The following is a 144,179-nucleotide window of genomic DNA, read 5'->3' on the forward strand; positions in this document are numbered from 1 at the left end:
TTTCAAATCACCATTTGGTGCACAACCTTTCAACATAGTATTTCTTTCTTATATACAACTACATTCACATCACATAAACAATATGGATACCATCTCTTAACTTCACTTAACCTTATACATATATTCAAATCGTAGATAATAGACTATTTTTTACTCTACTCAACTCATTATCATAAATCTTACACTTGATGTCAATTACTGAATTAATCCATATCGTATCTCAAACAAGACAATTAATTCTATCATTTATTTATTAATATATATTTTTAAAGAATATAAATATATTAGTTCTTCAAATATATATACAACTCAAATAACATAAAACGAAAGACATGATCTGTTGAGATTATAATTCTTTTACTCCTATTCTACAACTCATTTTATTATTTTTATATTCAATCATTTGATTTATATTTTAATTAAATGACTTAATTCAATGTATTATCATTATTAAGGATTACTATAAAAATGTCAAAAGAGTATCGTCAAAACATCTTTTCCGAAACAAGAACGAAGTGCATGTTTGTTTTCTTAACTTTAGTTTATATTAATTTATCAAGAGGAATGTATTTTCCTTTGGGTGCATAACACTACTGAAATATCTGAATCAAACATAATTTTAGTGAGTATTTAAATTTCAGTTAAGAAATCAATTTGGATTAATTAAGTTGAGTTGAGTTTTTTCAGAACTTCGCATCTTATTGTAACTTTTAAATGAACTAAATTTTGAAGTGAACTTTACTTTTAATTAGATTTGAAAAAGAAATGGTAAGCATAATAGCACAATATTAAATAAAATTAGAAGTTGGTTTGAGTATTGTGAGTGAAATCCAAACTTAGCTTTCATTTGTAAAGTTGATTATCCAAATAGGTGAGTTTGTATCTTTGAATTGAGGTATGAAGATGATGGATCGTCTGATTTCAGGTTTTGCCAACTTTTTGAAGTTGTGATATCACCATCCCTCCTATCCTATCTAAAACATTTCCACCATCATTTTTTACTTTGCCATTCAACTAAATTCATCATTATAGATCACCGTGGTGGGCCAACTCCATGAAAAAAACAAAAGATCAACCAATAAATAAATAAAGGGAGTCTCTTGTACTTTTATTTCGCATCAAAAAAATAGAATAAAAAGATAAGCTTTGACCATGGGAACACACTGATAATAGCAAACATGGATTTTTTTTTCACCCCATGATTTTCTTTTTCTCATAAATATGTACGAAAATATGATTTCTAAATTTTCTAATTTAGAAATTTTTATATGCAATCAGAAAATCATGTTTTTCATAGGAAAAACTTAGATTACGTAATATTAAGGGTATTTTTATTTTTAGACATACTACGGAGGTGCAGAAAGAAATATGCTAGAAAGTCCAACCCAATTGGTAGAAGAAAACAAACTAGCCCTGTACTTGGGTTTGTCCATCTATTTGTTGAAGAATGTTTTTTTTCTACATCTCCACATTTCTTTCTATATCTCCATATTTCTTTTAAATTTCAAAATTATCTTTTATATTTTAAAAAATTCTATATCCACTTTTTTTTTACAACGAATTTTAAAATTTATTGAAAAAAATTAATTTTTAAATATGGAGTTACATGAAAAAAATGTAAGGAGATACAAGGAGAAATACTCTTGATTGAACTTTCCTAATGAACAATGCATAGATTAAAATTTCGTATGTCAATACAAGTTTATGTTGTGAAATGCTAATAAACAACGAAAACTGTGTTTGTTGTATGTTTCATTCAGATACACTTTTTTTTTATTTGATATTATTTAATATTTAATGAACTTTTTATCATTTCTGATTTTTTTTTTCAGTTTTGACATTGGATCATTACAATTTAAGTTTTAAACTTTCCAACTAAAAAAATGAAAAATTAGTTACAGTTAAACACATAAAAATAAACAAATGGAAAATTTAACGACGTCGAAATTATATTTTTAAATTGCAGTAGAAGATAATAATATAGGTTGCTACCGGCTTTGGGTAATAGAAATTAGTGTTTTAAATAATCCCATACAAAATGACGTAATTCAATGTTTTTTCATGGTCATTTTCAGCAAGTTAAAAAAACTAGTAAAGAAAATAAAGTTGGGGAATTGCTTCCTGCACCTCGTTGTTTATCTTTCTGCACCTTAACACTTCTGTAATTTATTTTCTAGCACAATAAAACAATTCCGGACAGCAATCACCCCTCCCTATTATGGAAAAAAAATATATTCTGAGGGTGTTCTCTCCACCATCCCAAGTGCTCATGTATCTCTCCATTATTTTTTTTATTCCAAAAATACTCTACATTTCTCCACTATTTTTTTTTATTTCAAAAATATCCTACATCTCCCCATTATATTCAACAATCTTTCTCTTTCTCTCCACGTTAATGGAGCATTCACATGGTTTAGATTTAAACTTATGATATATTGCAAAATTTTATTTACACTTTCCCTTAAATTGTTTGATTCAATTTTATTTTCACTGTTTAATATATTTTTTTTTCTTTAAATTACTTAATAAATGGTAAAATTTTATTCTAAATTTTTAGAAAAATGTTTATATATATATGTGTGTGTTTTTTTTTACATTTAATATCTATAATTTGTAACATTATATTATGTTTTAACTTACCGACATGTTTGACTCAAATAACTTGAATAAAGTATTTAATTTATTAGATAAATAATATAAAAATATTATTAAATACTTAAAATATAAAAGAAAAGTTATTTGTTAAATATTTGAAATTTATTTAGTTCTTTCGTCATTATAAAGTTAGTATATAATAATAATAATAATAATAATAATAATAATAATAATAATTATAATATTTTATTTACTATTAATATTATTATGTTTATTATTTTGTATTTGCATCTAACTTTTAAGTTTATAAAATGGAAGTGATAGAAGCACTAATATTGAAGTTTCATCTTAATTTTATATTTTGCAATATATCACAAGTTTAAATCTAAGCCATATGAATGCTCCATTAATGTAGAGAGAGAAAGAGAAAGATTGTTGATGATAGTGGAAAAGTGTAGAATATTTTTGGAATAAAAGAAAATAGTGGAGAAGTATAAAGTATTTTTAGAATAAAAGAAAATAGTGAGGAGGTGCATAAACACTTAGGGTGGTGAAGACAGCAACACCTAAATTCTGATAGTCTTTCTGATGGGGTGGATGAAGAAAAGTGATAGGATGGAAGAAGCAACACCCATAAAATTATTGCTTGGAGTGGTGCTAGATAAAAAGAAAATGAGGGTTACATCCTGCACCTCCAAAATTCTCTAAACTACCTACACTATCCATAATTAAGAAGGTTTGAATATCTTTTAAAAAAAATTGAAAGTGGTAAAAAATTCTCACATGGGTGACTGCACAGATATTATTCCCACACTTATACATTTAAAAACTTATTAAATCAACTTTAAAAAAAATATACCAAAATTAAAAAACATAAAATTATATAAAAAATTATTACAAATTTTCATATCAATTTCTCTATTTACAAATTTATAAAATTTAAATATTTAAAATACATTGTTTATATTAACAAAAATAAATAATTATAAAAATTAAGTTAACTCATTTTATTAATTTTTTTATAAAACAAACCTATTTAAATAATATTACTAAAGCAACATGAAAAAATCAGAAAAACTCATAACAATTATTTTTTAACAATTACATATTATTTAATTAAATTATAAATTGCTAACTTTAATTTTATTAAAAACAGTTTTATTCCTGTAAGACCATGAAAAATATTTACCTTAATAGTAACAATTTTATTACTAGTAGTAATAAATTTCTTTGTGAATGAAAAATATAATTAATAAGTTTATGTAAAAATAAAATGTGGAAAGCTAAATAACAAATTTTGGTAGCTTAAATGGTAGAAAATTGTAGTGATTTCAAGAACATGGGTTCAAACTCTTTTCTACCTTTTTGTTTTAAAAAAAAAATTAAAATAATGATAGTAGATAAGCACACCACGTTTGAAGTCATTATTGAGATATCAGATATGTCAAGTGGTGATTAAAATATTAATATATTAAAATAATAAATAATATTAAAAAATTGTTAAATAGTAAAATTTTTGAACTATAAATAACCATGAGAGGGGAGGTTATTCTGCACAAAGAGAGGAAGAATCAAGTGAGAAATCTTGAGAAATAGAGAAGAAAGAGTTAGGAAGAAATTTTTAGTTGCAAGAAGAGTAGAAGTTCTGGTGGGTTTTCGGGGAAACAAATTCTGAGCAAGAAATTAAGTCTGGAATAGAGGTAGGGGAGCTAACCTTTCTAAGCTTTTATATTATGATTTAGTATTGTTTTATTACTATTCATGTCTTGAAATTCTGTGTGAATACTGTTAATGAAAAACATAGGTGCTTGTTATATATCTATCTATATCGAATTTCTGTGTTAATATTATATGTTGTTGTTTTGAATCTGTAAATAAGAAATTTGTTAAAACTAGTTGAGGAACACTTTGGCTAAGGAAAGACTTGGTACTTCAGTTGTCAATTGTGACGCACCTCTCTTTCCTGAAAGTCTACTCGACAAGTTTTTAACTTAAATCTTGTTGAACAGATTATGTACTGTTAAAATATTGTGCAATATATCTTGTTGGAATGAAAATTTATGATGAATTCATGTTATTGTGGTAGATATGGAATTATGAATTATAATTGTGATGGTAGGATAGAGGAATCTTAAAAACCGGAGTTGGTACATCCCTGATCATAGAGCAACCCTGGTCAAATCCAGTAAGTTGTGACTAGTCATATGTACTGGCGTTTATGGTGAGTTTGATTCATCAAACATTTGATTCTTCTCCGGTGACCATTTATGGTGATATTTTAGTATTGTTAATTTACTTTGTGATATATTCATTTTGTATGATTTCTGTGATGATTGTATTTTATTATATTGGATTTGAATTTATGCATCTGAACATGATATGAGTATTATGGGGAGATTTTGTAATGGTATAATATGAGTTGAGGAATATGAGCATGATATGAGTCTCGTGGAGAGATTCTGTAATGATATGGTATTTGTGTATATGTTGATGTTGAGGGTCCTGTTGTTGGAGGTTATCCTGATACTCTAATAATCATTCAGTCTCAAGTAGAGAAAGATGAATTATGTGGTGAGAGGGGTAGGAGGTCCTGGTCTATGTGCCGGTTTTGGACATAGTGTTGAGGACTAACCTTGTGGATGGTATGAAGTATTTTGGAAGTGTATTTGTAAGAAGAAGTAGAAGTCATCACAAGTGTATAACCTCCCGTGACCGCTCATCAACGTATCATCTGAATGATGTCTATTGGGTATTGTGGAATGAGTGTCTATTGAGTATTGTGGGATGAGTGTCTATTGGGTATTGTGGAATGAGTGTCTATTGAGTATTGTGGGATAAGTGTCTATTGGGTATTGTGGGATGAGTGTCTATTGGGTATTGTGGGATGAGTGTCTATTAGGGATTGTAGTATGATGGGATGAGTATCTATGGTGCGATTGTTGTATGATGGTATGAGGGTGTCTGACATAATTATTATATGAGGTTTGTTGAGTTTATCAAAGTAATTATGCATGTTTTATAAATGATTTGTTGCATGTTAGCTCACCCTACTTGTTTGTGTTTGTGTATGTGCAATGATCGTATAATTCGTTATACGGGAGCAGATGAAGGAATGACGTTTGATTCAGTGCCAATGAAGAAAGAAATAGAAGAATAAATAGAAAAATTCGAGTTATATTTATGAGTTTGTAGTTGAAATCTAAGTTTAAAACATTACGTAGATTAAGACAAAACGTCGGATATGGATATTCGATATATATATATATATATATATATATATATATATATATATATATATATATATATATATATATAATCGGATTATCATAGTTTTATTTCTTTTAATCAAAATCAGTTTTATTAATTTTAATAAACTTATAAAAATTAATTTATATTAATTAAAAATTATATAACTACATTATATACTTATACAAAATCATATATAATTTTAAAAACACTTTTAAACTAATAAAATAATTAAATAAATAATATAATGATATTTTATATAACATTAAATTAAACTGTAATCGTAAATGGTACAAATCGGATATCCAATCGATTTTTGTACATTCGGATTTGCATATCAGATAGAGTGATCATAGGTTTTGTTCTTTTGGGTGAATTTGGGAAGATGATTTGAATGAATTTGAGTGGATTTGAGGGTAATTTTTTAGTTGTTTTTTTGAGTGGATTTGTGGGTAATTGAGAGTGGATTTGGAAGTAAAGTTTGTCAGAATTAGTGTAAGATTTGATTGAGGTGATAGATTTAAAAAATTTGTTTAATTGGTAAAAATTTAAGATTACCAAAATGCCCCTAGTAATATAAAATGTTATTTGTTAATGTTATATTTAATTGTAAAAATGTTTATAAAAAGTAAAAAATTAAAAATAATAATTAAAATTAATTTTTTAAAAGTAAAAAATTATAATTTAGTAAAATGAATTTATTAAAAAAATTATAATTTTTAGAAGTAAAATAAATTTAGTAAAAAAGTTATAATGCTTAGAAGTAATTTGCAAAATGCTTAGAAGTAATCTGCAAACAACATCTATTACAACATCAATTTCTGCATTAATTTGCAATCAACACACACGAATCTTCGTTGTTGATAACAGAAGCACCAATCAAAAACTTCCAATTAAACAATGCAACACGGTCCAATTTAGGGGCCTCAAAATCAAGGGTTGATTAGGTTTAGGGTTTGGTTAACAAAAGTTTTGGTTTATTAGAACCTTAATCAGAGTGTAAATTATTGCTTTATGAGAAACCCAGATTTCTGTGAAGTTTGATTAAGAATGAGCTTAAATCCATGGACCCAATTAAGGGTCCAGCTCTCATTCCTTTGGAAGGGGGTCACGCTCTCAGTGGCTCATTTTGCTCTTTTTCCTTGTCCTCAAACGCGCACGGTAGAAGCGAAGCTTCTTTCCTTCTCTTCTCTCTTTCTCGCGAGCAGTAGTGAGAATGCGGTGATGGAGGAGAGAGACGCGACGCGGTTACGGCAAGATGCGACAAGGTTGCGGCGGAGGCGCAGCGATGACAGAGTGACGGTGCGACGAGGTCGTGACGACTACGCGAGGACGTTGGCCGTTCGGATTCGCGGCGCAAGTTTTCTTCTCCTTCATCTTCCTCTGTTTTTCGTTTGAGTTTAGGGATTTTCTTCTCAAAATCACCACTGCATCCCTGTAATACTCATCCACCGGAAAAAACCCCCGGATATGGTCTGCGACACGCCGTACCCTCCCACCACCCAGAACTCCCTCCCCTCCCTGCCAACAAACCCCATACACCCAGCCCGAAACCCGGGCAGCGAAACCATCGCCACCCACCGTACATGACATATGAGTCTTTGTGTACTAAATCAGCGCAAATCCTCGCAAATTAGCGAGATCACTTCAACATTGCTATCTCGCAAATCATCGTTGTTCCATCGTCGCAAATCGTCACAAATCATCGCAAGAGAACAACGCTCGTTTTCCAAATCCATCGTCGCCAATCACCGTGAACAATCAATTCCCTTCAAACGAACACACAGTTAATGTTGAAAACCATTTTTATTAATTTTAATAAATTAATATAAATTACATTATATTAATTAAAAATTATATAATAACATTATATACTTATACAAAATCATATATAATTTCAAAAATAAATTAAAAATAATAAAATAGATAAATAAGTAATATAATAAAATTTTACACAATAAATTAAAGGGTTAAATATGTTTTTCGTCTCTTAAGTATCACACGATTTTAGGTTTAGTCTCTACTCGAAACTTTGATAGTTTCTAGTCCTCATAATTTTGAAACTCTTACTATTAGTCCTTAAAATTGGACGGCGTTAACTTTTAGTAGAAGTGGCAAACGACAAGGTCACGTCTTATGCCAACTTGCCTCTTCACTCTCTACCACGTTGCTTGTGCTTGAGAACTTCGTTCGTCTTCTCCGGCAGAGTAGAGCCTAGCCTCCATTGGACCAGCCGCCGTGCTGAACCTTCCGCTATGTCCAAGGCGTCGCCGGCGACACCAATTGCCACTGAGGCCATTGCCGGCTCCGACGTCGATTTCTCCCTCCTTGCCTTTTCTCCGCGCGGGAGAGAGAAGCTCTCTCGTTCCTCCGCCAATTGTCGCCTGAGAGAACCCAGACAAAACCAAAATTACTCGACACCATTACCCGACCTGCAGACTCCTTCATAGTATTCAGAATTACATCTGCATATGCCCTCTTCAAAGCCACCATTTCCTGCATAACCAAATATACTGTTACTGGAAGAACCACAATTATCAAAACTCAATCACGTAAACATAAACACACAAAACACCAAACTTTCCCTGTTATTCTCTAATCAGAATTTGAATTTTAAATCTATGTTATACTGAAATTCAATGCAAACTTTTAGCACCCTAATTTTCAGCATTATCATAGTACGCAACAAACATGGTCACCCAAGAGTTGAAGTCTCTAACACGCATTTTGTCAAACATGTGGCGTGCATTTTCCAACAGGCCACAAGACACAAACATAATGAGAATCCGATTGAGGAAAGGCAAGGGGGGTTTCATGCCGCTCTTGGAGATGTGGGTGTACAACTCAATGGCAGTTTCTGGGTCACCGGAAACAGTGCACTCTTTTATCAATAAGGTATAGATGTCAACGAGTATAGGAAAAGGTAGAGCGTCCATCAAGTGCAATATGTATGAGGTTGTAGCCTCTTTTCTTTTCTTTTTCTTTGGCTCCTTCATGGTGAAAGTAGTTGTTTGAGGAATGAGGAGACACGGAAAAGTGTGAATGGGGTAGCGCAGCGGTGGTAGAAGCTCGAGTTGATGGCTGGGAGAAGGCAAACTACTTAGGTTGTTGTTCTTCAGATCAAGGTTTTGGTCGAAGAATAGGTGGTGGGTTGCTACTATTGGTACAAGTGCAGTGATGCGTACCATTCTTCAAGTGGTCAATGTTTCAGCCCCCTTCCACCCCCAGATTAGGGTTTGCCAGATTGAAGAAAAGCAACGTGGCAGAAAGTGAAGAGGCAAGCTGGCATAAGACGTGGCCTCGCCGTTTGCCACATCTACTAAAAATTAACGTCGTCCAATTTTGAGGACTAATAGTAAGAGTTTCAAAACTATGAGGACTAAAAACCATCAAAGTTTCGAGTAGGAACTAAACCCATCGGATATCCACATCCGATTTTGGTAGATTCGGATTTCCATATTCGATCAGCTCATCTCAAGTTTATTTTAATTTAAAAACAATTTTATTAATTTTAATAAATTTATAAAAATAAATTTATATTAATTAAAAATTATATAATACATTATAAAGTAATACATAAAATTAAAAAAAAATTATAAACTAATATAAACAAACAAATAATTCATAAATAATATAATTTAAATATTTGACAGAAATAAAGGTTAATCGGATATAAAAATCTAAAACTCTCATTTTCGGTTCTCAATAACCAATATGTGCATTTTCGAAAAATGAATCAGTTTTCTAGTGCGACCATGGAGATGAACCAAAAATAAAATACTAACATGCAATAATGCAACAGATTAACCAAAAATTAAATCTAACCTCTCTCCTGTAATATCAATGCGAGTACAAAGAACACCAAGAAAAACACTCTAGGAGCACCACCACAAAGCATCCTAAGTACACCACCATAAAGCAAGTCAAGCTTCCTAGATGCACTGCTCTAAAGTGCACTTAAAGACTACCAACCCCTCTCAAATATCTATAATTCTCAATATCACACTCACTCACAAATACTCAAAAGAAAAATAATTATCACAGAGTTCCAATTCAAATGGGGTGCTACGTCTCTTAATAAAATTTTGAAAAAACAACTTGTGGTGGGAGTAACCCTCAAAAGTGAATCGCTTGTCTCAAATCTGAGGCCCAATTACAATCCATAATGCAAAAGGCTAGCCCATATTATCAATAGCAAAAAAGGGGAAGACTTCTGAAATTTTGGGTGAGATATGTGTTTTTTCTCGTCATTTTTTCTCCTCTTTTTGTTTTATTTTATATTTATTAAAATTTACTCGACTTTTATTGTACTTTCTATCTTATTACAACATTAATTATATTTTTTTTCAATTACCTTAAAAATGTATATTATCAATTTCAATAAATTAAATATTATATTGATTATTTTTATTTTTTACTATTAATCATTGATTATCTTTATTTACATGAAAATATTTCACTTTTATATATTTTTATTTAAAATTTATATAGTTATACTTTTTTAATATTTGACATAAAAAAATAAGAATAAATATTTTTAATATTGAATATATGATAATTATGTTTCTCTTATTGTAATTTTTATTTTACTTTTTATAAATTAATTAATTAATATTAAAACATAAAACAAAAGTAAATATGTTTGTAAATACTTAATTTTATACTCACCAGATATGATATAAACATAAGTAAGGATGGTATCCTGAGATATAATTTGAATTGAAACAGGACTACGATGTTTTAAGAAATTTTTCTTTTATAATAAATTATGTCTAATTATTTTATTTTATTAATTTGTATATTTGAAATATTTGTCCAAAAAAAATTATCATTCTTATTTGTCCAAAAAAAATTGTTAAAAAAATATTTTGCTTGAAACAGAGCCCTGAAAGAATTTTACATTTTCCTTGTTTTGTTTACACGAATATATGAATTGAGGATAAATGGAAGGTTAGGCTCTGCCACAGACTCTGGAAAGCAGAGAGAAAAGGATGATGATGATGACGGGTTTACTGGGTTGTTCTTGCCAGAACCAAACAACTCTGAAACTGCCTTCAATTCCCACTTTCTCTTCCTTACCTTTCCTTTTCAAAAATTCAACCTTTTCTTTCCACAAATCGTCATTGCCACGTCCCATCAAAGCTCTCTCTTCTGCCATCCTCCAAACAGCTACTCCTAAGGCCCCTCAAGACCAGGGTCAGTCTCAGGGTTTCTTCTCTTTCACTTTACCAGCGGAACTCAATAATAAAATATCAATTTGATCCTTGCAGGTGTCAAGCTTCAATGGAAGGCCACGGTGGACTTCAAGTGGATAAAGGATAACAAGGAAGCCGTTGCTGCCAACTTAAGGAACCGTAACTCTGACGCTGATTTGGATCTTGTTCTCCACCTTTATGACGAAATGCTTACTCTTCAGAAGGTTATGTCATGTTATGTTTCTCTTCGATCCTTTTCCTCTTATTTAAACTACCTGTTCTGAATAGATTGAAATATAGCAGTCCATTAAATGTCTTGTTTTTCATTGATGAATACCTGCTGTTTCTCAGTTACGTAGAGCAAAGATAATGGGTGAATTTCTGGAGCTTATTTCCTGGCTTGTATTTGGATGAAGTTATCTTGTTATGCTTACACGAGAAATAAACCATCAATCTTGAGTGGTTCCTAAAGGAATAATTTTTGTTTAAGTAATCCCTTGAAATATTGAGTATTCATCTCCTTAGTTCATCTGACGTTAAGGGACTAACTTGAAAGAGTTTTCAGTTGTTAAGAGACTACATAAAGCCTCCTTGGACAAATTTGTCCATACGTACTTTTAGGAGAAAATAACTGAATGAGTTTTTCATTAGTTAAAATTATCTTATGCGTGAACTAAAATATAGAAGCTCTATCGTATAACTTCTCCAATTTTTATTTCTTTTTAAACTTGTGTATGAGGTAAATTTAGGTCATGGAGAAGTTTGTTTCATTTTTTCCCCTCTACTATGAGTGTTTTATAGGAAAGTTTGTCCACAGAGGCCCTTCATACGATTTCAAACACTTCCCATATTAGTTAGATAGTTTGTTTTACTTACACTATATATACGAGAGTAATAGTGCAGGGGTGGAACTGATGGTTCACTCTTAAACAAATAAGAAGGAAAAAAATATTGAGTTTCTTTATACACTAATATATTAATTTATGCACTTAATTTTTATAGCTCTTTCAACCAACTTCTCCAAAGAAGGTACATAAGATGATTTTTGCTCATGAGAGAAATTCAACTCATTTTACCTTCGAGTTTTTTCTCTTGCAAGTGTTTATGGAGAAGTTTATTAATATGAAACAAAAACTTTTAAGATTATGTTAAATATAAGCTACCAACCGTGGATTAAATGCTTGAAAGATGGGTATTGGTGTAATGTCTTCAGCTCTTTGTTCTCAATGGCTTGGCTAATTTGTTTCTTACAGATAGCAGGAAGTTGAGAGGGTTCGTGGAGAAAGAAATGCAGTTGCTAACAAGATGAAAGGAAAATTAGATCCCTCTGAGCGTCAAAGATTGATTGAGGAAGGTACTTTTGGTGCTATTTTTCACCCAACTTCATTTTGGGTTAATTTCTTAAGACGCTTTTTGTATGCAGGGAAGACTTTGAAGGAGGGACTTGCTGCTTTCGAAGATGACCTAGTGGAGCTTAATAATAGGCTTCAGCTGGAAGCACAGTGTATACCAAACATGACACATCCTGATGTTCCAATAGGAGGCGAGGATTGTTCCACCATAAGGAAAATGGTATTTCAGTTATACAAATTTCTTCCTTTCTTCTTCTGGAAGAGAAAAGTTGGTTGTTGATGATGTTCATGCATTGATTTATTTTCCTCAAATATTAGTTATTGTGAACGTGTAACATTTTAGGTTGGCAGTTCTCCAAATTTCAGCTTTCCTGTCAAGGATCATCTCCAACTAGGGAAGGAGCTTGATCTATTTGATTTTGATTCAGCTGCAGAGGTATACTTAGATTAGTTAAAGCATCATTTATTTGCCGCTTGGCAAAGTCTGGTATCAGTTTGAGTTGTAGGGTTATATGTGAAATGTTGCACCGTGACCCTGAAATGGTATTACAATCTATTAAATTAGTATCACTTTTATTTTCCAGGGAATGAATGCGTGCCTTGAGGTAGCATATTCTCTTATCTGAATGTAGCCAATAATGTTTTGTATATGACATGAAATTGACTAGGTCTTGAACTTTTCTAAAATTAAATGCTTCTTCTCTATCACTGTTATTGTATACAATATTAAGACCTCATTCTCAGTTCTAACTTTGACAATAACTTTTCATAATTAACTTTGATGGTGACTTATTCCTTACTTTTTATTTTAATCTTCAAGATGAAATTTAGATCCTCAAAAGAAGAACTAGGATATGATTGGCAGTTGACTTCAGTTTGTCTTTTGGATGTATATCTAACATGCTGCTTCACAGGTCAGTGGGTCAAAGTTCTACTACCTGAAAAATGAAGCAGTTTTGTTAGAGATGGCTCTTATAAATTGGACACTCTCTGAAGTGATGAAGAGAGGCTTTACTCCATTAACAACCCCTGAAATTGTGCGATCCTCTGTTGTTGAAAAATGTGGATTCCAACCGCGTGGAAATAATACCCAGGTTTGTGAGTGTGTATCTCTTAACAATGCTCTCTTTCTCAAAATTTGTTATTAAATTATTCTTGACCTTCATGATCATGGCCATAAGATTCATAGCTCATGACAAACATTTTTGCCAACCATTTATCTGCCGTTAGAAGAATGTGTCCTTTTAATCCTTCCGTTTCCATCTTGTTTTATATTTTGCTAGAGTTAAGGGCTACAAAGGTCGTACAGTTATAATCATAATACGGCTTCTAACCTTGTTTCATGATGCAAAACATTGCATCATCATTTAATTTTTCCTAAAATTTCCTTGTATGTCCTGTGTTTAATTAGATGATTGAAGTTCATAGCGTTTGTTGATGTTCTTGCCAAACATTGAACAGATTTATTCCATCGATGACAGTGACCAATGCCTCATCGGCACTGCAGAGATTCCTGTTGGTGGCCTTCATATGGATTCTATACTCTCTGACTCTTTCCTACCTTTAAAATATGCGGCATTTTCTCATTGTTTCCGAACGGAGGCCGGTGCTGCTGGCACTGCTACAAGGTTCGAACATTCTAGTTTTGACCAATGGATTTGAATCCCCTTAATAATTTTCAATCTTTTTTAATATACAGGGGGGAATAAAAACCATTAAATACTTTCTTTTGTTGCATGTATTAGATTGGACTTTACTAAATTTATTTAACCAGTTGAAATTCCTATTCTGAATGTCTTATAGTACAAACTAATGTTAATGTCTTCAAATATTTGGTTTTTCAACCTTTTCTGATCATAGTTGTCACTGACTACTGAGCAGAGGTCTTTATCGAGTTCACCAGTTCAGCAAGGTTGAAATGTTTATTTTCTGCCGCCCCGAAGAGAGTGAACATCACCACCAAGAGCTGATTAAAATTGAAGAAGACCTCTTCTCATCCCTGGGATTGCATTTTAAGTGAGCGCGACTACTTTTCACTTTTAGTTCTTACAATCTTTCTTCATTGTTTAACATAATTCCATTATTATTTTTATTCTAATAACTAAGCTTCTATGCAGAACTTTGGATATGGCCTCTGCAGATCTAGGTGCACCTGCCTATCGTAAATTTGATGTGGAGGCATGGATGCCTGGTTTAGAAAGGTTTGGTGAGGTACTGCAACAGCTCCTTCCTTTTCCATCTTGCAATGCACATCTCTACACTTTTTATGCCCATTGGGCTGAGATTCTTGCTTGAGTAGAGTGCAATGCCTGGAAGCATGGCTAGTCAAATTAAAAAAGTTCAAGATATTATTAAAATAATTCCTGCACAGAACTTACTATAATGTTAATATATCTGGAGTTTTTAATGTATTGTACCTGTTGATATGACCTCTATAACCCGTAGAGATACTATTATTGTGCAAGTATTAGTCTTGCTTGCTGTAAGAGAATACTGCATTTTGTTTTATTATTTATTTGTTAACAATGATTAGCAACTTGATGCTAATCCCATATACAAAAATCATGTGGTTTTCAATATAACTTGTTGAGCCTTGTTATTGTGACAGATCTCTAGCGCCTCAAATTGCACAGATTATCAGAGTCGTCGTTTGGGAATAAGGTATCGTCCTGCATCAGAAGCACAGGTGACAAGTGGAAAAAAATCTAAAGGCAATCTTGCTCCACCACAGTTTGTTCACACATTAAACGCAACAGCTTGTGCAGTACCACGGATGATTATATGTTTAGTTGAGAATTACCAACAAGAAGATGGATCTGTCCTTATCCCCGAGCCCTTGAGGCCTTTCATGGGTGGCCTTAGTGTCATATCCAGAAAATCATTGTAAGTGATCACAGTCTTTGTTTCCATTTGGAGGATGCTGTTGCGGCAGAGTATACTATGGTGATAGATGAGTTGAAGCAATTTTCATCAGAATGATATTTTTACAAATGATCTTACTGATTTTTTATCCTTACAAACTAGAGATTTTGTATTGTTACCCTTTCTTCCTCTGGAATGTAGCCACACAAATTTGATAATGCAACGTGTATGTAATTTTTTTATTGAGAAGGATAATGGGAGGGACATAATTTTTTATGTCTGCGAATCTCATTTTATTTGACATCTAAAATTATAAAGTCATATCAAACACATGAAAATATAGAAAGTTAAAACTATATAATTTCCAGTAAATAATTTTTTTTTATTATGGGTAAAAAAAACTTTTTCCGGAAACTTGTAGAGGAAACGCATTTATTTTCCACGTGTTAAATGAGCCGCCTGTATAGGTCCATATTCATGAGTTGACCATAAATCTTCCATTTATAAATTTCGTAATGCGTATTTTAACATCTCCAAATTTAAAAGGAGAAAATGAGATTTTTTTTAAATAAATAAAAAATTCATATATATATATATATATATATATATATATATATATATATATATATATATATATATATATATATATATTGCTGTTCCAAGCCAAAAACGATGCAGAGGGTAAAAAGATCATATGATGGGGAAAAAAAATTCTTCACTTCAGGACTAACCATATGAAACTATGAATTATGTTGGATTAATTAAAAATTGTAATCCCAATAATGAATTTCACGAAAAAACATATTTGCAGTGACGTGTGGTTTGAGTCCGTGGCCATATCTAAAATGCTTTACATAAACAAGGAATGCTCACTGAATGAATCAAAGAATCGTGCCTTCCAAAAGACCCAATCACACTCAAGAATCTAATCTAACGTTCTCTTCCTCACCAACTTCATATATCTTTCATCTTCTTTCTTTCCCCTCCCTACTTCCTTTTCTTTTCTATTGTTGTAATATTTTTTTTCAATATGTACAACACATCCTTTAAGCCATATGGATCCATTAAAGGAAAAAATATTTTGCTTTATCTAGCCTACCTATACCGAGAAGCGTTTACAGAGAGTGATTCTGTCCGACATAAACAACCTGGTAAAGGGTTTGCATAAAATGTTTCTTCTGAACGAAACCTGTCCGAGCCCTTTGTTCCAGAAACGGGTCCTTTTCTCTTTCTGAAGAAGCCAAGCCTGCTCAACAACTCATGATAAACACTATGTCATAACCAAATGTTTTCCTTTTTCATCAGCATTTTATCAAAATTCTTAACAAACTATATTCTTGTTCAAACTATCTAACTGGAAGAAACAAAACCAGAAACATAAATTAAACAAACTTGTTTGACGAATACATTAATGCATGTCCTATCACTTACCGTCTTCTGTGAAGATCCATAATTTTATTAGACAGTGTTTTCCCCTCGGTCATTGATCCATTTTTCAGTTTATCAAATAAACGAACAAGCGCTTTCCTGATAACAGAAGTGAGGTCACGCAGAAAGAACACCTTTGTAATGATGTACAACTTTTGAAAGAGAGTCTCACCTGTCAGGAGATATTGTTCTTCCTCTCCCGAGAAATCGACGATGCCCTTCAACGGCCTTCGCCATGTTTCCAGGGTAAGAATGTACAAACACATCACTTTCAACTGATACAATATAGTCCAGAGCAGCCATTTGAGACCCATGACTAGAAAAGGGTTCAAGCTCCTCCATGGATACCAACTTTTCCTGAAATTAGTCATACGTCATCAACATCATATCAATGCATTCTCAGATTACTTAAACATCATTAAGTTAAAATCTGTTCAATGCTTTATCAATGTATTATAATTGCCTACCTTGCTCATTAACAGTGGATAGCGGGATCGCAGGTCAGCCATATGGAACTCACCCCCATATATCTCCCCAGCGGCAATATAAATTGGAGTCTTTGATGGGTATCCAAGAGCAGTGAGAAAAATTCCAACTTCCTTTGGAGTTAAGGGGCAAAACCCTTTGGACCTCTCTTCTATGGGATTAATGTATTTTCTTTTCCAATAAGTAGTATTCTCTCTACAATTTTGGAGCACGACGGTAATTATAAAAAACATCAGATGTCAGATAAAGACAAAAAGTTTCAACAAATCATTTTGAAGCATCATCAATACCTGATAAACCGTAGCTCTTGAGATTCAACTTTAGATAATTCATGTGTGCACCCACTAAATGCAAGCATGTCCTTCTCATAACGTAAATGCAATGCAATATAGGGACCGAATGACCTCATCCTCTCCACTAATGTCTGAAAGGATCCGAAAGGTATTTGAAAATGAAAAAGAAAATCCTAAGATTAAGGACAGAGTGTGATAAAGCAATCAAAGAAACTAATTAGAGTTAAATATCAAGTTATATACTTTTCCCATTTTTTCAATACGAGGAGAGAAACGAAGAGCTTCATAACAAGCACGGCAGCGAAGCTTCTGAATATCTGGAGGTAGATTGTTATTTGCTAACCGAGAATCAGATTTTGAAGCTCGAATTATCTTTAGAGGATTTTAAAAACAAGATGGTCATACAATGTTAGAACTTAAAGTAAATGAATAGATCAAATACGTAGCTGTACACACAAACAGATTTCAATCAGATTACATACATTGAAACTATCCCACAAGGCAGCAATCTCATTCTCATAGTAATCCATACCAGACCAACTTTTGAATTGCATGACGATTTTGGTTGCTTTAACCAGTTCCTTCGGAAACTTCTTAATGATCTTTATATCATTAGCTAGAGAACTAATAAACCACTCATCATCGAAGATATCAGAGAAATTGCTGCAGATCAAATAAAAGGCTATAAAATAACTCATGTAAAATCCAAAATAGAGAAAGATAATAGAAAGATATAAACACAAACGAGATTCAAAACTTACCTAGTATCATGCCAAAATGATTTTTTATCAAGTTCTGGAATCACAAGAGTAGCATTTATGATACGAGCTATGGCTACCATATCACATATCTGTAGTAGAGGAAACAAACTTTCAGATTCTAGCAATAACAATGGTAAAGAACATCCAAATGTGACATGTACTGGTTTATGTTCTCTAAATTCAAGCTTTTGCAATCAAGTAGACACTTTAGCAAACTTTGTCCTGAATTCACGTGGAAGTAAAACTTCTCAGCAATTAAACTCGTAGAGAACTTTCTACAATCTAACAACAATCAAATAAGAAGATGAAAATTCAACATGGCATAAGCTAAGTCGCTCACACTAAAACTGTGTTTCATTATTTCATAAGAGATTTATTTAGAGAGAGAGAACCCATACCCCAGAACGCATTTGGTTTAGCCCTCCATTTGTATGAACTGAAAGGTAACCCCGTGACCTTGTCGGAGCTGGATAAACAGTTAAAACTTCAATTAAGGACTGAAACAAATCACACTCACAAATTGCTACACATGTGCAAGTTTATTACTTGTGTAATTAGGAGTAGGCTTCGTGCAGGGTATAAACCCGTGATTTGGTGGAGGCTTCCACAATTTCTCGTAGTCTGACTCCTTTCTTGAACCCTTCAACTACAAAACCAAAGGAGTGAAAACAGAGAAAAAGATGCATGCATAATTGCTTTGCATAATTTAAAATATTTCTGACAAATATAGCTGACAAGCACTAAAGCTAAACCAGACAAGTCATTTGACCGTACAATTTGACGAGATCAATAAACATTACCGCTTAGAAGTGAGCAGAACCAAAAGAAAGGCAGTTAACAAAGAAGAAGTCCCCCAATGGTAGACAGGAAAATAAATTAAGAAAACAAAAAGATTCTGCATTAGGATGGTTTTCCAACAGTTAGCAACTTAATCAATAATAACCAAGTGAAAATAGTACATTTATGATTTACCTCATTCATAATACATAATTTTTGGAAAAAATATATAGTATTACTACCCAGTGTATTTCATTTCATAGTCACATTCAGAGCATCACAAAAACAGAGAGATCAGCAAATAAATTCTAATAGAATATAATGATTGAAAATACAAAACCTTGGGAACAGAGAGCGGAGTCTTGAATAGATAGGGCGGAACGAGTTCTCGAGTCCAGCTTTGCGGGTCATAAAACTGTCAAATTTAGAATTTGACAAAAAAAAGATAGAAACAAGAAAAAAGGAACTTTGATCAGTAAACCATAGAGTAACAACTGAAACACCAGAATCTTCAAAAACAAAACCCGAAAGCCAAACTTCCACATTTCAGAAATTGTAGGCTCTAATGGCAATCTAGTTAAGTCAAAATTACTGAAAACCGAATCTTTTCAAAGAGAGCCACGTAAAATAGATTCATTGTGATTGAATTAACAAAAAACAGAATCTGTTAGAGGCAAAAAACAGTTACAGGAGACGAAAGAATTATGGAGAGCCCTAAAGAGAGTATTTTGATTTGTGGGAAAGAAAGAACAGAGGAACAAAGAGAAAAGGCAGACCGAGGGGATCTTGTCACTGAAGTTGTGATGAGTGGGCGAAGGAGAAACGTGAACGTGAACAAAGAAGAAAGAAGTGAGAACTATGGAGAATATTGAGGCGGCGAGAAACCTTCTGAGCATGCCCAGTGGAACCGTCCGACGCTTCTGCTGCATTGGTCCTCTTCTCTCTACACTCAGCCAGGAAACGCGGAAACTCGTTATTTTTACTTTTAGTATTGAATGAATGAACGAATGAATATGATAAAAGGTAGAAGAAAACAAGGTTGGACAGTTATGTCAAGAAGAATGAGATGAAGAGTGTGAACCTCGGAGTGTGGGGTTCTTCGTCTTCTTCATGGTTTGGTTTGCAGTAAGGAATAAAAAGCGCTGCTCTGTTGCTGTTCGGTTTTGGCTTTTTCTCAACGTCGTTTGCCACCTTGCACTCCTCGCTTTTCGCTACTTCTCCTTCTTTATGTTTAAATATAATTATTTTATTATTATTAATATTTATTTTCACTAATATTTTTTTTAAATTATAATTAAAATTGTTCGTGCTTCATTCATGCTGGTTTCAGTTGCAGATCTCCCTCGCCACTCCCGCAAATCTATAGTCGTGGGAAATCAATTTTGAATTTCTGGAAAAAAGTTAAACTCATTCTATAATAAATTACTTATTTTTTAAATAAAAAATATTCATTAAATAATAATGATCAATGAAAAGTAGATTATATAATTCAAAATTATCCAGAATTTCAAATTTATAATTTCCAAAACTTGAACCAATTACATGCTTACCAAAATAAAATATATTAAAAATCTTGAACCTTTTCTTAAATAAATTTTGGATTTAATTTGTATAGTAGTTGATTAAAATATAGAGAAAAATGAATGTAACGAACAGCCGTTATTATTTTTTAAATATATTTTGGTAGGTTACTAGTTTAAATCTAAAAACGAGGTTTAAACTTTAAATATTCCATCGCACTAATCAATTGGTATGATGCGCATATTATTTGGAACTGACTACTATTATTCACTTTGTCTCAAATTTTTATCACTTTCTTACTATTTATTTTTACTATGTGAAATTAAAATGGTTCATTAAATTGAAATAACTGGTTTGTTATAACTATAAGTTATATTAGGATTTAAGTTTATAATAAATAAATATTTTAAACATGTTTCTTAAAGAAGTGTTTATATTTATGTAAGTAAACAGTTTTTTCTTTGACTAGTATTAAACATTAAATATTCATTACAGTTCACATATAGAATAAAGTTTAATCAAATATTTGTCTTTTACTTGACCCCATCACAATATTATTATTTTATTAAATAAAGTCAATTCAATGGTTAAGAGTTTAATTTTGATGCTTTATCAACAAATCTACAATGAGATTAAAGAAAATAAATACAATAGAGATTAAACTATTTTCAAAATATATAAGTATAAGGAATTTTTTTTAAGTTATATTTTTATAGAAGTAGAGAGAGAGAGAGAGAGAGAGAGAGAAGGTGTAAGAGAGGAAAACAATATCAAATCACACAATTGCAATTCACCATTGAATATCTTTCAATTTGATTATCTTTTTGAAAAATTTACCTTTTGATTTGAAAGTTACTTTCATATAAATTATATTTACAAAAAAATTATGCTAATATAAAATTATTTAATACTTCAGTTGCTTGATAAAAATGGACATAATATATATATATATATATATATTTTTTAAAATATAAAGATGGTGTTTAAAAAATCATGCTAATATACAATTATTTCATACCTTTTTATATAGACCAAAATCAACTTAATACGTATTTTTCAAAATATGATAAAACATAGATTATTTCTGACCTTTTATTGTTTTTAATTTTAACAAAATTTAATATAAATGATTATAATAGTATGAAATATAATTTAAAACAAAAAAATATACCTATTCCAAACATGTAATAAACGAAATTTGCAACAACAAAAAAATTGTATGCATAAAAATTTGAACATTGCAGTTGAAATTGGATCTAATAAAAATTAATCGTCCTAATTATAATCAGTAAAGAATTGAATTGATTATATTAATATTATTTGTTATCTGGTGGTAGGTATTACTGTGTGATAATGTATTTTCTGCACAGATTTTATGAGGAAGTGGAATTATTGGTTGGATTGAATTGAAGAAAGTAATGCGCATGATGAATAGATTGATTGGAGCAAAGCACAAACATGACACTTAAATATGCTTCTGCATTTACATATTCCATCTTCATCATCATCATCCCAACCTGGGAATAAAAATTCTCCTTCAACCTCTCTTAATTTTACCTACCAAAATGTCTGGTGTTGTTATTTTATTATATCTTTTTAAAATATATTGATTTTAATATATTAAATAAACTAATATATAATTTAAAATATAAAAGATACATATATATATATATATATATATATATATATATATATGAGTGTGTTATTTTAGTTTGTAGTTTTATATAAAAAATTTCTTTTTTTGTTACAAATTTTTCATCTCTCTTATAATCATTTATCTTATTTTATATTTATGAAATATACTCTAATTTTCTTCTTATCATAATTTTGTGAGTTTACCAAATATTTTTTTTTTCATATTTAAACATTTATAATCTTTAATATTACTATTATTATTTAAAAAAAATATTTGACTCTCAATTTAAAATATTTAATGGTATATACCTCATTGAATAGGTAATATAAAAAGTTATATTTTTTATTCTCTTTTTATCGAACAACTTTTGTTTATATATATATATATATATATTATTAAATGATTGATCAAGTTATATTTAAGATGGACATAGAATCATTTTTACTCTTTTTTTTTAATTTTTAATTTTTGTTACTTTTATGTGAAATATTGTTTTGATGATTGTTTATATAGTTATTTTTATTTTCTAACTTATTTTATAAATGTAATTTTATCATGTACAAAGACATTTTATTACTATAATATAATAATGTAATTTTATTGTTATGTTTTTTGTTTATCATCAATATAGATTGAAGTTCAAAAGATAAAACATATATATGTTAAATTTTAATTATTATTACTTTAATTTTGTTTATTTGTATGATTTCTTTTAAGTGATGTATTATAATTTTTATTCTTGTATTAAAAAATATTTAATTAAAAATTAGAAAAATCAAATAAAAAAAACATTTAAAATATTTTTAAACTTTGATTTTTGTTTTTTTAATAATTTTAAAAAATATTTTTTTTTTTAATTTTATCAAGTTTGTTTCATTAACCTCTGCAAACTCAGTAAATATTTTGATTCTTAAGAAATTTTGTTTAATGTTTTAATTTGAAATGTATATAACTATATTTTTTTATAAATATTTGATATTAAAAATATAAGATTACCTCCTTTTAATATTGAATATTTAATAATATTATAGTTTATTTATCGTGATTTTCATTTTTTTATAAAATTAATTTTTTAATATTGAAATAGTAAAAAACAAATACAAACACGAACATGAATGTTAACCCTTACTTGAAAGATGAAAATGCTATATTTGTTATATATGAGTACGAAGATTTTTCTTTAAAAACAAATATGAGATAATAAAACTCGTCTTCACCGTTCACATTTTCACTCCTAGTTTGGTTATAAACCTAACTTTGAAAATGAATAAATATACTTTTATTAACCTAATTGCATTAATATTTCATGATGTTTAAAATAATATTTTAGTTTCACGTTAAATTTTTTACTTTTTTATTTCAATTTATATGTCAATTTAGATTGTCATTTAATATATAAAATGTTGAGTTTAGAAGACTATATCAATTATTTTTTAAATTTAAAAACTAAAATGTAGTCAAATTTTTGAAAGAACGATTCCAAATTTAGAAACTAGATATATATAACTTAAATTTATTTTAAAAGTCTAATGAATTTTAAAATGTTGAGTAGATGGAGAGAGAGAAAATAGAAATAATTAAGTAACAGTTAAGTATGTGCAGGTAGAAAATATGAAATAATAATAAAAAGTCGAAGAAACAAAAAATATATTTTATATTTTGTATAAACAAATGTTAATATCAATCTTAATATTTTTAAATTAATATCATTTTTTAAATTTATACATGTGGAAAAACAATTTGTGCAAGGCAAGAACCTCATTCATCTTTGCTCCCATGTGATACTGACACATAAGTATTTTTTGTTTCAAAAATAAAAAGGTGATATAAAATAGTTCGTCGTTAGTTTCAGAATCAATTAATCAGAAAACCTTTTGAATAATTTACATTTTCGAAAGTCGAAACTTTATTCTTCTCTGGAGCATATCTCATTTGCTGTTGCACCTGCCATTCAACCATGTCACAAATTAGTTTTCACCCGAGTAGAGAAAAAGAACAATTTATTCTTATTGGTTTGATTGTGATGAAAATAAATAATTTTTTAGGATTAAAAAATATTTTTTATTTTTAAATTTATTTTTGAAAATTACATTTTGTTTTTAAAATAATATATATTTTATTTCAATACTTTATAAAAGTAAATAAAACATTTTCTTAACAAACGCTACATAAAGATTATATTATAATTGTCAGAACCATTAAAACGCACTCACAAATCCCTCAGTATTAGAATCATTAAAACGCACCCAAAAACCTCTCTGAGCAGACGTCAGGTGTCAAACAACGAGGATTCAAAAATCAGATAGTGGAATGCAGGTGTCAGCAGATGAGCGGACGTCCGTTTTAGGCAAAACTAAGTCTTGGAAAATCACGTCACGCTCTATCTGCATGCATCTTCTTCTTCAAAAATCTGACCTTTCATTTCTCCTCCTTCTCTCTAAAAAACTCTCCCTTCTCTCTACCGAAACTCACCATTTTTCTACTCCAAACTCCGTTCAGGCACCGTAGAAGCACCCCCGGCGTCCCAAGCTTCAGTTTGATCCGATCAGTTTCGAGTTCTGATCTGGTAAGTCTTCTTCTCCGTTAGTCGTTCGTTCACTGGCACATGCAAACCAACTTCTGGTTGCATGAGTCCATAGTTTTATTCTGAAACAGTTGGTCTGTTGTTTGGTTTAGTTTAAAGGATTGTTGAGCGTGAGGGTAGAAGAAGTTTAGTCAGGCGAACCCCATTTCTGCCTCTTGGAATGTTCGTTCGCGCTAAGAGGTAAGGGAAACTTATTTAATTTAATTTGTATGCTGTTGAAATGTTTGAACGTTCGTTATTTGATTGAATGAATTGAATGTATGATGGTTGATATGATTGTAGTACATGAACGTTAGTTTATTTAATGAGTGAAAATGAAATGTGACTAAGTTAGGTATAATGTATGAAATCTCTATGTTTGGGTGGTATGAAATATGAATGTATAAAGTTATGAAACTATATGATTATAATGAGTTGGAATAGGAATAATCCTGATATGATTTCCCTAAGAAAGTGTATGTTCGTTACTGAACGATCTTCGACCGTTCGGTAATTCTAGGAAACCTAGTTAGAAGTGGATTCTTTCATTTGGGAATAATCCTAATGTAGGACGAGCGTCTGCATTTCGAATTACTATGCTTGAGCGTTCGGCCAAGTATAGCTGTGTCTTGGTGTTCCGTTATAAATCTAAGTATCTTAAGATATATATATATATATATATATATATATATATATATATATATATATATATATATATATATATATATATATATATATATATATATATATATATATATATATATATGTATTTGTATATTTCTGTTTATTCTTAAACACTACTCCAATAGTATCTTATTATATTTATCAAGCTTTCTAAAATAAGTTTAGTAGTGCTCGGTCTTACACCAAGCGCTCATTCTATTTCATATAATTTATCTGATGAAAATAGCGTTCGTCCAAATTCAATAGAGTTTTCTCTTTACCATGCTCGGTCATTGACTGGCATTCAGTTTTCTTGATGCTAATTTCAAATAAGCTAAGTGTTTACAAGTGTTAGGTTTCTTCACGTGAATCATTATAAGCATTAATTTCGAAGGTCTTGAAATATCCTTATTCATTGGTTTCATTCTGGAGTCTTCGTTCTTGATTTGGTCTTTTTGATGTTCAATTGAAATTCTCAAGAGTCAATTCATCTAATTGGCTCAATGTTGTAATTGTCGTTCGTTCCATTTGTTTATGGCGATTTATGATTGTACTCGTTATTTTTCCTCAATCCGATATCAACCCTTAAATCTTAAATCCATTCGGGAATTTGAGACCTCTCGGTCTCGTCCTATATTCGGTCTCGTTCTGAGTTCAGGTTGAACGTCCGTTATTTGGAATACTCATAAATCTTTGTACGCGTTGGTTCAAGGAGATGTTTATTAATGAAAGATGAAGAAAATGTGATATGGTAAATGTTGTGAATTATGGACGAGCGTTCCGAGGAGGAACGACTCATGCGTGAATATTGGAATTTGTAAAGTTTGACTATGGGTAAGCTAAGTTGGTTGTTCATCCTGATGTTCCGTGATTACTCATCTTCACGTAGAGGAGGGTAGGTCATGTGTGGGAACGGCAGGAGGTCCTAGTCCTTAGGGTTACTTTGGACAGATAGGGCTAACCTCGGGTGACAGCTGTTGAGGGCATCCCAGTTACTACATCACCCGGGTGCACGAACGCCTGTAGCTACATAGATTTCATACAGTTCGGACAGTCAGTCTATTAATAGGTTTTGTATGATACATATGTTGAATTTATATTGTGTGTGGATGGTTTGAAAATGTATGTTATATGTGACTTAAATTATATAAGCTTACCCTGTGTTTTTTGTCATGTCTCGTTATGTATGTCCGTCTTGTCGTTGCAATGATCATCCGTGTGGATGTGAGCAGAAGGGGACGCACTGTTGGAAGAGGCGCTAGAAGAAGAAAATTTGGTTGAAGTTGAAGTTAGGACCGAACAGTAGGGCGTTCGGTCAGTAGATTAAGTTTTTGTAGTAAGGTGGTCGTTCGATCACTTTAACTTTTGGTTATGTTCGACGATCAGTTTATTATTTTGTAAAACCGTTCGGATAGTTGCACCGATGTACAGTTTAACTTTGTAATTTTTCTTTCTATAAGGCCGTTCGGCCAGTAGCATTCGCTTCCTAGTGTAAGACTGAACTGAAATATTATTAAATGTAATTATTCTATCATATAGTTTATTGCTGTATGTTTGGGATGTTACAATAATCTGATTATTTTATAGTTTAATAAAACTATGATACACACTTCATAAATAATTTATAAAAAATGTTTTACATATTTAATTTAAAAAGAAAATATAATTTTTTAAAATATTTTAAAAACGAATTGAATTAAGTAAAAGAGTAATACCAAAGTGATATGGTTATGATATTGGTATGGTATGGGAAACTTGTCTACATGCTATTACTCTTTGCTCGATCCCTTCACATATAATTTAAATTAGGAAGTAAATATAAAATATAAAATTTATAAGGAATTGTACACCAAATTTCTTTAGCTGAAGTGTCATTTTAATGTCATCGCAAAAAGTTGTCCAGCTAAATTGTCCTATTTTGAAAAAGAGAGTTGATAAGTTATAATTATGCAAAATAATTCCATACTTTTAAGTAGGAAATAAATATAACGCTGATAAAATAAATCACCACGCGATTAATTCTAACTCATAAACTGTTCCTTTGTTGAAAGAGAGAGTTGACAAGGTGTTAGTTAAATAAATTTATTTTAAATATTAATAATAATAGTAACTTTTAGAATTTATAGGTAAATTAAATGGTAGTTAAATGAAATATTAGTAAATTATGCACTAAGTATCCAAATAATGTTTTTTATAAGATAAAGTATAAGCTCAAACAACACACATGGTTATGTAACAAATAAATAAAAAAGGAAACATGTATATAAAAATGGAAAAAGATTACTGACTTTTATTTTATTTTATTTTTTTCGTTTTATTTCGATCATATATTTTATTTTTTATTTGAAAATTTATTATTATTATGATATTTTTCATCTCAAACAAACTCGTGGATTGAGATTGTGTCAATCTTCAAATTTGTCCCATCTTATCCACTCAATTATATTTTTGTGAATTAATATCTTGTTAGAACTTAGTAATTAACAAGTAATCGATGGCATATGTATAAGCCCAAACTAAATTGGATTATGCTACCGACCCACTCATATCACGTACAAGGCTTCTTTTTGCACCCTCAGAATTTCTCCATGCACATCAACGGTTTGTGAAGCCTGAAATATCCCAAATATATAAAATAAACTTATGCCCTCTATTTCTTCTCTACACCTCAACCCCTTAGGATTATAAATTTGTTACAAAACAAAACTAGACGTAGTTGCGAAGCTAATTTTTGATTTTTTTTTATGAGAGGCTAATAAGTTGGAAAATTTGATAAGAATATATGACTTAAAAGAATTTTTGGACACATGAATGATCATTTTCATTAAGGATTTATCCACAATGTGTATGTAAATTTCTCAGGTATATAATGTATGTGTAAATTTTCGAGGTACAACATGAATGTCTCTATATTAAAGAATTTGGAATTAGTAGGAATAACTTTTTTAAAGAGTAAATATAAATTCAAGATCGAAGATATAGAGAGAAAAAAATAAGTAACAGGGAAAGGAAAGATATGTGTGTTATGTGTCTTTGGATGTGAGAAAGAGCACCTATTTATAGGTGTAAGGGGTATAAATGAGTGAAAATATCTTTAGACTTGTGGAACAAGATGTGTAGCATTCAAAAATTGGTTGTAACAACTTCTTGATGCATAAACAAAAGGAAAAACATTTGTGTAGTTCTTATAACTATGTTGCAGCCATATAAGCTTTATTCTTTTGCAATATAATGAATATCATAAAAATTCCTCATATATTGCAAAAGATAAGATACAAAAAGAATGAAAGAAGAAAATTATGGGTCTCATAAGATGTAATGCGTCATAGCTGGTATAGCAAACTATATGAATCCGTTTTAGATCGAGAAACTTAACTGTAGTTGGTATAACAAATTATATGAATCAAAAACACTTGATATGTGTTAAAGATTTATCAATTATAATACACCCCACAATCCTTATTATTATCGTTGTGTTGTATTTACTAGACCATATGTGCGTCTAGTATTCATGTGTTTTAGAAATCATGTCAAAATCATATGTAAGCTCTCTACTCGACACTCATAAAGTGATTTCATCAAAGTATATGTTACAATCATATACCACCCGTAAAATATATGAAAATCATTAAAAACTTTGTTTAAACTAAAATTCTTATACTATATAAAATTTTAATTATAAAATTTAACTTTTAAATAATACAATTTCTAACACTCTCCCATAGGGATGACAACGGGTCGGGTCGGGCACGGGTAGTGCCTACCCGCAACCCGACCCGCCGGATAAAATCGTACCCGTTATCCAACCCGCTACCCGCCCGATACCTGTTTAAAAAATACCCGCGGGTATTTTAAAACCCGTGGGTACTCGCGGATACCCGCAAAAAAAAATTTAAGACATTTTAAAAATAAAATTTAAATAAAAATACAAAAATCTCTATATATATATATAATATAACTTAAATTAAATGTAAATTAAAATTTAATTTTAATTAAATTTAAACTAATAAAATATTATTTTATTTTTTTTTAATTAAAATATATATAAATTATTTTTTTTTAATTTTTTGCGGATAACGGATGTCCGCGGGGCAGATAGTATACTATCCGTACCTGATCCGTTTAGAAGCGGGTATTAAAATACTCGCTACCCTTTATCCGCGAGTAGTAAATATCCGCAGATAATTACTACCCGTCACGGATTTTACCCGCGAGTAAAATTGTCATCCCTACTCTCCCACAATTACCATTACTTATTTATGCCAACTTTATATTCTATTACAGTCACATAAACTTCTTTTATCATATATTGATTATCACAATAAAAACAAACCAGATTAAAAGTTTTAATAATTTTTTTGGCCTTCGTTGTTGAGGAGGGAAACAATACTAATGAAAATAATCAGTACTCAGAAACTTTAAGTAACCCATTTGAAAAAAGGACAATGCATGCGTTAGTATTAATTCTTATAGAAGCAACAGAAAGTGATTTCATAATTATTATTTTTTTATTCTTCATCATACTGTCAAAACTCAAACCGTTCAACCATATTCAACATGATCTAATTAATATTATGCTTGTAATAAAATAGTTTTGTCATATATAAACATTCAAACATGAAAATCAAGGAGTATAAAATTTACAAAATTGAGACACATTATTCAACTCAGTGAGCTAAACACTTGTGTGTGTTTCCTTAGTAACACGTAGACCTAATATTTTTGTGAGTTTTAAATTTTGAGTGAATACAGCGATGTTTTTTCTTGTGTTTGAATGTGAATTATTTGAAATTTCTACGAATATTAGGTCTAGATCCTTAGTGTCTTTGGTTAATTAATTTCAAATTTTAAATCATGCTACGTGTTCCATATATGGGAGAATAAATTAATGTTTGAGGTTTGTGGTTCCAATTCAGGTGTTTGAACCTCCCAAACGCATGTAATGAAAATTGTAAGGGCCCACCACGAAAGGGTTACAAGTTTCCTATTACGACTAATATCTGTATATGTGTAAATAAATTAAAAAATAAGGACTAAGGAAAGAAAAGAAGAAGAGAATTCAAAGTTTTGAATCCAAACAGGAAACCCACCATTAAATCATTCAATCTTGCCACCTTTATTAGAAATTGGAATAATTAGCGACGTAAAACACTTACAAATATTGAGACTACGTAGTGGTGCGAGCATTAAATGATGCTTATTTTTAAGGATTAATTTAACTTCTGCTTTGAAAAATTCAAATAGATCAGTAATTTTATTTGATATAATTAAATATTTTAGTTTTTAAAAATAATTTGATTAGGTTATTTTTGTCATATTAATATCGTCTTTTTACATATAACGTAGTATTTTTATTTTTTATCAGTTGTTTTAAAAAGAATGTTAAATCTGTTTAGTATTTTAATTTTTAGTGAAAATGGATAGGAATTCCTGTTAAAAACTTTGGTCCAATAGTTCTCAATTTTACAAAAGGTGTGAATTTAATTATTTTAACTTTTGAATTTATTTAAAGTTTCAAATGTATTTCATGACATTATTTAAATTGTTTACACAGTTTGACATATTTTTGTTTCAATGTTAATTGAGAAACATTTTTGAAACATCAAATAAACTTAACAAAATTTGATTAAAAGTATTAGTTCTAAAAATGAATACTAGATTGGTTCAAAGTTTCCAAACGAGACTAATTTCAATTTTTACTTAAAATCAAGAATTAAAATAAAACAAAATTAATAATTAAATTTAATTACATTTTATATATACATATGCTAAAATAATTTTTAAAATTTATACATACATTAAATCACTCCACCTAAATATAAAATTAATTTTATTTTATACATTTTGAATTTCAATAAAAAGTCCTATTTTAAACATATAATTTTCTTAAAATATTAAAATGTAAATATATCACATATATAATTATTAAATTTTAATATTTAAAATAACTTAAAAGAAATGTATTTTCTTTTATTAATTTATTTATAAATTTAATGTGACAAATACATTTACATGTTTTAACTTATATAATAAGTTTAAAGAATAACGATGATCATTAAAAACAAATTCATATAATTAATTAATCACATGATATATTTTGGACATTAGCTGATATATTTTTCATTATCATTAAAATATGTGATCTGGGGTGTGGGACACTGTTTATCCTTGGAAAGTTATGAGATGACAGTCTCAAAACCATGGATGGATGAATAACCATGCTAATTCTTCCATCGAATCAGATCTAAAAGGAATAATAATCTCTTCTATCAACAATTTAATATATACGTACTGTTCGTACTTCTGCTTATGCATAAGCCTTTAATTATTCCCTCTCTGTTAATCATCAATATGAAAAAGGTGTTTATTTACACAATCCTATCATGCAATACAAGAGCTCTATTTTTCTGTCTTGCTTTTGCAGAAAGGAGATTGGAGAGGTATATAGAGTAATTAATATTCAACAATTCTTATAATCCACTCAAATTGTAGGGTGGGATTTGAAAGAAAGAATCACTAATGAACATGATAAAGGAATACACGAACATGGATGGCTATGCCAGTGTTTGTATTAGAGACGTAGTATGAACCTTGATCTCTTCCATTCTCTTGCTTTTGGGATGAAGCAACTTGGACCAGAAGCCACTTTTCTTGGCAGTCTTATTCTTAACAGGATCATCATCAGCTTCACCTTCGTTTCTTGTTCTCCTTCTCCTGGTGGAAAGAACGCTCATTGACTTGCTTTTGAGGAATCCAGCGTGCTTGGCGGTGAAGAGAAAGATGGAGGCGGTCCTTGGTTCATTGGAGAAAGGAAAAGGAAGGGCTGCTGTGGGAGAGGCACAAGAAGAGGAATAGGAGGAAACAGAAGAAGAAACGGAAGATGAAGGAGAAGAAGAAATAGAGTTTGCTTTGCGAGAAGAAGAGGAAGAGGGTGAGTCGGAGGAAAGTTGAGAAAGCTTGTCTCTGAGACAAAGAGAACATACGCCAGGTGATTGACGATGTTTGGGGTGCTTCTTGCAACGAGCATGGAGCATGAATCTGCCAATGATGTCCTTGTCTTTGGAGGGTGGTCTTGGAAGAGTTGCCATTTTTGATGGGTGTGTTTGTTGTGGAGAAGTGGTTGATATATAGAGAAAGAGATGAAGGAAGGAGGAAGGAGAAAGGAGAAAGTTGGGAGAGTGAGGGTGGTGTGTTTCACTTTCCGTGATAGTTCATGGCTGTTTCCTGAAAATGGTCTTTTTGACGATGTTTGCATGCAAGTTGAAAAATATGACTTGGAATTAGGTTAAGGTTAAAATGGACGACCCTGATTGATGCATGTGGGTTAAGACGGTGGTTCTGATCAGTCCTGACTCTGTGGAAAAGGCCAAACCTCTTTTGTGGGGCGGCTTGGAAAATCTCATCTTTAAGAACCAAAATTAAAGTTGACCACGGTAAACGATTCAACGTCCCCGTTTTTCTATTGCTTTTTCCAACAACGCAAATTACACTTTTATTTTCAATCAATTTTCATTAAATTCATTTTTCTTTTATTTAGGTTGAAAACTTGAATAAAAATGTTAAAAGTCTCACGTCTATCGAAGATCAATTGATATTTTATAAGTGAATAAACTTCATCTTACAAAATGATTTTATAGGGTTGAGTTAGATTTAAAACTGATTTTCTAATAAAAAATAAGCTTATTTTTATAAGAGGTAAATTGAATTAATTTTAAATTACGTAACAACTACCTATATTAACATAAACTCGTACTGAGTGATCCACACATTCTGATGTTATTGATAACTCATTATATACGCTAAGGGAATTTATGAATATTTTAGAATTTATTATCTGAGTTGGTAGGAGCAGAGAAGTCGAGGGTATAGCATGTGAGGTGTGTGTGGTTTGGTTGGAATATTTGTGAGTACAGAAGCAATAGTACGTTGCAATGCCTTGACTTAGGCTTCAGTAGAGACAATGTACTGTACTGAACTTCGTGTCTTTCATTCTTAACTTAACTTGTGAGCTGTGACAGGTGTGTTTTCCTTTCCTTTGGTCAATGAATCCATGGGATTCACTCATCCAGCCATTCTGGCACACATTTTCTTCTTCTTTCGGAGATGCAGATTCAAGGTAATTACAAAAAAATAAATAAATAGAATTTATAACTTTAAAAGAATATAATAACTGATTTCATTGTTAATAATTGCGTTAAATAAAAACAAATAAAACAATTTTTAAATTGAAAAAAAAAAATTAATCAAGCTTGGTTAAGATTAAAATAAAGATATCTATTAAAGTCTAAGATATCTAAAGTAAAGATATATTTAATTTAATATAATAAAGATACGTTTAAGACTAGTATTATCTATTTAAGCGTAAATAACATATATGGCGAATTTTATTATTAAATAAATTTTAATTAATAAAAGTTGTTGAGTTAAAAATTATTTTACCATAACTTATATTTACCAACTTTATATCAATGCAAAATTATTTAATGTATTATTTGTTTGCATCAAAATTAGCATAACACAATGTCATCAATGGATTAAAGAGTCATTCTTTACTATACATCCTCTCTTATCATTTCAATTTTATTGAAAATCACAAATTTGGTGAATCACATTTCTCATTTAACACTCTTCTTAAATTAGTGTTTTTTAATAAAATTCCAACCAATTCCATGGTGGCATATGACACTGTTGCAAGAATGACTCCAACATACAAGTATGGATCATCCTTTACTTTCACTTCTCATCTCACTTCCATGATATCAAGTAGTGTATGTTTGGAACCAAAAATAGAACATTATAAACATGAACCCTTCTTTGCCAAAACTAGTAAAAATGACTACGGATCGAATTATTTTCAATAATAGTATCAAAGTTCAGTTCTTTAGGTTGGTGCACAAAGACTTGCTTAAAGAACATTTTTCGAGATGAATTAGAAAAATTGGCAACTTCTCAAAGAACAAATTTACAGAAAGCATAAAACTATAATTTTCATAGAGCTTCTTTAACCTGTTCAGCATTTCCCATTTCCTTTTCTATTGCATGAGATGAATTCACTAGAGATTTTTCGAAACAGTTGAATAGGGTAGTTTTTAATCATTGATTTGGAACCACACAAAAAGTGTCAAAGCTGTTACTTCATTGTTTGGAAAATTTCAAGGGAAGTTGCTTTTCAGGAGTACAACGTCAATGGCAATTTATAAAAGCATGATAAATGCATAGGACACGTTGTCACTTAAAACATGTATGCAAATAATAATAGCTTTGATAACCTCTTTTCATTCATGAAAAGAACCACCAGACCAAGGTTTACAGTCTTTCCAGTTTTAAAAATTCCACTCATTAAACTGCATAAATCCAAACATAACCAAAAATCATAAACATGAAATTTATTGATAATTTTGATAGTTCAAATCATTCATCGCATTACATATTTGAATGATATTTGATAATAGATTAATATCCAATCAAGATGTCAAATATTTGTGCCAGACAATAACTCAAGATGTTGCAGTTCAAAAAAAGCGAGAACAAACAACAAAACGAAGGGCATGTCCTCTTCAGGGAAAAATATCTGCAGTTACAAAGAAGTATCTTATACTACTCAATTTGGTTATTTAGCCGGTTGGGAAGCTTCAGAAGTCTTGACTTCAATAGGACACTGAGATACATATGGTTTGAGCTGAAAAAAAAAGGACTATATGAGTCAACTATGCATGAGAAAAACTAAATTTATATAAGTGTTAGCATTACAGAAATTGTCGATCTCTAGTCATTCATGAAGAGGAATAGTATTCTTCATAATAGCTTCCGATCATTTCTATGAAGATGAAGCCATCTTTTGACCTATCTAATGGTCGAGTAGTGCAGGGATGATGAGGGTAAGAACAATGTCAATGGAATTAAAGGCGAGTACTAATAAGATAAAAACATCATGTTTCTTGCCATTGTGTAAGGGAGACGAAGAAAAGTTCGGACATAAAGAACCGTAACTGACCCAAACTATGCTAATAAAACTCAATGAGTTGAATAAGAAATTTATCCAGGTATTTGTCAGCATAGTATGTTGAAGAAAAACAGGTGAACAAAAGACAAAGATAGAGATGAGATTTAATGAGTGGAAGATGCAAACCTTGAAATCAGTCAAATCAGGAACTACATAATTTGGCAATTTTTCTTGCATCAATACATACCCACCTGCAACAGTACGGAGACTTACATTTTATTTGACAGTAAAAAAAATAATGCATCAATATAATAGGTATGTAGCTTGGCAAATTAATTTATTACAACCCAAAAGTTATAAATGTTATTAGAGTAATAAATCAAGAGATTTATATGAAGCCACGTTTACCAACTACATAGACATCCAGGACAAGAGAAACGACCGGATAATTAGCAAGGAGACCACAATTTTTTAGAGTTGGTCATAGAAATGCAAGTAATTTCAGTCAACCAAACCAAAAGGACAATGAACACTCTTTTAAAGTTAAAGTTAAAACAAGGAAGTAACTTCCATCCCAAGCGGTCCTGTCAATAAAAATATGACTTAAGAAGTCCCAAGATTTTTTACTGGAAGTAGGAAAGGCACAAGTTTCGCTAGAAAACATCACGTGTACACCTCAAATACACATTTACAACAATTAAGAAGGTCCAATTCATCAGTTCCAGAACTCAACAAAATCTCAGTACCAAAAGATTTAGAACTGTAATTGCAGGTGAAACAATTCAGCAAGTGTAACCAGAAAATGTCTTCACAGATCAAGCCCTTTCCCAGAGGTGTTCAACATGTTCATTGTCTACTTGCAAGAAAAATAGTAACATTAATAGTAACCAGTCAGACTAGTACCAACGATAAAACCTTGATCCATTAAGTGAGGTTGGTTTAAAATCAAAGTAAGACCAGTACAACAATAAAAGTGTATTCTAGTCCAGCTAATCCTTAATTATCCTTATACAAGCAAACTGATTTGACCTCAATGTCAATTGAAGAAACAAACCTTTGCGGGTATGGAAACCAGTAGGCTTGCAATTCTTGCCCTTGTAATAGCCACGAGGAGCACGTTTTGATGATAGAATGTCAAGTGAAGAAGTTCGCTTTCTTCGAAATGCCCTTCCTATTCCTATAATGAGCCCTAGAGGCATCTTTTTCTACAAGTAACAAAGTCATAATCACAAAAATCAAACATGTCTTTCGCAATCAAGGAACGGCACATATAAAACACAAATAGTATTAATACATAATCAAATACAGAAAAATTCTGCAAAAAAGCAACATCGTGCACTAGCAATTGAAGGCCAAATAGAAAGACAGCTGATGGCTAAACAGAGAATTCAAGATGGGTCGGTTTGTGAAAATGAAAACTAGGGGAAGGGAACTCATCTTTACTAACCCCTGTTCGTGGACCAAACTCACATTTGACCATATAATTATCATTTAGATCTATTTTATTATTTTTTTGGGTAAGTTGGGTGTGCACTGGTAACCTTTTCTATTTGGCAGAGGTATGATTCAAGTCCAAGCCATCCTTTCCGAACTTCAGAAGACGCCATTCAGGTTATAGCATCCATGTATCGTGTAGGGAGAAAATGGATGAGATCCAATATTACGAATCAAGATTCAAGAAAAGAAAAAGACAGATGCATTTATGAATTAAATCAAATCAATCAGACTTCTTTTTCGTATCCCTCATATTCAAAGAAGTTGTGTTTATTATGACCAATTAATCAGTGGCGATTGAACACATCACTCCTATTCAAAACAAAATCTAATAAAAAAAACACTAACAAATTATCACAGGACAATAATAAAACCAAAGACAATTTTCGAACAACCGTTCATTAAAAATACCACCTCGAGTTATACCATCGAAAATTCAACTGTCAACATAAATCAGAAATTATTTCTAAAAACTTTAGGCATTTCATCAAATAGGACATAGGCAAGTATGCTTGTTAATTAAATCTCCATAGTCTTAAACCAGCCCAAAAAAAGGCTTCAGTATCATCCATGACTTTAAATGATTTATAGAGACTCAACCATTGATGCTAACCATAACATGATTGCACATCCTCAAACATAGATTGGAAGCATAACTAAGTAAACAAATAAGGAGAAGCACAGACTGTTATCCACAGATAGACTTCGAGAAAAAAAGAAAAGAAAAGAAAGAATAATAAAAAAGAGTGATTCCAATTCTCCCCTACCACACCACACTTATCGATAAAATAACAAGATAAAAAACTGATCTGCATTTCAAATGGTATATGGTTCCTGATTAAGAATAAAAGTGAGGAAAGGGCTTGCTGAGAGTCAAAAGCTTGGGAAGCAGAAGGTGACAAGAGCCTCATGTGAGGCTTTTAGGAAAAATAATAATTGGTGGGAAGAGAATGAGGATGCCAACAGTTGGATAGAACTTGGTTGCACTTGCGCATAACAGGATAGGTAGGGATTACAGAGAATTGCGTTGAAACATAATTGCCTCTGAAGAAAGTAACGAGGTTTTACAACTTTAATGAATAATGACAATCATTCTACTGGATTGTATGTTCTATGCAGCCTTTCCTCCATCATAGCTTTATGACAAGCCAGAGGGATCAGACGTATATGAGAATTCTAAGGAATTATGATGTTGTAATATTACAGCAAACAGCTTCAGAGTTATCAAATACTTCACAGCTTCGAAAAGGTTTGCTTCATCAGACCGTAAAAGAAATACATTTTTGAGTGATTGTAAGGCAGATCGAACGCATTGTACGTGGCCCTGACAAATAGGATTTAGCTTTCTCCGTGAGACTCAACAAATTATCTCCTCATACTCCCACCCCAAAGTTCCATTTTTTATACGAATTAAACAACCCCAAAACCTTAGCACCAAACAATATTGAACAAAAGCCAGAAAAAATGCAGAGAGAATCAAATAAAAAGCGTGCAAATTCAATAAAAGAAAGTATTAGGGGACATGAGCTTCCAGAAGTATACCTCGAAGTCGCAGAGATACAGCTATACGCTATATGAGGAATAATCCGAGGAAGCGGAGAAAGAAAACAGACAATCGCACCGTGAGGGTTTAGGGTAGAAGGACAAAAATACAAAAGTATGAATATAGCAATTTAATAGAAAAATATAGCAGTAGAAAACATATTTATAATAAATATAACCATTATGTGATATTGGATTTGAGGAAAGGTTTTTCATTTTTAGAATTATAATTTAATAATTGAAACATTTTGCTGATTTAGGGAATCATTTATCACGTTAATATAATAAGTTAACGTGATATTTTAATTTGAGTAATAATTTTTTTCGATTTGAAAAGGTTGAATTTTCACTTTTTCCATATATTTTTTATGTGGATCATAGAAAAGAAGTATAAAAGATATAATTTCCTGAATATGTTATTTTTTTTATAAGCTAAATCAAATATGAAAGTAAACTTGTTTTAATTTCATATATTTGAGAAACTAAAAAGTTCTTCGGTACTAAACATTTTCTAAAAGTAATAAAAACTAATATAAAGGATAAATGTAAAAAGTATAAAAATAATTATCATATTAAAAATATATACCACTTAAAACAGTTAAAAATAAATAAAAAGGTTAACTTAATAGTTTAGAATAAGTGTTTATGAGATAATAATTATAAGAATATATATACTTTTAATTAAAGTAGATCAAATGCAAATCATGAAGTTAAAATTAATTCTTACTCTATTTTTTTATGCGTGTGACCTTAGGTGTAAGATCCCATTTTAATAGTATAATACTACCAAAAATGACACGTTACATAGATACTAAAAGAACCACTAGAAACCTAAAAGAACCACTAGAAACGACAAACCTCGTTCAAAGAAGAGATCTACAAACAACTTATCTTTTTCTTCCCTCATCTCTAGGTAGAACAACTGAAAAGGTGAATCCCTAAGCTGAAAAGCAATAGAGAAACAACATACAAAGACAGACACTGAAAAGCAAGGGTAAGCCAAATAGAAAACAATACATTATAAGTTTAAAGCATTTCATATAATAATCATGTCTAATTTAATCCAATCCAAACATCTTAACATGCAAAGACCTAAACCGACTGTCCGGACCTAGAATGATTGTCGAGTTATGGCGGGTCATGCATTCGTGGTGACCTCTACTGCTTTGCAAAGCCATTGCCAATGAGTTTCACCCTACCACACTCACGAGGTTAGTCTATTCCGGGCCTTGAGGCATACTGGAAGCCCCCAAGACTAAGACCTCCTGCTACTCCTCACGACATGGATCAATTTTCTCTACGTGAGAGTGAAAGACCAATGGAGTTTCGGGATAACCCCTAGGAAATCATTCTAAACTTACATAGGGCACCATCATGTAACCTCTCCGTGAGGATCATGGAATTACGTCCATCAACCATACTTTGAAACCACATACTTTCATTTGTAACGTAACTCAAATCACGATCAATCATATAACTTAATACACATTCATACATGCTTCCCAATGGATCTTAAAAACTTCATTTAAATCAAACTAGAACCAAGGATTAAAGAGTAAACTAAAATTGAACCATTCACTCAGAGCACCCTCTAGTATAGCGAAACCAGAGGTTTCTCGCACAACGACCCAATCTCGTTGTGCGAATAAACTTCCAGTAGTACCAAACCTCAACCTCTTCGCATAGCGCCCCAAATCGCTATGCGAAAGTCTAGGCAGTGGCCCAGACCCCCTAAACACTCGCTATGCGCCACCTTTCGCTATTCGAATTAAACTCGCAGTGATCCCAAACCAGCCTCAATCGCACAGCGCCCAGATTCGCTATGCGAATCATCAGGCAGAGAGCAACCCTCTCCAACCATTCGCACATCGTACAAACTCACTGTGCGAATGCCCAGGCAGAGAGCATCTCGCTATAAGGACTCGCTATGCGAAACCATTCGCTTAGCGAGTCTGCATAATCTGCAGAAAAAAATTCTACAGAATTATGCAACTCAGACACCATTTACCAATTCTAACTATTTTTCTCAACTTCTATCACTCATAGATTGTATTATACACCTAATTAAACTTGAGTAAATGATTCTAAATCTTCCTACTATCAATCTAAAGTGTTTAGGGATCAATTCCTACTCTAGAACATCAAATTCATCAACTTAGGGACTCAAATCACAATCTACTACTTTGAACATCTTTTTGACCATTTTGGTGACTCAAACATGTCACATTTGACCTACCCAAACTATCCCAACAGACCAATTGAGCCCTTAACTCCTAGTTCTCATTTTCACTACCTCACTTCCTCCAAGTTGACTTAAAACAAGATAATTCACTTAAATCTCTATCTAATCACTCTCATAACCGATTACTTGTATCTAGTATGATCAATTACAGATTATGCATCATTCAATTCAGTTCATAAACACCATTTCACAATGTCACAATCAAGCAGTCAAATTTTCATGCAACTCAATACACTCAAAACCTAAAGTATATTAAATCAGCACCAACACACAAAATTCATCACACTTACATGTCAAACTACTAATTAAAGCAATAATCTAGCTCCCCTTACCTCTAATCAACAACGCAGCTCACAGAAACCCCAACCGAAGCTTGCGTCGCAAGGAAACTCTACAAAAACCTACAACTCACTGATTGGTGATAGGAAACCAACCTTAGAACCTAAATTGAGCTAGAAATTGAAGAGAAAACAACAAGCTACATGCAAACAGGAATCGTTGCATGATCACAGTCCAAGAACGTACGTAAAAGAGGGAAAACAACTTACCGGCTCCAAACAGGAAATTGATCGGTAGAGATTGTTGCCCTTGACGCAAGGATCGCCTAGGCACTTCCTGATCGTCGAACAGATGATCCAAGAGTGAGAAAGGTTAGAGAGATGGTAGAGAACTCTAGAAAAGTAGTTTCTAGAGAGATGGTACGTTTTAAACTAATGAAACTCGTTTATAACAAAACTATTTATAATAAAACTGTTTAATATTAAAATAATCGAGTCTCACTATGTTTAGACTAACACCACTTCTAAAATACCACTGGGGTTTCACATTATGTGTTTGCACGCATAAAAAAATGGCTCAACTATCAATTAATTTCAAACTATGCTCTCATGTTAAAATAAAGTTCATAACATAGTGTTCATAAACATAATATATACGAAGGTCATATTCTTGAGGAGGACATTCATGTATCTTAATTTAAGGAATACTAGTTGCTTCTTCTTTTCAATAATATGCTCTTTTAGGTTAGAAGTTACACACATTTTCAAATTCTTGCTAAGAATTACATAGGAAACCTAAAATATTATAGTTATGATGATGCCTGCTACTCTTGCATCATATAAAATTCATTGATCAAAATTCCAACTAAATTCTTTCATGATTTAAGTAGTCATTAAAAGTAAGCATCGCTCATTGAAAGTAGGCATCAAAGTACCAAGACATCGAAAAAAAAAGACTAATACCTAATTGTTTTAAAATTAACCAAAATTATTTTTAACTAAATTTCCAATGGCCATAAATTTTACAGAGTATAGACAATTAGTCGTCCGTAATTTTCTTTTGACATAATATCAGTATCAAATTCAAATTAAAGTAAAGAACTACATAACCTAAAGCAAAGTTAATGATGAACATTTGTTGAGGTTAATTTTCATAACTAGAAGAGTACCCTATTGCTCTAGAAGTGTCTAAATGTACAAGGAGTGAAGATGGTAATCCAGAAGAAATTGCAAAAAGCAAGCAGTTTCATCGAATGCATTCTTAGTCAACCTTTATCTGATTAAAAACTATCACAGACTTCACTGTCCAATTCGATAAAGTTCTTCGTGAACTTACTGAAATAAATTCAAAGACCCAAAAATAGGTTTATAAACTATTTTTATAAGGTACTTTTTCAAATATCCATAGTATACAATTTAAAAGAGTTCATACTGAGGTTTCAAATATCCTTAATATAGAACACATGGTATAGAATTTTTTCATGCTATTGCTCTATTAGTTGAGTTTAAACGAACTCAGACGGGATTGTACATGTAATATTGAGCAAACTTGTGGATATAAAAGAGTTAGATTTAAGCTTCGCTTCAGTGTTAGATAATGTCTCACTAACTGTACTTCGGAAACAAAAACAATACATCGTGTTACATTCTATAGCATACAAGACGAATCTTCATATGCGTGATAAAGAAGAACCTAAAGGGATATAGTATAAATTATAATCCTAACCTTTCATACTTTTTACTGTGGCGGCATAAGCAGAATACAAAATTTATGCCGCAAGAAATCATAGTAAACTACAGTGTATCTATTCAATGTAACTTTTGATTCTATTCATCTCTGTATCATTTTTACCCCGCTAAAATAACTTCTTCGGGCATGCTTTTAGAAACAGATTCTTCGCATGATGAAAATGGAGCACAGCAGGAAGAAATGTCGATTCCAGCCACCTCCATAGCATTGCAGACCCATTCAGGAACATCACCTTTCGGAAACTGCAGCATGAACAAGTAGGTCTAACAGATTGGATTGGAAAAAATAATGTCAACAGAAATATTTTAAAGGTTTCGTTTACAAAACAAAATAAATCCAAACAATAATAATGGCAAGAAAATCAAAATCCATCATATGCTTCTAACAAAACGATATCCTGTGTTTACTATTCGAAAAGTATTGCTCAAGTAGTAAACTGAAGGGTATATGGGTAGAAGTAGTCCTAAAACGCCAAGTCTGGATAAGAACTTCTATAACTAAGATATGTACCATTTTGCAAAAACTCATTCTGGCCTTCAGGGCGCTATAGCCTGAGCTTGGCTACAAGGCTTACTTTTTGCAAGGTCAGAGGTTTAATATTTGCCTTTCCCTTGGTAACTCTAGCCCTATACCATCAATTATCAGTATAACAAACTAAGTATTGTGTGAAAAGAATTGCAAGGGAAAGGGTAGAATGGTTCCCAATCAATTCAACTTACTTAAAAAGAAAGTACAAGGAAAAAAATAAGTAAAAAGTATATGCATTAAAATGTGAGATTTTTACAGTGTCATTTAATCACTCATTGTCATGTATGCTAAGTTTATGAACAATATTTTCTATTGGTAGTGACACTTTTATACTGACAGTATATACTTTTTCATTTTTCTAAGAAGATTATTTAATTATTATTTAGAACAATGGATTGCGTTTATAGACACATATATGAGTATAGCCACTATTTGACGGGAATGAGGATCAAACACAAATTTCATACAGAGATGGAGAGACGAGGATGTGCATAAAATTTTACTTCAAGAAGAGTGGGTATAGTCAAACCTACACCGTCTTACCCCGTGGGCATCCCCACAGACAATGGAAAACTAGATAGGGTTGATAACCTCTGATGACAGGTTGTTCATTAACAGTGATATCACCCCCATCTTCCGTTTTCTGCTATTCTTTTGCTTTTAAGCTTTAACAAGTATTTGAGGGCATAATTTACAGATCTATAACTAAAGCACGAAATCAATTTAGTAGGAAGGAGGGTGTTAAGAAGACTTTGTTAAACGAACAAAAAAGTCAATGTACTGTGCTCAAAATTCAAGGTCCAGGCGATTTTCTCGAGCATACCATTTTGTGTAGAAAGTCACATACAAACCTAAAAACAAGGAAAAAAACGGTTATCGACAAAGAAAGGAGGAAATTATTGAATGGAAGAAATCGATTTAAGATCAAAAGTGAGATAAAATGGGAAAGGAGAAATTGAATATGAACTTACTCTGGAAACCTTCCTTCAACTATTGAAAAGTGTAGATTCCTACTGAGCTGCAAATTTTGGAGATGCAATGACTTTAATCATACACGTTAACACAATATAGTTACAATAGTCCTTTTATCCAGATGATATTACTTGTACCTGCAGCATGTAGTATAAATTATGATACGACAAAAGCTGAGATCCCATTGCATCTTTTGTCACAAGGCAATGGATGTAAGCCCTGGTATAGTTCTTGCAAACCTGTGAGAGAGGAAACAAACTAAAACACGTGCTGGCTTCTGCAAAAAGATTTATCGGATAAAAAAAACGACTAAGACATACCATACAAGGGCAAGTGGGATCAATTGGACGCGTGTCTTCAGCCATTGCTTTGTGTTTTAATTTCAATACTCCCTGGAAAATTACATGAAAAATTTAAGTAAAAAAATATATTGACACATAAATGAGTAAAATTTGTAGAATTGTTTTAAAACTAGTATTACTGTAAATATATTAAAACCAGTGCAATAAAAAATTGAATCACTAGAGCCTAATAGGGAGACAGCATCATTATCTGTTAAAGTTCAGTTTTTCCAATGTTGATGTATACACAATAATTACAATTTTGTTACCAGTTTCTTAGTCCTTGTACAATTCTTAGGTGTAGTTACGTGCTTGTATAACAGTTGTGTGCGTGTGTGGGGAAAGAATGTCAAATTATGAATAAAAAGGATAAAAAATGGCAACCTCAGGAATGAGAGCAGTGCCAAAGCGTGCTGTACGGGTGGGATACACGCAGTCATACATATCAGCACCCAAAGCACTACAAACAACAATATCAAGAGGATAACCAACTCCCTGAAAGTCCATGCAAAATGTGATGACATTACACATTTACACTGATTATTTTTAAAACCAAAAAATGGGTTCATATGATCAAGTCATTCTGACCATAACATATCGTGGTTTATCCTCTGGCAAAGCAGCAGTGCACTGAGCAACAACTCGCCAAAATGAATTTTTATCTTCACCGCCTGAAAGACCACCAATAGCATAGCTGTGACAAAAGAAAATTATATTTAACCCCACATAACTATTGTAAAAACTATTAATTTCAATTTTCAAGACTTCTGTGTGCAGGTGTTCATATATAAAAGCAACTTGGGTCTATGAAAATTATGTTCTTTTGCTGGGAAAAAACCAAGCTCAAGCAAAAGTATCCAAACATTACCATGTAAAAAATACATGTTCTCCTGTGCCGATTGCAAGGGATAGTCTTGTAAGGTTCATTCTAATTTGCGTAAATTCATAAAAGAAAACCTTTATGCATCAAAATGTCTTGTATACTAGAACAAAGTCTCAAGTATGAATTATTTTTTCTAGTATCCATGGATGTCACTAAATTTGGGACACAATCGCCAAAAAAAAAAACTATGACTTTTCCTGACTAGATCAAGTTGAATACACGTTGATCTTAAAATTTTTAACGATTTTGATGAGTTTTCTTGGCTTTCATGTACCTCAATTTTTTCCCATAAATCCTCAATCAATTGACAGTAGCAATTAAGGTCAATGAATTAAAACTATTTTTAAGCTTAAAACTTATCATAGTGCACATCCGCTTTATGAATAATTTGTTTGACCAAGTTCAGTTTAGGAAGGCAACTGTACCCGAAGCCAAGTCAAATCAAAGTGGCCAGTAGGTCCAGTACAGTCTAGTCTTTTTCTTAAAACAACCAAAAAGTATAAATAGTATCAGAAAAAACCATAAACAATTTACATGTTGACAAGAATTTTGCACCTACCCAGGCAAATTGCGCTCCACCAAACCCTTAGCACAGATATCCCTGATTACAGAATACCATAATTTATAAGCAATATACAACTTACAGAGGAAAAATAGTAATCAAATATAATGAAGAACAAATAGCAAGAAGGTTATGTTTTGTGCTTGAATTCACCTCAATATAGGATCTAAACCACCTTGAACAATACCAAATAAGTTTTGATCATGAGGTCTCTTGTGAGCTGTTACATAAGGAAATGTGCATCGGTATTTAGCACACAAAACAGGCAGTGCTAGAAAACTATTAAGAATAATGGCCTATTATTTCTATTTAACATTCATGCTAAAATAAATACCAAACCTTTTACAAACTGACCATAATTTTTATACATGGCACATGCTAAATGAAAAACATAAATCACTTTCATCCTCTCTTCTATAACAAAGTATCTAATGTGCTAGTGATTGAATAAAAACAACTCAAGGATGAAAAACTATATAAATTTTTCCTTCCATTGTCTGTCTTTTACAGTTCTATCTTATAAGAAATAGAATATACAACAGAAATGTGTACTAAATAATAGTAAGAAAATATATTACTGCAATAAGGCTATGTTTTTCATTATAAGAAATAGCTGTCCAATAACCAAGTGATATAAAACTCATACAGCCACTATAAAATAAATGAAAAACAAAATATTAGATGCTTTTTCCATTTCAAAGATGTGCATAGTTATCAATATTATAATTTACTAGATCTAGAATGAAAAGTTTAATTCAGAAATTTTCAATTAAAGGAAAAATGTATTGACTGATATGGTTTAAGGGTTGCTTCTCAGGTTAGCTTGAATAAAGTGCAAGTCAATTTAAAATGATTTCAGTTGCACTCATGCTTCACAATAAAGGAATAAATAATTGAAAATCGGAGGATTACTTTCTTCTTTTGTATCACAAGAATAAGAATTGTGCAAGTTAGGCCAGAGTTTGTCCGGCATCACAATTCAACTCTTCTTATTGTGACTCTGTACTCCACTTCAATATTTACCTGCTATACATCTGTCTATCCATCTAAGTGTTCGATACATAGCTTCCTCAACTCGTGGACCAGTAATGGTGGTCTTTACAACATCATCAAGAGCCATAATGATATCTGCTCCAATTCTGTTCTGCATAATTAATGATAAAAACATGAAAGCCCATAAAACAAGGGAGCATCAAATCTTTCAAAATTCTTACATAAAGGTAAAAACTGTCACAGCAACAAATGAATGTATTAACCTGCTGAATTGAGAAAATAAGAAAGAAAGACATATAGAGGGAGAAAGGATAGAATTGTTCAAGTGAAATTGGCCAATCGTACAATACTAAAGATATGTACAATGTCTATACATCTCTATTAAAAGACCAAGTGAGGACATTTTCCAAGTAAAGAAAGAAAGAAATATCTTAAGAAAATAAACAGAATTATGAATGATTAACAATGAGTCACGGTCCATCGATAGTAAAGTGAAGAATATTACGGGCTGTCTTGAACTGTCATTTGTAAATCTTTATATAAACTAATAGCAAGAAAGTTGAATGAAGAGTAGAGAAGGACAGTAACATCAGCAAAAGAGAAATGGGAAAGAAGATAAAGGATAAGACCTTTATATAAGGTCTAAATTCCAATTGCTCATGGAAGATCTAAAGAAATATCAACCCTCCTTCAATTGTTAATATTATAGAACCGACTAACTTAAAACATCGAAATGTTTTATTTAAAAGTAAAATCACATTATGCAAACTACCATGATTTCCTATACATTTTAAACACAACACACTAATTCGATCAAAAAAAGAAATACGCTCTGGTAAAATTTAAAGAAAAACATGGAGAAAGGCATTTTACTTACTTGGATTTGAATTGATTCCTCTGGTGTTAGAAGCATCGGCTTTCCATCAACCGGTGACTGCATCAAGAGAATAAACTTGTGTTACAATAATACAAAGAATAAAAGATAGCCATTATACTTCATTAAAATAATTCCATAAACATTACTTAATGTAAATTCTTTCATTAAAAAGATAATTAAATAGATGCAATAAATTGATTGTAAAATGACCACCACTATTCCATTAATTGCAAAATGCAAAGGAAAAAACACTTAAAATTTTAATATTATCATATCATGCCTCCAAGGGATGAAAATGGGGTGAATGTGAGTGTGGGTAGTATTTCCCCTGAATCCATCCCTAGTTATATTAACAGGTATTCAGACTGGCAATGGATGGCCATTATCCATGGATAACTACATGTATACCCAAATTTAAAAAACATAAAAGGATTAGCATCACTTAATGCTATGTGCTTGTACAATAAAAAACTTAATATGAAATATTAAAAATCATAATCATGACATGCATGTAATGTTTGATAGACAAAAAACTTATATAAGAAAATGGGCACCCATGTGTGGGTATTAAAATACCCATACCCACTCATCCGACACTCAAATCAGACAATGGAAGTATCCATCATGACCTCTTGGATAAATATTCTATCAAACCTCAGGCGTCCATCCAATCAAAATGTTGTTTGACCAACCAGGGGTCAGAATGGTTCATGGTCCATGGGTCAACATGCATCATATATTGTTAGTTGGATATCAAATGCAATATTGAAAGTTCTTGGTAAGATATTAAATGTATTATTAGAAGTTGTGAGGAGATCTCATGTAAGTGCTTCTTCTTCTGACACCGTTGAACCTTTGAAAATTCCTTGAATATTAATTGTGAACCTGACCTTGATGACTTGCCCATTGCTTTGAGGAAAGGAAGTCAGTCTTGTACCAAGTATCCTATTTCTCACTTTGTGACTATTACAAGCCTATCTATGAAGCACCAAAGTTTCCTCTTTGCCATTGATGCAATTAGAGTCCTTACTTCAGTTCAAGAAGCATTGAAGGATGACAATTGGGTTCAAGCTATGAATGAAGAGATGAATGCCTTAACAAAGAACCAAATGTGGGAAATTGTTAACTGGCCACTGGATGAAAAGGCAGTAGGATGTAGATGGGTTTGTAATGTAAAGTATAAATCAGATGGCACATTAGAACGTTACAAAACAAGATTAGTTGCTAAAGTATTTACTCAAACTTATGGTGTTCATTATGAGGAGACATTTGCTCTAGTGGCAAAGATGAATACATATAGAATCAATCTCTCATTGGCAGCTTATTTTGGTTGGGAATTTCAACAATTTGATGTGAAAAACGCTTTCTTGCATGGACAATTAGAGGAAGAAGTCTATATGGAAATTCCCCCAAGTTTTAGGCCTATTGAAGGGAACAAAGTACGTAGGTTGAAGAAAGCTTTGTATGGGCTCAAGCAGTCACCTCGTGCTTGGTTTGGTAGACTCAGTCAGGTTATGATCTCCATGGGGTATCGACTAAGTCAAGGTGACCAAACCCTATTCATCAAGCATTTCCCAAAAGGTAAACTTACACTACTCTTGGTGTATGGTTGTTGTAGGAGATGATGAACATGATAAACAAGCCTTGAAAGAAAAGCTTGCCGCCGAATTTGAAATGAAAGATCTAGGAAAATTGAATTACTTCCTTGGGATAGAAGCATCTTACTCGAAGAAAGACATCTTTATCTCCCAAAGAAAGTATGTTATTGATCTTCTCAAAGAAACAGGTATGATTGATTGCAAGACCAATGGAGTTCCTACAGAACAAAACCATACAATTGGAAGTGATGAAGGTAGTTCTATTGTGAATAAAGGCCAATATCAAAGACTTGTTAGGAAGCTCATTTACTTAGGTCACACCAGACTAGACATAGCCATTGTTGTTAGTCAGTTCATGCATAATCCAAGGGAAAGACATTTACGAGCTATAAACAAAATCCTTCAATATTTTAAGACAAGGGAATTATTGTATAGGAGAGATGAAAATTTATAAATGGAAGTGCATACTGATGCAGATTATGCAGGTTCTGTCATAGATAGGAAGTCCACCTTAGGATATTGCATGTTCTTAGGTGGAAATTTGGTGACTTGGACAAGTAAGAAACAAAATATTGTTGCAAGGTCTGGTGTAGAGGCTGAATTTCGAGCTATGGCACAAGGGGTGTGTGAATTGTTATGGATGAAAATTATTCTAAATGATCTTAAAGTAGCATGTGAAGAACCAATGATCATTTATTGTGATAACAAGTCAACTATTAGCATTGCCACAATCTAGTTCAACATGATAGGACCAAGCACAGAGATAAATCAACACTTTATTAAAGAGAAATTGGATAATGACCTTATCACTATTTCCTACATCCAATCTGGACTTCAGTTAGCAAATCTATTTACAAAAGGTCTTCCCACTAAGCGATTTTATGATCTAACATGCAAGCTAGGAATGAGATATCCACTCGCCAGCTTGAGGGAGAGTGTTGTTAGTTGGATATTAAATGCAATACTAAAAGTTGTTGGTAGGATATTAAATGTATTACTAGAAGTTGTTAGGAGCTTTTAGAAGTTGTTAGAAGGTTCTAAAGATCTCATGTAATTATTACTTTAGGGTTTGAGTTCTCAATATATAGAAGTTGATGTATTGTTTCAAATAAATCAATTGAATCAAATCTTCTTTCTTTCATAATAATTCTTTTAAGTTATATAATTGTAGTTATCTGTATATTAATGTGTGAGAGCGTATTAGTAAACCAGAGGTATGAGACTAAGTAAATATATAATGATAAATATCTAATGCATTTCTTTTATTTCCATTTCTCTATATTTTTTTAACATATTTGAACTATGAGGCCTGAAATCAACATGGAATATTAGGAGAATTGAAAACCAGCCCATGTTTGATCCAGTTAAGCCCAATTTTCAGTTTGGCAGAAAAGTAGGCAATTTTTTAGAAGTCTAAACTAGTCCAACTCTCCAGTTTTAGACAGTTTAACCAGTTTTCACTGTTTTGTGGGTTAGAAATGATTTAGATGGTTTAGGATTTAATCACACTGGTTTGCAGTCAAAGTTATAAGTTTGGAAGACACAGTCACAAACCAGATTTCAGAACACTGATCATGAGTGAAGCACAGAACACACCATCGAAATATTTTCTATATCTTCAAAAGGAAAAAAAAATACCTGAAATGTCACACCTTTTTCTGTGATGTCAGCAAGATGCAACAGCGAAACCTAAAACATCAGTGAAACAAAAATGAATTCATTTAACACGGATGCTGAACATTATTATCAATCAACAAATGTATAATATTGGTTCAATTACATAACATATTACACTAAATTATTCAGGATGAAAGATAATAGAACGGTTGTGAGAATGCTAGAAATCACAAAGTACATGCAATGTTATTAAAAACTGTTGAGATATCTGGTGAAGAGACAAAAATAATCCCTCTTTGTGTGTCTGTTCCACCATAGGATCATGCATATATATAAGTGTCTCAAATACAAAGAAGATACAAAGAGATGGCCCAAGGTCCATTAGTTACATTTAACAAAAACTATAACCAAATATACACAAGGTCATGAACTACCATTTGAAAGCCACCAGAATCTGTAAGCAGACCCCTTTGCCAATTCATAAAATTATGAAGGCCACCAACTTCATCAAGAAGCTCAGAAGTAGGTCGAAGGGCCAAGTGATAAGTATTTCCAAGTATTATTTGGCAACCTATATCCTCAAGCTGACTATTTGTCAATCCCTTTATTGTTCCTGACCATTCAAAAATCTCATTTATAAGACAAAATTGCAGCATCTCAAGTGAACCACAACCAGTAAGCAATGCAGCAAATTCCTTACAAACCAAGACAATCACATCAATCAATGCAAATCCCATCATTTAATATAGTATTTTCCATGGACAAACAAAAATCATAGCCCATAAGAAAATAATTCCCTTCAAAATAAGAAACATAAATTCAGTATTTTGTTCCAGTTAAAATGAAAAGAATTTGGGGACAACTAAAATATGATTTTGATCTTTCATCTAAATTTTTGTTCCAGTTTGGTCCCCTCAATTTAAAAGATTTCACTTTGATCACTTAAAATGTTTTTATTAGATTAGATTGTTCCTTCTAAAGCTTGCCACGTGTGAACAAATTAACTGACTAACAGAAGAAACATTTTGGTCTAAACAAACACCTGGACAGAGTGAAACCTTCTAAGATTAAACTAAGTAGACCAAACTGAATCCAAAAATATTTTAGCCATTTGGGAACTCATTTAAAAAATGGACCCTGTTTTTTCAGTACAACCAAAGTTTTAAGGAGGAGAATACAGAGCAATAGAAAAATTGTTTTTATCGCATTGCGGCAACCAAACAGAAAGAATCAAGTTTGAAAGTGGACCTTGTGTGCCCACAGGCATAAACAAAGGAGTTTGACACACATGATGAGGGAGTGTCAACCGGGCAGCGCGAGCACGGTTGAATCTGCCAAGAACCTGAGAAAAAAAAAGGTAGATTTCCAGGAATAACTGAATTACAGTTTAAAACCATAAAAATATCATGCACTGGCAGGAATGACAAACACGTGGCAGACATGAGCAGTCATGGCATCTAGCTACAACATATTATGGCATCCATCAAGGCACTGTTCATTCAAACATTCAAATGAACCAAAAAAGACTCAAAGCTCGATTAAGAAAATCAATTTGATTCAACTGCAGGAACAAAATCTTAATAGAATACAAAGTGAGACAATGTGGTAGTAGATGTAGCGCGGTAAACCTCAAAAACAAGCGCCATCGCTTTTGTACGGGTTGTAGTATATCCTGACAGGGAAATAAGATAAGAATAAGGAAACGAAAAAAACGTAGAAGAAGAGGAAAAAGAAGAGGAAGAAGATGCGGCCAATGAAGGAGTGAAGCAGCGAAAGAAAGTTAGGATAGGTTAACGTGAAAAAAAGGTGCGAGTGCATACCTTGGCGGCTGCGAGTGCGAGAGTGTAGGGGTGGCAGCATATTTGTAGTGTTTGTTTTTGGTTTTGGTTTGAAACACAAACACCAAGTGATGGGAGCCTGAAGGCTCATCCCTCGAAACATGCGAACTACCCACTTTGACCAACAATGTTCCTGTTCCACAAGGAGTTTGGTCTCTCCTTTCCCACTTTTTTGATAAAATGTAGTTTGTACCCAAGGCGTCCCAATAGTACGGGAAAGAAACTTACCAGGATAACTTTACCTACAATATAAGGGTATGTGTCTCTCTGTCAGGGTCATCACTAATAGGTCAAAGCCAAGGTGTTAATCACATTGCTACAAAAAATACAATCCTATTGCAATCAGCAGCTTCACATTATAGTAAAAGAAATAATTTCTTTAATTGCTTGGATATTAAATATTTGAACTTATAAAATAAGATAAGATAACAATTAGGATACCTTAATAAATAAGGACCAGATTCGTCTAGAATTTATAATTTCATTTAGATATAAATTATTTCTATGGAAGTATAAATTTGAACATATGTGTACAGACTATTCTCTTCTTTTTCTTTAAATTCATTTAATTAAATAGTTACTTATATAACATGTCAAAAAAATGTAAATAATAATAATAATAATATGATTTAAAAATATTATGTTATAAACTTAAAATGTTACAAATATCTTATATAAAAGAAAGTTTATGAATAGCATAATATGTGACATCTTATTGTGAGTTTAATTTTCTTTTAAATAATTATAATTTTTTTATTTTTCATAATCAATGATAAATCAATTTATTTTTTATTTTTATATAAATAATATATTTGAAATCATTTTGTTATGTAAACAAGATTTTTATATCTCTCCATTACTCATTATATACTAGTAAAAAAACCTTGTCCAGTAAGCTTGAGGACTTGTTTGAAATAATATTTAAGAATATTATTTAGAAAGAAAAAGAAAAAGTTAAATACAGTCATAATTCTCTCGTTGAAACATTACTTGTAAATTTTAAAGTCACTGGCGGAGATTTTATGGCTTTGGAAAATACGGAATACAATTTTATTGGTAGACAATGTGTTTTTCTATTTTGTGTTTTGGTGAGAAAAATATTTAGTGGTCAACGTTTTACGTGTGTTTGTCGAAAAACTTTAATAATAATGAAAGAATAACAAGAGTTGGTTGGTGGTAAGTCACATTAGATCATAACACTAACATATACCAAACTAATGCAGATATTTTTAGATTAAATTTAATTTACGTGGATATGAGTTTTTGTTAGAAATGGATTAATGTTGGGAATTTAAATATGGGTTCAAGTCTCACATTATATAGGAATAAGAAAGTAAAACAGTATATAAAGATGAATGACTCATTAACCATTTGTCTTGCGATTTTAAGTAAAGAGTGATGTCAATCTCTTATATAGTTGAGCTCATATCTCATTGGTGTTTGTATCTCCCCGATGAACCCCCTCCATAGACCCAACAATGGTATCAAAGCCGATGGTTTCTTTTGGTGACCGGCTTAGATGAGTATAATGGTCCCTATACCAAAAGTCTTCATGGCAAAAGGTATTTAGGTAAGCAAGTACCGTTAAGATGAACGGCGGTTGGAAATGACTACTCGTGATTGTGGTTGGTTGGGAATGCTTCCGCTTGAGGGGGAGTGTATCTATGTGGAAGGGACTCACCCTTGAGGGAGAGATTGTTAGGAATCCAAGAGTAGTATATAAAAATGAAAGACCCATTAACATATTGCCTTAAGGTTTTGGGTAGAGAGTGGTGTCAATCCTTTATATGGTTGGGCTCATGTCTCATTGGTGTTTGTGTCTCCCCGGTAAACATCTTCCTTGATAGACCCAACAACTAACTCATAATTTGTCATTACCAACTTTTTAATTATTATATTTAATTTGTTTTAAAATTTTAATGATAATACAACTATCCCAAATACTACACCGACTCACATTTCCATTAATCATGACCCAAATACAATAGTTGACTCAATGAAGAGAAATGTAGAAAGGAGATTCAAATCCATGCTCTTATGAAGTATTATATTTGAAACTAACACTTGTAGGGCCACATGTTACAATAAGAACCAAACTTGATATTTTGTATGAGTTCTAATGATTGATAATCTTGTATTTTTCCTTATATTAAAGCATATAAGACATGAAAAGTTATATTAGTAGGAAATGATGCACAAACAAATCACCATTAGAATTGAATGACTGAGGAGTCAGATCATCAACTAATGGTCAATATAATTAACTTTAATGTTGAATAACGTACAGGTAAGGTGTGATTACCAACAATTGGATCATAATTAGGTCAGTGTTCACTAGTGCAAGAAAGGTTGTTTATACTTGTTAAAAAAAGGTTTTTTATATTGGTTTTTTAGCAGGTATAGAAGAAGAGGTATAGAAAGTTTTCAAAATTTTATAATGGATTTAGAACTAGTTTTAAAAAGTTTAACTTTTACACCAGTTCTATCTATACCAGGTATCAAAGTTTGTTTTTATACATGATATTCCGAGAGCATGTATAAAAAGTTTCCGTTGTCGCCAAAAATATCACTTTTTATACCTGCTAGTGTTAGAACAAGTATAAAAGAGTCTCGCTTTTATACCTAGTGATGTTATAACTAGTGTAAAAAGTGACATTTTTTTTAGAGTATTTGATTTGTATGTGCTACTATCTATATCCAAACCTGCATAAAATTCAATCCCATACATAATACAGTCTAAATAATCAATAACAAACAAAATAATAAATATTGTTTCTATTAATACATCAAAATGTAATATTTACCCAACAAAGTACGTAAATATATTTACTTAACATAATTACACATAAAATAGTTCCTCAACTCAAAATGTAATATTGAAACATCTAATAATTTATAAACGGTTAAAAGAAATGCAGTCCACTCTTCCCAAACATCCTTTATAACATGTTATTCCATTGGAGACGTGTCATCAAATATCTACACAATGAATAATTTGAGTCAAGTTATAATAATAGTGTTAAATAACATTTACATAAATAGAATTTTATTAATAAAAATTATATACTTATTATTGTAAATAAGGTGTTGAGTACGCTTGCTTTTTTTCCTTTTCAAAAGCCTCTAAGAGGTACTTTTGGACTTTAGATCTATGAATAAAATGGTGAAACAAACATGAATACAATGGTATGCTGCTAAAGAAAGACACAAAGAAAATGAAACATTAAAAGACATTGATGTGTACTAGAAGTCTACAAAGCAAAGTAAATTGTAAAAAAGAAACTTGCCTCTTCAGTTCATCTTATAACTATGACATGATTGTGAACTCTAACAAATTTCCTTATTCTTGAAGTAATTCTGAGTTTCAGAGAGAACAGAGAAATGCCAGGAAAGGCAACATCATGTTATCAATAAATGCCAAATTAACGAAGAGGTGTAACAGTTAACAAAAACTATCAACATATGGATATTGAAACATTCTAGTACCTTTTGCACTCCTCATCCTCTTCGCATAATTGAGCTTCAAGCTCCTGAATTCTAGAATTAAGGCTATCCAGTTCTTGAATACTCTCATCAAGGTAGACCTTCAAAAATAAGAATTTGTACATTTTTTTTTCAAATTAAATTTAGGGAAGCTAACTGGAAGGTTGACTTCATCAGTATTCCCATGACATCATATGAAACAACATTTCAATATCAAGACATCATATGCAACTATAAGAGATAAAACTAACCTCTAACTGGAATTTTCGGTTCTATAAAGCACTGATACCTAAATCTACTTTCTTCAGCTGCAAAAGTTACAAAACTATAAAAACACATGCAATTTTCCATAACAAACTAGGGAATCTTCCACATATTTTTTGCTATAGAAAGGTTAAAGAGAGTTTCCAAACCTGTTCCTCAAGTATCACTTTAACCAGTAATACCCTGTTTTCTCCTATGTCTTTTGTCCCTACAACAGCAATTAATGATATTTATTTTAGACTAAAAACATGAATAAAGGCATTTGCTCCAAGAAAAAATGAAATAACATATGCTCCAAGAAAGGCATATTCCACGGTCAAAAGAAAGGCATTTTAATTTTAACATATATACATGGAAGAAGAACAATAATAGACCATTAGCTCCCACAAAAAAATAAAAGATGTATACGAAAGTATCCATAATGATTCATGGTTGATTTACCTTTTGTTCTCCAAAGACCTTGCTCTTATCATAAATGTCAATTCTGTTACTTGTTACCCTAAATGCTTGTAATCTCTATACTATAAATACCCGAACTCTATTGAGAGATTTAGAAAATCAATAACATGAAAACTCTTTAGTCTTTAATTCTTAGTTTCTTTAAGTTTTACCTACCATTCAAGGTTTGAAGAATGAAGACATGAGCCTAAGAACATAAAACATAAAATTGCTAGAGAGGAAATAAAAATAAATATGTAGTTGACAGAAAAGATGAACCTCTAAGGTACAACCAATTAAGAAATGACACTAAAATTAAGGAGCAAGAAGAACTATAAAGTTGTGTCTGACCACAGATGCTTTGGCAGCCTCTTGCATCTTGAGTTGGTGAGTACCTTCGAGGAGATAAATGCCTAAGAAAGATCTGAGGTAACACTATAGTTCCATAAATTCAAGGAATTAAGCATAAAAAACATTGCCAAGGAATTACAATTTCATGAACAACACCAACATCGCCTTTAAGATAAACCAATCAGTAGAATGCCTACTAAAGATCTCTCATCTAAATGAAATATCCATACTGCTAGAAATGTAATAGTCTCAACAAGATAATGTGATTGTCCTACCATTGAATAAATTAATCTGACATTAATCCCATATGCCATTTGTTATTGCATATCTAATCTTCTGTATCTACTTACATAGAATCAATGGACATATGGACTAGTCCTATTAGATAAGTGACTATTTTGAAGATTACGACATTCAGATGAACAAACGAAATAACAGAGTGTCAATAAAACAAGTTGGGGTGTAAAAGTATAGTTTTCAGGATATGTTGTGATAGTGGCACTGGCAACTCATCCCTATATAATTTACAAATTTTATATTTGAAAGAGTATAAAATTCGAAAGAGTCCAAGTTGTAGCTGGATTGAGGTTGATAACAGGGTACATGTGTTCACTGTAGATTATACCAGTCATCCACAATTGTCTTAAGTTAAAGAGATTTGAGTGAAGAACATTTGATGATCCATTTGAAGTTTATAGAGCATTGAGTTATTTGTTTGACACTATGGAAGTTTCTTTTTCTTTTTGAATTTTAAGGTAGATATATAAAAAGATCCAAACTGTGAAATTTTCAATCCTGTGAAAGCAATTCATGATAATTAATAAACACCTACTCAAGAAGCAACAACCAATATCAACATCAAGATTTTTAAAAACGATCCAGCACTACCATTTCGATCACAATGTCAAAATTTGTTTGTCCTGCAATCACATCACAACCACAGTTGCGGTCACATTACTCTGCAATTTCTCACAAAATCAATTAATGCGAAACTTTTAAAACTTAAAACCCAAAATTCTATTTCAACCAAAGTCATATCCAAGTAATAAAATCTAACTATTTTCACATGAACGATAAAAAGTAAAAATAAAAGTAGAAGTAAGAAGCTAACCTAAGACGAGATTTTCCCCAAGGCTGCCCATATGCTCTTCTGTATCTAAACAGTATTTCATCCTCCGAGTATTCCACACCATACTTTTCGACAATCGTCCTATAAATCTACCAAAAGCATACAAATCAGAGTCAGTTCCAAGTCAAATATATCAAAAAGAAATCATCCACAGAAAGAAACCGGTAGAATATGATTATAATCGGCGAAAGATATAGATTAAAGGTGAAATAGTGTTTAAATGAAGTTTCAATCGGTCATAGATGAGAAATTGAGGAAATGCGGGAGAAACCCTAACCTGAAGGTGAGGAAGATGCTTTGTGATGGTGAAGGATGACCTCTCGAGCCACTGAAATCTCGAGGAAGACAACGCGCACAATTGAGAAATGCTTGCGAGAGAGAAAATAAGGCAAAGAAGATGTGAATGCTCCTTCTTGAGTGAGTGAATGAGATAAAAGATGTGAGGAACAACTTTAAGAGCAACTTCACCCAACCTCAACAAAGAACAATGGCGAATTTTTGCATAGAAGAAAAAGTACGATGGGAAATGTAAAATAATCCATACCTGTTATAATATTTAACGGTATAAATCAATAATTTATACTTGCTCTAGAGTTTACAAGTATAAAAAAAGGATTTTCTACACCGGTTAGGATTGTAACCAGTTTAAAATATTTGTATTTTATTATAATAATGTCATCATATCACTTATTATACTTGTTTTTACTATAACAGGTGTAAAAAAGTTTTTCATATTTACAAAACTGCCACCGTAACACTTTTTATGCCTGATGAATTTTAGCAGGTATAAAAAATCGATATAAAAAATATATTTTGCACTAGTGGTTAATCAAAAGCTCACTCTAAAATCTATAAATATAGGTTTGAGGTAAGAAAATAGGTGATTTGCATTTACTCTACCATTGATATCTGAATTGTCAAAAGTTGAATTGACTTTGACATTTGAGTGCCTTTTGCAAGTATCTTCCGAATGGTTTGGACGAACGGTTACAAGAAAACTTAGAGTTGAGGAAAAATTGGAGGACCTTTAGATGACTTAGTGGACATTGGAAAGTTTGTGAGATCCTGAAACAAAAATTAAAAATATTTACCCTTCTTTGTTTTCCTTCTAAATATCCCTACCCTCTTTAAACATCCCTTGCATTAGTGCTCTCATTAAGCCCTTTGTCTCTGCTCCCATGGTTGACCACTTTGCAACCCTTATCAACATAAAACGCCAACTCAAACAATTCATCCTCTTCCATGTAAATTTCTCCAATACACTTCATGACTTAGCCTAACACACAAATCACCTTGAAAACAAACAAATCATCCCACCCAACACTTCACCTCTCACAAAAACCCTTTCGTTTTGACCTCCTCAACTTCAACAAATTGGATGTTATAGGATAGACTTTCAAAGTTACCCAATTTTTTGATTACCACCAAACTCCACAAGAGAAACGCAATTAGATCACATATTTTTATTTAAAGGGACCAACTCTCACTTGGTATTAATTGATGTTCAACAATGGTCTTCTCACATCATGGAAGTCGCTCCTTAGAGCTCTTGAACTTTGATTTGCCCCCTAATGTCCCAAATGTCACTTTGTGTAAGTTGTATCACACTTAATCTCTATATTAATACCTTTATAATCACATATTTGGATATCCCACCAATTTTTACACGAACTGTTTCACCTTAGACCTCAAACCCAATTTATGTCGTAAGGTGTTAGTTTCCCAACCCAATGACCTTTCATAAGTGATTGCATTTGTTGTGTTACATGATTATAAACACAAACACATTTCTTATTCCTTCAATCGCTTTCCAAAGTCGTCAACCCCACCTTTATTAACACATACACAAACACTAAAACCTTTTCCCCCTTTCTTACCCACCCGCACATAAACAATACTCATAAAGAAACACAAAAGCATAAATACAAACTCATCAAGAAATAAAAAAATTGGTTTTTTTTACAGAGGCACCCTTTTAATTTAAGTTTATCGAACAAAACTTCCTATAAACTTAAATTCTTTCATATTTCATCTCGATCAACTTCTTGTACTCTTGAAATGACATTGTATGCAACGACTTCGTGAACATATCAGTTATTTTCTCTTTACTTCCTACATGTTGAGCTTCAGGCTTCCTTCCTTCATTTTTTCCTGGATAAAGTGGAAGCGGATGTTAGTGTGCTTACTCCGTTCGTGATTGACTGAATTCTTGGCCAACTCGATTTTCAATATGTTATCTACTTGGATCACCACCTTATTTTCTTCCATTGTCTTCAATTTGGTCAGGAGGTTCTAAGCTAGATTGCATGCCACACACTTCAGAATGTTGCCACATACTCAACCTCACATGTTGATAGGGTCACAACAAGTTGTTTCTTTGAGAGCCAAGTAAAAGTCGTGTTCCCCATAAAGAAGACATAACCAGTTGTGCTCTTTCAATCATCCATGTCTTCACATCAGTCACTATCCGACTACCCATTAAGTCGATAATTATTTGACTTAGTATAAAATAGTTTGAATAACACAGTTCCCTTCGTGTGCCTTAGTATCCGTTTTAGTTCTTTACAAAGAGAATACATTGCCTCCTACATAAAGCAGTTTATGATTCCATGCTTAGCATCAGGTTTGAGCTTGTTTTTGTCAAGTACCTCAGATTTCCAATTAACTTTGATACCTTCTTACATCAACTCGGTTCCCATCTCCATTTTTAGACAACTTTGTGCTGAGTTCCATAAAAGCTGAAATTGGACTGCACTTCATCATCTTCATCATCTTCAGTATCTACCCAACATACTTCTTTTGGGACAAAAAGATACATGTTGTGTTTTGGTCCACTTCCAAACCTAGATCGGTTATCTCAAACTCCCTTTTCATGATACCTATATTGATCATCTCATACTCTTTTTCTTTATCTCCTTAAACTCTTTGACTAGTTCGACTTTACTTCCCATAAAGATCAGGTCATCTACATATAAGGTGACAAACAATATATTTCCTTTGTACTTTTTTAAGAATAAAGTGTGTTTATACGGGCACAACATAAAATGATCTTCCAAGTGGGTTGATGAAGCTTCTTCAAAGGGTGGACTCCATATGAACAACGATAGTAGCGGAAGAAAATAAAGATGAAGAAATGAAGATGTTGATGTTATATGGTCTTGGTAGATGTCCTTCTAGGAGGTTAGGCCAACCATGAAGGAGAAGGTATGAAGAAGTCTAAAAGAAGACAATTTCATAAGGTATAAACTCAAGAAGAGAAGTCTTGCAATTTTGGCCAAACGACTTTACATTCAATCAAGTTCTAAGGATTACAAAAGGGTGTCTCTCCTTTTATAGATGAAGAAGAAGACTAGAGTACATGAAATATTTAGGAGCCTTTTCATCATTTAATGAGAAGCCTCATTGTTAAATGAGGAGCCTAAACATTAAATGAGGAGCCTAAACATTAAATGTGAGTAACCTTATGCTTTGTAACTAACTTAGTTAAAACATTTAATGCAAAGGCTCCTTGCAACTAACTCCTTCCAAAGGCCATTTTTACTCATTTCTAACCCATTTTAGGTGTTACCTTCTAACTAAGGGATAATAATGTGCTAGCTCTCTCTTAAAGCCACTGAGCCTTTTAAACATAGCTAAACAAAGTTTCTTGGCCAAATACAAGGCCTAAAAGTGAGCTATATTACATATTTACAAAAAGTGTTTTAAGATAAAGAAGAAGATTAAAATGTGATCCTCCACTATAGTAGAATCCTTCAAGCTCCACCTTCTTCCGTCTTCTTTGACCATGACTCTTTATGAGAGGTCCAATGTCTTATAAGGCTTAAGGAAAAGCAAGAACAAGCTTTAAAGTCCATATTCTTCTTCCAATCTCCTAGCCTTAGCTTAAGTCGATGCTCCTTTCATTGATTTCCATTTAGTTCCTAATATGGATTCCATCGAAATCCCTATATCTTCATCGTCTTCCTCTGTAAGGAATTTATTTTTTTTCTTTTTCTCAACCCGATAGAAGTTCATAATGTGGTTGAACTTACTACATTGAGGTAGGGACATACCTTTTATGAGGTTTACCATCTCACTCACTTTTTTTTTCTCACACGATTTCACTCTTTCTCCCTTTTTCCTTTTTCTTTTTCTCTCAACTCGACACTCAGAGCATAAAAGCTTTGATACCACCTTGATGATACAACTACGACACACACATTTAATAATTTGACTTTTAAATTCATCGTGTTACTTTTATTTAACGATAGGCCTAAGGTAGTTTACAAAAGACATAAAAATTGGGAACAAAATAACAACTACCAAGCGTAGTAATTGGTCTAACAATACAACAAAATAAAAGATCTTAAACAATTTGCACAACCGGTATAAAAACAAAAAAAAAATAACGTGATGGACTCCAAAAACAAAATGACAACAACAATGAAAACATTAAAAACTAAATTACAAATGTACCTTCCTAATTTAAGTTTATCTAACAAGAGAACCAATTCATTTTTCTCATTTTTTAGAACTCAGATGATACACCTCACCCAAGTGAAAAAAAGAATCAACATCTAATAGACGACCCAAACTTAGGACTCATAAGCCTACACACATTCTTGGGCTAATGAACCCACGTACATTCTGCCGCACTATATCTATTAAAGGATATGCAATTTAAATACTCGTGGAATTTGGAATGACAATGTCTCTTATCAGTGTTACATGAAAGATGTTAGTATCAATTGTCGTTAATGTTAAATGTTATATTCTTATATTTAACTTAGTCCTTACATTTATTTTTTGTTCAATTAAGTTTTTTTAAATGAAATAATGTTTTCTATACTGAAAAAGAACTTATACTTTTTTGTATTTATGTATTTTGAAATGAAATTCTTACCAATGAAAATTTTCATGATATTAGCTTTATCATTATTATCTTTTTCCCCCTAAAATACTAAAGGACAATATTCCTTTACTAAAAAATAGTTAAATATGTTTTTACTTTTAAAAAAATTAGAATTAATTTATCTTTTGAAATTTTGATTCAATGTAAATAAATTTAATTTTTTTAATCAAATTTTATTAAATTTATTTAATATTTTAAACATATTTATTAGTTAATATTAAAACGGTGTCAAATAGCATAAATAATTTAAAGAGAAAAGACTAAATATATCTATAAAGTTTAAAAAAACAACTAATTCTAAAATTAAAAAAATACATTTAACCCTTAAAAAATTTAAATAAATAAAATAAAAATAAATATTCAATTTGTTTTCCATCAATCAAACCTGTGTAATATTCAGAGAACCAGTTCTCCTGCATTCATTTGAGGACTGCCAGGTGTGCGGTTCCCAATCTCACCGCTAAAGTGTTTAGATGGTTTAGTAAACACAAATTTAAAGCTTACGAACCATTGGATACAATTGCATTTTTGGGCGGTTCATACATAAAACGTAGATGATCTGCATTTAGCAGTGAGAAGTGTGGTGATGAGTGAGATATTTTATAAGGAAAAAGACGCATGTCCCAATAATGCAACACCGGACAGAACTCGACCGTCACGTTCTCGTCTCTATTCCCAAACTACCGTTCACGTGTCAGACATGAATTTCGCATTGCTTGCTTCCTTGCCGTGACACAAATATCCAGAGCACCACCGCTCAACCTCATTCATCGCCACAGCAACACTCCATTTCCAACTACTCATTTTCGTCTTCATCAAAATAACACAATCAGATCACGTCTTTCACTTCTCCACTCACGATGCCCCTCCAGCCATTACTCTGCGGTTCAAAAGTCGCATCCCAATCCACACTTTTCGCTTCGGTGTTTTCCGCAAGAAACAACGCCGGCCGCTGTTCGTTCACCGGAAATTCGTCAGTCCGTGGCGTAAGGTACTCCGCTTTCAATTTTGCATCCACTGGTTGTAACAAGCAAGAATATTAGGTTATTACTGAGCGCAAGTGTTTTCGAGAATTGTCATTTGGTTTTATTGTTAGGCCGGTGAGGTTTATGAAGCAAGCATCGGGAAGCATAACGAACGATGAACATGGAGTTTTTAGCGAGGTACGTTATTTTAATGCATTCTTGAAGTTCTTGGAGTGGTTTCTCATAGTTATTTTAAATTTTGATTGAAAATTTTGGCATAGGTTAGACAATGGATCGTTCCAAACACAGGACACCTAATGCTTATGGCGGTCGTGCTCAAGAAGGGGTTCTTGAGGTATTTATGTCATTAACATGCGTCACTGGCCTTAGATGAAAACTTTTATTTCGTAAATATCAGAGGCCGTGATTGTAGCACAGCTGGAATTTGTAATGCAACTTGATATTTAATGTATGGGTTTGTTTAGAGAAATTTCTTTGAAAGCTTTCTAGGAAAAAATAAAACGATTTTCTCCCAACGCTAAAATATTGGATCTTATGCATAAGCTAATTCATAGAAATTCAGATTATTTTGAAATTATTCGTAAGCTATTTTATGTTTCCTTATCAAATTTTTCTCCTATAAATAAATGACTACGAAAAAGTTTACTCAAATAAAATTTATGTCTATAATCTGTCAATGTGATATAAAAAAGAGCAAGGTTCACGGATAGGAAACCTTTCTAAATTTTGATGTTAGTCTCATTACTTCTAGAAGACATTAAAAGTTCAAATTTTAATTGTAGAAGCAAATAAAGTGGGATGAACTTGATGTAAATTTGCATAGGTTTAGTAGCCAGTCTAAATAGCGCACTTTAAAAGATTTATACATCTCATAGCAAAAGTTTTTCCTGAGTAACAAATAGAGCACTTCAATTATGATAAGTGCCACCTTGCTTATCTACTTTTGAAGGACATCAATATATTTATCAATTCCAGGAAGAATCCTCCAAAGTAATAGAGAGCAGACCATCATGGAAAACTTTACCAGGCCAGGCATTTCCATTGGGTGTATCAGAAGTTGACAGTGGCATCAATTTTTCTATTTTTTCACGACATGCAACTGCTGTCACACTTTGTTTGGTCCTTCCTGAGAGGTAAATTTAAATATTCTTTATGTAAGATGAGATTAGTTCAAGCTCTAAATTATTTCATAAACCTGAGTATATATTTAAAAAATGTAGTTTGTTTAATTTTATTTTAGCTACATGTAAGCATTATTGTCATGATTGTTTAGTTTCTAGCATTGACTATCATTCATGTTTCGTATACTTCCTCAAAACTGTAATACATGACGCAAGAACTTTATTAATAAAGATTCAATATCTAATTCTTTTTGAGATCAATTTTGAAAGCTTAAAGCATTTACGCTCAAGATATTAATGTGTGTCACAAGCAGTTTCACATGGTTATATTGATTGGGTTTCTTTTGGAATGACCTCATGGTACTGGAGCAACTTAAATACTGAAACTTTGGATATTGTTCATACTATACACTATCAGGTGCTTTTTTATTGTAGCTTTGGTTTATGGGTATTAAGGTTATATATCTACTATAACTATTAATTGACCCTAATGTACTAACTTAGGCTTTTAGGTAGTCCTTATTGACAAAATGGCCTTCAGTTCAATCTTTCTTGTCCTCGGTCAATTAAAGATTTAGCTCCATCTTGTTGTATAAGTCCAATTTTTGAGGATTTTCTTTTTCATTAAGGTCCTGATAAAATTTGGAAGAGGGTGCAGACTGCTAAATCTTTCTAATATTTGGAGTTCTCTTCTGTAGCATGATTATATGTTTTATTTTTGGGTGGGGGTGGGGTGGGGTGGCTTAGATGAGGTGCAAATTGCAACATAAATGTTCTTTGTCTTGGTAAGATATTTTCTTGACTGCAATATTGCCTGAATTATCTAGCCATTGAACTTTATGCTTTGACTCTAGTTCTTAAAAAAAGTTAAATATAGCCACAAATTTATTGGCTTCCTTTTGCTTTGCACACTTTTTCTTTTGTAGGGGAAGTATTGGCATATTGAATGGCGGCATGATAGAAATGGTATTGGATCCTGATTTGAACAAAACTGGGGACATTTGGCACATTTGTATTGAGGTATATGCTATTAGACTACCTGGACTTTGGCCTTGCCTTGGTCTTCTGCTGAAATTGTTGTTATAGATTCTGTAACAACTTCAAAAGTACAATACCTTCACAATTACCAAGTAGCTTTCAAAATTGTTTAAATAAATAATACTGTTCTGCATATTTGAGCATAAAATTTGTATATTTTTATGTAATACCTTCGTTAATTTTTGTCAGAAATGTTGGGTTGAGCAGACAAAAATCAACTTTATTGTTGTACCTGCATTTTTCTATAATATATTGTCAGTGTGGTGGGAATTGTATCTGGCATGTTTGTTTAGATAATTACATCAGATTCCCACACGAGTTACTTTACTGTGGAATGGTGATGTAGATTTTTAAAAGTTTTAAATGTAATTGGAAGTTATGTATTAAATTTGTTGCTGTTATACCATGATGACTGTGTAGATGAAAACATATATTAAAATTTCGTGTAAGCTTTTACTTACTTCCTCCTTATTTTTATATTGAAATACGTATATGTAGAATAAATTTCTTTAAGGAGGAAATACCCTGTTGAAATAGGACAACACCTGTCAACAATTTCTTTCATTGTTAAGGATCTGCTCACTTCCCCCTTTGTTATAATTTCCCATTGTCATGTCTAATAAAGATTCTGTTCTATTAAACACCATGTCAATATACTCATAGGAAACTTGATTGATTTTTTTTTTTCATTTAACTTGGTTGATTTTGAACTTGTGTGGTGATTATTATTAAATTTTGATTGATATTTCTTTATGCAATTGGGCACACTTCCTGGTTGAATTTTTTGCTTTTTTATTGTAAATTAACCTTGCTATAATCACATCTAACATATTCATGTTGGATCAGTTTTTGAAATATTTTCCTGGTTTCATATACTAATAGGGTTAAATAATGTGGATATCTGTCATAAATAAATACATCTACATTAAACTTCTCTTATTTAACCTAGTACACATTTTAGATAACGCCATCACTTTTTTCAACGATAAGTACTCGAACCAATGGCTTTACATAAGAGTTGCACACTTGTACTGGAGAATAATAAACTTTTCTATCACTTTATCTATTTTCTTGATTTTCTTTTGACGTGACCTAGTTCTATTAGAAGTTGACTAAAATAAGCATTCAAGTATATTTACAACTTTTAATGGCAGGATCTTCCTCGAAGCAATGTTCTATACGGATATCGCATAGATGGACCTCAAGACTGGGGTAAGGGGCATCGATTTGACAGCAACATTGTGCTTGTTGATCCTTATGCAAAACTAGTTGACGGCCGAAGATATTTTGGGGATATTAGCATGAAGTTGTCTAAGTTTCTTGGCACATATGATTTTGACAGCTTGCCTTTCGATTGGGGAGAAAATTACAAGCTTCCAAATATTTCTGAGGTATTTTCCCAGCACAAATGCCTGCCATTGCTTGTAAACGATGTTCATCACAACATTTTTGCTAGATCAAGGTTTTGTACAAGCTGATTTATGCATAACTATGTCTATAGCTAGCATTCTACCTTTGCTTTGTGTGCTATAAGACTTGATGTATGCTCTTCATTTTGACTGAGAATATATTTCTGGTTGAATGAAGTCTAATGCTTGCTTCCATTTTCATTATTTTTATTGCTGCTAATGCAGAAAGATCTCGTTATATATGAGATGAATGTCCGTGCATTTACAATTGATGAATCTAGTGGTTTGGACAGCAAAATTCGTGGTAGCTATCTCGGTGTGATTGAAAAGGTAATATTTGTACTATAATTAAGAAAAATATGAAGCATCACTGTAACTTTTTTTGAAAGTTATATTTCCTTGGGAAGTGTTTGCCCAAAACGTATCAAATTGTAGCAGTTTTGAACCTAATGAAATCCTTGATATGAAATCGAGTTGTTAAATAACTACATAAGTAGTTTTTATTTCTTAGATAATATATTACAATGTGTGATACTCTATAAATAGAGTATGTAGTAGGTGGGAATTAATCCCAACCATCAAAGTTGGGCTACACAGTAGCTACACAGTAACATATGCATAATACATTTCAACACTCCCCCTCAAGCTGGAGCATATAGATCATATGCACCAAGCTTGGAACATATAAACTGAATTCTGGGCCCTCTTAAAGACTTAGTCAAAATATCTGCAAGTTGTTCATTAGAACTGACAAATTCTGTAATGAGATCCTTGGACAATAGCTTTTCTCTGATGAAATGACAATCAACTTCTATGTGTTTTGTTCTTTCGTGAAACACTGGATTAGAGGCAATGTGAAGAGCTGCTTGATTGTCACAATACAACTTCATAGTCTTATTTTCACAGAATTTTAATTCCTGAAGGAATTGTTTGATCCACATGAGTTCACAGGTAGCCAAGGCCATAGAACGATATTCTGCTTCTGCACTAGATCGAGCAATAACACTTTGTTTCTTGCTTTTCCAAGATACAAGATTGCCTCCAAGGAGTATACAATATCCTGTGGTAGATCTTCGATCATTTGGACAACCAGCCCAATCTGCATCACAATATCCTTCTACCTCAGAACTTCCCTTATTTTCATATAACACTCCTTGTCCTGGATTCCCTTTTACATATCTAAGGATGCGTATTACAGCATTCCAATGATCAATATGTGGATTTTGCATAAATTGGCTCACAACTCCCACTGGATAGGAAAGGTCAGGTCTTGTTATAGTAAGATATATTAGTTTTCCCACCAACCTTCTGTATCTTTCTGGATCTGAGAAAAGTTCACCATGGTCTCTCATTAACTTTTGATTTGAGTCCATAGGACTATCAATAGGCTTGCAATCTGTAAGACCTGTTTCCTCCAAAATATCAAGGGCATATTTTCTTTGTGAAATGACGACTCCTTCTTTTGATTGTGCCACTTCAATACCAAGGAAGTATTTCAACCGACCTAGGTCTTTGGTTTGGAAGTGGTTGAACAAGTGATCTTTTAATTGAGCAATTCTCGCAACATCATTTCCTGTAATCACAATATCGTCAACATAGACCATAAGATAAACACATTTGTTAGGAGTAGAATGCCCATAAAATACTGAATGATCGGCTTCACATCGTGTCAATCCAAATTGTTGCACAACACGACTAAATTTACCAAACCAAGCTCGAGGTGATTGTTTCAAACCATAAAGTGAACGACGTAATTTACAAACTAAATTAGACTCCCCCTGAGCAGCACGACGAAATCCAGGAGGTTGCTCCATGTATATCTCCTCTTCCAGATCACCATGAAGAAAGGCATTTTTAATGTCCAGTTGATGAAGTGGCCACTGTCGAATGGCAGCCATGGCAAGAAAAAGACGAACACTACTGATTTTGGCTACAGGAGAAAATGTATCACAATAATCGAGACCATAAATCTGAGTATATCCCTTTGCTACTAGACGAGCTTTTAGCCGATCAATTGCACCAGTAGGACCATCTTTAATAGCATAAACCCATCTACATCCCACAGGTTTCTTACCAGGAGGAAGAGATACAAGTTCCCAAGTACCACTATTGTCAAGTGCCTGCATTTCATCAATCATGGCTTGTCGCCATCCAGGGTGATCAAGTGCCTCACGAACATTATTAGGAACTTTGATGTTAGAAAGAGAGGAAACAAAGGAGAAATAGGTAGGAGACAAACGATGGTAACTTAAAAAGTTATAAACAGGATAAGGATTACGAGTTGATCGAATACCTTTCCGAAGAGCAATAGGCCAAGCCTGATCAGATTCAACAGAGGGTGAAGGATCCATGGTCTGGGAATCTGGTGAAGAAGGAGCTGAGTCTCGAGGATCTTCAGGCAAGGGAGGAGGTGGTTGAATAATGTCATCTGCATTTTGAGTGTGATTGGGAACTGAAGAAGTAGGAATGACTAAGGGATCACATGATGGGATAGGAAGCATGTTTTGAACAGATGAACATTCTTGCTTAGAGGAGGTGAAGAAGGGTGTATCTTCAAAAAATGTGACATCAGAAGACATATAGTATCTTTTTGTTGAGGGAGAATAACATTTATATCCTTTTTGAAGACGAGAATATCCTAAAAAGACACACTTAATAGACTTTGGAGAAAGTTTATCAAGACCAGGAGAGACATTATGAACAAAACAGGTACTCCCAAACACACGTGGAGAGACATGATATAGAGGATCGTGTGGAAAAATTATGGAGTAAGGAATCTTATTATCAAGGGAAGAAGAAGGCATCCTATTTATCAAAACACAGGCAGTGAGGACAGCATCCCCCCAATGATGAATAGGAACATTAGTATTTAACATCAGGGAACGTGCAGTTTCAATGAGATGTCTATTCTTTCTTTCAGCTATACCATTTTGTTGTGGAGTATGAGGACATGTTGACCTATGTAAGATTCCTTTAGATGATAAAAAGGATGAGAGTTTACTAGAAAAATATTCTTTGGCATTATCACTCCTGAGAATTTTAATTGTCTTTCCAAATTGGTTCTGAATTTCATTAAAAAAGGACATAAATATGTCTAAAAGTTCAGATCTCTCTTTCATTAGATAAACCCAGGTACATCTAGAGAACTCATCAATAAAGGTAACAAAATAGTTAAAACCAAAGGAAGTAACACGACTTGGTCCCCAAATATCAGAGTGAATAGTGGAAAAAGCAGAATTACATCGTGTCTCAGATGTCTTTGGATAGGAAGATCGAACATGTTTCCCTAACTGACAAGACTCACAATCTAAGACACTAATGTTTTTAAGATTTGGAACCATCATTTTTAATTTAGACAAACTTGGGTGACCTAAACGATCATGCAAAAGTTTAGGAGATAAAGTTGAAAGACAGGAAACAGATGAACTAGGCTTTAGATAATAAAGTCCCCGTGACTCACGTCCTTCCCCAATCAGACGTCCCGTTCCATGTTCCTGTATAACAAAGGAATTTGCAGTAAAAGTTACGGAACAATTTAGTGAACGAGTCAATTGACTTAAAGAGATTAAATTATAAGGACAATGAGGAATGTACAAAACAGAATTTAAATTTAAGGAAGGAGATAATGAAACTTTGCCAATTCCTTGAGATGCTACTTTGGATCCATTGGCAACAGTAATTAAATTAGGAATTTTTTGAGAGGAAATGGAGTAAAATGAAGGGAGGTTACCAGAGAGATGATCTGAAGCACCTGAATCAAGTATCCATGAATTTTGACTTTCTCTAGTTTGAGAAATGCATGCCGTTGATGATTGATCAAGATTGGTAGATTTTTCAGATTTGTACCTTAAAAATTCTCGATATTCTTCGTCGGAAATTTTAGATTCTGGAATATCAGATCTAAACACCTGCACAGTTTTATCAGGAAAACCATGTAAAGAATAACATCTTTCCTGGGTGTGGCCAATTTTCTTACAGTATGAGCATTGCACACGCCCACTTCGACCTCCACGACCTCCTCGAGTACTCCTACCTCTTCCTCTTCCTTGTGGAACTACCATTGCTGCAGTTTCAATAACATCAGTTGAATTCCCTTCTTTCACTAAAGTAGGTACTCGAAGGAGTCGAGTAACCAAATTATCCATTGACGGGATTTGATCTCCTGCTAAAACTTGATCACGGACATGATCAAAATCAGAGTGCAAACTTCTAAGGATTAAGACCATGTAATACTTGTCAAGTCTTTTGTTAATACTTTCTAATGAATCAGCTACGAAGAATGTTTTTAATTCTTCTACTGCAGCTCTAGCCTTTGCTATATGAGAAATCATATCGTGATTGACTTGTTTGAGAGAGGATACTTTTTCGGTTGCATCAAAAAGTCTTTGTATATCATTAGCAAAAATATCTTGAGCTCTTTTCCAAAAAGAGAAACAAGTCTTGTAAGGTCTCATTATATCTAGAACTTCTTGTTCAACCGATTGCCACAACACAACACATAACTGGAAGTCTAGTTTCTGCCATTGGGGTTTTTCTTCCTCCGAGACCATAGATGCATCTTGTTCAAGGTGATTATGGTGTCCTTGACCAAGAAACCATAATTCCACCGCAGAAGACCATGACAAATAATTTTTCCAATTCAACTTTGCAGATGTAATGATAGGAGTTGCAGAGAAGGAAGAATTAATTCCAGAAGAAGCCATTCCAGATCTGAAAAAAAAACTGAAACAGAGACAAATAACTTTAGGGAGAAAAACCCTAGGTCTTGAACAAAAACACCAGAACACAAAACGAAGTGCCTAAACACGCTCAGGGAGCTCAGGCGAGACGACTGGTGGAGACGCGGTGTCGCTCTGACACCGGGAGGGTGGCGCGTGAGATGCACGCGCCTGAGACTCGCCGGAGAAAGGTGGCGCGTGTGGGAGCGTGCGGCGACGAATGAGACGGCGACCACCAGGGTTGGGTCGCGCTTCTCAGGGCGAACCTAACCCTTGACTTCGCCGGAGGAAAGGCGACGGTGGACAGCGGCGGTGGCGACGGCGGCGGTGGCGACGGCGGCGGTGACGGCGGCGGCGACGGCGGCGGTGGTGACGGAGATGACAGAAGCCAGATTTTGTCCCGCTCTTGATACCATGTTAAATAACTACATAAGTAGTTTTTATTTCTTAGATAATATATTACAATGTGTGATACTCTATAAATAGAGTATGTAGTAGGTGGGAATTAATCCCAACCATCAAAGTTGGGCTACACAGTAGCTACACAGTAACATATGCATAATACATTTCAACACGAGTGAAGCAAGCTTTCCTTTGCCTCAAGCGTTAAAATATAAACAGCTGAGTAAAAGATGTTTTACTGACAAAAGGGGGGATTTGAATATTGGGATTATGTTACTTTCGTAATGTAATGTTGAAGTTCTGCAGCAATTTTAAACCCTTATGGAATAACATTGACTTTTTGCTAAAGGTGATATAAAGGTATCTCCTTCTCCCACCTCTAGATTGATTTGTTTCTGTTAGAAGAGTCTAAGAGGTAACTCAACTCAAATCCAAAGGATAGGATAGACTGTTCAAGGAGAGCTAAGCTATATTGGGCCTATCTAAAATTTCTTTGATATGTCATATAAGAATACATGCCACAACAAATCTTGACTCAGGAAAATTTATTCTCTTTCTTTATTTAAACTTAATTTATTGTTTGTCTAGTAGATTCCACACCTTCTAGAGCTTGGTATCAACGCAGTAGAATTGCTGCCTGTCTTTGAGTTTGATGAGTTGGAATTCCAGAGGCGTCAAAATCCCAGAGATCACATGGTAATCTAGAAAATTATTTTTCTTTGTTTTTTGTATCAAAGTTAATATTGAAGCTCTTCCTTAGGTACTGTATATTTCCAATAAATAAATAAATAAATAAAGGGGTTCTGCTGATTATAATTGATCTCTGAAGAAACTCAATGCATTATAACTGAATACATATTGGAAGCATAAGTTTATTTTGATATGCAGAGTTAATATGCAAATATTAAAAGACCAACTATGTTTGGGATATGTATATTTCTTTGACCATTGAAGAAATTCTGAATATGTAACTTTGGTTTACCAAGTGGCTGCTATGTCATATATGACTAATGGTTGTATTTTTTCTTTCCAAGATTAATACGTGGGGTTATTCTACAATAAATTTCTTTTCTCCTATGAGTCGCTATGCTAGTGCTGGTGGAGGATCAGTTAATGCTTCTCGAGAGTTCAAAGAGATGGTTAAAGCCTTACATTCTTCTGGTATAGAGGTAGTGATGTTAATATTATAGTATCACAACCTTTGAGTGGAAGTCTGCTTGACATTGTTATTTTCTGGTTTTCTCTTATTTTATATTATCTCAAGTCTTATATACCTGTTGGCTCTTTCACTAAATCTTATCCGTACACAGGTTATTTTGGATGTGGTCTATAATCATACTAATGAGGCTGATGATGCCAATCCTTACACTACCTCATTCCGTGGCATAGATAATAAGGTAACTTCAATTTGCAACTATTGTTTTGACAGATTGTGTTACTTGCATGTTAGGATACCTGAAGTGAAGTTAACTCTTGCAGTCATCTTATGAATTGGTTAGTCCTATACACAGTCTACTTTACCTGATGAGTGGAAATAACTTCATACATCTTGTTTTTTCAGTTAACAATAATTGATAAGAACCCACAATAACATAAGTTATGTATATAGGTTGAGGTATGAAAAAGACAAGAAATAATTTAAAAGATAGATTAATTCAGTTTTCTAATAAATTTTAGGGGTATAATGACAACTTTCTCTCATTTTATAATTCTACAACAATTTAAAACTATTCCTGGGGAATTTCTCTCTCGAGTACTTTACCTGTCGTTGGAAACACTATTTAGCTTTGAGGTCATCTATTCACTAACAAAATTATTCTGTGATGTTAGTTATATAGAATGTTAAAAATGATTGTTTTTTCTTAATGAAAACTTTCTTCATTTCTGCAGGTTTATTACATGCTGGACAATAATGGGCAATTGCTGAACTTCTCTGGCTGTGGTAATTTTATATCTTGGTCTAACCATTAAGATTCTATCCTTCTAGCTTTATTCATACAAATTTACAACTTCACGCACCTATTTTTAAGTTATACTATTGAATATATATACATATATATATATATATATATATTTTCTATTTTAATTTGATTAGACTTGTCAATTTGACTTGTGACCTACTGAACCCACCCTTAAAATAACCTCCTTTTTACTGACCCACTTGAAAAAGCCCCAACCCTCATATAAAGTGTGTTAGGTTCAGGATTAATGTCGATTTAGTCCACTATTGAGACTACATCAAAGGAAATAATTGACATCATAATCTTAATTTGCAATTGTTAACTGCCTTGTTGAGACATTTCAACTTTGAATGTACACAAGAAATTAGACAACAGCTGTGCTTCATGTGCTACTTTGAAAAGAAGTAATTACTGTTTTTTTTTGTTATATTCATTTTGAAAAGAGAAGCAATATTTTGATTTAGTAATTTTTTTTACTGTCTTCCTATAATAAAAAATTATTACTTTTAATCTTATAAAATTGTTACGTTTTTGTGTGTGTGTGTGTGTTCCTAAATCCTTAAACTAACATTTTTATTATGCTTACTTAAAATAGATTTAGGCCTAACTTAATCCTACAAAATCAATTTGTAAGATGAGGTTTGTATCTATTTATATACCATACTTTAATAATCTCTCTTGTCGATATAAGATCTTCAACACATTATCTCATGCTTAGGGCAGGACATACTTTAATTTGACTCTAGCTGATGGGAAATCTACAACACTTACTCTTACAAAAATAAATATATTTTGAGAGCAAACTAACATGAGGGACAAATACTAAGAAAAAAATGAAGAAGACAGATCATAAATATTTACAAAGTTGTGTAGATATAAAACAGTACTAGATTGCACTGTTGGGTTAGTCTATGTCAAGCCTTGGCTTACCTGTAAATTGGTCTAGGCCCAATTTTGTTAATGCTCAGTGTGGGGGACGTATCATCACTTCCACCTTCACATGACCTTTATGAAAATCTAGATACCTGAAGCTATGTAGTAGTCCTTTATTAACCTTCTGTTTGTGCAACCAGGGTTCTCTTTAATTTTATGAAAACTTCCATTATGTCGAGCTGTGCCTTCTTATTTGAGGACATTTAATATGCAATACTTTCTTTCTGTGTAATTTTTTTTTATATTTCTGTTATTACTAACATAATTTTGGTATATTGATATCAACATTAAAGCTTCTCACTTCACATGACTGTTTATCCCCAGGTAATACATTAAACTGTAACCATGCTGTGGTTATGGAGCTAATTCTTGACAGCCTAAGACACTGGTATGGACTACTTACACAACGTTATTTTTTAATTCTGAATTGTATGTCTTCATATGACTTGATTTCTTTCATGAAAGAAAATCGGAATTAATACATAAGAATTTTAGATTTTTGGTGTCTTAAATTGATACATTTTCATGAAGCTCTCCGTTGTCAAAATTTCTGTCCGTTGTCCCCCTTCCCGTGATTCTATTTTACATGGCAATCAATAAAACTGGCATGTTTGCATGAGGGTCCGGTAAGGCATAACTATTGTTATTAATTTTTTTAAATGACAGGAATCATCTTTTAGCATTGCAAATGCTATCATTTCCAAACTAACTTAAGTCATAGTTTTCATTTTAGTTCCTAGTAAGCACTGTTGTGTTTTTTAATAATAATTTGCTTTATTGTAGGGTCACCGAATATCATGTGGATGGATTTCGATTTGATCTTGCAAGTGTTCTGTGTCGAGGAATTGATGGCTCCCCCCTTAATGCCCCCCCAATTATTAGGGTAACTTATTAATTTGCATGAGATATGTTTAATGAATTCAACTGTCATTTGGTATGGTACTTATCAGTTAGTTCAACCATTGGGATGAGAGTGAGGATGAAGGTGTGAAGGTGAGGGGTGAGAGTTTAAGGCCAAGATTTAGGGTGAGGGTCAAGATAAGGCTTCGTGGAGAGGTCAAGGTGAGGGTTTAAGGCCAAGATTTAGGGTGAGGGTCTAGGTAAGGCTTCGTGGAGAGGGTCAAGGTGAGAGTAGGGTAAAGGTTAGGATAAGAGTTCAAGGTTTAGGGAAAGAGTTGGTTTCAAATCAAAATGATGGTTAGGGTAAGGGTCAAAATCAGGGTTAGGATGATGGTCAAGGTTTAGGGTCAGGGTGATGGTCAAGGTTCAGGGGTTAAGGTCAGAGTCAAAATGATGGTTAAGGTGATGGTCAGGGTTAGGGTGAAGGTTAAAGTTAGGGTTAAGGTGATGGTCAATGTTAGGTTGATGATCCGTATTCAAGGTAAGGGTTAGGATAAAGGATAATGTTAACGTTAGGGTCAAGGTCACGGTTTAGGGTTAGGGTGATGGTTAGGATAAGGGTTAAAGTCATAATTAGAGTGATGGTTAAGGTCTAGGGTCATGGTGAGAGTTAAAGTTCAAGGTCATGGTGAGGGCCAGGGTTATGGTTGGTCAAGGTTTGGTGTGAGGTTTAGATCAAGGTTCAGGGTTAGGATTAAGGTGATGGTTAGTGTTCAAGGTCAAGGTGATGGTTATTGCTCGGGGTCAAGGTGATGGTCAGGGTTTAGGGTGATGGTTAGGTTTAGGATTAGGGGTTAGAGTGATGGTTAGGGTTCGAGGAGTCAGGGATAAGGTTAAGGTCTAGGGTTTAGGTTAGGGTTCAAGTAAGGGTTTAGGGTGAAAGTCAAGTTAGGATGATGGTTAGGGTGGGGCAGGATGGGCCCAACCACTAGGCTCAAGGCTCAGAGCTAGGGTTCAGGGCTAAGGCCTAGGGCTCAAGGCTCAGGCTAAGGGCTCAGAACTATAGTTAAGGCTTAAGACTAGGGTTAGGGTTAGGGCTCAAGGTTAGGAGTCAAGGCTAGGGCTCAAGGTTAAGGCTCAAGGCTAGGGCTCAATGCTTGGGTTAGGGCTTAAGGCTCAGGCTTGGGCTAGGGCAAGGCTATGGCTCGGGCTAGGGTTCAAGGCTAGGGCTCAAGGCTAAGGCTCAAGGCTAGGGTTCAAGGCTAGGGCTCGAACTTGGACTCAAGGCTAGGGCTTGAGCTAGGGCTCAAGGCTAGGGCTCGAACTAGGACTTAAGGCTAAGGCTCAAAGCTAGGGTTAGGCTCAAGGTTAGGGGGCTGGGGGCTAGGGTTAGAGCTCGGGCTAAGGCTAGGGTTAAGGCTTAAGGTTGGGGCTTAAGGCTAGGGCTAACGCTCAAGGCTAAGGATAAGGCTTAAGGCTAGGGATAAGGCTCAAGGCTAGGTTAGGGCTCAAAACTAGAGGGCTAGGGCTCAAGGCTGGGCTCAAGGCTGGGGCTCAAGCCAAGGGCTAGGGCTAGGGCTCAAGGCTAGGGCTAGGGCTAGGGCTCAAGGCTAGGGCTAGGGCTAGGGCTTAAGGATAAAGCTAGGGCTCAAGGCTAGGACTAAGGCTAGGGCTCAAGGCAAGGGCTAGGGCTCGAGGCTAGGGGGATAGGGCTAGGGCTCAAGGCTAGGGCTAGGGCTAGGGCTCAAGACTAGGGCTTTGGCTAGAGTTAGGGCTCGAGGCTGAGGGCTTGAGGTTGAGGGCTCAAGGCAAGGGCTAGGGCTTAAGGTTAGAGGGCTAAGGTTAGGGCTCAAGCCTAGGGTTCAAGGCCAGGCGTAGGGGTAGGGCTCAAGGCGGCTAGGGCTCAAGGCTAGGTTAGGGCTCAAGGTTAGGGTTAATGCTCAAGGCTAGCGCTAGGGCTAGGGCTAGGACTCAAGGCTAAGGCTCAAGGCTAGGGCTTAAGGTTAAGGCTAGGACTAATGCTCAAGGCTAGGGCTATGACTAGCGCTCAAGACTAGGGCTAGGGATCAAGGCTACGGTAAGGGCTCAAGGCTCGGGCTAAAGCTAGGGTAAGGCTCAAGCTAGAGCTAGGATTAGGGCTCAAGCTAGGACTCAAGACTAGGTCTAGGGCTCAAGGCAAGGGCTAGGGCTAGGGCTCAAGGCTAGGGGGCTAGGGCTAGGGCTAGCTCAAGGCTAGGGCTAAGGCTAGGGTTAAGCTCAAGGTTAGGACTCAGGAGCTTAAGGCTAGGGATAGGGCTCAAGGCTAGGGGGCTAGGGTTGAGGCTAAGGTTAAGGCTCAAGGCTAGGGCTCAAGGTTAAGGCTAGGACTAACGCTCAAGACTAGGGCACATGGTTAGGCTAGGGCTAGGGATCAAGGCTACGATTAGGTTAGGTTCAAGGCTCGGACTAGAGCTAGGGTAAGGCTCGAGCTAGGATTAGGGCTCAAGGTTTGTACTCTAGGCTAAGGCTCAAGGCTGGGTTAGGGCTCAAGACAAGGGCTAAGGCTCAAGACTAGGTCTGGCTATGGGTCAAGGCTAGGGCTCAAGACTAGGGCTAGGGCTAGAAATCAAGGCTAGGGGACTAGGACTTAAGGCTATGGGGCTATGGGGCTAGGGCTCAAGGCTAGGGCTCATGGCTAAGGCTCAAGGCTAGGACTTAAGGCTATGGCTTTGGCTAAAGCTAGGTTAGGGGTTAGGGCTTTGGCTAAAGCTAGGCTAGGGCTCGAGCTTGAGGTTCAATGCTACGGCTCAAGGCTAGCTCTAGAACTAGGGCTCAGGGCTAAAGGCTAGGGCTTAAGGCTAGGGCTAGGACCCATGACTAAGGGTAGGGCTCAAGGTTAAGGCTTAAGGCTTGGGCTTTTGGCTAAAGCTAGGGCTAGGGTTCAAGGCTAGGCTAGGCTCAATGCTAGAGGGCTAGGTCTAGGGATCAACGCTAGGATTGGCTAGGGCTCAAGGCTAGAGGGCTACTAGGTCTAGGGGTTGAGCTAGAACGTGTTAGGGCTCAAGACTGAGGCTCAAGACTAGGATGCAAGGCTAGGGTTAGGGCTTAAAGCTAGGGCTAGGGCCAAGGATCATCACTAGCGGGTTAGGGCTAGGGCTAGGGTTCAAGATTAGGAGGACTTAAGGTTAGGGCTCAAGGTTAGGGCTCAAGGCTAGGGCTAGGCTAGGACTTAAGGCTAGGGCTAGGCTAGGGCTAGGGCTCAAGGCTATGGCTCAAGGTTAATGCTCAAGGCCTAGGGCTATTGCTCAAGGCTAGGGCTATTGCTTAAGGCTAGGGCTAGGGCTCAAGGCTATGGCTAAGGTTAAGGCTCAAGGCCTAGGGCTATTGCTTAAGGCTAGGGCTAGGGCTAGGGCTAGGGCTCTTGCTAGATCTAAGCTAGGGCTTAAGGCTGAGGCTTAAGGCTAAGACTCAAGGTAAGGGCTAGGGCTAGGGCTCAAGGTAAGGGCTAGGACTAGGGCTCAAGGTCAGGGCTAGGGCTAGGGCTAAGGCTTAAGGTAAGGACTAGGGCTTGGGCTCAAGGTAAGGTTAGGGTCATATTCGAGATCAAGGTGATGGTTAGGGTTTAGGGTTCAAAGTAAGGTATATGGTCAGGTTTAGTGTGATGGTCAGTGTGATGGTTAGAGTTTATGGTTAGGATCAAGGCAAGGGTGATAGTCAGGGTGAGGGTTGAGGTTAGGGTAAGGGTGAGGGCAATGGTGAGGGGTGAGGGGTGAATTAGGGTGAGGGGTGAGGGGTGAATTAGGGTTAATTACTTGCGTGGTTAGTTAACCACGGTTAGTTAATTAGGGTTAATTACTTGCGTGATTAGTTAACCACAGTTAGTTAATTATGGTTAGATGCATTTAATGAACCTAAAAGGACAAATTGTTAGGTCTAAACTTTAGTTTGAACTCCTGGTGAAAATGAACAAGAAACATAAGTAGTAGAAAGTATAATGATAATAAGCACAGATAAGCTTTACGACTGGGCAAGACACTTTTTCTTCATTTTACCCTTCAGATCTTGAAGACCTTGGCACCACGTTGAAATTTAGGGCCATCCTAATTTGAGTTTAAAGGCAAATAGAACTGACAAAATAAAAAATTTAGAGACAACGAAAGCTTGAATTGGAGTTCATTTGGTTTTTGAATAGTTTTGGTTGATTTGGTTTTGCCTAACTTTATTAGTTTTAACCACACATGCAATTTATAGACTTGGAGACAATAATTGAATAGTGGTTTTGTCCGTCAACAAGAAAATTGAGAATTTATAATTTTTAATGTTTCAGTCAACTAATTTTTATTTACTTTTCCAGGCAATTGCTAGAGATGCAGTCTTATCAAGATGTAAAATTATTGCAGAGCCTTGGGATTGTGGAGGTCTTTATCTTGTTGGGAGTTTTCCAAATTGGGATCGGTAATTTTTTTGTTATTAATGTTTCTAATTGTAAGCAAATATAATTATCTTATGAATAGTCTTTGTTATAGTCTCCTGTACATCCGGAAGGTTGAAGATCTTACTGATTTTGGCAGCGTATAGGTTACTAGTTTAATTCTTGATTTCAGTGTTTTGCTATCATGAGTCATTCATTGTTTTTTCTGCTTGCAACATTCTCACTTGCAACTTTGCACCACAAGTTATATAACATAAAATCATCACTAAAGTTACTTTGGCGGTTCTAATTCTGCCATTGAATTCCTCAAGGTGGTTGAACATGATATTGTTTGTAGCTTCATAGTATGAAATGGTCACTCTATCGTCACGTGATCTATATGTCTGTGCCAATAGTCACCATCCAAGCTGCATCAATATATTAATTTTGGTGCTGATAATGATTTCCAGGACATAATCTCTGCATAAGTACGGGAAATTATTTCTTCATGGAGTAGGTAATCTATTGTTAAAAGGAAAACACGTTCCATTAATGGTTTATGTTTGATGCAGGTGGGCTGAATGGAATGGGAAATATCGTGATGATGTACGGAAATTTATTAAGGTAATTCTAATAGTAAGAAGATGCTTAATTTAAATACATCCAGATTGTCCAATCTATCTTGATTTATGGCTTATTTGATTTGTTCCTTTTGTTGTTTCCTAAAAATAAACATGTTCTAGGGTGATTATGGTGTAAAGGGGAGCTTTGCTACTCGTATTGCTGGGTCTTCTGATCTTTACAGAGTAAGCTACTTATAGATATTTATGTTTGTTAACTTCGTGGGTTTGTATCATGTCAAAGACCAACTCCTTAAGTTGTTAAGTGGAGACATAGGAATGACTTTAAGCTCTAACAACTATGGAATTTAACTTTTTCGTGGTAAAATCTTAGATTAAACTACCGTAAATTATTCTAAAGACGCAGCATTTTATGATAGGATGGACCACAGACCCAAAATAAAGAAGATTAAGCAGTAAAATTATTTATAGAATATCGTTAGAAATGTTAGAATATTATTTATAATATTTGGTTTATATATTTTAATTCCCTCCTAAAGTTAGATGATGAGACTTGTAGGGTCATCATTTACCATGTGTCTAGAAAGGGAATTCACAATTTCAAACAAATTAAAATGCATTGAATTTGAATTGGTTTCAATTCCAATCTATTGAATTTTTCTTTGTTTGAAGAGAGTACTTTAATTACCACGAAATACAGAAAATTATTTTAATATTAAACAGTATTTAATGATTCAAAAATATTATTTGGTGATTTTCAACCAATGTTGGTCAAGGCTATGTTCAGACAAAAAGTAACACTAGTTGTGTCAACAGAGAAATGACACCGGTCTTAATAGGGAGAAAAATAATCCCACAATGTAATATAAAAGCTCATGTCAATGTCAACGAAAAAATTGTTATATAAATAGTCTCAAAGATAAATACATCATTTGGTCTCTACTTTTAGGGGTTTGGTTCAAAGTAATCCTAAAAGGTAGGATTACTTTGAACCAAACCCCTAAAAGTAGGGACCAAATGATGTATTAAACCTAAAAACTATAAGTTACATAGGCTGAGAGAATAATCTTGCCAACAATCGACAGCGTCATGGCAAAGGCCAAGCTGATGACAACCCAGTTGAGGTCAAGCTGATGATGCTCTGGCTTAGGTCAAGCTGATGATGCTCTGGCTTAGGTCAAGCTGATGATGCCCTAGCCTAGGTCAAGCTAATGAAAAAATATGAGGATAGAAGACGTGTAAATTTGAGAAATAAGTTTATAAAGAATTTCACATTCTTACTTTATTTTTAGATGGAATCTGAAATTTCATGATTTTAAATAATCAAAATACTCTTAAAAATCTTCAGAATTTCACTTTGTTTAATGCTTTTTTATTCAAGCAACATATTTTTGTCATAAAATATTTCAAATTTCCCATAAAATTTAATTATCCTCTAAAAATTCATTTTCCAAACACACTATTAGTTGTTAGTTTCTCTTAGGTTATGTAAGTATATTCCTCATTACTTATTAATCATCAATGGAACATATGAATCGACCCAAATGCACCATTCATGCCTCTTTTTTTATTTTATATCTGTCCTACTCAGTTAGTGTATTGAAATAATGGTCTAAGATATGTTGTAGCTGATTTTTACCTTAATTTCATGAATTGTCATACTATGCTGCTGTACAAATAATTCTATAATGACGGCTTCCTTCATTTGTTCGAACAGGTGAACAAGCGAAAGCCATATCATAGTATCAACTTTGTTATTGCACACGACGGATTCACCTTGCGTGACCTTGTTTCGTACAATTTGAAGGTAATTCTTTATTCTTTTCTTCAATGTGTCATGATTCATCAAAACATTGTATATTCCCTGATTCTTGTTTTTTGTAGCACAATGAAGCCAATGGGGAAGGTGGAAATGATGGTAGCAATGATAATTTTAGTTGGAATTGTGGTTTCGAAGGTAGTTTTCAAATTGTACTTCCTTGTCTACTAAATCTATAATATTTTAGTTGGAAATGATGGTACCAATGTCTCTTTGTTGGGCAGAGATTGTAATATTTTCCTTTTGCTGAACTTTTAGTTAATTGTATTTGCTTGGCAGGGGAAACTGATGATGCTAGTGTAAGAGCTTTGCGATCACGGCAAATGAAAAACTTTCACTTGGCACTAATGATATCTCAGGTGCATATATGAAGGGGAAAATGTGCCTTTTAACCTATTTTTTTTTATATACAAGCAGTTTAAATAGTTACACTATGTCTTGATTAATTTTCCTTTTTTGAAGAAAACTTGAAGATACCAATATATGATTTTCATTTGTTTTGCATTATGCTATCACTGAAAGAGAATAATGATTTAAAATTTTGTAATGAACGACCAGGGTACACCAATGATGCTAATGGGAGATGAATATGGTCATACTCGCAATGGAAATAACAATAGTTATGGGCATGATACCGCCATAAATAATTTTTTGTGGGATCAGGCAAGTTTATTACATCCCTCTAGACCAATTAAGAAACTATTTTTTAACTCATTATCTTTCTGCTCGATAGTTGGATGCCCGGAAGAGTGATCACTTCAGGTTTTTCTCGAAGGTGATAAAGTACAGGCATGCCCATGAAGTATTCAGTCATGAAAGTTTTCTCAGTAAGGTAAAGTATCCTCTGCTTCGTTATGCTGTTGCACATGATTTATTTTTAAAGCGATAAACATTGATGCAGGCAGTTCTATAAGAAATGCATACTCTTCCATTATGCTGATGCAACAACTATTTTTTTGCAGAATGAAATAACATGGCATGAAGACAATTGGGACAATCATGACAGCAGATTTCTTGCATTCACGTAAGAATATATGTATATCTTTAATTGGGCAATGAGATAGATAAGTCAGTGCTTCTTTCTAACACTTTAATTAGTGAATGTCTATTGTTCCCTATCAGACTTAACTGTGATGGACTTGACAGCACGTGTTTTCCCTTGTGTTTGTGCATATGCATGCAGGCTTCATGAAAGGAGCGGGGCAGATGTCTATTTGGCATTTAATGCTCACGATTACTTTATCAAAGCACTGCTGCCCACACCTCCAGAAAAGAGAAAGTGGTTCCGTGTGGTAAGATTTTCCATTTTTGGGGCATATCCAAAAATACGTTATTTTCGCTTGCATACATAATTACAATGCATAGAGGAATATTTATGGCAAGCTTACCTCTTGCCCAAATTCCCGGTACCTTTTGCTAGAAAAAGAAGTAAATTACCCTTCTCATAACGATGGCTTACTGATTGCTAGAATGATGACTTTCTTATTATTAAAAGTTACATATGGGTTAAGCATATTTGTAATCCCAATAAATATGGAATAGTTCGATTAGTCCTTCATTTAAAGAGGTTGAATCTTTATGCTCTATTCTCAAAATTGAGATTATTCAAGTTTTAGTAATAAAAAACCATCACAAGATGTGAATTGTAGATTACTGCAAGTTTAGGCGGTTTTGGATCACTACAAAATTGTGAATAATGAATTTATATTTAGAAAAACAAATATCCTTAAAATGGAAAGAGAAAAGAACATTATTCCAACAAGCTAAAAGATGCATATGTCCGAGAACAATTTTAAGATTCAACAAAATCTCTTTCAAGATACATCAATTCAAAGATTAAGTCACCACCACATGATGTCATGACCATACCCACAAAAGGATAAAGCCATCACTTCTCCTTGACACAGAGCTATGCATCAACCTGCAGCATAATTTTGAACTAGTTGACAACCAGTTGCTTAAGTATGTGTCAAAACATCATTAATTAATTGACTCAGATGTTACTTGGATGTTGGTAAAGGAATTGTCAAAACATCATTTCTCAGATATATGGCATTAGAGACAGCTGTTGAGTTTTGGGTTGGGTGGACAAATGTTAGAAGTTGTATTAACATGCCCAATCAAATACTGGATGCAAAACGTGAGTGTCCAAACTCTAGGCTGAAAAGGGACAGGAAAATACCCAAGGGTTGGGATTGGTATATTCACGATTAGATAGTTTCGCGATGAAAGTTTGTCATAAGATGGAAATAATTCTGTAGGAGTCTCGCGTCAAGGAATTGATGTTGAACTTAGATCTAGAGGTTTTTCCACCTAATAAATTAACATTTTGGTTTGAACTATTCTTTTATACGTTAGTCTTAACAACAAAGGAATAGACCCTGGAACAAGACTACCGAAAAAATATTTACCCAAAGAGTACAGAAAATCCCGTCGTACTTTTTTAAAGTTCAAAATCTTGAACGCATCAGCTTCTTCAGGCTTTAGCTTCATAGTATTTAATGAGATTGTGTGTTTTCTCATTATTGCCGATTTGAAGTTTATTATTATAGGTTGTTGATTTAATATCCATTTCTAAGAATCAGAGTGGCAAGTGCTGAAAATCTGTGACGCTTAGACACTTCTGGATAAGATCAATAAGAATTTAACATGATTATGCGCATTAATAGTTGAGGAGCAACCTTGGCTCCCAGGGAAGAAGACAAAGGTGTGGGCACAATTTGTGAGTAAGGGCGTAGCCTAGCCGAAGATTAGCGTCAAATCCAAACTTCAAAGAAAGATTAATTATTCTGAAAATGCCAAGCATTACCCTCCCCACAAAAAACACACCCACTCCTTGGATAATCTTGTTGGAAGTCTATGGTTTTGACTTGATCGAAAGAATACATCTATCAAAGTGTGATTGGATTCTATGGTTGCTAATTTATATTTCTTCTGAAGAGCAATAAGGTTTTATTTGTTGCATCAGTCCACTGTTAAATGTAATTCGATATGAGATCTTCCTCATACTTTTTATCTAATTTGAATTATGGACGCATATGCAGGTGGACACTAATCTCAAATCACCGGACGACTTTGTTCTTGATGGTGTCCATAGCATTGGAAACACGTACAATATAGCTCCATACTCCTCGATTCTTCTTGAGGCGAAGTTTTGACTTTTGCATTAAAAGGAATAGGGGAAAAGCACTATCTGCAGTTATAGCATTAGCACTAGAAGACGAGTATGCGTAATGCATATTTGCAAAGAAAATATTACTGTATCTGCATGAAAATGTATTGTGCTTCAGCTGCAGTTCAAGAGGAACAGAGGCGTATGAGGAACATTTAAGTCTTTCATTTCCAGAACGGAACTAGACATGGCGTTAGGTGTATTGTTTATATTGTAAATTTCGTTTGGATGGAATAAATGCCCTTTCTTTATAGAGTTGGAATAAATGTCAATAATTGATATTGAATCGTGTAACGTAATAACTCTTTTCATCGTCAATTCTTTTTGTGAAAAAGAAATATCATATGTCTCAAATTTGCATTTCAATATCTTTATTCAATTTCTTTTATAAGTTTCAAATTAAAAGTTTAATTTGGTTCTTTTTCGTAGGAAATAATTTAGAACGTCTTTTGTATTGATTTATTTAATTAAGTTGCAAATAGTAAAATTTAATTAAAGATCAATTTATAATTAATGATTATTTTACAATTTAGAATATTATAAAGATTTATTAATTGAAGTCTTATGGTTACTTTAACCCCTATTTTATATGGGAATTTTATAGGTCGAAACTTTTGCAATCCACTTATTTGATAAATCAATTAAAAGAAATTTACTTTAAAAGTGAACTGGAATTGATCAATGGACTATAATTAAATTGACAACTTTATCAATAATATAACTATATTTATCTTTTTTTACATTGGTTGTCTTGATCTATTTAATTGAATTTTGCTAATTTAAGATGGGTAAAATATAATCTTAGAAACTAATGTTACCATTTTCTTTTAAGAGTAAAAAAGTAAAAGGTTAAACCCCTTTAGTTGCCCCAATTTATGTGGGTTTTTCTCAGTTTGATCTCCATTTTTTTAAAATCCTCAATCTTGCTGAGATTGGAAGTAAACATGACATTCTCATACCCTTGTACGTGAAATATATTATTAAAAAGAAAATTCTGAAAATTGAAACCCAAAGGTTCATCGTCTTCCTCAGACATCGAGCTATCTTTTGTTGGCATTTTATCAGAGAAAAAGAAAATGGAAGATGACTGGGGTTTGAATGAGTTTTCGCGTTTGAAATTGGGGTTGAAATTGGGTTTCCTGATTGTTGTGATTTTGGGTGTTCTCTTAAATCTTTTCTGTAGTTTTGGGTTTCACGAATTGGGGGTTAGGGTGAGAGTGGTCTGGGACGAGAAGACTGACGACTCTACATGGGAAGTGAAAGATGCAATAAGAGACTTGTACCCCATCTATTCTCTGGTAAGTCTTAATTTTCGAGGACAAAAATTTTTGTAGTTAGGGGGAATGTCAGACCTCATTTAAAACGCACCTAAAAACCCTCTGAACGGACGCCAGGTGTCAAGCGAAGAGGATCCGAAAATCAGATAGTGGAAGGTAGATGTCAGCAGATGAGCGGACGCTCGTTTTGACGTGGGAAGCAAAACTTGATTTTCAGAAAATTCACGTCACACTCTCTGCATGCACCCTTCTTCCTCAAACTCTGAAAATTTCATTTCTCCTCCTTCTCTCTAAAAACTCTCCCTTCTCTCTACGAAACCTCACCCTTACTCTTCTCCGATCTCCGTTTAGGCACCGTAGAAGTACTTTCGGCGTCAAGAGCTTTAGTTTGAACCGATTGGTTTCGGGCTCTGAACTGGTAAGATCTTCTTTTCTTTAGACGTTCGTTATCTGGTACATGCAAACCAAGTTCTGGTTGCATGAGTTTATCTCGTTCTGAGCCATTTTTGGTCTTCTATTGGTTTAGTTTGAAGAATTGTTGAGCGTTGAGGGTAGAAGGAATTGTAGTCAGGCGAACCATATTCTGTCTTTAGGAACGTTCGTTCACGCTCAGATGTAAGGGAAGCTTATTAATTTAATTTGTATGATTATTTGTATTTCATGAATGTTCGTTGAATTGACTGAATTAATATGATATATGATGGTTGATATGTTTGGATTGTATGAAGTATGAAAATTGACTATGATATGAATGTATGAAATTATGAAAATATATGTTGAGAAATGAGTTTGAATATAAATGATTCTGGTATGAAATTTCCCTATGAAAGTGTACATTCGTCACTGAACGGTCATTGACCGTTCGGTTATTCTAGTAAACTTGGTTAGAATTGGATTCTTTCATTTGGGAAGAATCCTAGTTGAGGACGAGCGTCTTAGTTTCAAAATATTGTGCTTCGACCAAGCATAGTTGGTTCTTGGTATTCAGTTATAAACTTAAGTATGTATATATGTATTTGTATATCTTTGTTTATTATTAAACATTACTCCAATAAGTATCTTATTATATTTATCAAGATTTTCAATATAAGTTTAGTAGTGCTCGGTCTTACACCAAGCGCTCTTATTGAGTAGTGCTCGGTCTTACACCAAGCACTCATACTGAGTAGTGCTCGGTCTTACACCAAGCGCTCCTTCTCTTTTCTTTTATAATCTATCTTGATAGCGTTCGTCAAAATTCAATAGAGTTCTCTCTCTACCGTGCTCGGTCATTGACTGGCATTCGGTTTTCTTGATGCTAAACTCAAACAAACTAAGTATTCAAAAGCGTTCGGGTTCTTCATGAGAGTTCTTCTAAGTATTATTCTTTGAATGTCTTGAAGTGTCTGCATCCATTGGTTCCGGTCTAGAGTCTTAGCACTTGGCATGGTCTTTCGGTGTTCGGTTGGAGCTCTCAAGAGTCAGTTCATCTAATTGGCTCACTTTGTAATTAACGTTCGTTCCATGCGTTTCTTGCGATATCTATTGCACTCGATTTCTTTCTCAACCTGATAGTAAACCTCCCGGCCTTAGTCTGTTCTGGAACGGGAGACCTCTCGGTCACACTCCAAGTGTTCGGTCTATTTAAATGTGAAAATTGAACGTTCGGTATTTTGGTATCCTTACGGATCTATGTGCGAAATGTTTAAGTGAGATGATTATTAATGAAAGATGAAGAGAATATGATATGGATGAAATGTGTGGATTATGGACGAGCGTTTCGGGGAGGAATAACTCATGAATGAATATTGAAATTGGTAAAGTATGAATGTGGGCATGCTAAGCTAGCGGTTCATTCTGATGTTCACGTAGAGGAGGGTAGGTCATATGTGGGAACGGCAGGAGGTCCTAGTCCTTATGGTTAATTTTGACAGATAGGATTAACCTCGGGTGGCAGCTGTTGAGGGTATCCCAGTTACTACATCACCCGGGTGCACGAACGTCGTAGCTACACAGATTTCATACAGTCCGGACAGTCAGTCTAGTATTAGGCTTTGTATGAATGAATGATGAATTTATCTTGTTTGATTGATTGTGTGAAATGTATGTTTATACATGAATTAAATTACATAAGCTTACCCTGTGTTTCCTGTCTTGTCTGTTTTGTACGTTCGTCTTTGTCATTGCAATGATCATCCGTGTGGATGTGAGCAGAAGGAAACGAGCTGTTGGAAGAGGCGCTGGAGGAAGAAAACCTAGTTGAGGTAGAAGTTAAGACCGAACAATAGAACGTTTGGTCAGTAGTTTAGTTTTATAGTAAGGTGGTCGTTCGATCACCTTTTCCTTTTGTTTTGTATGACCGTCCGGTATTGTTTTTTTGTAAACCGTTCGGTCAGACTTGCTTAATTGTACAGTTTAAATTTGTAGCTCTTTCGGTAAGGCCGTTCGGCCATTACCGTACGTTCTCTTTTAGTGTAAGATTGATCTGTATTATTATTATTCAATGTAATTATTCTATGATATAGTTTAAGACTGTATTTTTGGGATGTTACATTAGTGGTGAATTCTCTTATAGGTGCTCTATTCTTGTTTTCTCAAATTGCGTTTTGGGGTCAGAGTTCTGCTTCTTGTGTTCTTGAACTCGTAAGTTTCATTTGAGTTGATGATCGAGATTTTGGAAATATGGCTTTCAGGTTCTGTTTTGGAATTGGGATTCCTGTTTTGAGATAACAACAATTATTCCATATGTTAAAGCACGATTTGGAGAAGCCAAGCGATGGTTCAAGACCGTTGGAATGTTAAGCACATGGAAGAAAGAGGTCTAAGATATCGAGACCGGTGTTGCCAGGGGAACAACGACATCAATTGAGGCAACCAAACCACTAGGAGGAACAACGACGACTTGCAGTGTTGGGTGGTGTTTGAATGACAATGAGGGAGGTTGATGAAGATGTTTGCGAACTGGTGGAGAAATCAAACTCGGGACGGCGTTGCGATTCGCGTTCAAGGGTTCTGTTGGAGAAGATGAAGATGGTTGCTGGAATGCTATAAATTAATTGCGTGACGGCGGCACAAGGTGGTCTTGCGGCGGTGACGCTGGTGTTGGGTGATGGCGAGGTTGCGACAAGGCGGCAGGGTGGATGACGGCGGCCTAGAGTTGCCCATGGTGCTGACGGTGGCACAAGCACATTCCTCTCAGCATGTCACATTTATAAAAATTGACACGTCAATCTCCAACCTCAGTAAAAACTTAACCTCCGTTAAGCCAAATTAACGGCAGTGGTTCAATTGATTCAAATTAATATTTTTTAGGACTCAATTGGAGATTTTAAAAAAATAGAAATCAAACTGAGAAAAACTCGACAACTAAAGGGGTTTAACCAAAATAAAAATTAAGTGTTATAATTTATAATGCATATTATTTTCCACCAGTTTTCTCTTGTTGTTCTCAGTAATTTTTTTTTCAAAGTTTTAATTCTATAACTTATTTTATAATAATAATAATAATAATAATAATATAAGATGAGTGTTCGTTACGTTGTTAGTATTTGACTAGAAGTTGAAACGATCAATTAAAATGCTAATACAACAAATTAGTTTCTTATAAATATTGTTTTGCTGTATTACTAAATTTTTTATTTAAATTCTCTTCTTTTTTTATTTTAAAATAATGGAGTTGTTAGTGATGCAATAGTAAATAACAATAACAGCAGTAACTATTTGATGACAGAAAAACAACAATTAATATAATTAAAGATATAACTTTATTTTACAATAAAATTTGAGAAAAAGATTGGGTAACCCAAGTTCGAAGTCATCTGTCCCGTTTTAGCGTTAGAAATATGGAAACGTAGATTTAAAAAAACCGTAGGGAGGAGTATTTCTGGAAATTCACAAAATTCGACCGTTGGAAAAATTCAAAAATCCTCATCAATACACCCTTTTTATATTCAACTATTCGATTCAGAATACGAACCCAATCTCTCTCTCTCTCTCTCTTTCTCTCTTTCTCTCTCTTTCTCTCTCTCTCTGCAACGCTCCAATGGCTAAAATTAACGACGAACAACAACAGAGCACAACGAGATCATCGATCATGGAGTGGAAGCACATGCACCCACTTCACCAAATCGCTGAAACACCGACGCACAAGCTCCTCCTGAAGCAGTGGCTTAAAGAAGAGGAACTCATCAATACCCGCATAGCTCTGAAGGAGACTCAAATAGATTCTACGCGCAAAGAGATCACCACACTCTACATCTTCTTCTTCCTCTTCCACTCCACCACTCTCATGCTCCTCTTCAACTCTTCACAATCATCACCGTCTTCTTCCTGTCACAAGTCATGGTTCCCTTCACTTTGCTCTCTGCTATTCTCTCTCGGAATCATGTGGGCCCTGCGCTACAAAAGCGCTGTGGAGGCTCACATGGAGAGGATGCTGCTGCGGGAGAAGGAGGACAAAGGGTTGCTGGGTAAGTGCGTGGAGGAGTTGAAGAAGAAAGGGTTGGAGTTTGATTTGATGAAGGAGGTGGATGCTTTGAGGAGAGCCAAGAGTTTGAGGGTGGAGACCAAAGATGTTAGGAAATGGTCTTCAAGGGACTTTGTTTTCTTGTTTTTCTTCTCCATGGCTTGCTTCTCTCTTGTTCTCACAAGGATCATCTTGTGCAGTTAGGAAGTGGGATTAGTACAAATTTATGTTCTAAATTTTTTAATCCTTTGGTTTTGGTTAAGATTTTTGCTATCTGTCAACTATTATTACCATTACCATCATTGCAAGGGGGGCAGTTGCAGAATGTACTATTCTGCTTTTAAATGTGTAATTTGGGCATACTATATATTGAACTTGTGGAATAAAGTTATAATTTAGTTTCAATTCTGATCATGATTGCTAGGGATGGAAGGTGAAATGTGATGCAAATGCTGTTTTTGATTCACAGCAAATTATACAAGTGAGTTTGTGATTTTTATGTTATCCAATTATTGCAACGGTAGCCAATATTTTAAGTATACTGTTATAGATCTTGTTTCAGTGTTAGCTGATTGGGAAAGATATGATTGAATTTTGTTTGGATCAAGTAGGACAAAGATGCTGTCAAGTGGATGCTCCATACAGATTCATTGCTTTGAATAAAGAAGATAGAAAAAAGTGAAAAAAAAAGAGATAGCCAACCTTTGTGTAGTTTGATTTTAAAAAAATGATTTGTGAAGTTGAAGGACAGTAATTTTCTTAAAAAAAATAACCACCTGATGTACAATTTGAGCTGGTTGATGGCCATTTGTTTATGCCAGAGAACTGCAGTATCCAACCAACCACAGAACTTTTTCATAAACTGTTCTACCATGAATCACTTTGATGTTATTATAGTAAGGTAATGCTGATTTTAAAGAAATAATAGTTGAGCATGAAGTTAGCATTTCTTCATAATAACCACACTACTCCCTTTAGTCCAAGATCCACCAAGTTAACTGTGAAAAAAACAAATAAATCAAGTTTGCTTATGAGGGTATTGACAACTTTTTAATATAAAGGTCATTTTTAACAGACAAAAAGGAGGAAACTGGCAATGAACAGAGAAAATATATCCTCCACAGTGAAAGGCATTGATTAAAAGACTTTTCAAAGACTGGATTATGAGAAATCTCCCATTTAAAAAACACATTGAATAAATGAAGGTTAGGGATATAATATATAAATTAAACTACTCAACACCTTTTGGTGATTCAATAAATGAAAAAAAAATAATAGATTACAAAAATAACTACTTAACGAATAGTCCACCAAAAACACATACTTACTTTCTATCTTAATATAAAAGATTGTAATTTTTTCTATTTCAATATTAAACTAAGAGTAGTAAAAAGGAAACAAAGCTTTCAAATTTATGGGTGTCGTCCAGGTGGTGTTCGTGATCATGGGTATTGTCAGAATAAATGGTGTTATGTTGTAAAAAAAAGAAATGGATTTGAGAGAAAAGAGAGTTTACATAGATTTTAACCTGGCTCTATTTTAAAAAGTTATGGAAATAGAATTAAATAAAAATATATAAAGACAAAAATAAGTATAAATTTAGGTTGTCCTCACTTGAGTAGATGAATTTTAGGAAGAGTAAGTAAATGAATTGGAGGGAAAGTGTGTATTGTTTTATTTAAGAGATTGGAAATTGATTGAGAATGGATTTAGAAATAAAGTTTGTCAGAGATTTTATTAATGAGATTGATTAAAAATATGTTTTAATAGATAGAGAATGAAGATTACCAAATTACCTTTAATGATAGTGGAGCTGTCAAAATGGGTTACAATCCGTGGGCTAATCCAGTCTACCACGGGTTTGAGTCGGATTGGGTTTGGAAAAATTGTATTTTTTTTATGCAGGTTAGATTTCAACCCGACTTATTTAAACCCGGCTCATGCGAGTTGAACCCGTGGTGGGCCGGGTTGGCCCACCAACCCACCTACCTAATTTTATTTTATTAAAATTTAATTTTAATTTTATAAAAAAAATATTTATTATTTTGTTTTTTCTTGAAAAAATTATTTAAGTTTCTTATTTTCAAAATTAATTAAACACTCATGTTGGAAGTGAAATTTGGGAGTGAAATTTGTTTAGATTTGAATTATAGAAAGTTTGTAATTTTTTTTTATTTTAAAAAAATTGTAATTAAGTGAGCTAGTGAGCCAACCCGTTTATCCACCAACCCGTGATGGGTCGGGCCGGGTTCGAATTTTTCTGGCTCGCTAATAAATGAGCTGGGTTGAGTTAGCTCACTAAGTGACCAACCCGTGGTGGGCCGAACCGGGTCGAGTCGGGTGGCCCGTTTTGACAGTTCTAAATGATAGTAGGAATATAAAATGATATTTATAAGTAATATATTTTGTGATAAAAATTATTTAAAATAGTAGAATAACAAAATTAATAAATAATTAATACAAGCTTTGTGAAATGAGTTATATGTCAGTAGGGAATCGATTCCAAACTCATGGAATCGATTACATAAGTTTTGGAATTGATTACTCACTCTCCGTAATTGATTACGTTTTCATGAAATTAGTTACACTCTTTCTCGTAATCGATTACATCCTCCTCGAATGAGTTATGTGGTGTAGGGAATATTTTTTTCATTAATTTCCTTTTACTTACTAAATCTTATTCTAATTTAACTTGTTTAACTTCCTAAAAAGTCAAAAGGTAATTGGTTGCATATATACCTTTTCTCTCATTATTGAATTTAGATGTAAAATCGTTTATGCATTCTTAGAGTTATAATAAACTTCTCGCTTAAATCTTATCTTTAAGAAAACAAAGTTACCTTTTACAAAATTTAGTGCAAAATACATGTGATATTTCAAAGGTTTAATTACTAATTTACTTACTATTTCCATCCACTTTGTTCAATATGATCCTTATTAGGTGTTCAATTTGGTTCGTATTTTGATAAATTTTGGTAAATTTTATTTAATTAGACCTTTTTTCATGACATTGTCTAAATTGTTAAGGAAATAGTGTACCAGGTGGATAATTCTTTTAATATGGCAATATTTTATTTGAGGTGCGAGTTGTGACATGACCCTTCTCTTTTATTCACAAATGTTAGGATTCCATGAACTCATGTCTATTAGAGACACCACCGCTGCCATAGGCAAGCCTAGAGAGAAACTCGAAAAACGCAGAGAAGCTCGACAACCTCAAAGAGAAGCTCGAAAATCCTAAAAAGCTTGGGAACCCAAGAAAGAATCTCGACAACCCTAGAGAGAAGCTCAACAACTTCAGAGAGAAGCTCGACAACTCCAGAGAAAAGCTCGAAAACCCTAGAAAAAGATTTTCAATTTATTGTAAAAAATGATGATGAATAAGAAGAGGAATGAAATTTGTAATGGTGAAAAATAGTGATGATGATGATGATTGAGTTTATTGTGAAGAAAAAAACTAGAATGAATGAAGGGAAAAGAGACAAAAAGTACATATTAGTGAATGAAGCGTGTCTGAGATAGATAATTGATGATAATGGAAAGAAATTAGGAATATTGATGGTTTTGTGTGAGTTTTCTGGAAAAAAAATTGATTGAGGAAGCAGTTGAAAAAATTTCGATGCAGAATTTAGGGATTTTGCATAATTCGCATTCACAATGAAGATCAAACTGAGGCTACGTGCTCTAGGTGGACTCACGTTTCGTGGTGGTGCGATGAGGAAGATTTAGGAGGCTTGTGACTGTTCGAAGATGGAACTATGATTCTGCCATATGTTTTTGTCTCTAGGTGGTGGTGGACCATGGTGTTTTATAACTCACACAAGCAATATAAACAAAAATCGCACAACTCATTCAAATAATGTCACTCTATACACTCTTCCATTAACAAGACGACGTCATTAAAAAAAACTAAATTGAACAAAATTAATCATTATAGTTGAACACACGAAAAGACAATGAAGATCACATTTTAAACAAAATGGATCAAAATAGTAATTAAAAGCTTATTTTAAATATTAATAATTATATAAAATAACATTCAGGTTTCTACAGTTTTATTAAGGATTTAAAATATTGTAGGTTTTATACATCTAATGATACATTTTGTAAGTGCTTTATACATTATTAGCTTGTATTTTTATATTTAATCTTTTGTACAGTTTTATTAAGGGTTTAAAATATTGTATGTTTTTATAGATCTAATGATACATTTTTGTAAGTGTTTTGTACATTATTAGCTTGTATTTTTATATTTAATGATTTTGACAGCAAGAACATTTGAGAATTGTAAATGTACAATTTTTTTTTACCTAGAGAAAAATAACTAAAGTCTCCCAAATACTTTGTTATAAAGAAAATCTGACTTTTTATATAATCGTATTCATAACTATTTCCAGTTAGTCATATACCAAATATAAAACCTAGTCCGAGTCTTCATGTTTATATCATGGTTAAAAGGAACAAAACAAAAAAAATTGAGATTTATTATTATGTCAATTTTTTAACTTAAACAAAAATTTAGAATTTCTTTATAGTATATAAGTGCCATCTTTTTAATAGGCATAAAAAGTCATTTTTTTCTACGTTGTTAATATCTATGTCAGTTTTGACATAAAAAATTATAAAAGAATCAAGATAAAAATTCTTTAGATTAGTAGAACACTTAATTCTAACAAAAAAAAGAACAATAATTTTTTTGTTTATTTAATATTGTGACATTATTTTAAAATAATAAAAGCTTGTCATATTTTTAGAGGAAATTAATTTATTTTTTTGAGTTGAATTATGATAAAATTTTGTTGATAAAACAATATAGTCAATTAATCTTTACCATGATTCGAGAACAAAGAAAAACAATATGATAAGATAACTAAATAAATATGGTTTAAATGAAAGTCATTGTGCATGTAACGATTTCTTTATTTTAAAGCCGTATCTCACACAACTTATTTAATTTTATAATTTCTTACAAATTTGTTTATTTCTGTGAAACCGGATTAAAAATATACACCATTTTCTTAAATATTATAGGTGTTTGCTTGGAAACAAACCATGTTTTTTTTATGGCTATTAATTTTGTCTGCAACCCTAAAGAGATATCTATAGTAAATTAGACATTTTGCTACTTATGGTGGTAGAACTCTAAATTCATTATTTTTATCAATGTTGACCAACTCAACAATCAATGTTAAATAAGAGAGTCCGTTTAGCATAATTCATTTTCAAAACAAAAATAGATCAATATGTATAAGTAGTACTTATATAGTCAAAGGTATTTTCGCAAAAAAATCTTCTTTTACTTCAAAAACTTCTCGTATTTGGTATTCATTTTCTAAACCTTTTTTTTGTCTTACCAATACTTATTTTTTTTATAGAATGAACGAGAGTTGTTGTATGCAGAAGATTCTCTAATGTTCAAGTGAGTATTCTGAGTTAGAGGTTTTGGTTAAAATATGACTAATAAAAAAATAAAATCAAAACTCGATTAAAATAATATTTATAGTAATATATTTACTAACGACGGACCCTTACCTGGATGGACCTTGATTATTGGTCCATTGATGATTGTATGTTATATGTTGATGCGCTCTTATCAGTAGGCGACACCTAGCTCCAATGAGGAGCATGTCTATCAGCAGATTGACACCTAGTCTTTGGTTGAGGAAATACGATACTCAACGTCCAATCATTCGTACCCGTTATATAACGTATTGAGTTTACTCCTTTAGGATGCAATCCTCAATCATCGGTAGCCAGCTTATCTTTTACAGAGTACTTGGTAACCGGCATGCGACCTCTATTAGGTATAAGATATCTTATATCAGGTATTTAACATGAGATATTTGGTATGATTAAACCTTAGGTATAGCTCACAGGATCAAAATATATTTGTCGACCAAATATATCTGAGACCGAGAGACTAACCTGTTAACGTATCTTTCCCGCTTCCGAACGCCTGGGTTGCCCTCCTTTCTTCAATCTGAACCGCTCGGTCACTTTCAAGCTACTGTTGTTGCCCGATCGGTATTGGTGTAGACCGATCAGTCTCCTTCTGGACGAGGGGGGAGGTACCTGCAAAAGGCACTCTGATGCCCAAGTTAGGCGTGTAATTTGATATTTGAGTATTTGAGAATGGGTTGAGTGTGAGTGAAACGTATTGGAGTATGAATTGAGTGTGAATAGAACGTACCTGGCTTTCAGCCTTGGCTTTGTATTTATAACTTACCTCATGGATCCTGAGCTGATACAAGCCCAATAAAATATAAACAGAATAAGATATAAATAGATTACCTGAAAATTCGGTTGGTTGTTTATAACCTGCTTATCAATATCTTTAATCAGATATTCTTTGATTTTAGCACCTGCTGGACTATTGGCCCAATAATAGCTTAAGCGCTGGCTCAATTGCGGCCCAATCTTTGACCTGGTTAACCGTAGCGGATGGACCCAACAGCCCTGAGTAGATGGACCGAACGGTGCTAAATGCTGACCGTTCGGTCTACCCTAGGTACGAGACATATGCCCCCAAGTCCGAGTTAAGTGTTCGGCTTTAGCCGTAGTTAACTATAGGACTTATGAGTTTGAGGAAGGTTGTTTTTAGTCGTTGTTCACCTGTGGCGGGATTTATGAGTTCTCCTTTCGAATTTTGCCATGTACCGAGCGGTAAATGATGAGAGTCTTTTTAGAACTTTTTCCCATTTGATCAGTGACTGATATTATCCAGCTTACCTGTTCTGAGGGAAAATAACCACTGAATATGAACTGTCAAAAGAATGTAAACCACTACACTAACCCATTTTATAAGGTCGAATAGCCAAGCAGGGGAGACCGCTCGGTTAAAGATGCTCGAATGAGAGTGACTGTTCCTCAGCTCTCTTTTTTTGGCCTAGGAGTTCCTAGAGAACTTCCCAGTAGACGAGAGTGACCGTCCGTGGCCCAGGAGTTCTTGAAGAACTTCCCAGTAGACGTGAGTGACCGCCCGTGGCCCAGGAGTTCCTGAAGAACTTCCCAGTAGACGTGAGTGACCGCCCGAGCTGGTTTCGCCATGATCCTCCCCTTGGTTTCGGCTACAATCAGCTTCTTGGTCAGTGTCTTCTTCCGAGTCCTGATCAGTTTCTGGAAATTCTACAATGGGTGGTGTCTGAGCGTGTGCGGAAAATTGTTGATTAGCTTGAGCTTCTCTAGCCGCATCACGCTCGTCGCTCAAAGTTTCGATCTCCGCCTGCATCGCCTCCATCCTTCTTCGCATCTCCTGCATAAACGTTGTCGGATCCTGTGCCATCCTTATGGTCTCGCTAGGGTATCTTCAACAATCATCGACCCCACGGTGGGCGCCAAAATATTTCTATAGAAATGGGTCGAGGATACCACCTGTCACTTCCGCTCGAGAATGCTCCACCCTCCACTATCTTCAACCGGTCGGTTCTCCGTATCTCAGTCTCCACGCCTAAATTTCTTCTTCAGAGTGTAAGTACCAAGCAGGGGGGGGGAACCTGCAGAAGACACTCTGACGCTCAAGTCAGAATTTACCTCTGTAAGTCTATTAGTAATGAGTTAAAATTGGGAAAAAAGATCCCTTTACCTCCCTGATAATATGTTATTTATAGGGCTTAAAGGAATCTAATTAATTAATTTACCCCTTAATGAGAATCAATGCAAATCTTAACCGTTCCACGGTGACCGTTACACCATTAATTGCGTGCTTAATGATATTCAACGGTTGTCCGGACCAAGCAGCTACAGGAAGCTCTTATGAATATCCTCCACCAAACTTCGTAGTCCTTATCTTACGCCGATCACCGATCGAGGTTGATTGACCCTGTTCGTAATAACATGGTCTGAGTCTCACCGATCAGTCGACTGGGGAGACATTCAACAGTAACATTTGAGTCTAACCGATCGGTTGAACGGTCAGACTTATATTCAATGGTAACAATAATATATATACAGTAGATGATAAATTTTAATATTTCTTTCTTAATAACAACGAATTAGATAATGGAGATATAGATTAAGATAAGATTGTCAAAACAAACATTGTTTTGAAACTTAACAAAACGTCTAAACGAAATAGCGTTTAACAAAGCAAACTATTTAAGATAAAAATACAAGCGCTAAACACATACATAAAAAATATCATAAACGTTATATATTACTCAAACAGACAATGTGTAGATGCGTATAATGACTAAACGTTTAGAATTATGTAACGCTTTAATGCATGTCCGTAGTGATGTTCTTTTTTGTTGTGTTGTGCTCTCTTTTCCTATGCAAATCATCTCAGTACAAGTCTTTATCATAAGAATGTTTAGAGATAAGAAAATATTCATAAAATGTTTTCTTCATACTTTTTGTCTGCCTGTACACACAACACAACTTGTGAACTCATACTTAAAGACTATATCCCTACAAGAAAATTAAAACTCTAAGTAACATATTTTTTTCCAAAGAGTCTATGTAAAGATAAATGCATGAAGAGAAAAAAAAATAATTATCTTTGCATACACTTGCAATGTTATTTTCTCTTTAAAGCTTATATTGTCTAATACTTGTTTTTTGAAAAAGAAAAGTATTTTATCTTTTTATTGGATTTAGAGTATGGGAGCATAATAATAAATAAATAAGGAACTAGTGAGAAAATTAAGTGTTATATTAAAATATTGTTAAAAAATTTGTGTGGAAATATATTTTTCTATTGAAATAGATATAATGGAGGTGATATTTTTTTTGTAATATTAAGAAAGAAATAGAAAGAAGTTTTGAATGAAATAGAAAGAAGCTATATATAATTAAGGTGTTAAGGGAAGAAGGACATAATTAGAATGGTTGGTTGGCTTAGCGCAGTTGACTCTGCAGGACCGATGGAGAAAACAAAACGAAAACCTCTCCTCACCTCAGATGAACAAAAACTCATTACATCGTTTTGTTTCACTCACAAACGTATATAAACCCACACCCTATCCTTTTCCTAACATGCATTCTTAATCTTCATCTTCTTTTCTTTTCTTTTCCCTCAACCAGAAACCATGGCAAAAACAGCCTTCCTCTTCCTCTTCACCACGCTACTCGTTACCTCCTCTCTCGCTGAAGCTCCCTCCGGTTCCCCCGCCGCCACTCCCACCACTTCGTCGCCACAAGCCTCAGCTCCCAAAGCTTCTCCATCCACCGCCCCCAAAGCTTCTCCTCCCAACGCCGCTGCCCCCACCGCCACCAACGCCTCTTCTCCCACCGCCACCGACGCCTCTTCTCCCACCGCCACCAACGCCTCTCCTCCCACCGCCACCAACGCCTCTTCTCCCACCGCCAGCAGCTCCACTTCTCCCGCCTCTGCCCCCACCGCTACCCCACCAAAGGCCTCCACTTCTCCGACGTCTTCTCCGGCGTCTTCTCCACCGTCTCCTTCCACCTCCACCTCCGCCGAATCCCCAACCGAATCCTCAACAGAATCTCCCCCTGCTCCCGACGCCGCCGATTCCCCCGATTCCGCTGTTGCCTCCAGTCCCGCCGTCTCCAGCGATGGACCCGCGGGCGGTCCCTCTGCAGATTCTCCCGTGAGCGTCGCTTCCCACCGCAGAGTCTCGACCGCCGGATTTGTGGCCGTGGTGTTGTTTGGCGCAGTGGCCGGGTTGGTGTAGAAATCCGTGAGTTTTGCATGGTTAGGGTTTATTTTTATCGTTGGTACGAGGTTGTGTGGAGTTGGAATTAGAAAGACAGCGAAGATTTGTTTTTATTATTGTGATTCTTATTAACCTCATTTTGATAGTGACTTTTGGGAGATCTTGAATAGGGTTCATGTACTCTCTGAAACTGATACTACCATCATATTATTTATTATCAATTTATCCATCTTTTTCTTCCCTCTACTACATTCTTTATCCTTTCTTTCCTATGTTAAATTCTTGCTTTCGTATGAAGATATATAGCTTTTAGGAGGAACAAGTTTTTGTCGTGTTTTGGGGTTTGGAAGCATGTGACGGTTACGGTTGAAGTGGGCGGTTTGCTACTTTTGACTTAGCAACAATTATTAAACCAGAAAAATGTTTTTTAACAATTTTTTTCGACCATTTTTCTACATAATAATTTATTATTGGTTCATTTTAAATATACACATAATTTATTATTAAAAAATTATTACAATAAGTTGTTAACGTATTATAATTCTAAATATAAATGGCCTCCGTAATATTATGTGATGTTTTAGAACATCGAGTAGAGGATGTAAAAGATGAAAATTATGCACATCGATTTTAATTTTTTTTGTCAATATTTTTTTTAATCATATTTTTTTTAATTCCACTTTAACGTTTTTATGTTTAAATTTACTTTAATTTTATTCAACTTTTAGATGATTCTTGTACTACACGGGGTAAATATGTCCTCAGACATTAAATAAATTAATAGTTTAATTAATTTTATCTATATCTGGTTTCACATCACATCAAGTTAAATATAAATATATTATTAACTTTCATTTTTCACATCTAAAATGTGAATTAAGTTAAATTAAACATATATTTAAAATGAGTTGTACACAAATCATGTATATAAATTAACCAATAGTTCGATTTGAAATTTTTTTTTAAATACTATACTATCGATACATTATTAATTTCAATACTATGATTCATAATTACTAAAATTTAACCATAGAAAAATTGCTAAAGACTAAACAATTATCTTTCCTTTTAGTAATCAATTTGATTTTAAAAGAATTGTTGTTCGTAAGTTTTAGAAATATGATTTTTTTTTTAATTAATAACGTTGAAATTTTAGTTGAATCTCAACTCTCAACGACCTATCTAAAAACGGCATAGATTACTAACTTTTTTTTTTAAATTACAAAATAAAAAATCAGTTAAAACTCACAATTTATAAATAATTTAATCTATCTTACTTTTTTCCTGTATATTACTTTCAATTTTAATTCGGAGTTTCTTTAAAAGACAAACACTTTAATTCCTAACTTTTGTATTCTGCAGGTTAACTTGAAATTACATGAAATCGACACATTCTTTCTCAATCTACTCCTAAATATATTTTTCTTTTATATTTACTCGAATCAATTAGATTGATGTTTTACTCTGTTTTTAAAATAAGAGATGTTTCTCTTCACCCATATGTCCTGAAAAATGAAAAAAAAAAATATAAAATAAAAATTTTAATAATATTTTAATATATATATATATATATATATATATATATATATATATATATATATATATATATATATATATATATATATATGTCATAGTTGATCATTTTCTTTCTAATTTTTAATTTTAAAAAAAATTCATATAACAAATCAATATTGTAAGTATTAATGTGAGTCTCACGTGTTAATTTGTGGTTATATTATTGTCTTTTATTTGGTTTTGTCTCAATTTTTATTTAATTTGGTTTCTATCTTTTTAATTTTGATAATTGTTTTCATATTCAAATTTAATTTTTATTAAATATTTCAAAATTTAATTATAAATTATTATATTTAATTATAAATAGTTCTAGAATTATTTTAAAACCAATTATACTTTTACATGTAGTCAATATAAATATAATAATTATATTCTAATTATACTTATATTTTTAATATTGACATTTAAATCCAAAACATTTAATAATTGTATTTTAATAATATTATAATCATTACATTCTACTTAATAATTGAATATAATAATTATATTCAATTTATAATTAAAACTATTAATTTATAGTTAAATATGAGAAATATTTAATATAAATGTCAATTGTAATAAAAGTTGTAAAACTCCAGAAAATTGTATTTTAAAAGTGATGATAGTCTAATAGTCTCGGTTATTTTAATATTAAATGGCTTTATTATAAACAGTTTAATTATAAACGAATTTCATTATTTTAAAACGCATCATCTCTCTATAAACTTATTTTCTAGAGTTCTCTACCTTCTCTCTAAATGTTCTTGCTCCTAAGTCATTTATTTGATGATCAGGAGGTGCCTAAACGATCATTGCATCAAAGCCTACAAATCCAACCAATCAATTTCTGTTTTAGAGCAAGTTTTTACTCGTTTTTCTGTCCTCTTTGCTTCGGTCAATGATCATGAACAGAACTGTTATGCATGTATCATTTAGCTATCTCTTCATATTCTTGGGGAATTTATAGTTCTAAAAACTCTATCTGTTTCCAATTTGGTGCCTTGTAGGTTCATTTAGGAATGTCTTGCGTTTTAAGCGACCAACAGAACGTTTTAGTGGATTTAGCTGTTATTTTGAGGTAAGGGAAGTTAGACTTTATTTTAGTTGTGTTTGTAGTGTAAATTTAGTAATTATACAAATTTTAAACGTTTTAGTAAAATATGGTGTGTTTGGATAAACTTGACGTATGTAAATTGGTGTTTTTAATGATATGATGTTATTGTAATTGATGTGATAATATGTTTGTTGTTGTATAATGTTTTAATTGTGTGTGATAAAGATATTTGATTGTTTGAAACAGAATTCAAGTGGTTGTGAGAGTATTGGTCAAGTTACTTAGACTTTAAGCTTAAAAGAAGGGGTTTTGGGTAGTGAAATTTAGAAATAGGTATGGGAATGCCATGGGATCTGTTTTGGGACTGTCACGAGATAATTTAGAACTTGTTAGGAGGGATTATATGGTTAAAAACTGTGTGAAATAAAAAGGGTAGTTTATAGGGGTTGTTTTTAAGTGTTTTTGGTGTAAAAAGATAGTGTTGAATAGTGAAATATTGAGGTAAGTTGTCTGCACTGTTTTGCAAGGTTAGAAGTATGTTATCACACCTATTAGGACGTGTCTAGGTGATTAAACTAGTAAAATTTGTTCTGAAATGGAAAATGACTTTAAAGGTTGAGTTTTTAGCCCATTTTAGGGGTTCTAAGGAGTGAAAATGAGAAGTAGGACAACTGGGAGTATTATGTGGTTTTTGAGTGTCCTAGCAAGTGTAATTGGACTTGTTTGTGCAAGTTGAAATCTGGTTTGAGGGTTTAAAAGAGTAGAAATGAAATTGGATAGCTTGTAGAAGTGAAAAATGGGTTTTCAAGTGTCAATTTGAGTTACAGTAGTAGGGTTCTCTAAGTTTTCTCAAGTTCTAGAGGGTCCTAGGGGTCTATAGAAGTTTAGGGTAATGTCCCCAAAGTTTAATTTCAAAGTGGTGTTTTGTTGTCATATTGTTGGGTGGCACGGTGTGGTGCAGCTGGACGCCATTAGACTGCACTACAACATTTTGGGGAGTTTTCAGGGTTCTTGATGTCCGTTTTGGACGTTCTTTAGGTCGTTTTGGGGATTTTTGACCTATCCGGAACTGTTGGTGAGAGTTTCAGAGCTGTTTTTCTTACCTAAATATGAGTATTGAGATGCTATGAATAAATTGTGTTATTGGGTGATTTCTAATAACTTCTATGGTTGTTTCTATTTCTTTAATGTATGATCAGTAATCTCATGTATTGGTGTACTATGCGAATGTGAAGTGATATCAATCGTTTCAAAGTTATGAAGGTTATTTCCAAGGTGGAACTTCTTTGTGTGGTTTCAAGTGTGTTATAATGAATGCATGGAGCTCAGTCTTGGGGTTATCCTAAAATTCTAATGGTCATTCATTCTCAAGTAGAGAAGATTGACACATGTGGTGAGAGTACCAGGAGGTCTTTGTCTTGGGTGCTTCCAGTATGATCCAAGGCATGGAATAGACTAACCTTGTGAGTGTAGTAGGGTAAAACTCATTGCCAATGGCTTTGCAAAGCAGTAGAGGTCACCACAAGTGCACAATTCGCCATAGTTCGGCATTCATTCTAAGTCCGGACAATCGGTCTAAGTCTTTTTACACCAAGATGTTTGAATTGATCTATGTTATCTCTATGATTATTATGCGAGATATTTCAATTGATATGATGTAATGTTTTGAATTTAGCTTACCCTTGTTTTTGTTTGTCTGTGTGTTTTCTCTTTTGCGATGATTACCTTGATGGGTGTGAGCTTAGGGAAGACATCTTTCTAGTTCTCTCACTGTAGGGGTTGGTGGTGAAGCAACACTATAGTTAGTCTCTTTTGCTTTTCACGTGTAGATTTTTCTTCTTTTGAAATCTCAAATTTGTTGTAAGTTATCTCTTTGTAGTTCTTATTTTAGTGATTTTATATTACTAAAATGGGATGTTACAAAAATATCATTATAATATTTATATAAAAATTAAATTTGATTGTAAAGTGATAAAATTGTTTAATTTTAGAATGAAATTAAAACTAAAACTAAATCAAAATAAAGAAATTAAAAAATATACCGTAAAATGATATTGACTTAATATATAAACAATATTTTTAAATTAAAAAGAACCTTGAACCAAAACGTAACATACAGAAGAGATCGTAAACGTCTTTGCTATAAAAAAAAAACATATATATAGTAGAATCATAACCATAAAATATGATCTTAATTGAAATACATTCATTTGTCTTAAAAAAACTGAAGAATAACCACATCAAGTAATTAAGTTAAGTGATTTCTTGTATAAAATTAATGACTCTAAAACTTTTTAATTACCATTATAAAAAAAACAAATCAACTAAAATTGACAAAAATTAAAATCATATTAAATGAAGAAAAAACCACATTCCACAAACTCAACAAAACTAGAACAAAAAATAGTATTTTAAAGAAAATATCTTACGGAATAGTGCCCAATAATATATAACAAAAAATATTAAAAAAGTACCAAACATGGGAAATTTCCTAGACAACTAACACTACAAAAGACTTGAATTAGTAGTCATAGGTAAATCTGAATAAGTGAAACCAGAAAACAGAGTGATAATTATAATTATAGTAATAAAATAGGGTGGAAGAAACTCTAAAAGCACTGCCTCTGTCCTGGCTCAGCGATCAAATTCCTCACGCCATGCGCAAGCCAAAGAAAGAGATCCCTGAAACAATCAACATGGAAACAACTGAAAACACACCAGTTGTTGAAGCCGAGTTTGATCTACCAGCAGTGGTTGTGGTGGTGGTGGTGGTGGTGGCTGGCGTGGCTGTGGTGGCCGTACCATCAGAAGGTGGAGCCTTCCCAGTTGAAGGAGTAGTGTCTTTTCCTGCTTTGACAGTGACGGCAAGTTTCATGCCGCCAGAACAATGTCCGGGAACAGAACATATGAAGTAATGAGTGCCTGCAGTCTTGAGGGCAATGGTGGTTGCGCCACTACTGTCTGTACTAATTGAATTCCCTGCGCTGCATGATTTGTAGTCACTCTCTTTAACTTCATCCACTGTGTGCCCAGCTCCATAGTTGAACACTGTCACACAAATCAAACTTAAAAATTGATATTTTATATATAATTATACAACATCATCGTATAGTCATGAATTGTTTCCTAGTTCTTACCAAGACTATCACCCACTGCGAAGGCTTTGTCACTGGTCCATGAGCTATAATCAGAACCAATTGCCCAACCTGAAGAATCTCCGACGGTGTGGACGGTTGCGAGGGTTGGCAGAACCATGGTGATTGCTATGAGTGAGCCGAAAACCAAAGCAGTGGAGGAAGCCATGATTTGGTGAGAGAATGGGAGGAAGAAGGGAAGTAGAGTACAGAGAAGGCTCTGAAGATGCAATTGGAAAATGGGTTTGATTTATATTGTTATAAGAGAAGGTGATGGGAGTTGTTAAGAGTTAGGGCCAGCTGTCGCATTCTGCATCAGGATATGACTTCAGTTGCACTTCATACCTAACATCCACAAAAGATGGTGTTATGGCTTCTTTCCAACTCTCATTATCAGATACGAAATAGTGGTTGAGTTCAATTATTCTGCTGCAATCATGATGCCTTTTGACTAAACCTCTAGTACTCTCACAGGATCGGTTGTAAATCATGCACATGTAATGCAAGTATCTCAATTTTAAACTCTCTTCAACTGATGTTTTCTTTTGTTTTTTTTAAGGAAATTTCATGTTCCAGTTTTGTAATATTATATTCCGACCAATACTTGGGAAGTTAACTAGTTTTGCTTCCCAGAAACTCCTGTCTATATCTGATATGGTCCTTTAATAATCTCCATCATTATAAAAGTGATTGAAAACAAATACTTCCTTAGAACCTACACAATAATAAAACTACTAACTTACTAAGTCTTAACTAGTATTTGTTTGATAAATTAAGTTTTCAAATGTACGAAACTTTTAGCCATGCTACGATCAATAAATTCTCAATAAGTAATGATATATCGGCATGCTAAAAAAGGAACATTAATAATTATAAAGTGTTACACGTCAACTTTTTTTGTGAAAGATATGATTGCGTTGCTTATGGCCACTCCTAAGGAATGAAGACAGTAGATGGTATTGGACAAGAAAATAAAGCTAATACTTTTCAAGGGATTTACGCACAATTAATAAAATAAAACCACACCTTCTAGAACGAATGAATTAGCAGCTACCGAGTATGTTTCCCGTAGTACCATATTTAAAAACATTGTGGTGTTTCGTTTTCACTATGGTTTATTTCCTACCACGTAACTGCATCTGACATTTGAAAAACAGCAAGTTAGCATGAAGAAATTATGGTGAAGGTGGCAACGAGAGAAGGATTTGTTTGTGGCGGCAAAAGATGAGGTTTGGGAAAGAATGTGACATGTGAAATCTTGATCCTAACAGCTTACCAAACACGATGACTGAATAAAGTTGAGTAGCACGTTAAATTAAATCATGATAACAGTATACTTAAGCTTTGAAATTACTACATAATGGCTACGGTTACATTTTTAATTATTGAAATTGTATAAGCAAGAACTAAAATTAGTAACACTTATCAATTTTAAAATCTAAAAGGAAAGTGTGAAGCCTGGTTGTATGGGTGGGTCTTACTCTGAGCTCTTAGTGACGAGGCCATTACGTAGAATAAAGGTGCTAAGGTTGTAGGGGCCCCTACGCTAGGGCCAACTACTTTATTTTTATTGTGGTTTTAGTTAATATCAAGGGAACATTTTATAAAGGGTTTGAACTTTCCAGCTATATATTCAGCTGAACTTTATCACCAAATGTAACCATAATTTTGTTGTATAGTATTAGCTAGTATATAGAGTACTACCTTCAGATTTGACATGAGATGAAAATCAATTCAGTCTATCTCATCTTAGTCGTTGTTAGAATCAACACGGGACCATTTCTTTCTACACTTCTATAGTTTCTGTGTACATCCTTATAGGTGTGGGTTAAGAAAATTATTTTAACCCCTCTTATATCAGTCAATGATCAGCTTAGCTCAATTTTAAAAAATACAAAAATTAATTTATATTTTTTTAATGTATCTTTTTAAAATTTAATTCATGTAAATAAAATTAATTTTACTTTTTAGATGCAAATAATGTTTGATAGGTACCCAAACTAATATTTGATAAATAACTTCGATAAAGGAAAGGTGCCACAGACTAATGTTTGATAGGCCTAAAGATGATTGTCACAAAAATTAGAAAATTCTTGATAAGATGGCAAGATGTAGGAAAAGTCCTAGGAGAGATAACTTTACAATTATATTTGGCAAACGTATATTATTATGAATTTCTAAAGATTTATAAATACAAAATAAGATGTGAGTGGTGGGTTCAAATCATTACTACAACCATAATGTTAATATTTTTATTTTAATACTTCATCCAATACAATGTTTCTTAGACCTTTCTAAGCCTTTCTTTTGTCATGGGTCCACCAAAGCGTTGAATTCAATCATGATCCTGGTCTTAATGATCCACATATGTTCTTGGATTTTGATGTCTGCATCACATATTAATCCATATAGAAGCTATTTTCAATTCTCCACAAAACGAGTTTCCTAAGATATCAAATGATTAAGAATTGTCACTGAACTACTATGAGTTGAATTTAATTAATGTAAACCCTACAAATTTTTTATAATGAGAGTGACATCCTCTAAAGGAGACATGTTGACCAAACCAAATCACATTGGCACATCGCCTTTAGATCCTTAATAAGAGAAGATTCATTCACAACATAAATATATATTATCATGATTATCCATTATTATCTCAACTCTGGTTATACCACATCAGGTTGCATAGACTGAACCACAGACTCTACCACAACTCCACCTCAAGTTCCACTCTAGGTTCCTCCACAGGTTCCATCGTAGGTTCCATCACAGGCTTCATCACAGACACTATCACAAGCTCCACGACTTAAGCTAAAGAGCCTTTAGCCCATCATGTGTATCAACCACCTTATGACGATAATGTTGTTATGTTTTTACGCAAACTATTTTCTTCCCACCAAAAATAACATTGGCATCCTATTGTAATGGTCTACAATTAGATATATTATGACCCATCATTTTACAACTTCAACAAAATAGAGACAATATCTTATATTCTACATGAGCATTAAATGCAAATCTGAGTCTTTTTACCAAAATTTGAATAGACAAATTAGATAACAAATCAACATCAACCAAGACACCTGCAAAGAAATCTCAGGACGTATTCTTGATATAATCATTTAAAGATAAAACGTGTACCAATTTCACATGCTATTAAGAAAATTGCTTTCGGCAACCAATACTCTAAATGAAGGCCATATGAATGTGAACTCAACATTGAGTTTTGGTGAGTTTCATGGAAGTTGAGACAAAATCTTTTGTCCATATACAAAGAATGTCAGGAGATAGACTTTAAGTTCCAATAGTCACAACCTTTGAATGTTTTCTAAAGAAAAAAAAAATCATAAAACCTTTTACCAAGTGGAATTACCTTCCATTAGCCCAGATGTTTCCAAGCCACGTCAATTTTTTTACAAAAGTCTAAATGTGTAAGCGATTTATCCCCTTTGGTTAACAAAATACGTCTATGCAATTAATTTTTATATTCCTCTAAACCAAGATAAACTTATTCAGAAATACGCACAAAGACCATATCTTCTTTTATATAAGGAAAAGTTAATTGGAACAAAGGAATATCACACATTATTAAGGACCTAGATAAATGTATGGTTTTGTACCCACGCATTTAAATATTATTTAAGAGAAGTTGACTTTTCCTGATTTTGATCCTCTAAGCAACCTCGAGATATTTGAAAATCTGTAAAAGAAGTCATATCATCCCACAATCCTTCCTCCAACCAGCTGCCCACAAATAGTACCTATTGTCACGAACCTAAATTGGAGATACATTAACCATTTAACCAATGTGTGAAACTTGCACATGATGATACATTGCAGCTACACCCTCACACCGCGCAAGCCATGAGGGATGAACTTGTTCAATTTTTTAAAAAAAAAATGAAGCTTAATTAAAACAACCTAGCAAATTTATGAGCCAAATTGGAATTAACATAATGACACTTGGTGACATGTGACACTCGCTACATCATAATGTCATTGTTACGTGGTACGACACTAACTTGACACATGACAAACTTTTATTTTTTTAGAAAAATAAGAATAAAAATTAAAAAAAAAAGTTAAAAAAGAATTAAAAAAGTAAAAGAAGATTTAAAAAAGTTTTAAAAAAAACTATAAATTGATAAATGACATATCATTGTTAATAATACATTACTAGTGGAAAATGTCACCGACAAATTTATAAAAATAGAGACCAAACATAAAAATAAAGGGACTTATTTGATATAATTTAACCAAGAATTTATTGTAAAAGTAATTAAAAAACGAGAATTTTGCATTATAATAATAAATGTTTTAAAGTCTCCTTGTGTACGAGAAATGATATAAAACACGTCAACTCAAGTGGCATTTCATATTGTACTCATGCAAAACCACCCCATTCTTAAAACATTGTTATGATATTTACTAAAGATAATGCAGCATTTAGATTCTTCATCCATTAAATGGTAGTTTTTTTTTTCTAATTTCATCAAAAGCAATCTTATTTCTACCATTTTTTTTTTTTTGAAAGAATTAGTATATACTCATATTATGGAACATATAGATTGTTAGAAAAGGATGGATTGCACATAAAAATAGAGAAGAAAAATCCAACTATGTTGACTCCCTAATTTCCAACAATCTCATACCACACCTCAACCAAGATTAATAAAGGAGAGATAGCAAGCAAACATAAAAAAATTACTAAAGAAGACTATACCAACATTCATGTCAAATAACATTAACTTATCGAAAAAATCACTGATTACTAAGACAAACATCCAATAAAATTATTAAAAGTATAAGGCAAAATTTAAAGAAATATCTACTTGTAATACTTGCAATCGGTTAAGGATACAAATTCTAAAGGTTAAATAATGTTAGTTAAGATTTGGGGATAACATAATAACTAACTAAAGCTTATAAAATACACTTCCCTTATGTACAAAGGAACTCATTATGAATACTGTAGCTAGAAATCTTAAAAATCATATTAAAGTACTTTTTGCAGCAACAGAACCTATATTGAAGAAGACATGAGAGATTATTCCCAAGATGAGAAAAGTAGAGGAACATCATCCAAACAAATTTGTTTACCTATTATTAGACAAAAGAGCAAAATTGTGGGTATAATGATTTCCTTTTTTACGTATATGTGTAGCTCTAAAGCGAAAAGAAATTATGAAGACAATTTCTCTCCTATTGAGAACAAGAGAATTATGAATAAATTGAATGACTAATAAAGCATCAAATTCAAATCTTGTCGAATGCTAAATTTTTGTGATTCATCAAAGTTCTAATAACCCCAATCAACTCAATTCCAAAAGATCAACCCCTTGGCTAGAAGGCTCGTGTTGTGTGCAATGTAGACAATGAAACACCAACGCACGAATGTATGACACAAAAATATATAATGTTTTTTTCTTTTGTTTCACAACACTCTACAGCACTATATTCAGAGCTTACGGGATCCAGACGTGATCATTAAAACTATCAATAAAGGATATCTCCTAGAGATTCAAAGAGATGAAATATCACGATTCTATTTACCCAGTATAATCCTAAATACGTATGTCACTACTTACCATGAATATAAAATCAGGATTCGTATCATGAATCGAAGACTTATTTTGTAAACTCTGATTTGACTGTATCTATCTTAAGATGAAACATTAGAGACAAACTTTAGCATTTTAAAGCCAAGCAACTTACTATATAGCTAACATTAGAAAGTGAAGAATAAATTTCAAAGGAAAAAAAAACAGTGACAGCACAATTCGGCTGCACAGTCCCAAAAAGTACAAAATATGGCAGCGAGTACTAAAACAATTCAAAAGTACCACTAGGGCAATTCAGGGTGTGTTTCTTGCAATTCAGCTTCAAATATGATTTTAGCAGGCATTGTGGATCGCTGCATCTCAGACTCAAATCACCCAAATCGTAAAGTGATTCATGTATGATTTCTGATAATATTGCAGTATTTAGAACATTACGAGAGATTTAGATGCACTGTCAACAATCCCTTTTTGTTGAAAACATAAGTAGACCCAGTAGCAATAATCTGACTTTGGGCTGTGATTCAAGCCAACCTTCAAGCAGCATTCACAGATTATAAGATAGGTCTTATTATGTCTTGTAGCAACACTGTCAAAGTAAAACCAAATAACTGTCTACTCTAAAAGAATTCACAAAACATGCCTCAAGTGTTATTGATAGAAATGGGTAGTATTGTTCTATTACATACATTTCATGGTCAAGCTTCAGTTCTAGTTTGAATGGTTTAATTTTGCGTCCTTCCGATAGATTTCAAACCAATATTCTTATGCTATTGAACATATTGAAGATAAAGAAAGAATACATTGGATCACATCCACATCATTGTGAAGCAACTAAAAACCAGTGAAGATGCAAACAACATCACTAATATACATATGTTACTTGCTTTCTTAAGATATATTAGCATGCCAACAATTGTTAAATTACACAATAAGGATTTGTTGACTCCATGGAGATGCTATCATTCATTTCCAGTAATTATTCATTCATGAATCACAGAAATGATTGCACTTGCTACTATTCATTCCTTGCATCTCGTGCCTCTGGTTTACAAAACTTCAAACCTATAAAAGAGGTTAATGTAAACCACTCAGACTTTGGATTGTCAGCAGCAACGATATCAAAATCTATGAAGCAAGGACATACAACATCAACAACATTAGTATGCATCAGGGAAATTTTGATATCAATCAGCTTTGTCAGCTTCTGCCCCATTCACACTCAACTCAGGAGTATCTTCAGAGTTTGGAGTCTCCTCTGCTGGCTCTTGAGCTTCTGCCCTATTCACACTCAACTCAGAAGGAGCATCTACGACAGACTTTGAATTCCCATCCCCTGGTTTCTGAACAAATCGACGACCCCGATCCACCCTGATTGCCCTTCCCATAAAATCCTGGAGAAGAACAATTTTCCCTGCGTCACTAACCAAAAACAGTGCTCCAAACACTAAAGGCTTGTTTGATCCCCTTCTCACTATAATGTTTTAAAAACCGTTCTCTAAAACATATCAATACTAATCAACACTTAATTTCGCATAAAAAATGTATTAACTTCTGAAAACTGTTACCATATCAAGTGTTACAAAAAAATTAACTATTAGATCTTTCCTCGTCATCTCTTGTTTTCTTCGAGTGTTCGAGGAACATACTTTTGAGAAAACAAAAATAACTGGGGAGACAAACATTTTCAAGTGTGCTCATGTTAAGGGCAAAACAAATGATAAAAAAAAAGTAAACAAACAAGGTCCAAGACATTGTCGATAAAAACTTGCGAGAATGACATTCCCCATACTCAATAATCCAAATCCAAACAAAGAAGAAACCCGGAGTTACCTTTCCTTGGAACTCAGCAAGAGCAGCCTCAGCTTCTTTCTTGGACTTGAATGACACAAATCCATAACCTGACGGCTTTCTAGGATTGTCAAGAAATACAACCTCAGCTCTAACAACTTTACTAGTTCCGGAATCAAAAAACTCCTTAAGATCCTTGGACTTGGCTTCATAGGACAAGTTACCAACAAACAAGTTAAACGTGACGCCAGATTTTGGTTTCACCGGAGGCGGGGATTTCTCCTTTTTCGGCCGAGCATAATTGACTTTCATTACACGGCCCTCAAACTCCTAATCACCATTCATAACAGAAAAAACAAACAAACATTATTTATGAAAAAAATGTGTGCGTGTAGTCGTAACAACAGAAGTAGTGTAGAGTGTTTTAGGCTTACATACGATTCGAGTTTATTGAGAGCTTCAAGAGCCTCTTCTGGAGAACCCATTTCGACAAAGGCCAAACCCCGGTTTCTGTTTTTCTTATACATAGAAAGCTTAACCGCAACAACGGACACAGTTTCAGGAAAAAAGAAAAAACCTTAAACAAACAAAGCAGTATAGAAGAGGAGGAAAGAAAAAGCAAACCTCGACTTCGAGGACTTTCCCATGTTTTTCAAACAAAGAACGAATATCCTCTGGGGTGCTTGTCCATGGGACGTTCTGAGCGAGCAACCTTGTGCGAGAAAATTCTTCTTCGGTTACTGGCGGGGGTTGTTGTTGGGAAGTGGAAACGCATGTGAGAGTGAAAATAGGGGTTTGTTTGGGTGTGGTAAGGGATAAGGGTGGAAGGTGAAAGGAAGAGCGTTTGGGGAAGTTGATGGATTGGGAAAGGGAAGAGAGAGCGATGGAATGAGAATAGGTTTGAGCCGATAACTGATTTGCAGAAGTTAAGCACGCAACACGTAGAAGCGCCATTGCTCAACAATGCCAAACAATGCCATTCACATAGCTATTCTTTTCATTTTCAATATCACCACACAGCTTTGGTGTGTGGCAACTGTCGGAAATGGATAAGAACATCTTCGAATTAAAACGACACCGTTATCTTTGCGTTGTTTCTTTTGCCCTTTTTTTTCTTTTGCCTATAAATTTTTTTTGGCTAAAATATTCTTTTTATCTCAATTTTTTTATTTTATTTAATCTGGTTTCTTTTTTTTAATTAAGTCATAGTTTTTGAAAAATTGATTCTAGGTCCTAATTGTTAATGGTTTTATAATGGTTAATGATGTTTAAAATCATTAATGATAAAAAAAATAGTGTATATTTAACAATTTTGACATATGTGTTATTATTTATTTTTTATATAATTTTTTTTATGATTGTTAGAGTAAAATGTGAATGAAATGCATGCATATCTAAATTGTGAGAGTTCGGATTGATTTGAGATAACTATATTCGAACTATAAGATTATGCTTTTAATTGTATTAGTTTTGTGAAGCGTTCTTCTTATGGTTATCGAAGGCATTGAGTATTAAATGTGAGTTTCAATTGTTGTTGTTAGATTGTGAGTTTTGATTTTGGTTATTTTATTATTTTACTATTGTAATGTGTTTGGATAAATATATTGTTTTATTGTCATATTTGTTGTATGATTGCTTTGATTGCATAATTTTTACGTAATTTTTTTGGTGGATAAAGATTTATTGTCTCATCATATGAAAATGTGTAGGTTGTGGTCTTCCCATTTAAGTAGTCTATCATGGTGAGGAGTTTGTAAATAATAAGACAGTGAAATATAGTGGATAAACAAATACATGGTCATGTGACCCAGATACATAAAGTTATTTTGATGTATTAGGCATACTTAAGGATATGGGTTATGTTACACTAAAGGAATTCAGGTATTCTAGAAAGGAGTTCTATGCTGGAAGAAAAGTTACATATGTTGTCTGATGACAATGGTGCAATTCATATGGTGAACATTGCCAGAAAAAATGGTGAAATTCACTTCTTTATGGTACATAGTTTCTGAACCTTGGGTAGTAGACAATCTATTGAAATATTTTCTTGATGAGGATGATGCCTCTATACATAGTGGCTACAATAGTGATGTGACAGTGGGAATGAGGCTAACATTGAGGGTGGGTGTGATCGTGAGAATGTGATGGAGGCTGAGATTAAGAATTAGGGTGATTGTGGGGATTGGAAAGAGATGGATGCTAAGATTGAGACAAAAGATAGGGGTGATTGTCAAGATGAGGATGAGGTGGAGATTGAGGCTTAGACGATGCAGGATGAGGATGATTGTCATGATGATGATGACGTGGGGGTTACTGTCATGGTAAGGATGGGTGGAGGGTGACTGTTAGAATAAGTATGAGATGGAGATTGGGGTGAGGGTCAAACTATGTTTGAAGTAGAGACTAGGGTGGGGGTCAAGCTGAGTTTGAGGTTGAGAGTTCGATTAAGTCTGAAGGTCGAGCTTTGAATGATAAGGAGGATTCTTCCTAGTTAAGGGATAGGGTACTAGATGAACGTGTTAAAAATATTGAAGGACTAGTCGATGTCAATATTGATTGTGATGTAAATAATGTATTGGAAGATAAATCATGAGAGGAAAATGTGGAAGTTGAAGTTGGAATTGTTGAATAAGACATTGGTGGACCATCTAGGTCACATATATGCAAATTTTAGGGAATTTTCATGAGAAAATCTAAATTTTTTGATGTGGAAGACAACAACAAACACACATCCACAAAATCATGGGAGAGAGATGAGAAACATTAAAAATATTAATTAATGATGAGTCATTCAAACACCTCACAGCAATTCCCCATACGTGTATCCAAAACTAAACACCTCATTGAACTTAATATTAATGTTATTATTTATTAGACTATTTGTAATTTTTTATTGTAATTGCAATAGGTATTGGTCAAGATTAAGATTTATCCCAACAACTATGTGTGACACACTAGTAATAACATGAATGAGCTTTTTAACCGTGTCATTGTTAGTTCAAAGACTAAGCCTATAATAATCATGATGGAGTATATTTGAATTTACATGATGAAGAGATGAATAATGAATAGATTGAAGATAAGTTCACATCAAGATTCCATAAGCCCAAAGTTCATAGCAGATTACAAAAGGAATAAAAAAGAACAAAATAAGGAATGCAATTATTGGAAATGGAGTATTAGTAAAGCAACTCAGTTTTTTGAAACATTCCAACCACCACCGCAAGCAAGATAATCTTCTAATCCATCTCAACCATTAAATTAATTGTCACTCTTTTAGAACCAATTCACCCATCACAAGGCAAACCCAGCACGAGGCAGAAATTGAGAAAATAGGAAAGAACGTGTTAGGATTCCATGAATATCTTCAATTATCTAAGTTTTAATGTTGCACTTTTGAAATCACATTTGAAGATATAATTTGGAACTTTATTATGTATTTTGCAACTTATTTTGTTTAAAACATCTATTTATGAGTATATTTCTATAATTAACCAAGGGTTTTACGATGTAATTATGAAGTATAATCTTGTTTTTATCAATGTATTTGCATAATATTTCAGATTTTCTATTTCTATACCAAATTGGATATCTTTATCAAAGTGTTGTTTCTATACAAAAGTCAAACTTTTCATTAATGTTATAACATTACATAACAAAAGGCTACAACCTTAACATCACATAACAAAATCCTACACCTTTGAACACACTTATTACATTTTTTTTAAAACCTTAAGAGATTTATCTAGATTGTATATTTTCCCCTTTGTCTCATGAGAGTAGCATCTCTTTCACCATTACCATATTCATTGCACCATTTGAAATAATTGTACTCAATCAAATTTGCATTGTCACTCTCTTCTTCAAAACAACCATAACACAAACCGTATTTATTGGCAAGTTAGAGACAACTTTTAAGAAAAACTAAACAAAAAATAAAATCCATGAATCTAACTTTGTAATTAGGACAAGTCCATTTTTTTTCTACCATTCTTAATAGTCCTAATCGTTCTCAAAATTGCAACATCTCCATAATTACAAAAAGGTGTTACACCCAGTCCCTTAGAACCACCACCATGAGAGGAAATGTTATGGTTTTACATTACATGTGCAAGATGAAGGCAATTGATACTAACGTGAAAAAACAAGAAAGGAGGAGAATATACACAAGATGGAGAGACAACATGTTTGATTAGGGTAATATCCTTAAAAAGGACAAACTTGCCACCTCTATCCTAAAATTCGACATAATATAAAAACTGACACATTTATTACATATTGTCAATTATCACTCTCTCAACGCCATTTATACAAATTTAACTTAATGACCTAATTAAATCATTTTAATAAAATTAAAACTTAGTTGAATAAAAAAAGACCAAATTGAATAAAATCAACCAAATCTAAAACCAAAAGAATATTTTAACCATTTTTTTCTACCAACTTACATGTATAGGCCTCATCAATAAAAAAAAATGAATAAATATATTTTTGGTTCTTGAAATATTATGTAAAATTGAAAATGGTACTTGGTTGAAACTGTAATAATGTTTGGTTCATGTATTTTTCAAAAGCATTGATTTTGGTACTTATTTTTTAACATTAAATTTTATTTACGTGACAAACAACATTTCAATGCACCATCAGAAATATATACACGTGTGACAAACAACATTTCAATACATCATTAAACTCACTCACATCACAACTTCAAAAACTGAAGATTTCTTGAACAATTTGTGACCTTGCATATTGCATCTCCAGCTCTCACTCCAAACAAAGTCATTATCTATCGAAAGAAAAACAAAACGAATAAGAAAGTAAAAAAAGAAAATGGGATTTGGTTTGTTAGCTTGGAGGGCCCTCAGATTCGCCTCAAAGCTTTTCCTTCAAATATCTTTGAAAAATAAGGACCAAACTAATGTTTTTGAAAATACATGAATCAAATAACATCAAAAATTTTGACTACAAATTATTTCTAATTTTACGTAATACTTTAATGACTAAAAATATATTTCCCAAAAAAAATAATAATAAAAAGGGATGAATTGGAAGAGAAGTTAAATATGTTAAAACTAAACCTCTCAATTATAATTTACATGACTATTTTTTTTCTATTTATTAATATATTAGATTACGAGCTCAGACTAAAAATAATAATAATATAATGACTTTTTAAATAAATTCCTGCAAGTTATTTTAAAGTTAAACTGAATTAGTTAACTCAATTTTTATTTGTTTTTTTTCGAATTAGTTAAACTTAATTAAAATTTAAACTATAGTTTTATGTACTTTACACTTTGATGTTTAAATATTTTTTATATTTTCTTTTATTTTTACATATGGTTATACTTCTAAATTCGGCTAGGATAAAGTACTTGACTCATGATGTGTCTATGTCATATGTTCATATATTAATTTTTCATCTTTCTCTCTCACTTCATATTTTTTTTTAATTCTTCGTATCAGTTTTATTTTCTGTATAATTGTCCAGTGAATCAAATATTAAATAATTAGTCGTTACTTAGGTTCACCGTCGAAGAATCAAATCGATTAGTCGGTGGTCAAGACAATTAACCTTAATATTTGACATGCATTCACTACATTATTAATATTTGATCCGTCAAACGTTAAATTTGGCTTTAGTATCCAAGTATCTTATGTAGATATACCTTCCAAATAGGTTGGACGATTACAAGAAGATTTAGACTTCAAAATAATTTTTAAACCCTAGATAACTTATTTTTATATTGGACCATTGATCTCGAGCCTACCTCCTAAAATAAAATGTATTACTATTTTAAGCTAAGAATACAATCTAAAATATATTCTTATCAATTGAAATTTTTTAAAAGAAAAAGTCAAATCATGTTTTATTTTATGGAACTATTTTTTATTGAGTAATTAATACATTTAATTAGATAATAAAAGTTTAACTATTTACAATTAAATTAACAAGTTAACCTTTACACAAACTGAATTTTAATTAGTTTTAGACAAAAGGAATTAAAAAATGTTTCATTCTTCAACTTGAAATTAATTAAAAATTTGAGTAATATCTTCCTCATCATGCTTGCTATTAATTTGTGTTAGCGACTATGTGAGGAATATTTCAGAATTCAGTGACAAACCTCGGACTACCTATACAACAGGACTATTGCATAGTTTACACTTTTGAAATACTTCGTAATATCGAATCAACTAAGGGAACATTTTTTATAGAGTGAAATGAAGTACATTTTTTTCACAAAAATGGACATTTTATTTTTCGTCTACTTATGGATATGAGACTTCAAGAATTCAAACCAAATCGACTTCATAAACAAGCTTCATTCAAGTTTTTTCTTTTCTTTTCTCAAAATAGTTCGATTCAATTTTGAACAAGTTCGATTGGGTTTTGTGTGCGCACTACTGTTTAATTAAGAACACATTTTAAAAAAATTCCAATGAGAAAAATGAAGAATGTAATAATGAACTTCTTGAGTACCTTAAATAAAATTAATTACAGAATAGGAAATCTAGAAAACGATTGACTTAAACTGGACCTTTATTGGACATTTGCAATTATTAGCTTATTAAAGAAAATACATTCAATTCAAATTCGCATGTTCCAAACACACAATATATCGATCAGTATATATAAATCAGTAGTTTTTTATATGACAGTGCAAATGAAATTTCGTTAGTAATCGTGCTTGTAATAAAATGTAAACTAAAATAAGAGTTGCTAAATCAGAAACACTGTTGTTACTTTATACATCATATAAACTCACTGTGCATTAAGCTTAAGGGATGTGTGTTTGACAGTTTCCAGTCTTCAACGTCAAACCAAATCCTAATAGTATATGACGTTACTTCTTACGCATCCTACAGTCCGGGGAGTTATGTCGTAAGGGAGACAAAGGCTGTCTAGCTAAATCTTGATCGTCCAAATCAAAGTTCCTCATTGGGCTATTTGTCCTGGGACTGACAGACTTTCTCTTGTTAGACTGCATAAGCCAAATAAATATAAATATTAAGCAACTTAGAGAGGTATCCTTGAACCGCCAATGCACATATGCTATAAATACAGCACTTGATTTTTCTTTGGAATTATAAAAATAACTCACCTTGGCTGATGGACTGTTGGTATGTTTCTCAGCAGAATCAGGATGGTTCCTTTCCTTGTATAGCATCAGTAACCTTTTGTTCTCCTTTTCCAATACATTATTTTCATTAAACAGTACTTTGACCTAGGCAGACCATGCAAAGTTGGATATTTATCAATAATCAAATCATCCAAAACAAAAGTAAATGGTCCAACAAATTGGGACCAACTTATGTTTACCTCCTCCTCCGCTTTGTGAAGGTTAGTTCTCAGATGCTCCTTGTCCTTCTCAAGTGACTTCACTTTGGCAACAAGTGACAAAATACTCAGAGTAGATGGACTCAAGCTACCAAATCCAAAATAAAAAAATTAGCCTATTAAAAATGAATTGAAAAAAACTGAGAAGGAAACAAGAGAAGAGAATGAGGAGAGGTTGCAGACTCACCCCTTCCAAACATTCAGCAACTTCTTACAGGACTCATTCTCACTGTTTGCTTGGAAAAATGCATATGTAGCATCGTCATCTCTAGTAATAAGTGATGCCAAAACAGAACCGAGTAAATTAGTTTCTTCAGGCGGACAAGCAGAAGACTGAACCTTCATGGAAAAAGCAATTAAATGAAAAAGGATAGGAGGGAAATGGAAGTATGGAAAAGAACATAATGTTCTATATGTTTGAACGAACTTCTCCATAAACACTCGTACGAAAAAAGATTAAAATAAGTTATTCTATAATTAAAGTTAACTTAGACATAAGTTAAAAATAAGCCTTTGGAGAAGCTAATATAAGATAATGGATAAGGTAATTTTAGGTAGAGGTAAAACTTATTTTATTTTTCCTTCATATTTTCTTCTTTCATGAGTGTTTGCAGGGTCCAAAAAACTCTTAGTGGTATTGTAAGGAGTTCACTGATATAGATATATGTGAAAAGGAATATCACTTGCCAGTAGTAAAACAACATTAATATAAACGTTGTCAGTTTAACAGCTGACAAAAGTCAATCATATATGATGAGTTAACAGAACCATAATGCATTATATAACAAATAATCTCAATTCCTTAGGCAACCAAATAATCTCAATTCCATACATTCAGTATAATGCATACAGCATACCAAATAATCTCAATTCCTTAGGCAACCAATGGAAACCAAAAACAAACCATTACTAAGATAACTCATTTCATGCTAATGTCAACGCAGCTACTGATTTGAAACAAAAACACATCATATCAGCAACTCCAACTTATGGTGACTGAATTACTTCCAAATTCCATCCTAGCAGCACATACAAAAATACGATGAGTGATTCGTCTACTCCCAAAAACCCAAAGGGACCTCTTTACTCTCTCAGCCGTTAAAATGAATAAAAATGAAGCCTTTACCATTATACTAAAACCCCTTCAAACCCCCTAATTAAAATTCCAATATTTTCCACATCAAATTTACAACCCACTAATTATGTTAGAACTTAGAAGCAAAGGCATATATTTACACTGTTAAAAGAGGGTGCGAGAAAAATGGTTACCAATTCATGATTCTGCTTATATTTCTGCACTTCATTATGCATAAAGAGCAAATCTTGTTGCAAATCGAGAACCTGGGATTGCGCCTCCCGTGCCCGTTCATCAGCATCGTTCCCGAATTCCATCAACGCTTCCCTGTCCTTATCATACAGCGCGCACTCATTCTCCAACCGACAGCGTTGGGCAACCAACTTATCACACTCCAGTGCCAGTCTATGATTCTCCTCCACGAATTTCTTCAGAGCTTGCGCGTTCATACTCGCTTCAGACTGCTCAAAAAAACCCAGAATTCACATCATCAAATTTTCAAAAAAAGAAAATGACAAGAGAAAGATTCAAAAGAAAACCAAGAAGAGCCGCGAAACCTTGAAGCAGTTGATGAGGCGGTCTTTACGCTCCAATTGGGGTTTAACTGAACGCAGACATTCGCGGAGACGCCACTGCGAGTCTTGAGAAGCTCGAAGCTTGGCCTCTAGGGTTTCCGCCGGTATGGGAATCCCTAAGGAATGGTCGATGGTTTGTTTAATGCAATCGTCCACATGTGGAGACAGATCCATTGGCGCAATTGATCGACTTCAACCAAAGCAAAAATTTAGAATTCGTGTTTGGATTGAAAGGATTAGAGAAAAAGGAACGAATTGGTTACCCTTTATAGTGTGAATGAGTACATTATGTGAAGAAAGGGGGCAATGTGAGACTTAAACCCTGATTTTAGTTGGAAAACCAAATCAAAATTGATTCTATGTATATCTTCCGTTTAATTTGAATGCGCTAGCCGTTAGCATACGCAACTTTTTCGGTGGTCCACTACTCTGTTATTTTATTCCTTTTATTGCTCCTGTTATTTGCATTCCCCTTTTCCTACACACGACTTCCTTTTTCCATTCATTCTTCCTTTAAAAAACATTTTTTTTATTTAACTAAAACTATTTATTATTATGTATTTTAAAAGTTTAATTAAGTTTTACGTCTCTCAAAAGTTTAGAAATTTTCAATTGAGTTTTTTTATTTTAAATTTTGTCCAAAAGTTTTCAAGAATTTAAAATTATTCAAGTCTAACTTTTCTAATCTTATATTTTGTCATTAGAGTTATTTTGTTAGGCTCAATCCTACTTAAATGTCCGCAACTAACATGTTGTTATGAGAGTAGTCTCTCTTCAAGATTTATTGTATTAAACGGAAATTATTTTAAAATTAATTAAAAGATTTAAATATTAATTTGGTCTTTATTATACTCGGATTTATTTAATGTGATTTTTTAAAGTTAATAAAGCCTTAATTTATGTCGATCATACACATATGTAAATTTATATAAGTTATTAGAGGTATTATAAATGTATGACCTTTGAGTGTTTAATGTAAATTTATATCTCCGAGTTATATAATTGGTAAGGTTAGGCATAATTATTGTAATTGTACTTAATTTTAGTTTATCAATACTTTTTTTATACTATAAAAACTAAACTTTATACTAAAAACTAAATTATATCATTTTTTAATTCAGTTCAAAGAAAAATAACTTTTAAATTTGTAGTTCAATTAACTTTATAAACTGAACCGTGAATACTCGTTATTAATAAAGACTATGTCAACACATATTTTTTCTGTTGTAACTGATCCTATGGTTGATATTTTTTTTGTGATTAAATAACTACCTTTAATTATTATCTATAAATTATGTAATTAAAAATTGTATTATGTATACAATTGTATAAAAAGATATAATATTTTATTCTACATATTTTTCATATTTTATTTAATTTTATAATTATAATTTTGAATTATTACTTACCTGAGAATCTACTTTTCATCTAGTATTCGATTTAGGTTTTTAACATGACAACGTTCAATATTGATTATTTAATCATTATCCATTATTTATTATTTAATCTCATAATTATTATTTTTATTTTATTAAAAAATAAAAATTGACATGAAATTATTTTTGACCATAAATATTTTGAATATCTTGTATTATATGGTGTCATAGTTAAAAATAAAAGTGTTATATATATATATATATATATATATAAATATATATATATATATATATTCAAATTATTTAAAATATTAGTTTTATGGTTAAACTAAATTATATATCTAATTTGTCTTTATAATTTATGATATAAAAGAAAATGAAAGATTGTGAGAAAAATATAATTTAAAAGGTTAAATATATTTTATATTTTGTAAGAATAATTTATTATTAAACTAAATATATATTTTTCTTTGGGAGTTAGCGTTGAAGAAAGAAAATTAGGGAAAGGAATAAAAACATAAAGGAAAAAAAAATTATTAGAATTATATGTTAATTTTAATTATTTTTTTATAGAAAATATTATAAATTTATTTAATTTTATTTATATAATAAGGTTTGAAATAAATCTAATGTATTTTTCGGAGGTTTAAGAGTAAACTTTTTAAATAAAACAAACTTCCAATAATCTATTCTTTAAATTACATTAATCTCTGATAAATGATTTCTGTTAAATATGAATTCTTTTAATAGATAACTTGTAAACATTATATTTTGTGATAGAAATAATATTTTATATAATTGGTATAAAGTCTAAAAATATATAATTAATCTTAAAGACAAAAAAACAATATTTAAAACCCAAAATAAAATATTTTCCGCAAAAGCTGTGTGGAAAATTTAAACGGAAAAGTAAGGAATTTTATAAAATTGACTTACTCAGATAATCATAAAAGAATTTGGTTGTTAGTTAATTGGTATAAATTCAGTTTTTTATAACTGAACTTTAAACAATACAGTTTATATATAATATAAGTAGTTCAGTTTTTTTAGTTTATTAAAATTATAGTTACCTATAATTTAGTATAGTTTAGTTATTTATACCCAGTCCTAATAATTGGTATGTTTGCCTATTTAAAGTTATTTTATGACGGAATTTAAGATAAAATGAATTATAATGTGATTATTGATTGATTACCTTTCAGTTTTAAATTTTCCTGTAGACTAATGTAGTTTATACCTATATTCAATAAAAAAAAAATATTTAAACAATATTATTAATATATTTATATAAATATATTGAGGAATCATATTTAATTTTATTTTAATATGAAAAATTTAAATCACATAACTTAAATATTAATCAATATAAAATTTACTTATAAATTATTTAATCTATTTTAAAACATTGCATAGGATTTAAAGCAAAAATAAGTTTGGCTAATTAATTTAATTATACAATAATATTATATAAATTACCCTCAATATTAGCTAGGATGATAAATAGAATTAAAAATTGATTTAATTAATATTATAACAAGAATTGCAAAAAAATTAAAAGATTTAAATATGATTATTTAATAACTAAATTTAAATAAATAGTGATTTAAAATATTAAAAAAAAAATTATTAAGAAAATAAATAAATTTAATTTAACACTATTTAAAGAATAAAAATAAAAATATAGTTAATTTAATTTAAAATAATGATTATTTAAAAGAAATAAAATTAGAACTACGAGAGTGGATAAATATAAACATTCAAATATTTATAAATTTTAAATAAATATTTTACAAATTTATTTAAATTTTCTTTATATATATGAATTTTTCTTATTTATCATTTATAACGCTAAATAAATAAGAATTTAATTTTCATAATTATTTGTAGAAATTTAAATTATCATTTATAGTGATTATTATTTTATATTTTAATAAGTTAAAATGATTTTTTACAATTTTAAAAGCAAAATAGTAAAAAAAATATGTACTTACCATTACTATTGAATCTTGACGAAAGAGAGCACAAATTAATATAATGTTTGATCATTAACCGTAATCAAAATAAAGAGCATGATCATTAATATCATGTTTCATAGTAGGTGAAGAAATGAATTTCGTGTTGTTTTTATCTTTTCTAAGTAACTTGTTTTTATTATTTTTAAGAGATGAATCTATTATTTTATTACCTATCTAGGGAAAAAAAATCTAAAATTAAAAAATAAACTAGAAAAATTTAATTAAATATTGATATATTTAATTATTAGAAAAAAAATTATTATAATCATGTCATAATAAAAAAAATGGGTTATATTTTTTTTATGTTCATAAAAAACCATGAAACTATTATTGTAGTATTAAATGTAAAAAGATAATTGTTTTTTTTTTATAAAATAAAATAAAAATATATATAATTTAAATCTTATAAATTCTTATCATAGATATACAGAAATTTTAAAGTTTTGGAGAAACAACGTAAATAAAATAGTTAATAAATGTGTCAATGAGAAAAAATTACTTTATTCTGATATAAAATTATACACTTATTACAATCATATTTAAATTTTATAGGTTCTATCATTCATAATAACTATTATAAGGTAAATTTTGTCTTTGTAAAAAATACATTTAGTTTATTTCATAAAGAGTATTCATACATAAAACAGTTCAAAACTAATTTGCAACTAAAATATATTTAAAATAATATATATATATATATATATATATATATATATATATATATATTTTAAATTATCTTACTAAAAATAATTGCATCTCAAATTATTATTTTGTTATAAATAATTAAATTATTTTACTTCAATTAGTTTTAGTGTCAAAATTCCCATCTTATAATCTAAATATTAGCTTTCCTAATTTTATCAAAGAAGTTATTTTAATTTTTTTTTTACAATTTTTAAGTACATTTGACATCTGTGATTTTTTAGGAAAGAAATTATAGCAAATTAAAATAATATAAGTTTAAATCATATAAATGTATCATTCATTTAATATAAAATATATATAAACAATTTTAAAATGTTGTCAAATATTGAGTATGGAGTTTCGCTAAAATTTTAAATACAAAATTTTCACACTCATACTTGTGATACATGATTTAATCATAATTAATTTTCGGATAATAGTTTCCTTCGTGATTATTTTAAATACATTATTTGAGATATTATTAAAGAAATAAAATAAAACCACTTTCATTTTGTATTGGTTTTTTATTTTGATATCTATGTAATTATTGTCTTGACATAGTTAAAACATAATAAGTAGAAAGACACGACACTAATAAAATATACTTAAATATGATTTTGACACAATGTCTAATAAAAAATATTAAGAGAACGAGTTTACATATTATTTTTCAATTCTTTCATATTTCTAAGTGTGAGTCTCTCTTCTTATTGATATATCCCAATCACATTTTATTATTTTTAAACTATCAAGCGATTTTGAATTTCATCCATTTTTAAAAGGTTTGCTCATTTTGAATTTCATCCATTTTTAAAAGGTTTGCTCATTTTTATCTATTTTATTTTGAAATTTTTATTTTTAGTTCTTAAAATTAAACGGTGTTAAGTTTTATTTGATGTGACAAACGACCAATCACACGGCACTTTCTTTCGTTACTACGTGCCACGTTGCTTTTCTTCTCTTTTTTTTTATCCTCTGCAACTCCATCGTCACCTCCACCTTCACCTCCTTCATCTCTACCCCACCTTCACCTCCTTCATCTCCACCCCCAGCGACTCCCTCCGCTCCTCCGCCATGGCAATTGGCAATTGGGTTTCCTCTGAAAAATTCTCACTTTGCAAAAAACTTTCTTTTTTGTTTTTTATCTTCTGTTTGCTGAAAATTAGTGTCGCCCCGTTGATTGGTTCTGGGTCTTTGGGGTTTTCTGCAGTGGCTTTGGATCGATGATTGGGAAAATCTCGATAAGCTTTGGTGTTTGCGGTATTTTATGGGAACATCTCTCCTAGGTTTCGTTGTTTTCAAGGAAGAAAAAAAGTTGACAAATTTATTGGCTTCCGGAGGAAACAAACACTTATGCTTCTGGTTTTGTTTCGGTTTTTTGTTTTATTCAAGTATTATACAAACACAAAGGTGGCATAATGCCACCACTTTGCTATGCTTGATACGAGGTAAGCTTTTCGATTTCTCTTCAACATGTTCAATTTTTTCTTCTTCTTTTGTTGGTTGCAGTGGAAATATGTATTGCTTTTTGTTTTTTCGAAGTCTTTATTTTGAATGAAAGCTTTGTTTGTGTTTTGGTTTTCTAAAGCTTCTTGTGTGTTTTTGTTTGGGGGTTGAGTTTAGGTTGGCAGAGGCTTGATAATGGCAGACACAAATTTAGTTGAAGTGATTTTTGATAACGGTGCCGGATTCTCAGCAGTAGCGGTTAAAAAAAAAAAAGTGATATGACTCGTCATTTGCCACATAAAGAAAAACTTAACCTCATTGAATTTTAAGAACTAAAATTAAAAGTTTCAAAACTAAGAGGATAAAAATGAACAAACCAGAAATCCAAGATCGCTTGATTATTTAGGGACTAAAAACATATTTAATCCTTATTTTAAATCTGTCACCAAAATGAACTATCTTACTCTAATATTATTATAAATCTTTCAAGAAGATTCACTGAATAAACATAACATCGATTGAAGATAAACTCAACCAACATAAAGTATAAAGTCAATCTCTCATGCAACTCACATGAAAATCCTTCTAACGAGTTTCCTTACGACTTTTTTATTTCAACATTTCTTTCATTTATTTATATTTAATACTTTATTCCTTAATGACTATAAGAATTTTTTTCAATTATCGAAAAAAATAAATTTCTCGATAAATTCAAATTACCAGCACATTTTTTAATTTAAATTATTGACAAAAATTCTTGACAACATTGAATCCGTTAATAAAATCTGTTGATTAGATTCATCGGTAAATTAAAAATTGTATTATTGATGGATACTTCAATCGGCAATGTATTTGACGGTTTAATTCATCAATGAATTTCTTTGATAAATATTAACTATGATTTCTCACCCACTTTAATGGGTTTTCTTTATATATTAATGGGAGATGAATGAGAAAAATAAGAGTAGGAAACAAAAATAAGAAGAGAAAAATGAAAAGGGAGAAGAGGCTGAGGCCAATGGCAACAAAAAAGGCACAACGATGATGATGACAATGACTCGATAGTCATGCAAAAGTGTGATAGTGACATAGAGATGTGACGATGGTGGTTGTTAGAGTTAGAAGAGAGGTAAAGGGGGAAGATGAAGAGGAGAAAGAAGAAGATGAGCCAAAGTGAATGGCGATTAATGTAACGGTGATGATGGCGATGATGAAAGTGTTGCAATGAGAAAATGAAAAAGAGAAAAAGAAAAAAAAAAAAAGAAATATTTTACCAACAATAAGGAGAAGAAGGACAATGACAACTTTTATTAACGATCACAATATACCAATAATTACCAATAAACTTGCGATCATCAATAATTACCAACTATCATTTTACTAACAAAATTTTAATTATTAATAATCCATCAATATAATGGAATTATCAACAAAGTTTTATTATTATTAATGAATTATGTCGATCTATATGTAAATAAGGATAACGAGAGAAAAAAAGAAAAGGAGAAAAAGGAGGGAGAGTAATATATTAGGGTTTAGTAGAAATTATGTGTCCTTTTAATTTTATGCCCTTTACATATTTACATATTGCTGAATCCCTTTTATGTGGAATCCAAAAAGGAAAGGTTGATGTTTATGCAGTGTTATGCATGTGTTTTGAAAAAAAAAATTTAAAAATTTATTGTTAAAAATATTTCATTTCTTATCCAAAAAGCCTCTTTTATAAAATTTGTCCCGAAAATCTTATTTTATAAAACTGGTTTAGAAAGCCTTCTTCGATAAAGTTCAGTCTAAAATGCTTGTTCCAAAATTCTTGTTATTAGAAGCCTGTTCTAAAAAAATTGTTCTAGAAGATTGTTGGTTAATGAGGAAGTCAGCATTTAAATATACCATGAAGTCAGAATGGCCAATTCAAAAATTCTAGGTGGAGGATAGTAATTATGGAGGTACATGAAGCAAAGTCATCTGAAAGATCCTTATAACGAAGTAAAGCCTACAAAATAACGGGCTTGTAAAGGTGTTCAAACTTGGACCTTTTGTAAGTGTGTTCAAACTTGGACCTTCAAAATATAAATTGAAAAAAACAAATTTGAAGCTTTTATTATTTTCGTGTTCGATTTTTATAGTATTTTTAGTTGGTAGTACTTCTGATACCTAAAATTTATAACTAAAGTTTATGTATAAGCATTTTCAATTATTATTTTATCCTATTTTACAACTTCCACATTCAATATAACTTAGGTATCTGCTGTGAATATCACCTTGTATGTAATTACTTCTTTAGTCCTTAAATAATAACTCGTTTTTTATCCTATTCTCGAAGAGAAAAATAATAAGATTATTTTCTTCATCGACATATGCTTTAACATTAGAAGTTATATATATATATATATATATATATATATATATATATATATATATATATATATATATATATTGTTAGATTTAAGAATCAATCAAACTTCACGTTGATGTACTTAGAAAATAATCCAATTTCGACCTCATATCTCACATTTCATTAATGTTCTTATGCTCTCTTTACTTTATATTACATTCTTTTTTTTTCCCACTAAATGCTTATTTATCACTCATAACATATAAAAATATCTTAAGAAAATTAAAATTCGTAAAATTTATAAAAATACCTTGATTATAATTTTGTAAGAATATTTTGATTATTTTTCAAAAAAAATTATTGAAAAAAAATTAAAATTGTTATGGTTTTATCTCTCAATAAATAACATTATAGTATATGATTTTTATTTGAATCATTAAAAATAAATGTTTTTCATTAAGATATTACAAGCGATCAAAATTATTGTATTCAATTTGTGTGATTTTGGGTGACGTAATATTTCAAATCCTTCTCCTATTAAAAAAAATCAAGCTCTTTAAATGAACTCCATCTAGACTACAAAACATTCATCAATTATATTTATTTGTGAAACACATTTACAAAAATTGTTTTATGCAAGGACAATTTGTTTTCTAGAATAATACTATGAACTTATAAATAAGTTTTTTTTACATTATTATTTATTTTAGGATATGATTATTTCCATTATTTTTTAAAATGATGTTTAAAAACATGGTTAGGATCAATTAAAATATATATTTGTTCATTAAGTCGAGTATAGAAGTCCAATAAATTTATTTGTGTATCTGCTCCAAAAAACCTAATATTTACTACAGTTTGATATTGAATTGTAGTTTATTTAAAGAAAAGTAAGATGTAAAAAAAGAAAGTTTTTATTTCTTAGTATGCACCTTTATAAGAAGTTTCTAGAGAGATAAAGTTAATGTTAAAAAATGTTATAAGAGATAGGAATTTTGGAGTATATTGGATGTTAGAGTTTATTGGTTTGAAAATTTTGTAGTGTGAAAAGAAATTACTTTGTGTGATTGAGTAAGATAGGAGCAGAATCAAAGTTGGAGATATGGTACTATGCTAATTCCCTGGAGGTTGTTCTCCTTTTTCAAAATCTCAATCATTTGAAATCTCCATCATTTCTTTTGGGAAACTTCTTTCATGTTAAGTCACAAATCTGTCCTTACCTCACCTCCATCTTCATCATAAAGAATCTTGCAGTCCCAACAAGCACAGTTTTTCACACCTAGCTACACCTTTAATCAATTTTCATTTTCATTTCATTATTTTTTTTTTTCTATAAAACATATTTAACAATCTAATAGAAAATGAGTTTTCTAAAGTCATGTTCAATGCATTTTTTAAAATTGATCATAAGTTAAAAAATTGATCATAAGTTAAAATATTGGTAGAAAATAAACACTAATATAAAACTATTATGCTCAAATACAGTTACATTAGTTTTAAAATTGTAATATGTTAAGATACAAGTGGGCAAATTAGAATAGAAAAGCATTAACAGTGTAGAGCATTGATAAGGTTGCGCATAAAGCTAGAATTAGGAAAAAGTGTGGTGTATTATTGAAATGGAATGGATAATTAATGAGACAAGAAAGTATTTGTATGGCTTTTGGATAGCTTCTTAAGGCAAGCTAGCTCTACCTTTATAGCTCTTTCCTTTTTCCCTAAAGTGACAACAAAATATAATGGATCATTCATGACTTGGATGTGAAAGATTTTTAATTTCCCTATAAACATCACCATTTGACACGTGTGGTTTCTCCTGCACAAAGCATATGAATCAAGAACGTAAAGACAATAGATTAACCACAATCAAAAAAATATAAATATAAATGTGTATGGATCATCCTCTTCCCAATGTTGACCATCATTTGTCTACACAAATTGTCCGCACCAGCACATTCTCTGCATGTCACAATAGCATTACATAATCCACAGTCTTCTACTTCTAGCTTTATGTATCTATGGCCACATAGCAGCACATTGTATATCACTCTGAAAATGAAAGAAAACGATCCAAAAAAATAATTTCTCGAAATTGACGTATACCCTCCCGTTCAATTGAAAACTTTGATACATAGATCATTATACTCGTCTGAACCGGTCATCAAAACGAACCATCGGTTCTGATATCACTGTTAGATCTATCGACAAAAAGATTCATCAGTGAGACACAACATCCCTTTTTACTCAAAATCTTATAAGAATGGATTAATGAATCTTTCATTTTTATACAATGTTTTATTTTTTTATTTCTATCGGATGTGAAATTTAGACTCATACTTGGAATTTGAACCTTAAGAGGTGATATATTTAGCATTCTTGTATTAATTTAACGAGCGAGGGAGAGATAATGAATTGTTCTGTAAAATTTGGTAGAAAGTCCGAAGCAAAAGTACAGGTGCAGTGACGTGTAGTTTTTTGCCTTAAAGATGTTTGTGAAAAAAACACGTCCTGATTCGTGATATATGACATAGACAGAGTAAAGGTATGAACTTATCTATTTGGGTGTATGTGCGTGGAGCGAGGAAAGTCGATGACGAATTGAAGGTAGGAACCACAAAGAAAGTTAAAAGCGTAAAGGTTTTGTTGGAACAATTGATTCGTGTCTACCCAAATGAGGTGACATGTATGAAAGTGGTAAGTTTTGGTAATGCATTTGAAATAGATAATTAATGATAGCTTTCACTAAAACAATCTTAATGATTGTTCATAGTTAGTGTGTTACTAGTTTTATAATGGGAAAACTTTAGGTTGGATGGTACTAAACTGAAAAGCAAGAGAATGATAATGGGACATGTCCTATTACTTTCACCAGAAGAAGAAGAAGGAAAAGATGAATATTATTATTATTATTATTATTATTGTTCTGTTTTTAACAATTGGAAAGGATGGCATGATTGTGAAGCAGAGAATGGGAAAAGATGTTTAAAGAATATTGACACGTGAAAGACAAATAGGAAGGTGTATTTATAATTGCGATTGATCATTTAATGAATGAGTAAAGTTTGAAGGTTTTTCAACTGGTTGTGATGGTTTTGCAGGTACTTGATTGTTTATAAATTTATAATAACCCAATATAGATCTGAATCTTATTTCGTTTCCATTTTCCTTCTTGTCCTTTTCCGAGTAAAATGCACGAGACCAACTGCTTCCGTAACTCACCAACTTAACCCAACGTTTTGCATCAGGAAATTTTGGCTTGGTTAGCTAATAAAGGATCTCATCATCTTAACTTTTCTTCTGTTTGCTAATAATAATACCTCATTTTACAAATATTTCATATTCAAAGTTTTATTTCCACTAAAAATAAAATTAGTTAGAATATATAAATAGGTTAAATTTTATTTCATAAATTGGGTTTTGTAAAATTAAATTAAATTTAATATTTTATAACATATATACGTAGGTAGAGTTTTTGTTAAGGAGTGTACTTTAAATTTAACTCACGAAACTAGTTTTTAAAAATGAGATTTGCATCCAAGCATGAGACTAGATATGATTCTTCTATCATTGATATTATGTTTTTTAGTAACTTTTTTCTTAGAAAAAAATTCTATCAAAATCGAAAGTTGATTTTAATAACTGAAGTATACTAGAGATAGGTTCATCCAAGGAGAAAAAAAAAAGCTAAGAGGAAAAACAATAAAAATATTTCGACATAGGATAAAATAAAGAAAGATGAATGAAGAGGATTTTAATTGTGACCAGAATTTTCTTTACACCTTCTTTATGTCATCATGGTATACTTTTAACTCGAAATTACACCGGGGGAATAATCAAAGATGTCTATGATTTAGACTTTTGTCTTGAAACCAGTAGGCGAATCATGGCTGTGATTTAGATAATTAAATTAAAAAAATAGTTTAATTAGCATAAAAAAACAAAAAAACTCATTATCACACATTTAAATAACTTTTTTAAGTCCTTAAATATGTTTTTTATTCCTCCAAATAAACGTCGGTTTCTTATGCAACACTTTATTTTAAAACGCTAGGAAAATCTTTTCCCTCTTCATGTTATTCATTTATTAATGTTTGATTGTGGTCTTATTAAATGTTTTCTGGTTTACTTTTCATCCTATAAATAAACTAAATTGATAATTTTAAAAATAACTAATTAAATTGTATTTAAGGTTAGTTAGCAAAGAAATTGAAAGAAAAACAATTAAGCTTTATTTTTCTTTTAATTTGAAATTAATAGCACACAACACATTTCTAGGTAGGTATATAGCATATTCATTATGACATCATTCACAATTTTAGATGTTTAAGGTTGATGTCACGTACATTAAACCATATTTAGGAGATGTAAAATATTATTATTTAGATTAACAGGATTTAATTTAATATCTTGATGCTTTACCTCTGCATTACCAGAAGTAATATATTAAATAGGTGTATCATTGGAGTGAGAAAATATTAATTCAATGTTAAAACATCAATTATTAACATTAAAGGATATAGAAAGGAGGTACTATTTTTTATAAATAAATAACAAAAGTATAACTAAATTTTTTTAGAAAGATATTTATTTACAGTTTTTATTCTGTATTATATAAAATATATTATAATGAGAATCAACTTACAGTAAGCCAACTACTTTAGTTAATTAAAAACTAATTAACAGTGCGACCGTCATTTTTGGACAATTAACAGTTATATTAGCAGGTATTAATAGGGATGACAATTTTATCCGCGGGCACGGGTACCCGCGGGTAAAATACGCAGCGGATAGTAACTATCCGCGGATATTTACTACCCGCGGGTAACGGGTAGTAGGTATTTTAATACCCGCTTCTAAACGGGTCGGGTACGGGTAGTATATTATCTGCACTATAGGTACCCGCTACCCGCAAAAAATTAAAAAATAAATAATTCATATATTTTTTAATTAAATTTAATTAAAAATAAAATAAAATTATATTTTATTAGTTTAAATTTAATTAAAATTAAAATTAAATTTTAATTTAATTTATATTTTATATATATATATATATATATATATATTTGTATTTAAATTTTATTTTTAAAATGTATTAAATATTTTTTTTTATTTTTTGCGGGTACCCGCGGGTACGATTTTATCTGGCGGGTCGGGTTGCGGGTAGACACTATCCGTGCCCGACCCGACCTGTTGCCATTCCTAGGTATTAATGACTCAGATTTGTCTTACGCTTTACAGATATACAATATTAATAATTGATTATTGGATTTGATTGCCTTAAAAATATATTACATTAATGATTAATCAATGAGCTTGACTGTCACAAGCCTTGTAAATATACTATTAATCTTCATATAAAGACACCTTTTTTCTATCCTAAGAAAATAGAGACTTCCTTGAAAAAAATATCTGACTTGAGTGATAGAGTGTCTTATACATGTCAAGGAGTCATGGAAGTAAATTGTGTTTTTGAAAAAATTAGACGATCGGAAAGCAAAATAAAGGAAAAACGACCGAACCTCATACCTTTTCAACCAAAACATATTCTATTTATTCAGAAAATAAAACTAGTGATTAAAGATTAAGAAAATTGTCATCTATTGAACTTAATGAAATTACAAAATATTATTTTATTCTTGCCACGGAAAGTGGAGAGAAATCCGAGCAACCTTATTTGATCCTCTCGATTTAAAGTAATTTGGAATAAATTTAGCCATGCAAAGACTTAATTACTGGGAAAAGAAATAAAAAGTTTAATATTTAAGGTGATACAAAAGTAAATAAATCAAATTAATTCATTTAGAAAATGCAATTAATTTTAAAACAAAGACTTAAAGATTTTTTTTGTAAATCCCAAACAATTATCTTAATTTTGAAGAGATAGTGGGGATATATAGTTGACATGTTTATTATCAAGAACTCGTTTTATTATTTGAGTAATACGAATTTTAATACAAAGAAAATATTTGATTTTAATATTTTTTATAAAATATTTAAACATTCCATTCTAAACTATTTTAATGAGTATCAGTAAATTATCATTTTTATATGTAAGAAAGTCAAGTTATTGCACTTACCTTCTTTAATTAATTAATTTATTTATTAGATCAAGAGAAAAAGAATAATAGAATATAAGAATACTCTATAAATTTAACTTGAATAGAAATAAAGTTTAGCCATGTTTCTCAAAAACGCATATATGTTTGGATGTTTTCCTTATCTCTCACTATGAAGCAAATACAATGTATGTGCTCACTTTATACATAATTTTATCGATTAAATTTTTAATTATGAATTATTATATAGAAGGATTTCATTGTAATTATAACAGTTGTTTGTAGGTGCCATCATATGCAATCATATCTCCAAAACATTGATAATCTGTCCTACATGAAATTATTTATAATTGCAATTGGGTCATTTTGTACAATAATTAATAATTAAAAATAAAATAATAAATGGAATCGCGTCTAGAGTGAATATACATGACACTTGTTAATTGGTAACACATGTAGACATCACCAAAATATGCTTTAAGAAACATGTACACAAAGATTGACCGTATCTAAATTGGCTTTCAAAGATAAATGTGTTACCTCATTGGCCATTTATTAAATTTGTTATAAAAAAGGGTACTTAAAATATTCATCTATTTATATATAAATGTTTTCTATTCATATATATATGCAACTTTTTCTCTATTCAATCTACCCACACAATTTACTATTTTTATTGACGTGGTTTGTCCAACATATTTAAAAGCACTTGAAGCCCTTTATAAGTTTAATAATATATTTTTTTTTGAAAAAAAAATGTTTTTATTAAAACCATTATGTTTTACTGAAAGTTTACCTTATTATCTTTTAATTATGCAAATTATTTATTTCACATTCGTTTAACAGTTTTTTTTTTCTTTTCATTGATATTAAAGTCAATTCATTCTTGCAACACAAGCAACACTTACTTTGATGAGCTGTGAAAAGACATTCAATAATATAGAGAAACATATAAAGTATGAAATATGGAGAGTGACATTTAGACAATTTGAACCAGAATACATATATATTTCGGATAAAGCGACTTTGGGTAATTAAAGAATTTGATAAAGATATATGAAGTTAGATTTGAGAACTGATATATTTAGAATGAGATCACTTTTGATATCACTAATTATTACGTTACTTAATGGGAATTGATGAATGATTAACTCTGAGTGAAAGAAAAAAATATAAAAATTATGAGTCGCACAAAAAATAAAATTCATTTTTAACTTGCTTTATCATTGGATAGTCCATGATCTTCGGTAGAGCCACACGTAAAAATAGATATTCTGATAAACAATGATGTTTGTTTCACGCTCTATTATCAGGTGCATCAATGAAATGAAAGTAAAGAAAAAAAATAGACAGTAAAATTAAAATTAATATAAAGGATAAAAAAATCTTTGAAAAAAGAATGGATAAGAAAATCCAAGCGCAAAAAACTACTACTTTTACACGTTGGGGATATGTTTGTCTCTACCTATTGTTGGTAGAAGAAAAATGCGCGAAGAAAAAATGAAAAAAGGAAAATTAAAAATATTGTTAATTGTTTTTAGGTGTTTTTCTTTATTTTCGTAGCTAAACGTTTCCATTTTCAATTTACTTTTCTCCTTTATATTAATTTTACGAAAGAAAGTAAAGAAAGAGAAAAAAAAGGATTGGTGCACAGTAACTCCCAGCTTATTGAAATGAACTTGTATTTCAGCGAAACTTGTTAGGCAGTTGGATGTAGATACAGCCTTACGCATTTCAACTACATTAAAAAAAGAAAAGAAAAAAAAGAGAGGATAGAACAACGTTGTTAACCCCCTCTCACGTTGCAACGGACACAATCACTTATATCCCAAATTACTCCAACAGGAGAAGGATACAGAATATTTTTAAATCAATTAAAACAAAATTAATTAAGTTTAATTCAGCTGAATGCAACTTCTTGGATTGTGCCTAACAGTTGATTCACCGCCGCCGCAATTTCATCCACCGTGTTCAGCTCGCAACCCTCCTCTACCTGCTCCATAAATCCAAACACGGAAGAATAAGAAATGGAAGAAAGAAAAAAAAAAAAGGTGTTGGTTGAGGAAGAACCTTAACGCTGATGGAGTAAAGGACCATGTGGTGGAGAGTGGTGACATTGAGGTGGAGAATGGTGAGTCTGAGAGTTTGAAGGCCGAGAACGATCTTCATGAGATGGGAGGGTTGTTTCTTCGCGAGAATCTTTAGATTGGCATGACTATCGACCATGGTGACTTCAATGTCTGCTACGGCCCACTGTTTCTGTTCCTGCTTCTGATTGCCACGTGTCGTGTACTGAGGAAACGTGAAGAACTCGGCAAAAGGTGTCGTCCACCCATTCAACCCAACATTCTCTTCTTCACCCTGCTTCCGTCTCTTTTCACCCTCCATTGACTGCAAAACCTGCTCCAACTCCTTCACGAAGTTAATGGCGCCTCCGATGATAGACGCTTGGTCACCCTGTTTAAGTAACCACACGGTTAAGCCATTCTTAACTAACTAATCATCATTGTCGCAATAACAAATCAACTTACCCTCTGAACGTAAGAGGAGGGCATCAAGGATCGGAGTACGGCTAAGTACTCGTTCATCTGCTTTCTGCGGTTCCGTTCAACTGCAATGTGGGTCATCCTCTGGTTTTCGATTTCCTCTTTGTTCTTCGCGCTCTTCGTACGGCGCCGTTTCCGCCGAGTCGTGGTTGTGGCGGTGGCTTCAGCCGTGGAAGAAAGAGGTGGGATCATGGATTCATCAACAGTGCAGGCTTCGGGGGAGGAGTGAGAATCCCATTGTTCCTTCACATTTTGCAAGACCGAGGTAGAAGAAGAATCCCAGGTTGTGTATAGGTTGTCTTCTATGTTGTTGTTGATGATTCCTAGGAGGAGTTTCTCTTCTTCCGCCGCTTGAAAACCGTAGTCGGGTGCTGCTCCTACTAAGGAGTAAAAATAATCCTTGCAAGCGTACGGAAACGGATCTTGCGGAAATACCACAGCCTCTAGCGCCATTATTTGTGAGCTTTTCTCACAAAACTTCTCCCTGTAGCTAGCAATGGAGCACGAAGTCACGAACACAGTACTTTTTTTGTGGGAGATGATATATATATATATATAGAGAGAGAAGGTTGAGAGTGGAAAGAGGAAAAGAGATATGGAGAGAAGAAGAAGAAGAAGAAAGTTGAGGTGGAAGAAGAAGAAGAAGCACTACGTTACCAATGGACCAAACAAACTCCCCCTTTTATCAACGCATTACCGAGAAAGCTTGTTACCTTTTCACATGATTATTCAAAGAAACAAAAAGCTACAGCACCCTGCACGTGAGGTTTCAGTGCTGTTCTAGACCACTTCCTTGATCGCGTAAACTCAATTAGCTACACACACGCACAGATTCTCTTCGCGCTTTCTTTAATCCTTTATTTCCAATCATAATGCCCATGTATTATTAATAACTACGTCATAATTATAATAACAATAACCACCTCACAAACTTATTAAAATGCTTCCCCTGTGTCAGATCTGTATCGAAATGTGCTATGTTTTTTCAAACATTTTATGCTGTCTTGTGTCATTCACTTGCGCTATATATATAATTTTTCGTTTCCTCTAATTTCTGCGAGGGAAATTGCGTTAGAATATCATAGAGAATATAAGACTTCAATCTCTTTCGTGAATAACGTGGTCTTATCCGCAGTTCCATATTATTAAATTTGCAAGTACGTGAAAAAAAAATGAAAGCATATGGTAGCTAGCCGGTGCTTGAATGTATGATTATACAATCCAATCCAATAATCAAAAGACATCTGCGAAACAACAAAAAATGGTTGTTGCAAAGAGGCAAGGACGGTCATCTCCTTCGTGGACACGGACAGATTTGGTCAAACAGAGGGAGAAAGTGGTCCTTTTGGAGTTGTGGAGTTACATAGAAGAGTTTTACTTAATTTTGTCGGATAAGTTTTAGAATTAAAAAAAAAGGAGTAGAGTATAAAATTGTGTGTAGTTTGATTTGGTAATAATGTGGTCGGGTATTGGGACATGAAAAAGAGAAAGAATAGGAAAAGATTGGGAGAAAGAAGCATAAAGAGAAGAGAAGAAAGAGAGTAGGTGAGGAATAGGACAAGGTCCAGAGTTCAGAGGAATCCATGTGACCACACAACAGAAAGGGCCATTCTGTAATCATCTTCCATCAACAACACACACCATTCTCTTCTCTCTTTCCTTTTCCAACCATACTGTGCCCTTTTTTTCACCATTCTATATATTAATATTTCATCTTTACACAGTAAATATGTAAAGTTCCATTCTCAGGATTTAGACGTCCCAACCTGCACGTAACAAAACCATGCTATGTCAGACTTCTTTACACCACATTTCTCTTTTCTTATAAGCAAAAACTATCAACAAAAATTATTACCTCTTTTGTTAAACTCATCAAATTATTTTATATTATAATTATTTTATATTATTATTATTATTATTATTATTATTGTATCCACTAAAGTTAAAACTTCAAGTATCATTAGATTAAATTGAAAACAGTAAAGACCGGTAAACAGGCAAAAACTGAATATGAAATGTTGTTAGTTTATATTTGTAAAGATTAACAATATATTTAAAATAATAAAATTTGATTATTTTAATATTAAAGTATAAAATAAAATTATTAAACGAATTTCATTACTTTAAAATATTTTATTTCTGTACTATTTTTAGAACTTTTTTTATTTCTCTTTATATTATCTTATTCTTTATTAATATATTTGAAGATTTCTCTCCAATCAGTTTTTTCATTTATATAAGTTAAAATTATGGTTTTTTTTTGTCGAATCCTAACTGTACGTGACCTTCTATTGGTTACATGTGGAGTTTTAGTCTAGTTTTTACTAATCATAATGGTAAAATATATTTGTGATATTTTTATGTATAAATAAGATATTTGTGAGTTTGGAGGTGTGATTGTCATCTTAAAACTATCTTGATTTGTTCAATTAGGTGAGGGAAACTAAACTTTTATATTTATGATATGCTTGTTAAACTAAACTTTTATATTTATGATATGCTTGTTTAGTGATTATTGTTGAATTTAAGTTTGAATTTATGTTTAGATGGACTTGTACTGATTTCTAGTTTCTTTTGCATATTTGACACTTTGATAAATCATGTATGATAGAATAAAACTGTGAAATTGTTGATTATGTGCATTCGTCTGTGAGATGAATGAGAATTATAAACTGGTTTTGTTAAAATGGTATTTGTGAGTCTTAAATTGGGTAATATTGGAGACTGTAATTAATTGTAACAATATGTATTTGATAAAACACATAATAATGTTATATACTCGAAATTCACCAATAATATAGTTAATTATTTACGGACTTCTTACAATGTTTTTTTATTAGTGTAGATTAACCACTAATATCACACAATGGGAGGTACCTATTTGTTATAACTTATTAATAATATTCTAGGATATGTCGGATTGAAAACTCTATAACTTATTATTAGTTATTTTCTGAGAAAAATTGACTCTTTATAATTGAAGATGTTTGTCTGGATAATTTTTTTTTATTATTTCTGATTATTTGTTTGTAACTTTAACTTACATATAATTAACACCCATTTTATTTCATTTCTGCATGTTTGGCAGGTTCAAAAACCATTAATTAACCATTTGACCACATAACTGTAAACTTTCTTCCCTTTGTTTTCTTGGGTCTCCCTTCTGCAGAATGTGGGTAACACAATAATATTTATTTATTTATTTATTATCATTATAATATTCCATCATTTTTTTATTATAGTTCCCATGGCAACATCTGATATATTGGAGTATAAAATGATTAATCTAATAAATAAAAATCAAAACCCAACTGGCATTCCTTTGAATTATCAGAAAAAAAAAATGTGGATTACGTGTTTCGATGACTGCTTAACCATAGAACAATTTGGCTCATTAAGATACGTGGATGCTAGAATATATAGGTATAGTTTTATGCTACATCTACAACTACTGCATCACTAAATACTATTATAATTCATTTCTTAATTCGCTACCTGTTCACGGAATTATTGTCCGTACTCATGCCACCTA

General features: G+C 32.4%; 12 protein-coding genes across 18 annotated transcripts; 4 read left to right on the top strand and 8 right to left on the bottom strand.

The window, feature by feature from the left end:
• Positions 1-10,760: 10,760 nt before the first annotated feature.
• Positions 10,761-15,526, top strand: LOC108331861 (serine--tRNA ligase, chloroplastic/mitochondrial). 4 transcript variants are annotated; one of them, XM_017566847.2, is made up of 10 exons: positions 10,763-11,037; positions 11,112-11,260; positions 12,297-12,390; positions 12,460-12,608; positions 12,732-12,824; positions 13,303-13,482; positions 13,850-14,016; positions 14,270-14,404; positions 14,506-14,599; positions 14,997-15,526. In XM_017566847.2, the coding sequence occupies exons 1-10, from the start codon at positions 10,833-10,835 to the stop codon at positions 15,273-15,275; spliced, it is 1,545 nt and encodes a 514-aa protein (XP_017422336.1). In that variant the 5' UTR covers positions 10,763-10,832; the 3' UTR covers positions 15,276-15,526. The 4 variants fall into 4 exon arrangements, with proteins under 4 accessions (XP_017422334.1, XP_017422336.1, XP_052731805.1 ...); XM_017566845.2 differs by having other exon boundaries at positions 10,761-11,037; positions 12,297-12,608; XM_052875845.1 differs by lacking the exon at positions 10,763-11,037 and having other exon boundaries at positions 11,120-11,260; positions 12,290-12,390.
• A 382-nt stretch (positions 15,527-15,908) lies between these two features.
• LOC108331158 (O-fucosyltransferase 7) lies at positions 15,909-20,176 on the bottom strand. The gene is made up of 13 exons (XM_017565798.2): positions 20,077-20,176; positions 19,772-19,938; positions 19,336-19,410; positions 18,765-18,864; positions 18,617-18,684; positions 18,219-18,307; positions 17,940-18,120; positions 17,701-17,829; positions 17,455-17,588; positions 17,146-17,359; positions 16,851-17,035; positions 16,682-16,777; positions 15,909-16,496 (listed from the first exon to the last, which is right to left on the bottom strand). The coding sequence occupies exons 1-13, from the start codon at positions 20,105-20,107 to the stop codon at positions 16,346-16,348; spliced, it is 1,620 nt and encodes a 539-aa protein (XP_017421287.1). The 5' UTR covers positions 20,108-20,176; the 3' UTR covers positions 15,909-16,345.
• An 11,295-nt stretch (positions 20,177-31,471) lies between these two features.
• Positions 31,472-32,524, bottom strand: LOC108331202 (uncharacterized). The gene has a single exon (XM_017565849.2). The coding sequence runs from the start codon at positions 32,464-32,466 to the stop codon at positions 31,933-31,935; it is 534 nt and encodes a 177-aa protein (XP_017421338.1). The 5' UTR covers positions 32,467-32,524; the 3' UTR covers positions 31,472-31,932.
• Positions 32,525-34,739: 2,215 nt separating this feature from the next.
• On the bottom strand, positions 34,740-38,493 carry LOC108330082 (uncharacterized). The gene is made up of 4 exons (XM_017564559.2): positions 38,358-38,493; positions 36,376-36,526; positions 35,508-35,572; positions 34,740-35,057 (listed from the first exon to the last, which is right to left on the bottom strand). Exons 2-4 carry the CDS (start codon positions 36,518-36,520, stop codon positions 34,989-34,991), a joined length of 279 nt encoding a protein of 92 aa, XP_017420048.1. The 5' UTR covers positions 36,521-36,526; positions 38,358-38,493; the 3' UTR covers positions 34,740-34,988.
• A 3,900-nt stretch (positions 38,494-42,393) lies between these two features.
• Positions 42,394-53,092, bottom strand: LOC108330897 (uncharacterized). The gene is made up of 16 exons (XM_017565490.2): positions 52,819-53,092; positions 52,627-52,670; positions 52,247-52,340; positions 51,433-51,611; positions 51,020-51,070; positions 47,784-47,840; positions 46,937-47,057; positions 46,067-46,133; positions 45,911-45,952; positions 45,057-45,162; positions 44,853-44,963; positions 44,448-44,519; positions 44,265-44,366; positions 44,127-44,173; positions 43,979-44,006; positions 42,394-42,869 (listed from the first exon to the last, which is right to left on the bottom strand). Exons 1-16 carry the CDS (start codon positions 52,937-52,939, stop codon positions 42,726-42,728), a joined length of 1,386 nt encoding a protein of 461 aa, XP_017420979.1. The 5' UTR covers positions 52,940-53,092; the 3' UTR covers positions 42,394-42,725.
• Positions 53,093-63,912: 10,820 nt separating this feature from the next.
• Positions 63,913-87,048, top strand: LOC108331449 (isoamylase 3, chloroplastic). Of its 2 annotated transcripts, XM_017566133.2 has the most exons (24): positions 63,913-64,383; positions 64,489-64,555; positions 64,644-64,712; positions 65,354-65,511; positions 66,426-66,519; positions 67,692-67,928; positions 68,172-68,276; positions 73,658-73,762; positions 74,101-74,235; positions 74,377-74,463; positions 74,957-75,008; positions 76,285-76,348; positions 76,744-76,843; positions 81,134-81,234; positions 81,763-81,814; positions 81,934-81,996; positions 83,489-83,578; positions 83,656-83,728; positions 83,870-83,949; positions 84,149-84,253; positions 84,324-84,422; positions 84,553-84,614; positions 84,774-84,882; positions 86,635-87,048. In XM_017566133.2, the coding sequence occupies exons 1-24, from the start codon at positions 64,253-64,255 to the stop codon at positions 86,746-86,748; spliced, it is 2,352 nt and encodes a 783-aa protein (XP_017421622.1). In that variant the 5' UTR covers positions 63,913-64,252; the 3' UTR covers positions 86,749-87,048. The 2 variants fall into 2 exon arrangements, with proteins under 2 accessions (XP_017421622.1, XP_017421623.1); XM_017566134.1 differs by lacking the exon at positions 63,913-64,383 and having other exon boundaries at positions 64,483-64,555; positions 64,639-64,712.
• A 4,951-nt stretch (positions 87,049-91,999) lies between these two features.
• LOC108331173 (uncharacterized) lies at positions 92,000-92,987 on the top strand. Its single transcript, XM_017565815.2, has one exon. It carries the CDS (start codon positions 92,061-92,063, stop codon positions 92,685-92,687), a length of 627 nt encoding a protein of 208 aa, XP_017421304.1. The 5' UTR covers positions 92,000-92,060; the 3' UTR covers positions 92,688-92,987.
• Positions 92,988-101,445: 8,458 nt separating this feature from the next.
• Positions 101,446-102,295, top strand: LOC108330471 (arabinogalactan protein 1). Its single transcript, XM_017564954.2, has one exon. The coding sequence runs from the start codon at positions 101,510-101,512 to the stop codon at positions 102,116-102,118; it is 609 nt and encodes a 202-aa protein (XP_017420443.1). The 5' UTR covers positions 101,446-101,509; the 3' UTR covers positions 102,119-102,295.
• A 4,743-nt stretch (positions 102,296-107,038) lies between these two features.
• On the bottom strand, positions 107,039-108,081 carry LOC108331136 (blue copper protein). The gene is made up of 2 exons (XM_017565766.2): positions 107,846-108,081; positions 107,039-107,756 (listed from the first exon to the last, which is right to left on the bottom strand). The coding sequence occupies exons 1-2, from the start codon at positions 108,009-108,011 to the stop codon at positions 107,359-107,361; spliced, it is 564 nt and encodes a 187-aa protein (XP_017421255.1). The 5' UTR covers positions 108,012-108,081; the 3' UTR covers positions 107,039-107,358.
• A 6,076-nt stretch (positions 108,082-114,157) lies between these two features.
• LOC108330638 (30 kDa ribonucleoprotein, chloroplastic) lies at positions 114,158-116,228 on the bottom strand. 2 transcript variants are annotated; one of them, XM_052875848.1, is made up of 5 exons: positions 115,819-116,228; positions 115,629-115,727; positions 115,237-115,524; positions 114,551-114,797; positions 114,158-114,468 (listed from the first exon to the last, which is right to left on the bottom strand). In XM_052875848.1, exons 1-4 carry the CDS (start codon positions 116,146-116,148, stop codon positions 114,591-114,593), a joined length of 924 nt encoding a protein of 307 aa, XP_052731808.1. In that variant the 5' UTR covers positions 116,149-116,228; the 3' UTR covers positions 114,158-114,468; positions 114,551-114,590. The 2 variants fall into 2 exon arrangements, with proteins under 2 accessions (XP_052731808.1, XP_052731807.1); XM_052875847.1 differs by having other exon boundaries at positions 114,158-114,797.
• Positions 116,229-121,900: 5,672 nt separating this feature from the next.
• Positions 121,901-124,567, bottom strand: LOC108331081 (uncharacterized). Of its 2 annotated transcripts, XM_017565698.2 has the most exons (7): positions 124,453-124,567; positions 124,172-124,379; positions 123,809-124,075; positions 122,727-122,878; positions 122,522-122,627; positions 122,304-122,426; positions 121,901-122,183 (listed from the first exon to the last, which is right to left on the bottom strand). In XM_017565698.2, the coding sequence occupies exons 2-7, from the start codon at positions 124,361-124,363 to the stop codon at positions 122,046-122,048; spliced, it is 978 nt and encodes a 325-aa protein (XP_017421187.1). In that variant the 5' UTR covers positions 124,364-124,379; positions 124,453-124,567; the 3' UTR covers positions 121,901-122,045. The 2 variants fall into 2 exon arrangements, with proteins under 2 accessions (XP_017421187.1, XP_017421188.1); XM_017565699.2 differs by having other exon boundaries at positions 122,727-122,872; positions 124,172-124,539.
• Positions 124,568-139,766: 15,199 nt separating this feature from the next.
• On the bottom strand, positions 139,767-141,477 carry LOC108331153 (transcription factor bHLH94). The gene is made up of 3 exons (XM_017565788.2): positions 140,633-141,477; positions 140,172-140,558; positions 139,767-140,094 (listed from the first exon to the last, which is right to left on the bottom strand). Exons 1-3 carry the CDS (start codon positions 141,098-141,100, stop codon positions 140,002-140,004), a joined length of 948 nt encoding a protein of 315 aa, XP_017421277.1. The 5' UTR covers positions 141,101-141,477; the 3' UTR covers positions 139,767-140,001.
• Positions 141,478-144,179: the final 2,702 nt, after the last annotated feature.

The sequence above is a fragment of the Vigna angularis genome, chromosome 4, assembly GCF_016808095.1.
Source record: "Vigna angularis cultivar LongXiaoDou No.4 chromosome 4, ASM1680809v1, whole genome shotgun sequence".
NCBI classification, from domain to species: domain Eukaryota; kingdom Viridiplantae; phylum Streptophyta; class Magnoliopsida; order Fabales; family Fabaceae; genus Vigna; species Vigna angularis.

What these genes read in the sequence shown, in the direction of transcription:
- LOC108331861 (XM_017566845.2), top strand. Translation starts at nt 10,833, where the DNA reads ATGATGATGATGACGGGTTTACTGGGTTGTTCTTGCCAGAACCAAACA. An exon ending in TAAGGCCCCTCAAGACCAGG is followed by an intron (nt 11,038 to 11,111) that starts GTCAGTCTCAGG and finishes TGATCCTTGCAG; the next exon opens with GTGTCAAGCTTCAATGGAAG. An exon ending in GCTGCTGGCACTGCTACAAG is followed by an intron (nt 14,017 to 14,269) that starts GTTCGAACATTC and finishes ACTACTGAGCAG; the next exon opens with AGGTCTTTATCGAGTTCACC.
- LOC108331158 (XM_017565798.2), bottom strand. Translation starts at nt 20,107, where the DNA reads ATGAAGAAGACGAAGAACCCCACACTCCGAG. An exon ending in GAAGAACCCCACACTCCGAG is followed by an intron (nt 19,939 to 20,076) that starts GTTCACACTCTT and finishes GGCTGAGTGTAG; the next exon opens with AGAGAAGAGGACCAATGCAG. An exon ending in CTCCGCTCTCTGTTCCCAAG is followed by an intron (nt 18,865 to 19,335) that starts GTTTTGTATTTT and finishes TTGGTTTTGTAG; the next exon opens with TTGAAGGGTTCAAGAAAGGA.
- LOC108331202 (XM_017565849.2), bottom strand. Translation starts at nt 32,466, where the DNA reads ATGGCAACTCTTCCAAGACCACCCTCCAAAGACAAGGACATCATTGGC.
- LOC108330082 (XM_017564559.2), bottom strand. Translation starts at nt 36,520, where the DNA reads ATGCCTCTAGGGCTCATTATAGGAATAGGAAGGGCATTTCGAAGAAAG. An exon ending in TGGTTTCCATACCCGCAAAG is followed by an intron (nt 35,573 to 36,375) that starts GTTTGTTTCTTC and finishes GTACTGTTGCAG; the next exon opens with GTGGGTATGTATTGATGCAA. An exon ending in CTGATTTGACTGATTTCAAG is followed by an intron (nt 35,058 to 35,507) that starts GTTTGCATCTTC and finishes TTTTTTTTTCAG; the next exon opens with CTCAAACCATATGTATCTCA.
- LOC108330897 (XM_017565490.2), bottom strand. Translation starts at nt 52,939, where the DNA reads ATGTTTCGAGGGATGAGCCTTCAGGCTCCCATCACTTGGTGTTTGTGT. An exon ending in ATTCTGGTGGCTTTCAAATG is followed by an intron (nt 51,071 to 51,432) that starts GTAGTTCATGAC and finishes CTGATGTTTTAG; the next exon opens with GTTTCGCTGTTGCATCTTGC. An exon ending in ATTTATACTACATGCTGCAG is followed by an intron (nt 44,174 to 44,264) that starts GTACAAGTAATA and finishes CAAAATTTGCAG; the next exon opens with CTCAGTAGGAATCTACACTT.
- LOC108331449 (XM_017566133.2), top strand. Translation starts at nt 64,253, where the DNA reads ATGCCCCTCCAGCCATTACTCTGCGGTTCAAAAGTCGCATCCCAATCC. An exon ending in TTTGGCACATTTGTATTGAG is followed by an intron (nt 66,520 to 67,691) that starts GTATATGCTATT and finishes TTTTAATGGCAG; the next exon opens with GATCTTCCTCGAAGCAATGT. An exon ending in TGGCACTAATGATATCTCAG is followed by an intron (nt 83,950 to 84,148) that starts GTGCATATATGA and finishes ATGAACGACCAG; the next exon opens with GGTACACCAATGATGCTAAT.
- LOC108331173 (XM_017565815.2), top strand. Translation starts at nt 92,061, where the DNA reads ATGGCTAAAATTAACGACGAACAACAACAGAGCACAACGAGATCATCG.
- LOC108330471 (XM_017564954.2), top strand. Translation starts at nt 101,510, where the DNA reads ATGGCAAAAACAGCCTTCCTCTTCCTCTTCACCACGCTACTCGTTACC.
- LOC108331136 (XM_017565766.2), bottom strand. Translation starts at nt 108,011, where the DNA reads ATGGCTTCCTCCACTGCTTTGGTTTTCGGCTCACTCATAGCAATCACC. An exon ending in CGCAGTGGGTGATAGTCTTG is followed by an intron (nt 107,757 to 107,845) that starts GTAAGAACTAGG and finishes TTTGTGTGACAG; the next exon opens with TGTTCAACTATGGAGCTGGG.
- LOC108330638 (XM_052875848.1), bottom strand. Translation starts at nt 116,148, where the DNA reads ATGGCGCTTCTACGTGTTGCGTGCTTAACTTCTGCAAATCAGTTATCG. An exon ending in GGAAAGTCCTCGAAGTCGAG is followed by an intron (nt 115,728 to 115,818) that starts GTTTGCTTTTTC and finishes GTTGCGGTTAAG; the next exon opens with CTTTCTATGTATAAGAAAAA. An exon ending in TTGCTGAGTTCCAAGGAAAG is followed by an intron (nt 114,798 to 115,236) that starts GTAACTCCGGGT and finishes GTTCTTCTCCAG; the next exon opens with GATTTTATGGGAAGGGCAAT.
- LOC108331081 (XM_017565698.2), bottom strand. Translation starts at nt 124,363, where the DNA reads ATGGATCTGTCTCCACATGTGGACGATTGCATTAAACAAACCATCGAC. An exon ending in GCCTCATCAACTGCTTCAAG is followed by an intron (nt 124,076 to 124,171) that starts GTTTCGCGGCTC and finishes TTTTTTGAGCAG; the next exon opens with TCTGAAGCGAGTATGAACGC. An exon ending in TTCACAAAGCGGAGGAGGAG is followed by an intron (nt 122,427 to 122,521) that starts GTAAACATAAGT and finishes TGGTCTGCCTAG; the next exon opens with GTCAAAGTACTGTTTAATGA.
- LOC108331153 (XM_017565788.2), bottom strand. Translation starts at nt 141,100, where the DNA reads ATGGCGCTAGAGGCTGTGGTATTTCCGCAAGATCCGTTTCCGTACGCT. An exon ending in CCTCCTCTTACGTTCAGAGG is followed by an intron (nt 140,559 to 140,632) that starts GTAAGTTGATTT and finishes TTACTTAAACAG; the next exon opens with GGTGACCAAGCGTCTATCAT. An exon ending in TTTACTCCATCAGCGTTAAG is followed by an intron (nt 140,095 to 140,171) that starts GTTCTTCCTCAA and finishes TTTATGGAGCAG; the next exon opens with GTAGAGGAGGGTTGCGAGCT.